Source organism: Magnolia sinica, chromosome 6, assembly GCF_029962835.1.
Source record: "Magnolia sinica isolate HGM2019 chromosome 6, MsV1, whole genome shotgun sequence".
Classification (NCBI taxonomy): domain Eukaryota; kingdom Viridiplantae; phylum Streptophyta; class Magnoliopsida; order Magnoliales; family Magnoliaceae; genus Magnolia; species Magnolia sinica.
Window position 1 is genome coordinate 102,317,439 of NC_080578.1, and position 109,481 is coordinate 102,426,919.

General features: G+C 40.2%; 6 protein-coding genes and 2 non-coding genes across 12 annotated transcripts; 7 read left to right on the plus strand and 1 right to left on the minus strand.

Annotated features, from left to right (window-relative positions):
* Positions 1-1,320: 1,320 nt before the first annotated feature.
* On the plus strand, positions 1,321-1,425 carry LOC131250357 (small nucleolar RNA R71). The gene has a single exon (XR_009173279.1). It is a non-coding gene; the product is annotated as a small nucleolar RNA R71 (small nucleolar RNA).
* Positions 1,426-14,476: 13,051 nt separating this feature from the next.
* Positions 14,477-15,558, minus strand: LOC131250173 (pectinesterase inhibitor 12-like). Its single transcript, XM_058250784.1, has one exon. The coding sequence runs from the start codon at positions 15,116-15,118 to the stop codon at positions 14,576-14,578; it is 543 nt and encodes a 180-aa protein (XP_058106767.1). The 5' UTR covers positions 15,119-15,558; the 3' UTR covers positions 14,477-14,575.
* Positions 15,559-30,558: 15,000 nt separating this feature from the next.
* Positions 30,559-30,665, plus strand: LOC131250410 (small nucleolar RNA R71). The gene has a single exon (XR_009173336.1). It is a non-coding gene; the product is annotated as a small nucleolar RNA R71 (small nucleolar RNA).
* Positions 30,666-48,242: 17,577 nt separating this feature from the next.
* On the plus strand, positions 48,243-52,458 carry LOC131249322 (disease resistance protein At4g27190-like). The gene is made up of 2 exons (XM_058250003.1): positions 48,243-51,328; positions 52,291-52,458. The coding sequence occupies exon 1, from the start codon at positions 48,417-48,419 to the stop codon at positions 51,294-51,296; it is 2,880 nt and encodes a 959-aa protein (XP_058105986.1). The 5' UTR covers positions 48,243-48,416; the 3' UTR covers positions 51,297-51,328; positions 52,291-52,458.
* Positions 52,459-53,875: 1,417 nt separating this feature from the next.
* On the plus strand, positions 53,876-68,964 carry LOC131249323 (U-box domain-containing protein 34-like). Its single transcript, XM_058250004.1, has 9 exons — positions 53,876-54,122; positions 57,717-57,838; positions 57,939-58,054; positions 62,539-62,702; positions 62,799-63,160; positions 63,282-63,383; positions 63,999-64,427; positions 66,456-67,205; positions 67,737-68,964. The coding sequence occupies exons 1-9, from the start codon at positions 53,945-53,947 to the stop codon at positions 67,929-67,931; spliced, it is 2,418 nt and encodes an 805-aa protein (XP_058105987.1). The 5' UTR covers positions 53,876-53,944; the 3' UTR covers positions 67,932-68,964.
* Positions 68,965-76,459: 7,495 nt separating this feature from the next.
* Positions 76,460-77,239, plus strand: LOC131249324 (leucine-rich repeat extensin-like protein 1). Its single transcript, XM_058250005.1, has one exon. It carries the CDS (start codon positions 76,561-76,563, stop codon positions 77,062-77,064), a length of 504 nt encoding a protein of 167 aa, XP_058105988.1. The 5' UTR covers positions 76,460-76,560; the 3' UTR covers positions 77,065-77,239.
* A 4,771-nt stretch (positions 77,240-82,010) lies between these two features.
* Positions 82,011-97,000, plus strand: LOC131249326 (ultraviolet-B receptor UVR8). 5 transcript variants are annotated; one of them, XM_058250007.1, is made up of 9 exons: positions 82,014-82,326; positions 87,390-87,542; positions 92,071-92,229; positions 93,192-93,362; positions 93,762-93,893; positions 93,997-94,113; positions 95,480-95,581; positions 96,137-96,351; positions 96,945-97,000. In XM_058250007.1, exons 1-8 carry the CDS (start codon positions 82,098-82,100, stop codon positions 96,325-96,327), a joined length of 1,254 nt encoding a protein of 417 aa, XP_058105990.1. In that variant the 5' UTR covers positions 82,014-82,097; the 3' UTR covers positions 96,328-96,351; positions 96,945-97,000. The 5 variants fall into 5 exon arrangements, with proteins under 5 accessions (XP_058105991.1, XP_058105993.1, XP_058105992.1 ...); XM_058250008.1 differs by lacking the exon at positions 96,945-97,000 and having other exon boundaries at positions 82,011-82,326; positions 95,483-95,581; positions 96,137-96,658; XM_058250009.1 differs by lacking the exon at positions 96,945-97,000 and having other exon boundaries at positions 82,013-82,326; positions 93,228-93,362; positions 96,137-96,658.
* A 7,266-nt stretch (positions 97,001-104,266) lies between these two features.
* LOC131249327 (probable carboxylesterase 8) lies at positions 104,267-105,571 on the plus strand. The gene has a single exon (XM_058250012.1). It carries the CDS (start codon positions 104,346-104,348, stop codon positions 105,309-105,311), a length of 966 nt encoding a protein of 321 aa, XP_058105995.1. The 5' UTR covers positions 104,267-104,345; the 3' UTR covers positions 105,312-105,571.
* The last annotated feature ends 3,910 nt before the right edge of the window (positions 105,572-109,481 follow it).

Here is a 109,481-nt window from a genome sequence, read left to right on the forward strand (position 1 = left end):
GGTACACAAACAAAGCGATCAACAAGTTGTAATGTGGTTAAGGTGGATTTTAATTCACCCAAACCTAACTATTTGTATACCGAGTAGGGAATCAAATTTATGCTCGCCCATAAGTCAAGAAGTGTGTGCTCAATTCGGTAATTCCCGATTACATAGGGCATGGTTGGGCTAATGGGATCCTTGAATTTCTACAGCACATCTTGCTTTAGGATGACACTCACTTTCTCAGTCAAGAAGATTTCCTTTTAAATATTTTACCGTCTTTTGGTTGTACATAAGTCTTTCAGGAATTTGGCATATAAATGTATTTGTTTTACGACATCAAGTAGAGGAATATTGACCTTTACTTGTTTCAACACCTATAGAATGTCCTGAGAGTTAGAGAGAGGTTTAGATGTAACCAACCATTGGAGAAATTGAGCAACTGGCTTGTCTTGAAGTTCTGGTTCCAATTCTTGTGGGGCATCACTGGATCCATCATTGTTGTCCTCTTTTGGTTCTTGAGGCTTTTCGGGCCTAACCGGAAGAGTTTTATCAATGATCTTCCCACTCCTAAGAGTGGTGATGGATTTAGCATGCCCCATCTGATTTGAAGAGCTGGGATCATTATTCTCGTACTGCAGTTTAGGATTGGGGAGAGGTTGTGCAGGAAGCACCCCCTTTTCTATAACCGTCATACAAGAATCTATCTTTTGCATAAAATCTATGATTCCCCGCATTGCCTGAGCCAGCTCTTGTATGGGATTTTGAACCGGTTCCTCTTGAGGTTTCACTTGATTTGGATTTTGATTGAAGAAACCTGGAGGAGTCGCCATTTGTCCATTCCTCCAACTAAAGTTTGGAGGATTTTTCCAGCCAGGATTGTATGTGTTGGAGTTAGGTCCAGTAAAAGGTCTTTGATAGTTGTTTACTGCATTGGCTTGTTCATTCAACACTCCTCGAAAGACGGGTATTGTAGGACAGTGTTCAGTTGTGTGAATGTTGCAATCACAGATGCCGCAAACAATTTCATTGACCTTATCCTTCTTTCCTTCCATGGCCTCAACTTTCCTTATGAGCGTAGTCACTTTACACTTGAGATCATCCTCTTCTTTCAAGAGATATAATCCACCTTTCTCCTTTAATTGAGTCAGCCTAGACGTGGTGTTCGCCATTGGGTAATAGTCCCATGATTGTGTTTTTTCAGCGAGACTATCGAGGTAATCCCATACCTCGTCAATATCTTTGTTGATGAACTCTCCATTACACATTGTCTCGACCATTTGGCGCATGGAAGATATCAATCCATCATAGAAAAAATTTGTAATGCGCCACGTTTCAAATCCGTGTTGTGGGCATGAACTGACCAAATCTTTGAACCTTTCCCAACATTGGAAGAATGTTTCATCTTCCTTTTGGGCAAAGTTCATGATCGCTTTCGAGGGTAATCGTTTTATGATGTGGGAAGAATTTTTTTATGAATTCCCTCTGCATATCGTTCCATGTGCCAATGGATCTAGGACGCAGTGAATGTAACCACGTCTTAGCTTTCTCTTTTAAGGAAAAAGGAAAGAGTTTCAGCCTAATTGTATCCTCAGATACATTAGGAAAACATAATGTAGCTATAATCTCATCGAACTCTTTCAAATGTAAATATGGACTTTCTGATTCAAGTCCATGGAATTTGGGAAGGAGTTGGATAACTCCTGGCTTGATGTCCATTTGTCCCGTGTTTTCAGGAAAAATCATGCATGAGGGCATACTCACTCCCGCCGGTTGTAGATAATCTCGTAAAGTACGAGGCGGGGGTGATTGAGGCACCTCGTTCTCATCTTGGGTATCCTCCACCCTGGGTGGAAGTAGAGGAGGTTGGTCTTCAGCCATAACCTCAGTTAACTCAGGGAATTTCGAGCGGTGTCTAATCCTGCGATGGATAGTCAACCCCTCAACCAATCCTCCTTCAGTCAAGAGACATCGAGTATTGTTACGGGCCCACTTGGGCATGAAAACACTCGCAGCCCTCAATTAAAAACCTAATCCTAAGAAAGGAAAAGAAAATCTAGAAAGAAAGAGAGAGTTGGAAAGAAATTACCAAATTGGAGTCCTGAGTTAAAACCTGCAAAATACAATAAGTTAGACTTTTAAAAAGAGAAGAACAATCCCTTAAAAGAAAGATAGAAGTGAACTAGCTTCTAAAAGAAAGAATTCCTAAAAGAAAATGAAAATTTCTAAGATAAATTAGGAGAGTCTTAAACTAGAAAGTAAATTACTAAAAGAGAATTGAAAAATAGAAAGTAGGGAAGGAGCTTACCGAATTAGAGATTTCTATCTTAAAGGCCTACAAAATAGGAAGGTTAGTTTCTAAACAAAAATTCTAAAAATAAATTAGGAGACAAATTAGATTTAAAAGAGTTAAAATTAGAAAGTTACTAAAACAAGAATAGAAAGTTAAATAAGAAATAACCTAGTTTCTATTTCTTACAGATAAGAGGATACTAGAATTAGAAAATTTCTAAGATTTAAACCTTAATTCTAAAAGGTAGAAAAAGTAAAGAATTTAGGAAAGAATTACCAATTTAGAAGTTTATGTCAGGATCCTACAAAACAGGAAACAAGTTAGTTCTAAAAATCAAATAGAAATAAAAATCTAAAACTAAAGTTAATAAAATCTTAATCTCAAACTAATTCTAAAACTAATTAATTTCAAAGAATCGTAACCGTCAATCCCCGGCAACGGCGCCAAAAACTTGTTCACACCCCAAGTATATGGTTGTGATGTAGTAATAAACTCGGTAAGACCGAGGTCGAATCCACAGGGACTGATACTTGTACGTTATCTGAAACCAAGTAGAACTAGAACTAGACTAAGATGTGATCTAAACCAAATAGAATTTTAAGGAATAATTGTGGATTAATTATCTAAAACTTTAAGGAATTCAGAGGAAGGAAATTAAGGATTCAGAGGATCCACTTGTAGAGATCAGGGAGATCTTATGCCTGCATCAGAAATCATGAAATTTAACTAGACTTCCTTTGATATAGTTTTCAAGAGGTGAATGGTATATGAATTAGAATGGATTCTATCATCTAACCATGCCCAGGAGACAAAGCCAACAACAGGATTAAACTAATTACCAACCAATCAACAATGTATGAGGATCAGGAAGGGTACTGTCATCCTACCATGCCCATGGAGCAATGATGAACAACAGGGCTTCCTGACTTCATAAACATAAAAAGGGGAAAGAAATATTCAGAGCCATTGCAAACCCATTGTAATTTCAGTCACAACAGACCATTAAAGACTAAGAAAAATATTCCTTATAATCATCACTAAATCAAATTCAGTTTATGAAATTTAAAGGCACAAAGTAAAATCTCCCATCACGCCACAAGCTTCACCCCTTAGCCCTAGCTAAGGGGTTTAGCCACACATGAATGGGCTAAAATAAATAACTAAACAAAAGAAAAAGGGAAAGAAAAGAACAAGAAGGAAGAAGAGAGAAAAACCACTTCTCGTTTACACCAGAGAGATCCCTTCAAACGTCCCCAAAACGAGCGCTGATCTCCTCTCTTTTCTTCTGTTCGGTAGCTGTCCCACGGTCCAGCAGAAAACGCACCCACCTGCTGCTCCCTGTCTTCTTCTTTCACTTTTCTTCCTTTCTTCCTTTTCTTCCTCACGTTCAAAACCCAAGACCGAGCACACCTTCCTCCTCTCTTTCACACGCTCCTTATAGAGCTGTCCTCCGAGAGTCCTACCGGAAATAGGGTGCGGAGATACTCCTTACGCAGCCAGGATGCAACAGCGTGCGCAGCAACGCAAAAGGCGTTGGTTTGGCCTCAATTTGGGAGGCTTGCCGTCCAGTAAACTCAAAACTGACTTCTTGGCTAGGGTCATTCCTGGCTTGGTCATCATCTAGACGGTTTGGATCACCAATCCGATCACAGGCAGTGGCCCACAATCGGCCGAAATTTTTGGATTTCCCAGACGCGAAAATAGGGTGCGTAGTACTTACGCTGTACTGATGGTGGGGCCCACTTCACTGTCTTTTTAGAAAATCCAAGCCGTCCACTGCGTTCTACTTGAAAAACCAGGTGGGAAGCACTATTTTTTGACCAAATTCTATGTGGCCCACGTTATCTTTCAAGTCACCGTCCGTTTTCTGTTTAGACGATCAAAACCCAATCTACGATTACATTGTAAAATTTCTCCATCTAGGCCCGAGTGGCATGAACCATATTATTCTCCTGGACGGTCCGGATTTGTCATCTGGAGAGCGAGTGGGGCCCACTACCGAAAAACGGACGGACGCTGTCCGTCCGCTGTTGCTGCGGGCGAAGAAGGAGGGTCAGCCCTGTTTTGACTGGGCTGACCGTCCGGTGCGGCTCGGCTGGTGTGTGTGCTGTGCACATGCACTGTATGATGTGGGTCCTAGGTGATGTATTCGAGAAATCCACTCCATCCATCCACTTCCTCCTTTAAATTAAGACGTTGAGCCCAGGACTGAAGCGTATCCAAAGATCAGGTGGGCCCCATATCACTATTTGATAGGCTGATCTGTCCATTGGGGCACTTTCACAGTGATCCAGGAGCTGCAATTTTACGTGTATGGTTCATTTATGGTACTCGGGCGATGTATGAATTTTCGAGCTGAACGGATGGTGGGAACCCTGTGATCTTGCATTCTGGACACTTTTCAGGCCACTTGAGCTTCAATTTCTCGATTTTCTTGGATCTCTGGCGTTGATCTTGGTCCCCTGGAGTCCATCCCATGCTTTGGTGTCATCAGAGCGTTAAATCCATGCTTTAAGCATCCTTTTTCAGTCCATGCTCGTAAATACACTCTATATCACAAACACAATTAAATCAGGCCATTAAACGGTATCATGCTTGTAAAACTATGCAGCAACTGGGTCTGATATGCAATATTTGACCCTCAACAATGGTATTTGAAGTGAACCTTTTTTCTTTTTTTTTGGAGAAGGAAAATTATATTCAATGGGGAACCACAGAGGCTTCATAGTAGGTACAATTTTAGGTAGGGCCCCATGAAAAAAGAGCTAGGGCCCTCCTATCATATGAGGAAAAAATAAAAGACTTCCCATAGGTTGCCTAGGCCTACTCTATCCAGAAATAGTAGACCCCGCACAATTGGCGGGAGATCCGCGAACGAGTTGAAAAGGAGGTCCATCTGGCTTTCACTTCCCATACGGGCAAGGCTATTTGCAACAGAGTTGGCCTCTCTAGGGGTGTGGGAGATCTAGACCTCCATGTTACACATGACGGCCTCGATTCTCGCCTTCCAGTACCACATGGGCCAAGGAGTGTTGTTACTAAAGAGAGTCTTCGATCACCATCAAGGTAGAGTCGCTAGCCACCTCCACTTTACCATAACCGAGCCAATCACACAGGGCCAACCCATTTAGAATTGCCCTTATTTCAGCTATGGAATTGGAACCGAAACCGTGGCCATTAGAGAAGGCAAATAGGGCTTCCCCTTTACAGTTTCTCCCGATTCCACCCCTCCAGATTGGCCCAGGTTCCCTCTTGATAACCCGTCCACGTTAAGCTTGATCCACCCCTATTTGGGTCTTGCCCATATGACGATTTCAACATGGGGCAGCTTGGGAGAAGGCATTTTGATACCCAAAAAGTTGAGCAGTTGGACCCATGCTCTTTTAAGCCTATTAAGAAAAGGCAAAAGGGGACTAATGAGAGTAATCCAGGCGTGAATCCCTTTGATAATCCTTGAAGCGCACATATCGAAGCATATCAACACAATGCCTTGGGTACTAAACAGTGGGGCTACATGTCACATTTGTAAGGATCGAAACATGTTTGCCTCCTATCAAGCTGTAAGGGATGAACAAGTATTTATAAATACCTTGAATCCAAAAGGTTCTCTTGAATCTACAAGAGAAAATTTTCGAATTCTCGAGAGAAAAAAATTTCTAAGAAATTTTATTGATAAATTGATAGATAGATTCCTCCTTTAAAATGAGTTTAACATCCTTAAAAAATCCTACACAAACCCTAAAACATAATTAAAAGATTCCTAATCAAATAAGGAAATAAATTCTGAAAATCGTGCAAAATTTCACCATCTGTCGACATGTCGGGTCAACAGGTCGAAACAACCAAAAAGTGTATAAAGATTTAAACCAAAAATTCTGTGATTTTTAACCTGTCGACTCGATCTGTCAACCTATCAAACAGTATTTCAGCCTATCTAAACTGGCAGAAATCAGCCAATAAGTAATCTAAAAAAGTATTTCGAACTGTCTAAATTGGTAGAAATCAACCAACAAGTAATATGAAATTTCTGACAAAATTTTGACCTGTCGACCGCAAAGGTCAACCTGTCGAAACTATGCTGAATTTTGTCAATTTCTCCTTAGGCTTCTTCTGGTCCATGTGTGTTAGGAACGTACTTGATCCATGTCCTGCATCAGACCCCTCCACTTGAAAAAAAAAAACCTCATCTTCGAGTTCTTCAAAGAACTTGGTTCACGGTACTTATATTGATATGCTACATTGAATCGTTTAGGGAGGTTTTACGATTTCTGAGGATGAGCCCAGCTGTCTCTGGCCGCATGAATCGTCTGACGTTTTTCCTGTTGCGTCTGCCTGGAAAATTCTACGTGTTATGCACAATGCTGCAAGTTGGGGTAAGTGGATATGGCACCCGTCTCTCCCTCCAAAGGTTTCATTGTTCATGTGGAGGCTTTTACAGGAGGCCACGCCAGTTGACAATAGAGTCCAAGCTAAGAGAGTGGCAATGGTTTCGAAATGCCGCTACTGTGATTTTGATGACTCTCCCAACCCCCAAACTGAGACCGCCAATCACCTTTTCCTGGCTGGTAAGCACGCATCCACCATCTGGAATCACTTTTAGATCAAGCTCGGGATTTCCGTTTCATCCCATATTTCGGTTGAAGGAAGGCTTCGCCAATGGAGGAGCACAACAGCTCCAGGCAGCGCCCCTGTTTCAGTTAGAATTTTGTTGCCGCTATTTATCCTTTGGGAAATTTGGCATTCCAGAAACGATACAGTTTTTGCCAACAAGCCAATGATTGTTCAGAACTCCATAGCTAGAATTGACTGGTGGGCCCGCCAGGTTATTCATGACACTCACATCCCTTTCTCCCCTTTTCTTCAGAGCAGACGTAGCTCCCTTGACCTCATTCACTACTCCTCTGTTTTGGTCAAATGAAAACGCCCCTCGTCGGGCTGGGTGAAACTAAATGTTGATGGGTTTGCGCGTGGTAACCCCAGTCCATCTGGTGGCAGCAGCATATGTAAAAATGAGGTTGGTGCCTTCATTTTCGCATTCTCCGCTGGATATGGGGAAGGTTCGAATAATCTCGCTAAGTTGAGGGCCATGCATGATGGCATGGAGGCATGCATTGATAAAGGTTTGATCAAGGTGGAGGTTGAATCAGATTCAAAGATAGTGATGGATTTAATTCTTGGAAAATGCCCCTATCCATGGAGGTGGAAGCCATGGGTAAATAGGATCAATCTATTGAAGAATTAGGGAAATTTCGTATTCAGTCACATTTTGCGTGAAGGAAACGGGCCGGCCGACCGAATGGCGCGACTTTGGCAGCGGGACCCAAATGACGGCTCTCCATTTCCACGTGGCCTCTATTCCTACGGAAGTTAGAGGTTTGATCTTTTTGGATAAGGTCGGACTAGGGTCCATCAGGACAATTGCACATAGGTCTTGACTAGATTTCACTTTTGGGCTCTTGTACATTGCTGGTCCGAGATGACCGCTTATGATAGGCCGAGATTTTTAGCTCGGGTGTGGCCCGAATGAGTTTCCACAATGTAATTGGTTGTATATCCATCCTTTTGGTTATCAATGAAATAGTCCTTTTTGAAATATATATATATATATATATATATATATATATATATATATATATATATATATATATATATATATATATATATATATATATATATATATATATATATATATATATATATGCATGCTCACCTACGCACCTATGCACATGCGTACCTCTAGAAGATTAAGAACAAAAGCAATACCACTGATTTTCTTAAGGATCAAAACAGGGACTAATTGTCTTCTTACTTACCAACTTGTTATACGCCACAGTTAGAAACTTTTCCTTATGCAGGTGAACTATCACATCATCATTCACTTAAAACACCTTCAGGCAATGTTTATTAACATATTCCTTGTACTTAATGAAACTGGCACAACACATGTACTTATGCTCTCCTTGACCCTTATGGATCAGTTCCACCTCTTATGGCTTCAAGATCCTGCATTTTTTATGATAATATGGACGATTAGGCAAACTTGCTCCTAGGATAAGATTAATGTGGTTTTGTAGATCTTGTGGGAGGCAATTCCCTTTTAACTGATGCATCTACATCTCCCGACTCCTCAGATTGTTTGACGAAATCCTGTTTGGTTATGAGAGACTGTCTCTCCACTTTAGAAGTCTTGGGTTGGTTCTCCATTGCCATAGGGACCACATATACTCCACTGATGAATCTGTCAGCCTGTTACGACTCCAGCTCGACTAAGTCACCTCTTTCCTTCAAATAATGGGAGTTCTCTGCATAACCCCTCAATGATTAGCTATCTTTGCATCTTGCCAATAAACAATAGGATTTATCTAATAACCCCCCACTGATCGGCTATCCTATAACAAATTTGGTTTTGTTGGAATAATACATTATCGTAATCTTGAGGGAGAAATCGCATGCACAATTGCTTCATCCGCGACCACGTGTGGATTGACGCCTTCGTCTGTCTAATCGTCTCGAGATGAAGTTATTCTCACCAAATCAAAGCTCTGCCCTTCAACTTGTAATCCACAAGTTTAATTTTCTTCTCTTATGTGATGTCCATGTAGTCAAAGAAATGTTTGACTTCAAGTTGCCAATCGAGGAAGTCCTCAATGTGGAGTTGGCCGTTAAAATTAAGAAGATCGACTTTCATCCTGAATTCTCAATCTATCTGATCTATCTGAACAATACCTCATCCGGGATGTTGGGGAATCATGTCGCTAGATCCCACCTTCTTGGGTGTGATTTTTCGATTCACCGCAAACATCATCATATGATCCCACGATTATGAATTTCAACGCCTACCAGGGGCAAATCACTGTCACGAACATGGAGCTGCCCTAGGGCCTCCATCATGCAATCGATGACAGCCTGCAGCCCTTACATGACTTGACGAGTTTCTGGTTGCACTGCTTCTAAAGTCGTCATTATTAAAGGAAAATTCCCTGGAGCACCATCCATTGGAATGTTGCCCGACCCCTCGTTAGAAGCCATAGATTCAAGGAGAAATCCTCACTTGATACCACTTAGCACAGGGAAGGACATGATGAAGTCAATCACCATATTCCTCGATCGATAAATACCTTGAATCCACAAGAGAAAATTCTCGAATCCATGAGAGATAAAAAATTAAAAATTAAAATTATTGATAGATTAATAAATAGATTTCTCATAAAAATGAGTTTAACATCATTAAATAACCCTAAACAAACCCTAACGTAATCAAAAGAATCTTAATCAAATAAGGAAACAATTTCCAAAACTCATGCAAAATTTCATCGTCTGTCAACCTAATTGAGTAGACAAGATGAAACAGCCATAAAGTGTCCAAGATTTAAAATGAAAATTTTTTGATTTTCAACTTGTCAACCCAATCTATCAAATAGTATTACGACCTATTTAAACTGGGAGAAATTAGCTAACAAGCAATCTAGAATTTCTAGCGGAATTGACGATGTTATTTTGTTTCTTAATGGCAGGGTTTCTAACATTCGTTCCCTCCTCAATCTTATCTGGCAATACGAAAGGGCCTCTGGCCAGAAGGTTAATATCTCCAAAATATCTTTCATTGCCCCAAAAAAGATGCCCACGTGCTGATCTCATAAGCTGTGCAATTTGACGGGTTTCAGATAAGCGTCTCTCCCTTCAACCTACCTCAGCGTCCCCCCTTTCTAAAGGTCGAATCCCTGGCGCGCTCCTTCATCAGCTCGTTCAAAAAATCATTAGTAAGTCCAAATCAAACATGTTCTTTCCAGCATTCCCATCCACATGATATCTGCCATTAGCATCCCGAAATCTGTCATGAGAACATTTGAAAAAGCTATAGCTAACTTCTTTTGGGGTAGTTCGAATAGAGGCAACAAGGGACATTGGGTCAAACGGTCCACCTTATGCACCCCCTGCCCCGAAGGGGGCCTCGGCATTACAAGTCTTGATGATATCAAGCGAGTTTTCAAAATTAAAATGGGCTGGCAGCTGCTACAGGGTAACTCTTTATGGGCTACGTTGTTTTCAGCAAAGTACCTTCAGAAGCTTATGGTTTCAAATGGCGTGAATGGATCAGTTATTTCTCATAGCTGGAGGGAGATATTCAGAGAGCTGCAATTTATGCTTCAACACTCCAGATGGCTCGTTAGAGAGGGGAATGTAAATTTCTAGACCCAGAATTGGACGGGCAGAGGTCTGCTCACTGGTGCGGCTGTGAGACGCATCCCACACCACCTGTTTTCGACCCTCGTCAGGGACTTTTTCTCCCACCTTGGCTCAAGGAATCTGACTGAAATCTGCCACTTCATTTCCCCAGTAGCAATGCACATTGTTTCAACCACCCTTGTTGCTCTCTCGAACAAGGCAGACCAGCTGATTTGGGACCTCTCCACATCAGGAAAGTTCTCTATCAAATCCGCTTGGAATGGGATTAGATCGCATCAACCAGATCTCAGGTGGACCATGGGTCTGGTGCAAGGCCCTCCCTCCAAAAATGGCCATCTTCGCTTGGAAAACAATCCACGAAGTAGTACCGGTCGACTTGGCTATCCAGCGAGTTGGCATTGCATTGGCATCTAGATGTGAATGTTGTAGGACGAGCCCCTCCCATCGAACGGCCCTTCCATCTGCCTCCTTTGCTACTCATCATGGGCCCGGGCACCCCCTTCCCAGTCGGCAATCCTATCAGCATAACAGAGTCGAGCAGCTCATTTCTACTCAACCCACAATTAGGGGGCGGTGGAAGACCTGGACCACCTTTTCAATTTCAGTGTCTTTACAGATAATGTTTGGGCCCATTTCAGCAGACTCTTTGGCATGGTCACCCCTCCCCATCGATCCACCTTTCAGAGAATTCAGATGTGGACCTCCAGCACCAGCAAGAAGTCAAGAGTTTCTTTCCTCTCCGGTCTCACCCCAAGCATCATCATATAGGAGATTTTGATTAGCCGGAACAAAGCCCGATTTGAGGGCCACACCATGTCTATCAATCAGATTATCTCCAACGTTTCTAGCTAGCTAAGAGAAATTAGATCTTCCATCCCTATTTGACGCAGGGGAGGACGTGAGGTCGAGCACCGTCTTCCTCAAAAGGATAACTATTCCGAATCCATGGAACTTCTCTGGACTCCTCACAGAGACTTCTCGAATCCACGAGGAAAGAAAGCAGAAAATAGAAATAAATTCTAATAAATTCGAAATTGATTGATGAATTATTAAAAATGAGTTCACAACCCTTTAAATAAGGGTACCAAGCAATGGGAAAGAAATCAGAATCAAACTATAACTCAAACTCCTAGAATTCGTGACTTACTATAAATAGTAAACTTACTATTTATAGACGGTCGTGATGTCTACTAGTGCGCAAGGTTTTCGGCCAAAAATAGTAAGTGTCCTATTTGGCTTCACCAAACCATTCTCCTAATTATTCTAAGCTCTTTTCACGTTGGGCGCAACTCCTAAAGCCCGACAGATGAAGAGTTATAATCAAACTAAAACTTACTATTTATAGTAAAAATGAAATTAAAATAGGGAAACGACCGTCGATCAAGGGGTTTTTCACAATTCCGGGCTGCGCAACCCGGCATAGCAGGGTTGGTTGGCTAAAGTAGCTCGTTCTACTCCAAAATTATATATTTTACGTCAGATAACTCATTCCGGATTGCAAGATACGCCCGATCTAAGGTCCGATGGTCCGGATCACTTCTGTCGTCGACCGGGCCTTTTCTGATCCATCTTGGCCATGAAACTATTTGCGACCCGCTCTACATCACTATTCCAGATAGAAATTCCATGGCGGACTCTATCATTCTCCAGACCCTCAGGATCTTTAATGTTAAGTTGCCTCTCGTTAGCAAACCCATCATTGTCAGATGGTTATGCCCAAACTGAATGTGGATGGTTCCTCGAGGGGGAACCCAGGGGAGTGGTGGTGGGGGAGTTTGCAGGGACCACTATGGGAAGCTCGTCTTTGCGTTCCACCATCATTACAGGCATTCTACTAACACAACCGTAGAGGTACAGGCCATGCTAGATGGCAAAACGATCTGCTCAAATCTAGGCCTCTCCAACATCATTGTTAAAACTGATTCCAAGATTATTGCCAATGCGGTAGTGGAGCTTCAAGCCCACAACTCTTGGAAGATATGGTACCAGTTGGGAGCTATCCAGCAATTCCAGCGGACTCTGAATCTTTTGTTCAATCACATCTTCCAGGAGGGGAACTCTGTGGCGAACGTCCTGGCGAGGCTGGCCAGTGATGGATGCCCAAACGAAATCTATGGGTCCCTTCCAGATCTTCCTCGTCTCGTTCAGGGTGCCCTTGCAATGGATAGGGCTGGCATTGGGGCCATTAGGAGTGCTTGATCGGGCTTGCGGAGGCCTATATAGTGGCAGTGGTGTCCCCAGTTTGGGCCAAGGTGTCTCTTCTTTTTTCTGGTGTTCTTTTTGTGTATAGCTTGAGGTTATATGATAGGTGGGATCTGCCCCCTTTTTGTTGGGTCCTGCCTGAATGGCTGTATTGTCTTATGATTAATGAAATTTTAGTGGCAAGCGTCCACTTTCCTTTAAAAAAAATAAAAAAAATTTTAAAAAGAATTTTTAGCGAAATTTCAACATGTCAATCACAAAGGTCAACCTGTTAAAATTATGCTCAATTTTGTCGATTTCTCCTCAGGCTTCTTCCCGTCCATGTGTGTTTGGAATGTGCTTAATCCACATCCTACATTAGTAATCAGAAGAAAATGTGATCTTAAAGCTTACTTCTGGAAAAACTCTTACACTAAATAATGTTCTACATGTGCGATTGGTGCGATGCTTTAAGGTGTGGTGTGAGTGCATGCGTGCGTGCGCGAGTATACTTGCAATTCTAAAAGTTTTTATTTTTGTTACCTTTTGAAATTTTGTTTTACAATGGTTGATCAGAATAGTCATTTGTTTTGAATTTTTGAATAGAGCCAAAACAAAAGGTTTTTCTTTTTCAAAAAACCCAACAGTCATGACTGGTGGCAGGGGTGTGAACACACCCATTCGAAGCAACCTTTGAAGTCTATATAAGAGACTTCTCTGGTTCTAAATTTAAAATCAATTTAATCTTTCAACTCTCTTTCTCACATCAAATTTCTACAATGGTATCTGTTGGTTTATCTGGTTCAGTTTTTCAGTTAGGCATACTAAGACGTTTTAGGTTTTCATATATCGGGTGTGCCGATGTGACGAGACAACATTCGAGGGTATCATGGAGGTTGATTGTCCAGTATTCATGTTGCACTACGGGCATCATCCAAAGGAAGGCAAATCAATTTCAAGCGGAATGGCTTTCATCGCACCTCGAATCAAATAAGTTTTCTAAATTCTTTCTTATTCAAATTTTTAATTTTATTTTAATTTCTTTTTACAATTATTTTTAAATTCTAAATATCCATAATTAGGGATTTACAAATCCAAAATTCCTACACAGTTGCCCCACTTGTCACAGATAAAGACCCATACATACTTTTCAAAAATGCCTTTATAATAAGTATAACAGGGATAAATGTAAATTTTCACTTGAGATTCATTGACATTTATATAACAAATAATAACAACAACAACATAACAGAAAAAATTGTATTATGAAATATTTATGTTTTTTTTTTTTCTTTTTGAAATGGACTGTTGCCACAATTTCATTAATCACATAAATATACACCCTTTCGGGTGGGACCCAAACAAAAAGAGGCAGGCCCAACCTATCATGTAGCAAACAAGGAAAAGATGAAAAAGCAAACAGATGCTGCACATCAGGGACTAGGGCGGAAAACGTTAGGCTTCCCTAATCGCGCCTAGACCCACCCTATCGAGGAAGATCAGCCCTCTGACCTGAGGCGGAAGCTCACCGAAGTGATCGAATGTCGAAACGGATTGGGAGCCACTCCCTAAGCGGGCCAAATAATCAGCAGGGGAATTGCCTTCCCTGTATGTATGCACAAAGAGAAACTGCCCTCGGAGTCTTAGACTATTGATCTTATTAAGCCAGTAGCACCATTTCCAAGCTGGCTGAGAATCCTCATTCAGGACGTTAATGAGTAACTGCGAATCTGATTCGACAACCACCCTGAAATATTTATGTTTAGTATTTCCTCCATCCCATGATGATTAACACCAACAACAACAACAATAATCATAGGTAGAAAAGGAAAATAAAAAATCAGCATGGTTGCACTTATCATGCACAAGTTGGACCGACTAATTAAGAAATATCATGAAAATCCTTGATATTTGATGCAACGAAACGCCAACTTAAAGAAGCGAAACGAGATCTAAAGCAGCAGAGCAGAGCTGGCCGAAAGCTTCATTCTTCTTAGTGAAAGGTATTTTCAGGTCAAACTCCTTGAACTCTTGATTGCATGTGTCAGCGGCGTTTATTGCCTGACCCGCATATACTTTGGCATTTTTGTAGTCTTTGGAGTCCATTGCTTGTACTGCTTGCTGGAGCCCATCGATTGCACCACCATACAACTCGGTACAACTCTCCAAGGCCCGGATCGTCGCATCATCAACGCCCTTCTTCTTCCTACGTGAAATAGATAATTTATATAGTTTGTTAGCATCTGCAAGCGCAATCTCGAGTGCTATCTTCGCGAGGCCGCACTCGTTGGCGGTGAAGCTGCGGGAATCGGTCCTGAGAGATTTCACGCATTGGTTGTATTTCGTGGTGCGCTTGCAGGTCTTACGGAGCTGTTTCATGCCGTATCCGCCCTGGGATTTGGAGGCGTAGGACTGAGAGACGAGGAGGACGATGAAGAGTAGGAGAAGCTTGAAAGGAAGAGTCGACATTTTCATTATGTTTTTTATTTTTTTCGTTTTCACGTATACAATCACACGCTACCAATGCATGATGGACGAGGGTTTTGCGTCTTTATACAGTAGTGCCTGGGGGTGGTGGCACGTGCTGAGAGGGGAAGAGAATCCGTGTTTGAACCGGTCGCGTAATTTCATTCTCTGGTGCAGCGCGATTCAGGCGGCCTTTGTAAACGGATCTAGAGCAGTTTACAAATATCGCCGAGATTTTGAAAATCTCATTACCGAAGGAGTTAACAGTTGATACTGCGAGTAATGAGTTAGCTACTGGACGGTGCTCTGTGGGTCCAACATGACGTGTGTTTTATCCACACCGTTCATCTATGTTTTTCAGATCATTTTAATCGACACGAGACCAAAATTGTGACATTCTCAAGTGGACCACACCACAACAAAACTGTGGTGATTGAACGCCCACCGTTGAAAACTTCCTAACGCCAACTGTAATATTTATTTGCCATCCAACCTGATCATTAGGTCCTGCAGAGTTTGATGAAGGGAAAGAACAAATATCGGCTTCATCCAAAACTTTTGTGAGTCCCGTGAAGTTTTTTTACGGTGGGCGTTCAATCACCGTTGTTTGCGTGGTTCCAAATCATGATGCAGTCGGCTAGAACATTAAAACAACCATACTAACCGGGATGAATCTTATGACATATCACATATAATTTTAGACAGGAGAAGCTACTTTTACTTTAGCCAGTCAACCTGCTATGCCGAGTTTCTCATGCCACCTTTGTGAGATTCCATCAAATTGATGGTCGAAAGTTTATTTTATGTTCATTTTTAGTTTAAATAGTATGTTTTAGTGCAACCATTACTTTTGATAGTATTAGGAGTCGTGCCAAACCTGAAAAGGACTTTAAAAAATCAAAAAAAAAAAAACCTGGTTAGGCCAAACCGGACACTTACTATTTTGGGCCGAAAATCATGGTTTAGTACGAATCATGACCGTACATAAATAGTAAGTTTATTGTTTATTTTTAGTAGGGAGTTTGAGTCTAAACCTTCATCTTATGTTCGGGTTCACTGTTTAAAGGATAGTAATTTTTTTTATCAATTAATTTATTTCAAATTGTTAGAAATTATTTTTATTTTCATCCCCATGGGATTTGAGGAATCTTTATGGGGAGTCTTTTTCGTTTTTATTTTTATTTCTATTTCAAATCTTCTCTAGCTAAACCGTCATCCGGCCCGGTCGCTTCTCTCCTGCCGTAGATGAACTCAATGCAACCCCTTTTCCCTTGACTGTCTATCCTGGAGATCCAGTATCACCATTTCCACACAGTCTGAGACCTCCCCTTCGTGGCATTCACAACAAAAATCGAGTCTGATTCTACCAGCACCTTTGGGAGCCTAAGATTTTCACACACAATCAGGCCGTCATACACCGCTCTTAGCTCCACGTAATTGTTTGTCCCCGGCCCATAGCCAATGAAAAACGCGAATAGAATTAGGTTCCCTTTTGTATCTTTAAAGTGGCCTCCTCCTCCAGATGCCCCCGGATTCCCTCTAGCTGACCCATCCACATTTAATTTGGCCCAATGCACTCCTAGTTGTATCCATTTAACTGTTTCGAATCCCTTCGCAGGAGGCATACTCGTGGTCATGCCCAATTCCTTAAAAATTAACGAATTACCAGCGATGTGGTCATTGGAGTTGAGGACCCCTTACACAACCTCCCTAACCACTGCTTGATTTGGTTAATAACAAATGACACTAAAGGAAGTTTTCCATCAAATATCATTGAATTTCTAGCCTTCCAAATCTCCCAAACAATCAGGCTTGGAGAGAGACGATATAGCTTCGATAAGACTCCACCAGGGGGATGCGTAAGCCACCAGTAAGATAATCTTTCTTGGACCGACAGATGGCTGGGGAGCATAAGGCCAAATAGGGTGCTAAAATACTTCCAGATAACCTCTACCATTTGACCGTGGATAAAACGATGGACCAGCGACTCCAAATTCGGTCCGATCCAACGCTCCTCTTCATAACAGACACATTTAGACGCTATACTAACTCTTCTCCTAGATCGTTTCATCCACCGGGATTGCCCCCTACATCAGCCTCCAAACGAAAATGGTGATTTTCGAAGGCATTTTCGAGTGCCAAACCCACTTAGCCCAGCCCCTCCGATGCCCGCTCACTTTGCACACCTCCCAACCAGACTTAACTGAGAACCTCTCTGACGAAGCATGCGACTAGATACAAACATCAAGCTCGTCTGAGGTGTAGAAACCTCCCTGCCTGATATGAGCCAACACCTCCTTCGAAAGAAGATTCACTGCCGCCGACGATGGTAAAATATCCTGATTCCCTAGGAAATGCTGCACTTATAGCTCCTGGATGTCCGCTGGAATCGACTGAGAGGCTAGCAATAATTGGGATATATGTTATCGAATCTCAAGGGCGAGATTCTTCTTTAAGGGGGGTAGACTATAACAACCCCAATTTTGATAATTAGTGGAATACATTTGTACGCCCAAAATATATACGTTTCAAAGAGAAAGTAGTGAATGAGTAGAAATACTGTAAAATGGATATTCTCGTTTCTATTAATAATATGAGTGTGGAATCTCGAGGACGAGATTTTCTTTAAGGGGGGTAGATTGTAACACCCTGTACCTTTCTATAATCGGGTGTTACCATGGAAATTTAATTTAGTTTACAAGCGCATGAGAACACACTTAGATTACACTACACATCATCATATAATGATTCATAATCTGTCCACCTCAACCATTTGATTTTGACTTCGAATACTCTCAATACATTCATTAGGTATAAAGTCAAACCACTTTGAATGGGCCATTAGTTGCTCGTAATAGGAGTTCGTCATAAACGATTTTCTGACCCGTAATCTAAACTAGCAATTGAGGCTTACGAATTCATATCTATACACTTTAAATTCATTTGATCGCAAGGATGAACCAAACCTAAATGGTTGTCTGAAGCTAATATACATAACTTTTCAATCCAACCATATGCAAGGCAACTCGCTTAGTTGACCACAAGATCAATCCATGAGGAGAAATCTTTACATGTAATTAGGCATAATGGACCCTATACCTGACTTAAGCCTTTAGATTTGAATCAATGGATCTGGAAATGATCTAACCACGAGGTCAACTTATATACTCAATCATACAATAATCCAACTGTTGAGGCATGTGCTATCGCACCTAAGTACTTCGAGATCAGCCTATAAACTCAACCGTGTAACAATCTAACCATTAAGAGTAGTTTGTATCCATTGATCAAACCGTCCATCAGTCGATATTAAAATAGACCATCACATCCTTAAAGAAATTTATTTCTAAGATCTCAATCACTTTGATAGACAGGTATAGCCACAATTTCACTAAAAAATTATAATAAAATTCATAATCAGGAAATATGGCCCATTTATATAATAAGAATCCTAAAACTTATGATACCTACCATGAAGTGTAGGTCCCACATGTTAAATACACAGATAAATAATAACAATAAAGTAAAATAATTTATAACCAAGTAACAAAATACTACACTAATATATTACATTGAGGAATTCATAGTAAAAACATATATATCATTCCCTTAAGGCTTTTTGACCATCGATTTTCAGATTTGAACCGATCCAACTGTCGGATCAATGATAATTGGCAGTTAATGGCCACATTTCAGTCAATATGGCCCATTTAAGCTTTGGATCTGCCTCATATTCGATCTCCCACCTTAAATTCGTATTAAGAAAGGGTCTGATGGACCGGATTCATCAAATCCGTCACAGGGGCCTCACACTAGTGGAGCATGTGCACCGAGGATACGTACACTCACAAGCACAGAAATGTCCAGCTCAGTCAAACTGGGTTTGACCCGTGCTCTCCCAAAAAAGAGAAACACTTCTCTCTTTCGTCCCGCGCATCTGCGATTTAAACGAGTAACTGCCGTTTGGCTTCAAGCGTGGCACACCATCACGGCTATCGTACTGATCCGAACCGTCCATCACGTTCACAGAACATACTTGACCAAAAGCCCATGAGCCCCACTTGTATTTGACCACGTGTTTATGCACAAGCACGAGCTCAAGAAGAGCTGTGCGTGCGAATACTTCCGAAAATGGAAACCGTTTTCTTCCATCTAGCTGGCGTTCGCACGCACCCTCCCCTTGTGTCCTAGCCCTACACCTCAGCGGATCTCAGCCATACAGCCAAGCCAGCTCTAGGGCGTCCTTTGCAATGAGAAAACCGCCGCCGCAACGAATAACTCGAAACCCACCGAGTTTTCGTAGTTTTCCATCCAAAAGGTGGGCCCCAAAATGATCAGTGGATCCATCTAACCCGTACAGAATCCACTTATCGTTCGATGGGCCCGTGGATCGAAAACCACCATGGACGACCGTGTCATCTTCTCCAACAGCTAAGAAAACCCATCTCTCGTAAGTGGACCCCATCTTTCAATCTAAATCGCTCATCTAGTGGCTTATAACCATGGACGGTCATCCAGATGTCTGGATTGCAGCCAAGCACCTCGGATTCTAATTCATCTCCTTGAGAACTTACCTGCCCCGACAACAAAAATGTAACTAATCTCAGGATTAGTTGCCGTCGAAGCCTTTAGAGGTTGATTAGTATAACCTTATAAAAGGCTGCCTTTTAGGGTATTCTTTCCAAAGAGGGAAAGCTAGAGAGAGAATGAGAGAAAGGAGAACGAGGGCCCAGGCCGAGTCCAGAATTACTTCCGACCTTCCTAGCAGAGAAAGAGAGAAAGAGAGCTAGAGACGAAGAAGAGGAGAGAGAGAAGTAGCGAGAGAGAGAGAGAGAGAGAGAGAGAGAGAGAGAGAGAGAGAGAGGCTGGGTTGTTACTGTCGAGTCGGGCGGACTCGACTCGCTGAGCTAGCGGCTTGGACTGTCCAGATCCACTGCTGGACGTCCCAGCAAGGAGAAAAGAGAAGGGAAGCAGAGGAAGAAGAAATGAGAAAGGAGAGGAAGGAAGGCTGTCGAGTCAGGTTGACTCGTTGTGTCCAGTTGAGTCGAACCGAGTCAGCCTGATCGAGTCATCCCTGGTTGAGCTTGGGGCAGATTCTGAGTTGTGTAGTTCTTGGCCTTGTTACAAGAAGAGAAAAGAGAGAAGAACAAGAAGGAAAGAAAAGAAGAAGAGAAGTTGGCGAGTTACTGACTCGATTCGGTTCAATATCGAGTCAGGTCTCTAAGTCACTGACTGGTCAAGTCCACACTTTGCTGGAAATTCCTTGTAAAAGATGATAAGATGAAAAGAGAAAGGAGAAAATGAGAAGAAAGGAAGAAAAGAGAAACTAGGAAGAAGATGTGATGGTGAGTCGAGTTGACTCAACCGAGTCGACGTAGCTGAGTTGTTTTTCATCCTTTCCTCGAATCAGGTTCATCATCAACTACTTGTATTATTATTATCATTTTGACTTAGTGGTTAATAGCGTTTTATTTCTATTGTCTAAAGATTATAATTGAGGTTATATTAGAATATTAGATTAATTAGTGTTATTACCTTCATTGATTTTAACCTCTACTACAATTTTCATCTGCCTTTTCTCAACTTAGCTTAGATTTTAGAATTCTTGTAGCAGCTAACCTCAAATTAGGGTGGAAATCAAAGCCTGAGGTTAAGATCTTAACCGTAGATGGTGTGCGGAACTTAGATCTAACCCGTTCGATTTGGATTCGTGGATCGGAGCATTCTTGTTACAATTACTTAATTTACAGGTGAGTATCACCCTTCAAGATTTTATACATTATGATAGTTAGCTTAGTTCATTCAGTTTGTTGATTCCTTAATATAGTGCAATGTGGAAATAATTATGAATGTTAATTTCATTTGAGTAATCTTTTATAAATCTAACATGTTTAGATTTAAATTCAAGTAATTTAACATGCTATGGATCTCTAGCATCTTCATTCTGATTTAAGATCTGTACTTTATATGTGTGAGTGCTAATAAGATTGTGTGTGGCTTATTCTATCATTTGTGCTTACTTGATGGTGTTTTTAGAAAATCTTCAAACTAGTGGCCACCTATATTATGGATTAAATAAATTTACGTTATGGACTTATTATCTTGTGGACTGTTTGTGCCTTTGTGGCATTTTGGGTCAATCCCTTTCATTGTATCATGAAATGGATCATTTAAGCCTATGTGGCTTGCGGGGAATAACCCCTTCTTATCGCACCATTAAATGAAATGTTGGGCTTTTGCGGCTTTTAAGGAGCAATTGCCTCATGTGGCTTTAATTGATTGGCTCTATATAACTTTGCGATGGTAAGTCACACTTGTAGAACTATAATTGACCACTAGTTGAGTAGGTTACCTTTAAACATCCTATTTACTAGCCTCATGAGCCAGAGATGGTGGAATGAGACACTATGCTTGATCTGTTGGCCTATGATGGGTGACAAACCCCCTATAGTGACCTTTGAGCTTTCCTAAGTAGATTGTTTGAAATTGGAATAATAATGGTTGAGTTAATCATACATTTTCATAGCATGCGGTCTTTTCCGGGTGATTAGTTCTCCTTGGGCATACCTTGAATACTTTTCCAAGTGGCTAGATCTCCTTGGGCGATCTATATATTATGGTCATTTCCGGGTGACTAGTTCTCCTTGGGTGTACCTTTGTGTACTTTTCCAAGTGACTAGTCCTCCTTGGGCAATCTATATATTATTATGGTCTTTTCCTGTTGGTTAGTTCTCCTTAGGCGTTTGTGTACTTTTTCGAGTGACTAGTCCTTCTTGGGCGATTTATATATCATAGTCTTTTCCGGGTGATTAGTTCTCCTTGGGCATACCTTTGAGTACTTTTTCAGGTCACTAATTCTCATTAGGCGACTTTTTACCATCTGGATGTGCATCACCAGGTCTGTGAGCATGTGCATGCATCTATGCATTTAAACAAGATCAACTTTGTGAAATTTATTTAACAAATGTATATCTGATGAACCTTATCTGATTTACATAATAATCATTGTGTAATATTTGTTATACATTGCCCTTGTTAACTATGCTTAATTATCTTGATGATACGATAAATCTTAAGCGGTATACCTCACTACGATAGCCATTGATGCTATCGAACCGTATTCAATGTGCAGGAGACACATATGATACACATACTGGTGTTCATGTGGATTAAGAGGAGCTAGAGGACCTTACGACTCTCTTTAATTTCCTGACTCCGTTTCATTTTACTTTGTACTGTATGTTTTGTAATAAGTTTAGACATTAGTTTCTATAAGTTTTTGGGTAACCACTTGGAATCTTGGTTATATTGTTCACACCCCAAGTGCAAGGTTGTGATGTAGTAATAAACTCGGTAAGACCGAGGTCGAATCCACAGGGACTGAAACCTGTACGTTATCTGAAAATAACCAGATCTAGAACTAGGCTAGGATGAAATCTAAATCAATTGTGATTTGAGGAATAATGATGAAATATTAATCTAAACTTAAAGAATTCAGAGAAAGTGAACTAGGGATTCAGAGGATCCACTTCTAGAGATCAGGGAGATCTTATGCCTGCTTCATGGATATTATACTGAACTTACTTGATATAGTTTTCAAGAGATGAAAGGTATAAGAATTAGGTATGATTCCATCACAAATCCATGCCTAAGAGACAAGGTAAACAACAGAACTTAGACCAATCCATAACCAATCAAAAGATGTATGAGTGCTAGGAAGGATCCCATCATCCACCCATGTTTATGAGACGATGACGAACAACAGGGTTTCTGAACATCAAAATAAAAGGAAAGAAATTATTCAAGCCATCACAGATCTACTGTAATTTAAATCACAACAAATCATTAATGACTAAAAGAATTTCTTAAATCAAACAAAGTCAATCAGTTCAGTTCAATCAAACCTGTAGAAGCTCCCATCACGCCACAAGCTTCACCTCTTAGCCCTAGCTAAGGGATTTAGCCTAACATAATCATAGAAAAAAGAAGAAAAATAAAGAAAAAATACATAAAAATTTCAAACACTTCTCTCTCCGCATTTCTCTCTCTATCTGACGTCCCCTATTCAAGTATACCCTCTTCTCCACATTTGGAACTCTTTTTATAGTTTTTGGAGTGGTGAAAATCGGATTTGGGAAGCTATTGCACGCGCAGCGAAAGCCTTTTCGCAGCCAAGTTTGGGGTTTCATAACTCTCGCGTTCCTTGCATTATTTTTGTAAAATCAGCGTCTCTTGAAAGTCTTTTGGCTGGTCTACACGATGGACGGTTCAGATCTGCCATATGATCAAAGATGGTGGGCCACAACTGCCTGGAAAGTCCGATTTCGCGGACGTGCGTAGCCTTTCGCACGTCCGGCGCTGACGTGATTGGTGGGCCCCACAGAGGTGTTTTCAAGGAAATCCACCCCGTCCATTAGATTGCCCTCGAAATTTCAGTAAGAAACGGATGGTTTTTCATATCCATTGACTAAGAATCAGAGAAGAAATCATCCAAACATCAATTTGAACGTTGCAGGGCAGTCCACTTATGGCCTCTGTATCGCGCACGTGTGATTGCATGGGTCCAAAAGCTCAGCATGGGTTCGATGAATTCGTGGCCCTCTACACGATGGACGGATTGGATTATCCGTACAGGCCATGGGTGGGGCCCACTTGCGTCCGCAAAAATGGACAGTTTCCGTCCGTTATACAACGTTAATGCGGCAATTGCCGTTTTAAAGAAGACGATACGGGTCAGTCACGCTGACCCGTTATACACGGTATGGTGCGGCTCGGCACATGTGTACCTCATGTACACACTTTGGTTATACAGGGCCCACTGTAATGTATATACAAGATCCGATCCATCCATTTGTTTCCTCATCTTATTTAAACCGCCGAGACCAAAGTTGAGACAGTTCCAAATATCAGGTGGGCCCAGAATCAACGGTTCATGGGCTGATCTGTCAGTTGGGGCACTTCCATAGTGATCCAAGGGCTAAATTTTGATATGTACGGTTAATTTATGGCCCTCAGGCAATGTATGAAGTTTTGAGCCAATCAGATGGCGAGAACTATATGATCTTGCATTTTTCACCAATTTCAGGCCTCTTTAACGTGAATAACTTGATTTCCTCGGATCCCTGGTGTGTAATTCCATCGATCTTGATCCCCTGGAGTCCGTCCCTTGCCTTGGGTGTCATCAGAGCGTCAAATCCATGGTTTAAGCACCCTTTTTCAGTTCATGCTTGTCAATACACTCTGCATCACAAATACAATTAAATCAGGCTATTAAACGGTATCATGCTTGTAAATCCATGCAGTAAATGGGTCTGATATGCAATATTTGACCCTCAACACAACCCACAACCAGCATTTTGCTAGTCCCGAGCAAAATATGCGAAAAGTAAGTTGAGAATTACAAAACAATTTCTATAAACTCGCGTGATTTTTGTAGAATAATCCAGATATAAGAATTCCCAGATTCATGAATGTTGGATATTACTTCCTCCTAGACTCAAGCGCACGGTAAACTTCATAGTCAAGTTCAAAGTATTATTCCATTAATTAGAAAAATTCTAATCGTTGAGATCTATGAGCGTACAGTGTAATCTCAGCTTATCATCATTAAAATTCACTTCTCTATTTTAGGATATCACTGGTAACCAATAAGAAGATTCATGATAACCAAAACTTGCCTCACAGATCATCTTTTCATTCCTTCAGCTTTTGATTTTTTTCATTAAAAGTAACGCCAAGAAGGGGAATCAAATCCTCACCTACAGGGAGCAAACCTATGATGAAGACTGTACACCTAAAATTTTCACATATCATTCTTGGGAAGTTGAACCTTCACCTATAGGGACCAAACCTATGGTGAAGATTATTCACCCAATCTTTTCAATTTTCTCAGGCCGGTTCCTTTCATGCTTAGTGAGTACTAAGTAAATCTTTTAATATCAAAATGAAACCTTAATGTGAAAGCGAGATGTGACATGTGAGATCATAACTCAATCAATGTTTACAACTTCTAATCAGAGATTAAAACTTCAAACTTAACTGTGAAATCTAATATAATAAATAACTAAATCTAAGAGTCATAAATTACCAACATCACTCATCTTGTAATTCCAAGTGCCCTAGATGGCCGTCAAAATCACTTCGAATTCATACGAAATTCCAGAAAAATTTAAAATTTTCACAATTTTTGCTCAAGACCAAGAAAACACAGATTAGGAAACCTAATCTCCCACCCCCAACCTAAAATCTACATTGTCCTCAATGTAAAAGAAATAAGCATGCAATGCACATGGGACAAAAAAAATATAAGATGAGTGATGGAAAGATAATACCTGGACGAAAGAATCAAAAGGCTTTCCAAAGATATCTACGTAAGATTGGGTCAGCACAAGAGAGAAACCAACAGAAGTAAAATAAAAATAACAAAAATGAAATTCTACCTACACCACTTTCGCAAGTACTCTCGATTGCATTTAGCGTATGCAACAAGCCTTTAAACCCCTAGGTTACCCCTAGTGGACGAGTTGTAGTCTCGTGAGGGTTTGCAGCAATGTTACCCACAAACATTGAACTAACTAACTAGGAAAATGAAACAGAAAGAAAAGTTAGATTGGCTCCCATGAGCGCTAAGTTTACCGTCTATCCTAAAACAACATAAAGGAAACTACCCTAGTCCTATGAAAACAGGGAAAAACTACTGAGTCAAGCTGTAAGGTTCCTCCTGGTAAACAGGAGCAGTCAGAGGCATGGACATGTCCTCTGAATCAAATTTCTCGACAAATGGCTTTAAGCGATGTCCATTTACTTTAAACTCCTTGCCATTGTCGGGGTCTCTTATCTCGACGGCCCCATGAAGAAAAGCAGTAACAACAATGAAAGGGCCGGTCCAACGAGATCGAAGCTTACCCGGAAAGAGATGTAATCGAGAGTTATACAAGAGGACTTTCTGGCCTGGCGTGAATGATTTTCGTAAAATATGTTGGTCATGAAATGCCTTCATCTTGTCCTTGTAAATTCTCGAGTTCTCATAAGCGTCGTTCCGGATTTCTTCGAGTTCATTTAACTGAAGTTTGCGTAGCGAGCCAGCGTTGTCCAAATTGAAATTCAAACTTTTGATCGCCCAGTAGGCTCTATGTTCCAACTCCACAGGCAAGTGGCAAGCTTTCCCATAGACAAGTCTAAAGGGAGACATTCCAATAGGGGTTTTAAAAGCAGTACGGTACGCCCATAAGGCATCGGTCAATCGAATTGACCAATCCTTACGGTCAGGGTTAACCGTTTTTTCCAAAATGTGTTTGATCTCCCTATTGGAAATCTCAACTTGCCCGCTTGTCTGTGGGTGGTATGGGGTGCTCACCTTATGAGAGATACCGTATTTCTTCATTAAACTCTCAAATGGTCTATTACAAAAGTGTGAGCCCCCATCACTAATGATAGCTCGAGGCGTTCCAAATCGGGAAAGGATGTTTTCTTTCAGGAATTTAATGACCGTGCGATGGTCATTAGTTCGACATGGAATCGCTTCAACCCATTTAGTGACATAGTCTACGGCAAGCAAAATATATAAATTCCCAAAAGATTGGGGGAATGGCCCCATGAAATCGATGCCCCAGCAATCAAATGCCTCGATGATAAGAATGGGGTTCAAAGGCATCATATTTCGACGGGACAACGCTCCCAATTTTTGACAACGCTCACAAGCTTTGCAAAACTCGTGAGTGTCCCTGAACATAGTGGGCCAGTAAAAGCCACACTGTAAAATCTTGGCCGTGGTCTTTTTAGCAGAAAAGTGACCACCACAGGCCTGTGAGTGACAAAAGGAGATGATACTTTGATGCTCATCGTCTGGCACACATCTCCTCAGGATTTGGTCTGGGCAATATTTAAACAAATACGGATCATCCCAGAAAAAGTTACGTACCTTGGTGAAAAATTTCTTCTTATCTTGCGCAGTCCAATGTGTCGGTATGGAACCTGTGGCAAGATAATTAGCAATATCAGCGAACCAAGGTGAATGGGAGACTCTGAACAATTGTTCATCAGGGAACATGTCATTGATATGTGTTGTTTCAAGGGAATCAAAGGGATTAAGGCGAGAAAGATGGTCAGCCACTACGTTTTCTACTCCCTTTTTATCTTTTATCTCTAGGTCAAATTCCTGGAGTAGGAGGATCCATCGTATCAGGCGGGGCTTAGCATCATTCTTAGACAGAAGATACTTAAGCGCTACGTGATCAGTGTAAATAATGATCTTGGATCCAATCAAGTATGACCTAAATTTGTCCAAGGCGAACACTACGGCTAAGAGTTCCTTTTCCGTAGTCGAGTAGTTCACTTGGGCAGGATTTAGAGTCTTACTTGCGTAATGAATAACGTAGGGTTTCTTATCTTTTCTCTGGCCTAGAACTGCCCCAAGAGCATAATCAGACGCGTCGCACATAAGTTCAAAAGGAATGCTCCAGTCAGGTGGCTGTATGATGGGTGTACTAGTCAATATGCCCTTAAGCTTAGTGAAAGCTTCCTGACATGGTTCAGTCCACTCGTATGGTGCATCCTTTTGAAGTAGATTACATAGAGGACGAGAGATGAGACTAAAGTCCTTTATGAATCTTCTGTAAAATCCGGCATGTCCTAGGAAGGATCGCACGTCCCTTATGTTCTTGGGTGGAGGTAGGTTAGAGATAAGATCGATCTTTGCCTTATCCACCTCGATTCCTTTGGATGAAATAATGTGTCCAAGGACAATTCCCTTCTGAACCATGAAATGACACTTCTCCCAATTAAGTACCAAGTTCTTTTCTTCACATCTCTTCAGCACGTATTTAAGACTTTCCAAGCACTCGCTGAAAGATGGACCAAAGACAGAGAAATTGTCCATGAAGACCTCTAAATATTGCCCCACCATGTCAGAAAATATGCTCATCATACATCGCTGGAAGGTGGCAGGAGCATTACATAGTCCAAACGGCATCCTTCGGTAAGCAAAGGTGCCGTAGGGACATGTAAACGTAGTCTTTTCTTAATCTTCAGGGGCGATCTCTATCTGGTTGTAGCCCGAATACCCGTCAAGGAAACTGTAATAGGAATGACCAGCTAACCTTTCCAAGATCTGATCAATGAAGGGCAAAGGAAAGTGGTCTTTCCTCGTGACGGTATTTAATTTTCTATAGTCAATGCACATCCTCCAACCAGTAGTGACTCTAGTCGGCACGAGTTCATTATTGGTATTGGCTACGATGGTGATCCCGGACTTCTTAGGAACCACCTGAGTTGGACTCACCCATTGACTATCAGATATAGGGTATATGATACCCACATCCAATAGTTTAAGAACCTCGGCCTTAACCACTTCCTTCATGTTTGGATTTAGTCTACGTTGTGGTTGCCGAGCGGTCTTCGCATTATCCTCAAGATATATGCGGTGAGTACAAATCGAGGGGTCGATTCCCTTGAGGTCCGCGATTGTCCATCCAAGGGCTCCCTTATGCTCCAGGAGAGTGGATATGAGCATACTCTCTTGTTCTTTCTCAAGGTGGGCAGAAATTACCATCGGGTATGTCTCATCTTGACCTAAGTATGCATATTTTAAATCAGAGGGCAAAGGTTTTAGGTCAAGCTTCGGTGGCTTGAGGTTAGACGGTAGAGGCACTTCATCAGTTTGGGGTAACTCTTCAAATTGTGGCCTCCACCGGTTAACTTCAAGTATCGGTACCGCATCAAGCATGGCACATGTCTCCCTAATTATGTCATCATCAAACTCATGGGAGTGGGCCAAGCACGTCTCTAGAGGATCAGAGGATAAGGTAAGGGGTGTCCTGTTATCCACGAAAGTATCGATCATGTTAATATCGTAGATATCGTCATCTTCCTCTATCCGTCTGGCCGTGTTGAAAAAGATATTCATTTCTAATGTCATATTCCCGAAAGACATACTCATGACACCATTCCTGCAATTGATAATTGCGTTTGAAGTGGCAAGGAATGGGCGACCAAGAATGACGGGAATCTGAGTGCTTGTGTTACCGATGGGTTCGGTATCCAGGATGATGAAATCAACTGGGTAGTAAAATCGATCAACCTGGACCAACACATCCTCAATTATCCCTCTTGGTATACGAACAGAGCGATCAGCAAGTTGTAGTGTGGTTAAGGTGGGTTTTAATTCACCTAAGCCCAACTGTTTATATACCGAGTAAGGGATAAGATTAACGCTCGCTCCTAAGTCAAGAAGTGCGTGATCAATTCGATGGTCCCCAATTACACATGATATGGTTGGGCTATCGGGGTCTTTGAATTTTTACGGCACATCTTGTTTTAGGATGGCACTCACTTTCTCAGTTAGGAAGATTTTCTTTTGAATATTTTGCCGTCTTTTGGTCGTACATAAGTCTTTCAGGAATTTGGCATATGAAGGTATTTGTTTCACGGCATTAAGTAGTGGAATATTGACCTTCACTTGTTTCAACACCTCTAGAATATCCTGAGAGTTAGAGAACGATTTTGGTGCAACCAACCGTTGGGGAAATGGAACAACCGACTTTCCTTGAGGTTCCGGTTCTAACTCTGGTGGGGTATGACTAGATCCATCTTCTTTATCCACTTCCGGGTCCTTAGGCTTTTCAGCCCTAACCGGAATGGTTTTGTCAATGATCTTTCCACTCCTAAGAGTGGTGATGGATTTAGCTTGCTCCATCTGATTTGAAGAGCTTGGGTCGCTAACTTCATATTGCGGTTTAGGATTGGGAAGAGGTTGAGCTGGGAAGCTCCCCTTGTTCCCAATCGTATTTTCAGCCTTAAGTCCTTGTATTGCTTTTGTTAGGTCTTGGAAGGCCTCTAGCATACCCTGATTGAAAAGCTCTTGCTTTTGAAAATGTTTCAGAACCGAATCCTCTTGAGGTTTCTCTTGAGTTGGATTTTGATTTAGGTAACCTTGAGGTGTAGCGGTTTGTCCATTCCTCCAACTGAAGTTGGGATGATTTCTCCAGCCAGGATTGTATGTGTTAGAGGTGGGCCCACTGAAAGGTCTTTGGTAATTGCTTACAACATTGGATTGCTCATTTAATACCTCTTGAAAGGCAGAGATAGTTGGACAGTTTTCAGTAGTATGAATGTTGCAACCACAGATGCTACAAACAATTTCCTTAGCCTTATCCTTCTTAAATTCTATGGCCTCGAGTTTCCTAGTGAGATTAGCTACCTTAGCATTAATATTATCATCTTCTCTCAGGAGATACATTCCACCCCTTTCCTTGGAGTGAGTCGGCCTAGACGCAGTACTAGGTCTAGGAGAGATATCCCATGTTTGTGTGTTCTCAGCAAGTTTATCAAAGTAATCCCACACTTCATCAACTCCTTTATTCATAAACTCTCCATTACACATCGTCTCGACTAATTGGTGCATGAGAGATGTCAGTCCATCATAGAAAAAGTTCGTGATGCGCCACGTTTCAAAACCATGTTGTGGGCATGAACTGACAAGATCCTTAAACCGCTCCCAACATTGGAAGAATGTTTCATCTTCCCTTTGGGCGAAGTTCATGATCGACTTTCTTAGGGTGTTCGTCTTATGGTATGGGAAAAACTTCTTAATGAACTCCCTTGTCATGTCATTCCATCTGCCAATTGATCGAGGACGTAGTGAATGTAACCACGTCTTGGCTTTCTCTTTCAAAGAAAAGGGAAAGAGTTTCAACCTGACCGTGTCATCAGATACGTTAAGAAAGTATAAGGTAGCTATGATCTCGTCAAATTCTTTTAAATGCAAGTAAGGATTCTCTGACTCAAGCCCACGAAATTTAGGGAGGAGTTGGATCACCCCTGGCTTGATATCCATGTGTCCTTCATTCTCAGGAAAAACCATGCATGAGGGCGTGCTCACCCCCGCCGGTTGTAAGTAATCTCGTAAGGTACGAGGCGGGGGTGCTTGATGCACCTCATTCTCATCTTGGAGATCTTCTACCCTAGGTTGGGGTAGAAGAGGTTGATTTCCAGCCATATCCTCCATTAACTCAAGGGATTTCGAGCGGTGTCTAGTCCTACGATGGACAGTTAACCCCTCAACTAATCCTCCTTCAGTCAAGAGACGTCGAGTGTTGTCACGAGCCCACTTGGGCATGAATCACTCGCAGCCCTCAATCAAATTCTAAACCTAATCCTAAGAAGGGAAATAAAAATCTAAACAGAAAAAGAGGGTTGGAAGGAAGTTACCAATTTGGAGTCCCTAAATTGAAGCCTGCAAAATAGAACAAAACAAGTTAGTTTCTAAGAATGGCAAGCCTATAAAATTCCTAAGAAGAGAAATATAGAAATAAAAAGAAACAAGGAAGAATTCCTAAATTAGAAAGTAGCAATTTAGAAAGAGCGTACCAAATTTAGAAATTTCTAATAAGCCTACAAAACAGAAAAGTTAGTTTCTAAACAGAAAGTCTTAAAATAGAAAATTTCTAAAAATAAAATAGGAAACAAAATTAGATTCTAAAAAAGTTAGAATTAGAAACTCATTAAAAAGGAATCCTAATCTAGAAATAGTAAGGAAGAGAGAAATTACCAATTTAGAAACCTATCTCAGAATCCTACAAAATAAGAAAGTTTGGTTAGTTTCTAAAAAAAGGAAAACTATCTAAAAATAGAAAGTTATTTAAATAGAAGATTTTTAAAAATTAAAGGAAAACATGGAATTAGAAAATTCTAAAATAAATCCTAAAAATCAGAAAAGTCCTAATCCTAAAACCAGTTATCTTCAGGAAATGTAGCCGTCAATCCCCGGCAACGGCGCCAAAAACTTGTTCACACCCCAAGTGCAAGGTTGTGATGTAGTAATAAACTCGGTAAGACCGAGGTCGAATCCACAGGGACTGAAACCTGTACGTTATCTGAAAATAACCAGATCTAGAACTAGGCTAGGATGAAATCTAAACCAATTGTGATTTGAGGAATAATGATGAAATATTAATCTAAACTTAAAGAATTCAGAGAAAGTGAACTAGGGATTCAGAGGATCCACTTGTAGAGATCAGGGAGATCTTATGCCTGCTTCATGGATATTATACTGAACTTATTTGATATAGTTTTCAAGAGATGAAAGGTATAAGAATTAGGTATGATTCCATCACAAATCCATGCCTAAGAGACAAGGTAAACAACAGAACTTAGACCAATCCATAACCAATCAAAAGATGTATGAGTGCTAGGAAGGATCCCATCATCCACCCATGTTTATGAGACGATGGCGAACAACAGGGTTTCTGAACATCAAAATAAAAGGAAAGAAATTATTCAAGCCATCACAGATCTACTGTAATTTAAATCACAATAAATCATTAATGACTAAAAGAATTTCTTAAATCAAACAAAGTCAATCAGTTCAGTTCAATCAAACCTGTAGAAGCTCCCATCACGCCACAAGCTTCACCTCTTAGCCCTAGCTAAGGGATTTAGCCTAACATAATCATAGAAAAAAGAAGAAAAATAAAGAAAAAATACATAAAAAATTCTAAACACTTCTCTCTCCGCCTCCCTCTCTCTATCTGACGTCCCCTATTCAAGCATACCCTCTTCTCCACGTTTGGAACTCTTTTTATAGCTTTTGGAGTGGTGGAAATCGGATTTGGGAAGCTATCGTACGCGCAGCGAAAGCCTTTTCGCAGCCAAGTTTGGGGCTTCATAACTCTCGCGTTCCTTGCAGTATTTCTGTAAAATCAGCGTCTCTTGGAAGTCTTTTGGCTGGTCTACACGATGGACGGTTCAGATCTGCCATATGATCAAAGATGGTGGGCCACAACTGCCTGGAAAGTCCGATTTCGCGGACGTGCGTAGCCTTTCGCACGTCCGGCGCTGACGTGATTGGTGGGCCCCACAGAGGTGTTTTCAAGGAAATCCACCCCGTCCATTAGATTGCCCTCGAAATTTCAGTAAGAAACGGATGGTTTTTCATATCCATTGACTAAGAATTAGAGAAGAAATCATCCAAACATCAATTTGAACGTTGCAGGGCAGTCCACTTATGGCCTCTGTATCGCGCACGTGTGATTGCATGGGTCCAAAAGCTCAGCATGGGTTCGATGAATTCGTGGCCCTCTACACGATGGACGGATTGGATTATCCGTACAGGCCATGGGTGGGGCCCACTTGCGTCCGCAAAAACGGACAGTTTCCGTCCGTTATACAACGTTAATGCGGCAATTGCCGTTTTAAAGAAGAAGATACGGGTCAGCCGCGCTGACCCGTTATACACGGTATGGTGCGGCTCGGCACATGTGTACCTCATGTACACACTTTGGTTATACAGGGCCCACTGTAATGTATATACAAGATCCGATCCATCCATTTGTTTCCTCATCTTATTTAAACCGCCGAGACCAAAGTTGAGACAGTTCCAAATATCAGGTGGGCCTAGAATCAATGGTTCATGGGCTGATCTGTCAGTTGGGGCACTTCCATAGTGATCCAAGGGCTAAATTTTGATATGTACGGTTAATTTATGGCCCTCAGGCCATGTATGAAGTTTTGAGCCAATCAGATGGCGAGAACTATATGATCTTGCATTTTTCACCAATTTCAGGCCTCTTTAACGTGAATAACTTGATTTCCTCGGATCCCTGGTGTGTAATTCCATCGATCTTGGTCCCCTGGAGTCCGTCCCTTGCCTTGGGTGTCATCAGAGCGTCAAATCCATAGTTTAAGCACCCTTTTTCAGTTCATGCTTGTCAATACACTCTGCATCACAAATACAATTAAATCAGGCTATTAAACGGTATCATGCTTGTAAATCCATGCAGTAAATGGGTCTGATATGCAATATTTGACCCTCAACATATATATATTTGGAGTCCCTCTAATACTTGATTCAATTATATTTCGTTAGTCTACTAATTCTGATAAATATATGTGTGTGTGTGTGTGTGTGTGTGTGTGAAATTTGAGTTACAGCTAAAGGTTAACACTCGGGTTTTTGGGAAACAAGTAGTATAATCAGGTTCTGGGAACCGGGGTGTTACAGTAATTGTTTGTCCCCGGCCCATAGCCAATGAAAAACGCGAATAGAATTAGGTTCCCTTTTGTATCTTTACAGTGGCCTCCTCCTCCAAATGCCCCCGGATTCCCTCTAGCCCATCCACATTTAATTTGGCCCAATGCTCTCCTAGTTTTATCCATTTAACTATTTCGAATCCCTTCGCAAGAGGCATACTCGTGGGCATGCCCAATTCCTTGAAAATCAACGAATTACCAGCGATGTGGTCGTTGGAGTTGAGGAGCCCTCACACAACCTCCCTAACCACTGCTTGATTCGATTATTAACAAACGACACTGAAGGAAGTTTCCCGTCAAATATTGTCAAATTTCTAGCCTTCCAAATCTCCCAAACAATCAGGCTTGGAGAGAGACAATATAGTTCCAATAAGACTCCACCAAGGGGATACATAAGCCACCAGTAATATAATCTTTCCTAGACCGACGGATGACTAGGGAGCATAAGGCCAAATAGGGTAATAAAATACTTCCAGATAGCCTCTGCCATTTGACTGTGGATAAAAAGATAGGCCAGCGACTCCAAATTCGGTCCGATCCCACGCTCCTCTTCACAGCAGACACATTTAGATATTATACTAACTCCTTTATCCTGGATCCTTTCATCCACCAGGATTGCCCCTTTCATCAACTTCCAAACAAAAATGGCGATCCTTTCGAAGGCATTTTCGAGTGCCACACCCACTTAGCCTAACCCCTCCGATGCCTGCTCACTCTACACACCTCCCAACCGGACTTAACTGAGAACCTCCCTGATGAAGCATGCGGCTAGATACAAACATCAAGCTCGTCTGAGGTGCAGAAACCTCCTTGCCTAATATGAGCCAACACCTCCTACGGAAGAAAATTCAAAGTCGTCGACGAGTGAATAACCCCCTGATTCCCTAGGAATTGCTGCACTTGTAGCGCCTAAACATCCGTTGGGATCGACTGAGTGGCTAGCTACTCTAACCAACCAAGGCCAGACCAGTTGACTGACCATAAATTACAGAATCCTTGGCCCACTTGTCACTGCACATTGTTGTCCAGAATTGGAAAGAGCTTTTGAAGGCCTTTCTAGAAAGGGGAGCCCATACCTGGCAGAGCAGAATCTAGGATCGAGGCCCTGCTGATAGCATACTTGGATCTCATGAAGTCTGCCCAGATGCTTCCTTCATTACTGCACTTCAGCGCCCAAGCCAACTTTTGCCTCAAAGCCATCATAACATCACTCAACTTTCTGACGCCCAACCCCCTTTCATCAATGGGCCTAACTATCTTACTCCGCTTCAGCCAGTGGAGCTTTCTTTTGCCGTCTTTCCAACCCCAAAAGAAATTAGAGAAGATTTTTTCCATGTCCTTTAACACAAGTTTCAAAATTTGGGTGGCCTCCATTACATGGATTGGGATACCGCCAAGCACATGCCGGATCAAGGTAATCCTCCTAGCCTGGGATAGATACTTGCCATTCCAGCCTTGAATTTTAACAGCATCTTCATTAGCATGGGTTGAAAAGTGCCTCTTCTCACACTCCCTTTAACCAAAAGGATCCCCAATTAATAGACCTCCCCTTCCACTGCCTTGGGGATGCCTAGAGCCCTCTCGATGCTTCTTATCCTAGCCAGGGGCAACTTTGAGAAGCAGTGGAAACCACTCTTCCTGAGATTAATTTTTTGACCAGACATCACTTGGTAGGCCTTTAGAAAACTCACTACCGCTCTAAGCGAGGCGAGACCCCCATTTAGAAATAAAAGCATGTCATCAGCATATAGGAGGTGAGAGATTTGCTGACTGCCCCGTTTAATCTCGAACTTCTTAGTAAACTTAACTTCTTCCTTGTCATATGATGTTTATCATTTTAAGCAATGGGACATGAGTTTTTTAATATTGCACATATGCAACAGCCATCCTTCATGCAAGTTTTAGAAAACCTAATCTGAAAGCTCGTTTGAGCACATTCCACGAGGAGTTCCGTGAAGCTGATTAGACAGATAACTTTTTTATTAGTATTGTACTATTATGAATGGATTAAAATGAATTATTGTATTTGATTGAATGAATGAATGATTTGTTAGGGGACCACAAAAGCACACAGAGATGAATCAAGCAAAGTACTCCAATCGGAACAACAAGTCTAATCACAAACAATTTAAATTTAATATGGAAAAACACTTGAGGGAAAAAATCACAATACAAAGCGATAGTAATGCACTATAAAAGCAGAAATTACAAGAGATAAAGAGAATACCCAATTCCAACAAGCTTCGAATTTCCCCTTATAAGCCCTTAAAACACTAGGAATGAATTACAAAGCCTTAGAATATACCTTATTTTCGATTACACCATATATATATATATATATATATATATATATATATATATATATATATATATATATATATATATATATATATATATATATATATATATATATATATATATCTATATCTTCGATGTCAATCACAATCGAAATAGGAAACAAATCCCGCAGATATGAAACTCTGCGTAACTCTGCACAATCGTTCAATGACATCTTTGATGGAACTTCGATGGCATCGACAAAATGTCGATGGCATTGAACCTCGTTGATGTTATCGAATAAAATACCAAAACGTTCTAGTGACTAAATATGTATTTTTCAGATTTTTTCGATGGCATCGAGCAGGACTTCGATAGCATCGATAGCATGTCAATTGGCATCGAGCAGGACACCTCAAAGTGTAGAGCAACCAACATGGATTTCTGAATTTTTCTAATGGTATCAAACATGAATTCGATGACATTGAAGTCTGCTCAATGGCATCGAACTGTCATCAATAGTCCCGTTAATTTACATATGTAAGACATCAATCAAAATAATTATGCATATGTTTATGAATGGATTAAAATGAATTATTTAGCCTCATTTGTTGATAATTATGGTTAAATATTGAATTTAGCCTCAGTTGATGCCAACAGAGGTAAAATCTATCTTCGGCCTTAGTTCCCGAAACTGAGACTACAACTCCCATGACTAAAGGCTTTAACCTCAATTATTTGGAACCAATGTTAAAAATAGATTTAGCTTTGATTAGAGGCAACCGAAGCTAAAATTTGGATTTAGTCTCGGTTAGAAACAATAGAAGTTAAAATTTTGATTAAACCTCATTTCAAGGCAACTGAAGTTAAAAAAGTTCTTTTAACTTCACTTAAAGAACCGAGGCTATAAAAGTATTTTTAGCCTCGGTTGTTAAAACTGAGGCTAAAGCCTTTAGCCACGGGATTCCAACCTCATTTTGGATGACTGAGGCAAAATTGAGGCTTTAGTCTCAGTTTTTAACCTTTTTAGCCACGGTTTTGAACTGAGGCTAAAGCCCTTTTTTGTAATGATAGACATACAATCCCCACTTTTTAGTGTGGCATGCCCCACTTAAAATTTGGATCTACTTCAATTTTTAACTCATGTTCATGAAATTGATTAACAGAGAGGATGTAAAATGACCATCTCAGTGAGCTCACATAGCTTCCACCAGTGGGAAGGGAAAAAAATTCTATGGCTATGCTTAGGCCTAGAAATGATTCACCAGGAAAAAAATAATTGTACCCAACATATATTCACATGTATATGCAAACTTCCATAGGAAATGATTCACCAGAAAAAACAAGACCAATCTTGACAACAGATTGCCCACAGTTTTTTTTTTTTTTAATTAAACATTTTATTCACATAGAGAAAGGATGTTTACGTTCAGGCTGCCACTCTGGGAAAAAAATCCCAAGGGAAGCCTATCATATAGCCCTAGCTGAAGAAAGAAAGAAAGAAATTAAAGCCTGGAAAAACAGCAGAAAGTGGGGCTACGGACTACATGTCTCGGGCATTGGGATGGAACAAAACAGGTTAGCTTTCCTTAACTGTCCCCAGCCCGTCCTATCTAAGACAATTTCCCCTTGAGAAGAGACTGGAAGATCAATGACGGTTGTGAAGACCTTGCTGATTGGTTAGTACTGCCCAAGCGAGCCAGACTGTCCACCACTTTGTTGACCTCTCTCGGGATGTGGATTAACAACACTCCCTCGCTGCTCCAAATAAAATCAAACCGCTTCTTCCAATAATAGTTGTTCCAGGGGGTTCACCCTCTCGTGGAGAATAAGGCCACCACCAAAGATGAGTCGCTTTCCACTTCTACCCTATTGAGGCCTCGGTCCCTGGATAGGTTTAAACCATCCACCTCCACTCTAGCTTCAGCTAAGAAGTTGAATCTGGTTTCATACCCTTGGGAGAATGCGAAGATGAACTCACCTCTGTCGTCTCCGCAAACACCCTCGCTGCCCCCATGAGCCTGGGTTTGCCCAGGATGACCCATCCACGTTTAGCTTTGCCCTTCCCACTTTCGGCCTATTCCATTTAACAAGAGAGAAGGTCGGTCTAATTCAATGACCTGGAGAGAGGCCTAGATCTCTAACAGCCTCCTGGCTGATCCGATCTAAGCTTGTTGGGAACGAGAATACGCTTACGATTAGAGAGAGCCATCTACGTATTCTGAGAAGGGATTGGTCCGTCTTGATCTGGGATTCATCGAAATGATTCTTGTTCCTAGCCCTCCAGATTTCCCAGAAGATGAGGGCTGAGGTTAGCTCATGGAGGACCCCAATACCTGATGACTCATTTTTCGTGGACCACCACTGGGCCTCCCTTCCTACTGTTGTCTGGCCTTCTAAGAAAGAAACTAAGAGGAGGGAAGAGAAGTGGGTCCAGAGATTTCTAGCGAGCTAGCCACCCACAAATAGGTGGTCCAAAGATTCCTCCTGTCGGCCGTTATCTGGATCACAACAGACACAACAAGAGGCCAGGGTCACACCTTTCTTCTTGATGCTTAAATCAATCGGGACAGCTTTGTGTAACATCTTCCATAAGAACACAACAATCTTGGGGGGAATTGAGGCATGTCATGTCCACTTTGCCGAAGAATGTATGGGACTTGATGATCGACAGATCAACCTCCATGCTGATTTGAATGAGAACCTCTCAGACTGCTCCCTAGTCCAGATGACATGATCTTCTCCTGGTTGAATGGTGATCCCCTCCGAGAGGACATGATTAAGGACAAAGGAGGGGAGAGATGGAGGGATTATAGCATTTGGAAAAATGTCGTCGCGCCTAAGGATGTCCTTAACCTTTAGGTTGAGCAAGTCAAGGGGAATTTGCCCCGATATCTAGCCGTGAAAGGGGCACAAACCCATCCAGTTGGAGGTCCAGAAGTTGTTGCTTCCCTCCCCCAAAAGTAGCCGGGAGTTATTCTCTACCAGATGGATCACTTTCTTCACTTATTTCTAGCAAGGGGAATCAAAAGAACGATGGGATGGAGTACCTGAGGTAAGGTTGACGATCCCGTACTTGGAACACATAAAGTTGCCCCCACCGACTATTTTTGAACCCGTATAGAATTTTTCAAGCCCTTTTTAGTCTCATTGCCTCCATGATTTCCATCATGGCCTTGATACCTAGACCTCCCTTTGGCTTGAGAGTTGTTATGATCAAGTTCCAGCTAACCCAATGGAGATTCCTTTTCCCCTTGTCTACCCCCATAGGAAATCAGCAAGATCCTTTTCCAATGAAGATAGCATGCCTTTTGGCACCTCTACGGCAGCGAGTGTATGAATCGAGACGCTTCATAGTACATGTTGAATGAAGGTCACTCTACCCACGAGGTTAAGGAATCTCCCTTTCCATCCTGAAATTCATTCTAGGATCTTGTCTATCATTGGCTAGAATGATGTAGACCTGATTTTCCCCTTCAGCAGAGGGGGCCCCAAGATAAATGAAGGGAGTTGCTGCTCTCACAATACCTAACAATCTCTCCACTGTCCTTATGCGGCCTTCTGACATCTTAAAGGGCAGCAGGATACTACTTTTTCCTTTGTTGATTTTCAGGCCTGAAATTATTAGGAATTTATTCAGTAATTTCAATATAGTTGAGAAGGATTTTCTGCCGCCGTTGGTAAAGACAGTGGTGTCATCGGCATACAAGAGATGGGAGATAGAGAGGTTCCCACGGGTGGTCCTGAATGGCATGCATTGGTTGCTTTTTGCAAGAGTTTGAAGGCCCCTGTTGATGGCCTCCATCACCAGAATGAATAGGCTCGGGGAGATGGGGCCTCCTTGGCGAAGACCCCTTTCGGATTTAAAGAAAGCACTTGCTTCACCATTGAAGAGCACCGAGAACCAAACACTTTACCAGCATTTCTCTGCCAGGGAGATGCATTGCTAACTAAAGCCGAACCTAAGCAGCACCGCCTTGAGAAAATTCTAGCCTACTTTGTCGTAGGCTTTTTCTAGATCGATCTTCATAATAATATTGTCGCCTCTCACCTTCTTGTCAATGTCTCAAATAAGCTCTTGGGCTAGGACGATGTAATCTATGATTAACCTCCCTTGGACGAATGCCATTTGCTCCTTAGAGATCAGTTTAGGCCGGAGCAAGTTGAGCCTAGTTGCAATCATCTTAGAGAATATTTTGTATACATAGTTGTAAAGGCTTATGGGGCGAAATTCTGAGAATATTTTAGAAGATGAATTTTTCGGGATTAGACATAAAAGGGAGGCAGAAAAGGCCCTAGGGATGTTACCTCCTTGGAATAGATATTTCGCCGCTCGAAGAATGTCAGGGGCCACTGTATCCCAGCAAGAAGCGAAGAAGGCTCCTAAGAAGCCATTTGGCCCTGGCGCACCATCGGCAGGCGAGGTTGAAAGTACCTGTTTGATTTCCTCCATCGAAGGGTCTGATAAGATAAAAGAGTTGCCCTCTAAGGACACAGACAAGGGAATCAGCGGCAGGAAATCCCCAATGGGATCTGTGGCTTCTGCTGAATAAAGATCTGCGAAGATTGCCCACAGTTATACAGACCATACAGTGACTTCAGAGCATTGGCATCCATCCATTGTGATGGTGTACCCTATCTAACGAGCGGACCACCATGACTTCTACTTTGGGTGATCTTTAAGTTCTGGCCCACTTTTTCACTAATAAGATCATCAAGATATTCTACGAATGTTCACATGCACTGTTGTATGTTAATATTTCTCTAGTTAATTGTCTGATGGCCTTTTTCGTACGGTAACATTATCAAGAAGGCCACTTAAAAGGAGAAATTTCCTACTGTACGACCAGTATATGGCCCACAACCTTTTTAAGCACATTTCTTTTTAGCTGCCCAAAATACTCCCTAGTCATACGGACAGCTTTTCACATTACGAAAATGCCCCTGCTTTTCAAAAAAGCGATATCTGAAAGCGAGGGTTCCCTATGGCGGATTATGACCGTAGCTATAACCGTAGCCATTAACAAAAATAAGTGGGTAGTGGGACAACGAGTCGAGGTTGACCGGGTCAGGCTGTTTTATGAATGGAAGGCATGAATATAGTCACATAAATCACAGTGGGCCCCACAGTTAGGTCCCACCCACCTTAATGTCATGGATCCCACCACACTGCTCAAACAGAAGTGTCCACTGATTCTATTTTTTGTAAAAAAAAAAACATTTAGAATATAAGAGCAGATAAGCATTTTGATTAGTTATCGGTAATTCATCTTGTTATGATTATCATGACCATGGGTTCAGCAACAAGTTCTCCAGCATATGATTGAATTGTGTTTGGATTTACAGGTGAATTCAATTGAGAACAATCATTTTAACCAAGAGGGAATGACAGGAAGTGGCCCTCAAATTCAATTTTACAAATCCAACTTGAAAATAACACAAGGGCTCATTTAACGTACATAGTAGAATTTAAACACTGGAATTTAGTAGGTTTTGCAACATGGAAAATTAAGTGAAATTTGTTAATCGAATATATGTGTTATATCCAATTCATTTCATGCATTTCATGGTCAATTCAATTCATTTTAGGATCAATTCCCTTAACTTCACGATCAATTCCGTGTATTTCACGGTCAATTCCGACGATTCCCCTTCACTTCACGGTCAATTCAATTCATTTCGTGGTCAATTCCCTTCACTTCACAGTCAATTCCATGCATTTCACGGTCAATTCCATTCACTTCACGGTCAATTCCATGCATTTCACTCCCTTACACTTAAATACACATTCGAACTCATCCCTGCCATCCCTATTCCCTCAAATACACGTCCGAACTTATCTCTTCCATCTCTATTCCTTCTTTTCACCCATTTTCTTCATTAAATCTCTATCCTACTATCACATTACATCTTCCATTTCCATTCTACTCAAGGCTACCTGAAATGCATCGAATTGACCGTGAAGTGCATCGAATTGATCGTGAAGTGAAGGGAATTGACCGTGAAGTGAAGGGAAATGACCGTGAAATGTATGGAATTGACCATGAAGTGAAGTGGATTCATCGAAATTAACCGTGAAATGTATGAAAATGACAATGAAGTGGAGGGAATTGACCTTGAAATGCATCGAATTGACTGTGAAGTGAAGGGAAATGACCGTGAAATGCATGGAATTGACCGTGAAGTGAAGCGAATTCGCCTAAATTGACCGTGAAATGCATGGAAATGATCGTGAAGTGAAGGGAATGGACCGTGAAATGCATCAAATTGACTATGAAGTGAAGGGAAATGACCATGAAATGCATGGAATTGACTGTGAAGTGAAGCGGATTCACCAAAATTGATAGTGAAATGCATGAAAATGACCATGAAGTGAAGGGAATTGACCATGAAATGCATCGAATTGACCGTGAAGTGAAGGGAAATGACCGTGAAATGCATGGAATTGACCGTGAAGTGAAGCAGATTCACCTAAATTGACTGTGAAATGCATGAAATTGACCATGAAATGAATGGAATTGACCGTGAAATGCATCGAATTGACCGTGAAGGGAAATGACCGTGAAATGCATGAAATTGACTGTGAAATGAAACGGATTCGCCGAAATTGACCGTGAAATGCATGGAAATGACCGTGAAATGAAGGAAATTGACCGTGAAGTGCATCGAATTAACTATGAAGTGAAGGGAAATGCATGGAATTGACTGTGAAGTAAAGCGAAATGATTGTGAAAATTACAATAAAAATGCCATATTCTAAACCCTACCCATATCTTAAAAATATCTTGATAACACCTTTTGTTGTATTTTTCAAGATATTTTTGTAATATTTTCAAAATCTGAGTGATATTTGTCGCACTACTACGGTGGACAGATCATAGTGTATGTGAGAACCCAGTTACCTTAGAGATCATCGAATGTTTTGACCGATTCAAACTAATTCATGAGCCACATCAAGTATAAACCAATGGTAAAAGGTTCCAATGATTAGTTAATCCTACCCATTGGATTTGCACTACTGTTCCCCTAGACCGTACAAAAACTGTGATGAGTTGGATTGTTCTCAACTGGTGGTATAATCTTTTGGTTGTGGCTCATTGGAAAGATCATTTAAGAACTAGACAGTCAAAGCAGACCAATCAAGGGTTTATGGCTTGTTTGATTTACTATAACTATTATAAATTATATGTAAATGGGTAATCATTTTTCTTCACGCGTGTTTGGAATGGAGGTTAGAATGGTGGTGGAATTTCACCTCGAAAACCAAAATTCAAACTAGTCCAAGCCAAAACCTTGTGGGCCTACCTTGGTGTATGAGTTATATATCCATGTTGTTCATTCATTTGTTTAAATGATTTAAGATCATGGACCCAAACATGAAGTAGATCCAAAGCTCAAGTGGGCCATGTAATAGAAAACAGTGGAAATTGAATGCCTACCATTGAAAACTTCTAAAAGACTACATAAGTATTGGATCTACCTCATTTTTTTACTCATGCCCTAAAATGATCTTGCAAAATGAATGGATGGCATGGATAAAACATGTACATCAAGGTGGGCCCCATATAGTCTGAGTTAAGACCTACGCAACTTGTAAAATGGATGGACAGATTGGATAAAAACATATCGACCCCAAATTGCTGTCCAGTTACCCGGTCGACCGAGTTGGTACCCAGTCGACCCATTTCTTTGTGGGGTAGGTAGTCAGGGTCGATCGTGTTACTGGACAGCAATTCGGGGTCGACCGGGTTGGGGTCCACCATGATTTATGTTTTTTAATCCAGTCTTGTCCATCCATTTAACGCCCACTATTAAAAACTTATTAAGAGTTGCAGAAGTTTTGTATTGAGTTGATATTTGTGCTTTCACTTCATGCAGGTGTTCACTTCATTGTAGATGGGGGATGGCCTAGAATCTTTCAAATAGGAAGACCCTAGCTATCCAAGTCCTTGTCCATTTTTCTGTTGTCAATTGCCCATTTGTAGGCCACTGATCAAAGAGTTAGGAACTTCCGATCTAGAATATTTGGGAATAGTCCATCCATGGTGGGCAAGCAGAACAATCTACAGCTCCAACACGTGGGCCTAATAATATGGATAGCATCAGAGCACCATACATGTCCTGCTGCTTGAGGGCCCTATAGTTCCTTGGACAATAATAACAAGTTAATGTGTGCAAGCAATGGACTGAAGAAGGAGAAGAAGGCCCTATAGTGCCTTGGACAATAACATTAATGAGTGGAAGCAATCATTCTAAGAAACTATACATGCAAGCCAACCTCTGGTAATTCCAGGAACATTGGAAGTTGCACATAAAACTTTCCAGTGTAGCACTTATTTCATAGCCCTAGAGCTTGTTAACTTGACTCAAAACTTGGCTGAGTCAACTTGACTTGGTTGTATACACATTGTTGATCCATTTTGCCAAGTCATTTTAGAGCATGAACCCAAAATTAAAGCAAATCCAAATCGCAGGTGAACCACTAGTGATTGAATGCCCGCCATTAAAAACTGACCGTGAAGTGAAGGGAATTGACCGTGAAATGCATGGAAATGATCATGAAGTGAAGCGAATAAACCGTGAAGTGAAGGGAATTGACCGTGAAATGCATGGAATTGACTGTGAAGTGAAGGGAAATGACTGTGAAATGCATCGAAATGACCATGAAGTGAAGTGAATTGACCGTGAAATGCATCGAATTGACCGTGAAGTGAAGGGCATTGGCTGTGAAATGCATCGAATTGACCGTGAAGTGAAGCGAATTGACCATGAAATGCATGGAAATGACTGTGAAGTGAAGCGAATTGACCGTGACCAAATGCATCGAATTGACCATGAAGTGAAGTGAAATCATCGGAGTTGACTATGAAATGCATGGAATTGACCATGTAATGCATGGAAATGATTGTGAAGTGAAGTGAATTGACCGTGAAATGCATTGAATTGACCATGAAGTGAAGTGAATTGACCATGAAATGCATCAAATTGACTTTAAAGTGAAGTGAATTGATCGTGAAATGCGTCGAATTAACTGTGAAGTGAAGTGAATTGACCATGAAATGCATCGAATTGACCGTGAAGTGAAGTGAATTGACCGTGAAATGCATTGAATTGACCGTGAAGTAAAGGGAATTGACCGTGAAATGCATGGAATTGACTGTGAAGTAAAGGGAATTGACCGTGAAATGCATGGAATTGATCGTGAAGTGAAGGAAATTGATCGTGAAATGCATGGAATTGACCGTGAAGTAAAGGGAATTGATCATGAAATATATAGAATTGACCATGAAGTGAAGGGGAATCATCAGAATTGACCGTGAAATGCATTGAATTGACCGTAAAGTGAAGGGAATTGACCGTGAAATGCATTGAATTGACCGTGAAGTTAAGGGAATTGACCGTGAAATGCATTGAATTGACCGTGAAGTAAAGGGAATTAACCGTGAAATGCATAGAATTGACCGTGAAGGGGAATCGCTGGAATTGACCGTGAAATGAATGGAAATGACCGTGAAGTGAAGGGAATTGACCGTGAAGTGAAGGGAATTGACTATGAAATGCATGGAATTGACCGTGAAGTGAAGAGAATTGACCGTGAAGTAAAGGAAATTGACCGTGAAATGCATGGAATTGACCATGAAGTAAAGGAAATTGACCGTGAAATGCATGGAATTGACCGTGAAGTGAAGGGAAATCGCCGGAATTGACCGTGCAGTGAAGCTAATTAACTATGAAATGCATGGAATTGACTGTGAAATGAAGCGAATTGACTGTGAAAGTGAAAGGAATTGACCATGAAATGCATGGAATTGACCGTGAAATGAAATTGACCGCGAATTGATTGAAATTGACCGTGAAGTGAATGAAATGAATGGAATTGGTCATGAACTAATTGAAATTAACCGCAAAGTAAATGAAATGGATTTTCGACCATCGGCCTGATGGAATCTTGAAAAATAAGTAGGTTGGTTAGCTAAAGTAGCATCTCCTACCCCAAAATCCTATATGGTATATTAAGTAACTATTCTGGTTTAGGAGATATGTTTATTAATGAATAAAGAAAAAAACGTTTAAAAAGAGAGAAAAAAAATTATTTGCTTACATATACATATTTAAATAAATATGTATTAGAGAAAAATGTAGGAGAGAAAAAGTTCTCCTTGTAAAAATAAATAAATAAATAAATAAATAAATAAAAATTGCACAGGTGGGACGGCAACGACCGGGCCGGATGAGGCTGTTTTTTTTTTTTTTTTTTTTCCTCTTTTTCCTTTTGTAATCCTCATTGCTTTTTTGTAGGTCCCATTATAATGTACGTGTTATATCCAAACCGTCCATCTATTTGGCAAACTTGTGTTAAGGCTTGAGACGAAAAATAAGACAGATCTAGCTATCAAGTTGACCACGTTGTAAAAGGCAGTGGAGGATTGAACGTCTAGATCAATATGAAATTTGATTTTCCTCTTCATCCAAATCTTTTTTCACCTTTTGAATAGATTGGATGGAAAATATATGTTATGGTGGGCCCTACGAAATTTTTAACAGTGAAAATCAAGTTTCCCGCTGCTATTTGTGGTGTAGTCCAGTTGATCTTTGGATATGATTCTTTTTCTCCCATAATGCTCTGAAATGATCTCGAAATATAGATGAACGGTGTGGATATAATAAATACATCATTGTGGCGCCCATGTCGAGGAGCGTCTCGTCTTCGCACACCAGCCAGTCGACTAACGGAAGGAATGAATGACGGGGGTATTTTGGTCCCTTAAAAAGTCGCCCGTACACAGGGGAGTATTCTTGGATGCTTAAAAAGAAGTGGGCTTTAAATGGCTGGTGGGCCATGAATGGGTCGTTCAGTAGGAAATTTCCCCACTTAAAAGTCTTTTGCTCTTCACTGGTCGTTTTACTTTCCCTACTCTCTCTGTATATATAGGAGGATTGCCACCTGCGCACCTTCTTAGGTGAGCACCCGTGCGCGTGCAACTTTGCACACATGCCATGGTCACAGAATCTGAACAGTCCACATGATGCGGAACTCTTGAAATCTCACTAGCCCAACTTTCACCTCCATACAAAACTCTGGTGGGCCGTGGAAAAAGGACACAGTTTCCTTCCTTGATTTGCATTTCTCTTTTCTATGGCCCACCAAAGTTTTGAATCAGGCTGAAAATTGGGCTCATAGAGTTCCAATGGGTGCCACATCAGGTGGACCGTTAAAATCATTATGTGCCCATGACACATGCAAATATGTGCACGGGTGCTCATGTAAGTAGGTGCGCGTGTGAGCATTTCTCATATATATTTGGTCTCTCTTGTCTTTTGTGTTGACGTATTTCACTCGGAACCATGTGCAATCTGACTAAGAACAGTGGCTCAGGATTATGATATTAAGAGATAATTACTTGAAAACTATTACGCATTATGAGGTGGTAGTAGTCATAATAGCCATTATGGAAAAAATAGCGCCTGTGGTGGCTGAAATAAATTATTTATTTTTTCTTTTGTTAATATGTAATGAGTTTTAGCTTGTATTATAATTATTGTAACAGTGGTGACCATAACTGTAACGGTGATGCTGTTATGTTGAGTATTTGGATGATTTGAATGGGTAAGAATCACTCATAACACTTATTTGATAAAATTTTATACAACACATGAAACAACCAGGCACGGTAAAGCCTACCACGTTACATAAATGAACCCAGTCCATTTGAATACTCAAGATTCTAATTCATCGAGCTCCAACAAACGTTTGTCTCTTTGTTCTAAATTCATCTACAGAATAATGATAGTCACAATTGCTCTAGTCGCGACAAAGGCAAAAGGAACTCCCTCTCTCTCTCTCTCTCTCTCTCTCTCTCAAAATCAACACTTTCCCTTCCTTCTCTCAGCATCTTGAAAGATAAGAAATACTTAGATTTCACAGCTTTATTTCCAACAATACTTTCGCTTCATCCCTCAGCAACCTTGGAACACTTCCTCAGCTATCCATCATCTAGTAGATATGGACTATTTGGGTCCAGTTGTGCAGGTGATTCTCTTCTTATGGGCTCCTGTTTCTCGGCAAATTGGTTATCTCAAACACCTCAATGACAACATCACCAAATTGACGAACGAAACTAAGGAGCTAAAATGCAATCGCGATGACATTCAAGCAAACGTCGAGGCTGCTACAACAGTCGGAAAGACACGGATACGGCAAGTGGATAATTGGCTACTGGAAGTAAGCGATATCGAAACTGAAGTCGATTCAATTAGATTGGAGTTCGAACAAATGAGAACATGCTTGAATGGTTGTTGCACCGACCACTTGTCTCGTTATAAATTGGGAAAAAGGGTCGCTAAAATGAACAAAGATGTCCAAAACCTCAAAGGAAAAGGAGGCTTCGATAGGGTGGCTGTGAGTCCTCTCCGGCCAAAGGTGTTGGAGATGCAAACTTCGCTACCTCGTGGACAGCAAAACACGTCTGAGAAAACCTTGGAGGATATATGGCAATGCTTGCACGATGAGGAGAACAGCATGATGTGTGTCTGTGGCATGGGTGGAATAGGGAAAACCACTCTCATGAAAGCAGTTAACAATAGGCTCATCGGAACCCATGAGTTTGATGTCGTGATTTGGGTGACTGTGTCCAAAGACCTTAATTTGGGATCAATCCAAGAGAAGATTGGAAACATATTGGGTATGGAATTCCGCAGCAATGAAGAAAAGAGGGACAGGTTGTTTGCTCGGTTGAAGAATGTGAGGTATCTGCTCATCTTAGATGATCTATGGGAAGCATTTAACTTGGATCAAGTTGGAATTCCAAAGCCCGACAAGCAAAACAGATGTAAAGTCGTGATAACCACTCGATCCATTGCAGTGTGTAATGCGATGGGGGCTGATATGCAAATTAAAGTGAAGACTCTTACGCGTGAGGAGGCGTGGAATTTGTTCTATGAAAGATGTGGGGATGTGGTTCTATCACCTGATATTCGACCAGTAGCAGAGAAGGTTGTGGAAGAGTGTGGTGGACTACCACTTGCCATTAAGACGGTGGGACGGGCCATGCATCGCAAAGATAAGAAAGAGCTATGGGAGAACGCATTGAGGGCATTGAAAGGATCATCGCCTGAGGTTCCAGGTATGGAGCGCGAAGTGTTTCTTCCTTTGAAACTTAGTTATGATTACTTAGGAGAAGATAGTATCAAACTCTGTTTTCTTTATTGTTCTCTATTTCCAGTAAATTATGATATAGAAATAGATGAGCTAGTAACATGCTGGGTCATGGAAGAAGGATTCATAGAAAATGTGAATAACTTGGAAGAAGCATCAAACAAGGCGCATGGCATCCTTGAAAGAATCAAGGATGCATGCCTCTTAGAAGAAGGGTCTCGAGGTAATGAATATGTTAGGATGCATGATTTGGTACACGACTTGGCGGTATGGATCACTTCACTATCATCGTCATCATCTGCTTCAAACTCAAGAGTCCTTGCGCTATCCGCGGAAGGACTACTGCAGCCACCAGAAGAGAAAATGTGGGGAGGGTTTGGAAGGATTTCGTTGATGCACAACAAAATAAAACATCTCCAAATTACACCCAATTGCCCTAACTTGATCTCCTTGTTCCTCAATGACAACTATCAATTGCATACCATTCATAGTAGTTTCTTCGAGCTCATGCCGAAACTTCAGATCCTCGATCTAAGTAATACTTGCATCGAATCTCTCCCAATGTCATTATCCCTATTGGTGAATCTACACGCGCTTATTTTAAGATATTGCAGAGATCTAGTGGAGGTGCCGCCATTAGGACAGCTAAAGGAACTCCAATTGCTAGATCTATCCTTCTCTGGCATCAAAAAATTCCCTCAAGGCATTGCAAGCTTGGGTAAACTTAAGCGGTTGGATCTGTCGTATTTCAATGCATTCGCCGCAGTTCCCCCCAATGTGATATCAAGGCTATCTAATCTTGAGGATTTAAGAATGTTGGTGTTAGGACATATGAGTGAAGCTATTCTGGGAGAGGTCGTAAGCTTGAGACGCCTGACTTCTTTAAGTATCAGCGTATCCGGTCTTAATGGCTTCATCGCACATGATATGCTCCATTGGTCATGGTCGGACTTGAGAAGATTCAAGATTCAGGTCGGCGGGAATTTCATCTTCAAGGGCTGTGATAAGCAGATGAACATTTGTGGTTGTGACAGTTTCCCCCATGGGATTGAGGAATTGATAAAACATGCCAAGTTCTTACGCTTCGAGAAATGCAAAGTTCTAACACGTCTTTCTCAGTTAGTAGGCGATTCGAAGAGCTTAAGATGGCTTCAAATCAAGGACTTCAATGGACTGAAATGCATTATAGATTGGAGGGAGGTGGGAGATGATGGGTTGCAGTGTTTAGAGGAGTTGGATCTCCACACTTTACCTAAGTTGGAGAAGTTATTCGATGGCAGCGTTCCTCGCCCACATACAAGTCTTCGACAACTAAGAAAAATAAAGGTTGAAGAATGTCCCAAGCTAAGGTGTCTCTTCTCCTCTAATATGGTAGAACATCTGAACCAGTTAGAGGAGCTTTCGGTAATTGGTTGTGATAGAATGGAGGAGATTATAGAAGGCGTGCTGCCAGATAATGCACTCCTAAAATTACACGTCCTACAGCTACGCAGATTACCAAAGTTATCAAGCATTTGCAGCCAGCAACCCTCCCTCGCATCTCTAGAAAAGATCCGTATCAATATGTGTCCTAAGTTAAAGAAGCTCCCTCTCTTGTGGTCTGGAATTCAAGAAATACAAGGAAAAATAGAAGGCGAAAGAGAATGGTGGGAAGGATTACAGTGGGAAGACGACAACACTAAATCCATCTACGCTGGCATTTACAGCGAAAGAAGGCGGCCCATTTGAAACAGACATCCTTCTTCTTCAATCTTGAAAAGGTGAAGTAGATTGCTTTCATTAGTTTTTTTTTTTTCCTTTTTTTTTTAGAGCATTGCTCAATACACTAAGTTATAGTACTTCCAGTTGCTCTTTTGATCTAGAATGTCTGTCATGTCTAGTGCATAACCATCTCATCCATGGCCAGGGAGAAATTATATATGGTTGTAGGAAATAAGGCCAAATCATGGATGGATTGGATCATTTGCATAGTAGCCTATGGAATGCGTTTTGAACTTAATAATGGAAAATTCAGATTAGGCTGTCCAAGTGAATTGTGTATTTAGGAACATTATAACTTATAGTGCTCTGACAGTAATGGAGCATTTCTCTGTTTTATGTTTTCTTTGGTATTTAGTATCGAGAAATTCTGAAGTGCTCTCAGATCATATAGATTCCACTACATGGACTCATATCTAAAAATGAGGTGAACGTATTGATTCCACTACATAGACTATCTAAAAATGAGGTTTATTGTCTACATTTTAATTGAATCTAAGGGCACGTTTGTTTCACCAATTCCATGATAATGTAAAGGAAAAATATAGTTATTATAAATTATGTTACCTATTTCCTAACAACATTCATATTTTACTATTAATTTTTATATTTGAATTATTGATGGTAAAATCATATTGATGGCATTTTATATTAATACCAAATAATTACCAAAATATAATGATGTCATTATTTGGATTTAAAATTTTCAGGTCATATCATGAAAAGGTGCAATGATTATAAATTCATGTACTCTTGAATACACCTGTATTTAACTAATGATTTTCATATTTGATTTACAGTAATAAAATCATAATGATAACACATTTAATTTATAGGAAAATTGGTGGGAAAAAAAATAAAAAAATCTCTCTCATTACTTTATAAAATGATACATGAAAAGACATTTTAATTGAAGTTAGGGATAATTTTTTCAACTTCAAAATGTGGCTATTCTTATACACAGGTCATTTCTCCCTCAGACACCAATGGATGACTTATATTTAACTTGCCCACAATGGCCAACTATCTCAAGCTCTCGCTGTTTTTCCTCCCTCTAATTTTCTCCTACTCTTTTCAGGTATGTGGGATAATCCCTAGTTTACCTAAGCAAATTAGATTAATTTCTCACTCCTTAATACTGCTGCAATATCTCACCTGATACCCATAGTTTGGGGCAATGCTTATTGCCTTATGGACCCAACTTTGTGAGTCTACTGTAATATTTGTATGTGTTTTGTCCATGCTATCCATCCATTTTAACTGCTTATTTTAGGGCATGATTAAGGTAAAATTAACGCAGATCCAAAGCTCAAATGGATTAAACTAATATCTATGTTTTTTCTTCATCCAGGTTGTCCACTATTTCTTATAACGTGGTTCACTTGATCTTTGGATCTACCTCATTTATGGGCTCATGCCTTAAATTAAGCTGGCAAAACTGATGGACAATGTGAATAAAACACATACATCATGGTAGGCCCCACCGGGCAATCTGCCTTGGACTGTTTAATTTTTAAGATCGAATCCTCAAATGAGCTGGAAAAGTAGATAGAGGGCATGATATACAATATATTCATCATGGTGTGCCCCACACAGTAAGAGTAACAGCTACTGACGGGTTACCCGAGTAACACCTAATCCGCTCCAGTTCATTAGATGCATGCATGCATGGAACGGAGCGGATTGCCTGTAAGCCCGGGCACGACGACATCTCTGTGGCTGGAGCTGTGTGGGCCCATAGAGACAAATCCACTCCGTTCATCTGTTTTGAAATACCACACTAGGATAGGATTCTACAAATCAGACCGATCCAGAGGTCATGTGGGCCATACCACACGAAAAATTGGGGATTGAACGTTTGGCGGTGGTGAGATATAGTTTATATAAGTGGTAATGATTCTACGAACGGTTTGGATGGCATATAAACATCATCGTCAGCTCGAGGAAGGTTTAAACGGTAGATGTTTCTGTTCCCACTGTTTTGTTATTGTGGCCAACCTGAGTTTTGGATCTACCTGATTTTTAGAATACCATCCTATCGTGGTCTATCAAAACAGATGGATGGAGTGGATTTGTCACGGACATCTCTGTGGACCCCACACAGGCCCGGGCCCCGGGGTCAGATAAGGTTGCCCGACTGGCGGGCGGGATATTACACGTAGGGCTGGTGTTCACGTGTGAGACGACTGCAATTGACATTTCTCATGGAGGAACAGTGTAGTGATGCATCCATGTTGTACAAGTGGGGTTCATTTTTCGGTAATCCATACCGTTGATATGAGTTACCCTATATTGGATGGACGGTCGCCCAATCCCTTATTAAGATTGGATGATTTCAGCCATCCACCTCTGGCTATTATTCCAACCGTTCGTTTTTATTTTTTAACCATTTGAAGTGTTGGAATAGTGAAATCTTGTATTTTTAATTGAATTCACTTATCTAGTATGTATTACTTGAGATAAACGGTCTGGATCTCCAATCCATATCCCTAATATGTATGAATAGGCGCATCAGGACACTATTCTGTTTCCTATGCATCAGAACCTTAAAGTCTTCTTCGGTCATCCTCTTTTCATTCTTCGTCTGGCTTTCTGTTTCCATCAATTGGGCGGGAGCAATGTCAGGTGGAGGAATGGGCGATAGAGATGATGCCACCGTGGCCGTGGCGGTGGGCCACAGCAACGGCACCAGGAGCCGCAGAGCCGTTCGTTGGGCTGTCGAGAATCTGATGCCCCACGCCCGTCGCTTCCTGCTCGTCCACGTCGCCCCTTTCACCACTTCCATCCCTACGCCTGGTACTCTCTCTCTCTCTCTCTCTCTCTCTCTCTCTCTCTCTCTCTCTCTCTCAAAATTGAGCAGATATCTGAGTCGTTCATCAGGTGGGCCCCGCTTTTCTATGTGGCCTGAGTCCCTGACCGGCCTGATTTTGGGCCTGAGCATCTTTATGGGGTGGACCACCTGATGGATGGTTCGGATTTCACACACGTGTGCCAGCATGTAGATGGGCTGGACCTTTCATGCTTATGGGATTATCAAACATCTGGTCGTTTGGTTGCCCGGGGAAGTGCAAGAAATTCACTAGCTTCTTGCGAGATTTTTCAAAATCTCGGAAGTTTTTAAAATATCGCGTTTTTGTCTGGATTTTAACTCGGAAAAAGTAAAAACGTTTAGGAATTTGTTATATAAAAATACAAAAACGTTTTAAAATTATTTAATAGTAAAAACATTAAGGAATTTGTTATATAAAAATATATAAACATTTAAAATTTATTTAATAATTTAATATAGATATTTTCATTTTCAGCAAGATTTTCCCGATGATGTCCTGCGGAAAACCTTAAATTCTGAAAATTTCCCGAGAAATTGCCGGCAAAGAGATTTGTATGCTGGGAAGTAGCCCTTAAGGAAACTGAATCCATTAGGGGCATGCTGTGCCATAACAGCCGTTACGAGGCCATAAAGGCCATTACATAAAGGTTATGGTGGCAAGTGTTACATGTTACAGGGTCATGACGGCCATAACAGCCTGTAACGGTCCATTATGGGGCTGATACAGTTTTTTCAGTTTTTTTCTTTTCTTTTTTAATTTTTTTTTTTAAAAAGAGAGAGACCGTAATAACCATTATTGGGGCCATAACGACCGTTACAGCCCGTATCGTAAAGGTAATGGTAGTGGCCGTTATGGTCACTGTTACCATTACGGAATAACTTGATAAGGGGTCGTTTGGCTCCTTGTGTTTAGAAGTTGCGGAAGGCCATGTTTGGATATATGTATTACAAGGGCAAGGAAAAGAGAGGTAATGGTTAGGCAATGATTATTTCCATGAACACTATTGAAACTTGGATTCCATTTTTGGGATCTTGTTTAGGTTACAAATGGAAATCTCATATATGTATGACAAAGGTCGCCTAGTTTCTTATGCCAAAGAATGCAAACTATGGAAAAGTGAAATGATTGCTTTCCATTTTCTTTGCCATCCAAACATTTCAGACTGTCACATCAATGGAAAACCTTTCCATTTCCATTGATTCCCATGGAATTGGTTAGATCTAAACCTGCCCTAAAGAATTTGTTTCTAGGAAACAAAGTATTTTAAAAAGAGATTTTGTTTGTTATGTTTGGGTAATGGGATTATAATTAGGAAGAATCTGGGCATTGTGTTTGGTTAGTGGTAAGGACTTGCAACAAGTTCCACCATGTGTATCACTAAATTCAAAGAGATGGTCATTGGGAGGGAATCCATTTCCTTGGAATTTGCAAGCTGGCTAGAGGCCAGGAATAAATAAAGGTTCTTAGGCTGGAACATATGTCCAACCAGAAACCATTTCTTAGCTTTTAGGGTCCCAAGCGCAAGAATTTACCTTATTCCATTTTCAGATGGTTACTTTTCCAGGGAGCCAAATGACTTTAGCAAGGTTGTTTCTTACATTTAGGTGTTGGGAAATGGCTGGACTTGAATTCATGCAGGAATTGGATTCATGTAAAGAGCCATTTTATGATTCTTCTTACAAGCTAGGGAGCAAATTTCTGGGAATTGATTTCCTCCTATGGTCATATTTTTGAAATGTTGTGAAGGCAAGCCCTACCCCAAACTCATCACATCTCTCCTTCCCATTATCCAATCATAATTTCTAAATTCCTTAAAATGGCCTTCCCAGTACCCAAATACAATGGGCAAAATCTCTTTCTCGAAGATATTGTTTTGCAGAAACACTTTCTCTGCACCTTTTAAGATTCCACAGGGCCAAATGACCTATGCTTCTTTTCTATCCTTTTTCTTTTCCTTGATTTATGATAGCTCAAATTTTGGGGAGCCCTGGTATTAGGAATTGCAAAGACTTGCCATGCCATGTATGATATTCAAGCTGTTCATCAGGCAAGCACCCTCTTCTCTATCTCCTAGTGCAAGAGTCTGGCGGTTCATGAACGTTCAAGATCGTAGATCGGGTGCCTTGTCAGTATTGTGTATGGACACGCTCGTGGATGTAAACTGTTGACGGCAATTCAATCTCAGTTGGCTGGAAAACCCAATCTGAGGGCAAGGCATGCGATTTCAATCGTTGAGATTTGTGTACTCCTCTTGTGAATGTCTTGCCCTAAGCATTGGGTTCATTGTATAATCATGGAGAAGGATTTTACAATGGGAAAATAACCCATCCATTTCACCATAATCTGACCAACTGGTCACACATACACCTAGGTGTTGTGAGATCCTATCCTAAACTGGCACATGGCCTGAATGCATTAGGGGGAGAGAGCTTTTAATACCACGTGTCTAACAGCTCACTCAGCACAGAGGGTACACAGGTGTCCTGCCAGTCAACATTCTCATATTGGCTAAGCTCATTCTATGAACATGTTGTTCCTTAACCAGCTAAGCTCATTCTATGGACATGTTGTTCCTTAACCAGCTAAGCTCATTCTATGAAGATGTTGTTCTTTTACTCCCAACATTCTCTTCCATAAAGCATGGCTGGTCTTATAGCTATCCATAAAATTTTCTTTTCACCCTGATTAGTATGCAGTGATCACATAGAACTCCAATGTCACTTGTCCACTTCATTCAGCTTTAATTCTATGAGCAACATCCAGTCTCAATCTCTCCACTCTCATGAACACCCAGCTCTAATTTTCAGAATGTTTTAGTTTCGTTTAAGTTGTTAGGGGGTTTTTATTGTGTTTCTAAGTATGGTTCAAGCCCAAATGGTTACAGAGGTTTTTCCTTCATTAAATGGATTTTACATTAACAGAGAAGAGTGATTTTAGGAAGTTTGTATAGAGGGGTGTGGTTCTCATGACCTTCTCTTATGGATTATTAGTTGATGATGTCACAATTGACTTTTTCCATACTCAGAACAGAGTGGTCAACATGTAAGATCTACACAGTTGTACTGTGAGAACCTCCCACCATTCAACATAGGATAGGCCAGGAGTTGAGAGCATGGAGGTCCTGTATGATCCTAGAGCCTACTCCAGCAAGGAGTTGGGAGTAGAAGGGGGGAGGAGATGATGTACTTGGATGATCGAATATGGATTCCAATTATCTTAAACCAAAGTGGACTTAATAGATATTCTTTGCCTTGGCTTATGAAACATGTATGTTGACTACCAGAGCACACGCTCGACAAATTAAATTTACCACATGACACACATTTTTCTACCTGGTTGCTAGCATCATCATGTAGTGTATGATATTTTATTCTACTTTTTTAATTATCAGTGATGAGCCTTTTTTCATACTTTATTCTATGATGAAGAAGGCAAGACTCCTTACATTGACATAAATTTTATATCTACTAGATTCTTTGTATGTGGCTTAGAAGTACGTAGTGTGTTGCTAAACTCCCCATTTAGTTGTTTATCATGTTTGGAGAGTTTTTTTCTACAGCGGGCAACCATATCCCCATCAAGCAAATACGCGGTGATGTAGTGGACATGTATATGCAAGACATGAAGTTAAAATTTGAAGAAAAATTTCTCCCATTCAAGAGACTATGCAGAACAAGAGAGGTGGTTGAATCTCTCTCTCTCTCTCCAGATAAATTTATAATAATCATTTTTTATGAATTTATAGCAAACATTTAACTAGTACATCAAAAAAATTGTTTAGATGGAGACATTGGTGTTAAATGATGACAATCCTGCAGCTGCACTTGTGAGACATTTATCTGAATCAGGCATCACAAGTATAGTCTTGGGCTCTTCTTCTTTGAACTGGATTTTGAGGTATAATTTCCGAGTATCATTTTTGTTAACTTCTTACTCATGTTCTTTGCATAATATTTTCCGCAAATGGTTCATTATTTATTGCATTTTTGGTTTGGATGTTACCTGCAAGGAACTGAGATGGGAACTATAATATGTTTATGATCCATAATTGTTTTTAGTTTTGGCAAAGACTTATAGTATAAAGTTAATTACTAATAAATAAATAAATAAATAATTTTTTAAAAAAAAAATCCCACTCATTATTTGTAGAACCTAGTAATTCGTCAGCTTTGTAGTATGTAATTTGAATTTTGAACCAAAGGACTAATGCAGTCTGGATACCTGGCAGAGTTATGCCTACAATATCATATCCCCACTCCCACTCCACCTATATCTTGTGAAATATGTGAGTGGGTACCATAGAATGGAAGACCCTCAAAATGACATGGCTTAACTTTCCTTCTTTTTTTTTGCATGTGAATAAAGAAATTTTTATTCAAATAAAGGGAAGTTACAACTGGGGAAGAGAATTCTGAATACAAGCCTTTGCAACTGAATACCTTGTCTGGAAATGTTGCTGGAAACAACATCGACAACACTAGAAACCGAGGACAATGAGATATTTAGGCTTGAAGAAACATTCCCAGTCTTGCTTGAAAGAAATGCCAAACTCCAAGGTTCTTCCCGCTTGCTTGATGCCCATTAGTGGACCATCAAAGAAAAGAAAGAAAAATTCTAAGTCCCTCACAAAGAGCCTCAGATTTTGTAAATATATGATCACCTTCCCACGCAGGATTGGAGAATGCAAATTTCACATTTCCATTTGAGATCCTAAGAATGCCTCCCATCCAGAAAATGTTATAAATTCAGAATCCACACTCTTACCAGGGGATAAATGGGAAAAGATGATACACAAGCATAGCAACAATGTCCACTTAGAAAGAATCTCGATGTTGACAATCCGTAGAACTTAGTGCAAGATAAAGCCCAATCAACTATAGCTCAGAACCATGATTGGACCTTTCTATATTATACTTGATCTGGAGCATCAATTTTGATGACGATTGACTAGTTAAAAAAGAAAAGAAAAAAGGATTCTAAAGGACTTGAGAAACTATGGATTCCCAAAAATATGAATTTGACGAGGCCAAGCAAATAACAAACTAGAAAATCATGAAGTTAACAAAGAAAATCAAACAATAAATCCACTAAATCATTAACTACTATGTTCATGAAGATACCAATTAATGAACCTCCTAAATCATGAATTTACTAATTTCATGCAACCAAACACCTCGTAAGGGGCTGTTTGGATTGGTGGAAACGAAAAAGTAGATGAGGAAAGGAGAATGCCACATCTAATGGAAAACTATTGAATAAGAAAGTTATGGAAAAGAATCCTTACATAACCTGGTTGTTTTGGCGTACATGATGTCAATGGAAATGTGAAATTGTTATTGGTCAAAAGGTAAGTTGTCTCTCAAAAAGGTGGAAATCTCATTTCTTAGGTTTTAGAAAGGAAAAGGAAATGACCCCTTTCTAAGGAAAGTTGTGGAAAGGAAAATCTATTTCCTTTGTCCTCATGTCTTTTGCGAACGAGCGAAACCGTCAGACCTAATGAAATTGATTTCCTTTTCCACTGGAATCCTATTTTCCACTGATCAAAACAGACCCTTAGTTTATTTCATAATACTTTTTCTTATTAATATTCCACATGGTAGTACCACCACATACTCAGATATTAACTTTACCACATGTCAACCTGCCTCTGGTGCCTCAAGTGTACATTCCATGCATATATGATAACCATCCATAGGTGTGTATCCCCCAAGTGATGAACATCCCAGGTGTATTTTACGGTAGTTAGTGATGCACTAGTATTTCACCATTGGTGGTGATTCATTTCAAGTGTATTATGGCATAAGCATGTTCATCTAATATAGTGTATTTCGCAATGGGTTGGCCCTTCATCCTTTGAAATTTTTAGACGTTAAAAACTACCCTTCAACTTTATTGGTGAACAATTATTATTTTTTTCATGTAGTACTCGAAAGGTCTAGCCCTAGCATCTAAGACTTGGCTACCTTTTATTCAATCAAGTGTTTGAAATGAATCACCAATAAGTTCTTGCAAATGAATGTTGAAAGCAATCATGATTTCCTTTATTTTAAGCTTAGTTCCAGAATCCTTCTAATATGGTGCCACTCCCACTTCGAATCATGCTTCAGAATTGCATTCCCACTCTCGCTTCCTAGCTGTTTATACTTGCTAACATTTTTAAACAGCTGCGTCCCTGCTCCACACCCACACTTGTTGCCACTTCATGCTTCGTGCAAATATAGTTTTAAGACTTGAAAATAGTGGCCCAACGCAGTCATGACCATGATCATGTGAAGAGTCAATTACAACTGCTAAGTTGAATATAAGTCACTAGATTCGGCTTTGTTGTTCCTGCTCTTTTTATGAGAATCTTTTGAAATAAATTTGGGAAATAAGGAAATAGGTAAAAGGGAAAATTTACAGATAAAAAGAAATGTTATTCACTATTATCAAACTGCCTAATGGCACACTATTGTATAGCTTTTTCTGTTGAGCATGGGTGCTCTTACTAGCTTAATTGTGTCTCCCTGTGTGCCATTTCATTCTCTCATGTCCCATTCCTGTCTTCCATTAACGTGGCCTGCTATTCAAAAGGCCAACACTGAAAATTTTGGGTAAGACCTGAGGGTAGATGCGTTTGTTAGCAGGGTGGGGTCTTGTCTTTCACCAAAATCTTCCCTACTGTATCACCAATATTTTTTATTGTGTAAATTCCAAGTGTTACTTGTATCGCCAGTGTACTAGCGATATTTCGATAATATTGCCAATGAATCGATATTGCCAAAATCTGTTTATTAAAAAATTTTCCATTTCAATTTTTTTTTTTTTTTATGGGCACATGATTGTATGTAGTGTTCAATTTGTCGACGATATTATTGGGATGTTATCATTATCACAACATGGGCGGTATTGAGTCCACAATCTTTCGTTTTCTTTCCAGTTATCGTGATTTTTCAGTGTAAAGTTGTGTGTTGTCGATATTTTGAAATATCGATCGATGTTCGGATGGATAGATGGGATGGGTGGGATGGTTGGACTGATTTCTTACGACAACACATGCATTTAGCCCCCCATTAAATGGAAACTTATTATGTATGCATTTTTTTTTTCAATTTTTTAATTCCTAAATATGCAAAAATATGTATTTTAGCATCTTCTATAGTTTCACTGAAAAATTCCACTGGTTTTCCCATGTTTCCCTGCATTTTGGGTTATCGACCGATATTATTGGCGATATTGATATTGTTTCTGTATCCCCAGCCAGTGAAACTTGTAGCAATACCGATACTTCAAACACTGCTTGTAGGGGACACCTTTGGTGTAGGCAGCTTGCCACCTGATCCTTGGGAGGTTAGCCTTAGTTCCACGAACCTTCTCCCCTTGTACTGCTTGCTTTTGGGATATATATATATATATATATATATATATATATATATATATATATATATATATATATATATATATATATATATATATGTGAGAGAGAGAGAATTTTAGGTTTTTATGATTTGATTTGGATTGGATATTAAATGAAGAGAAGAAAATTAGTATCTAAGGTTTGAGAGATCAAGATAAGGATGGACTCTTTTAGACGATCGGGGTTAAGCTTATGGTTGATTTGGATTAGGGATTGAATGACAAGGAAGAGAAGGAAAATGGTAATCTAACAATGATGTCGTGGCGCCTTCTGTAGATGATCCATCCAATGATGGCTAGGAAAGTGATAGTCTAACCATGACGTTGTGGTGCCTACTATAGATAATCATCCTGTTATCGCTGGGAAAGTAATGAGTGTCTACTATAGATGATCCATCTCCTGTTATGACTGGGAAAGTGATAATTTAACAAAGATTTCCCAGTGTCTGTTGTAGGTGATCCACACTGCGGAAACAATAGTCGACCAATGATGTCTTGGTGCCTGCTGTAGGTGATCCATTAAATGATGACTGGCAAAGCAATACTCAAACAGTGATTTTACTCTTTTTTTATACTCTATACAAGCTGGGCATGTAGGATACTCTGTGCTCTACCTTGATGCAGTAGCTGTTGTAGTATTTCATTGTGTACGCCTGAGGTATACTAAACCAGGTGTATTTTACTTTTTCTTATTGTGATGGTAGTCAACTTTATCGTAACATCTGCCAATGGCACTATAAATATACAAGGAGAGAGCCAAAGAGTAGTTGTATGAAGTCTCTCTCACATCTTATTTTTACTTTTCTTTCATCATTTCTCTCTTTATACAAGGATCTGATGTCTACAACAAGTGAAATTCCTGAACTCTTGATTCGATGAAATTAGCTGATGCATGAGCTTGCTATCTGTATCCTTGCTATATTTTGTGGATGGGAACATCACACATTTTCATCATTCTTTTAGGTTAATCATTTTCTATTTTGTAGGAAGCTGAAGGGCCCTGACATACCATCTACTGTCCTGAAATTGGCCCCTAACAATTGCAACATCTATGTAGTTTCACGATACAAGTTAAAAATGAAATTGGCTGATCTCCCAGTTTCACGACACAAGATAACCAAGAAATTGGTCAATCTCCATATTGTTAGCGGTATGCTGATAACCTTGCCTTTTCCAGAGTCTAACTTGACCGTTCTTTGTGATTTTGCATCCACGGTAATCAATTATTGTTGTTTGATCCTTGCAGGGTTGAGTGCTACTTCCAGCATGCGCAGCTCAAATCAGCCTCATAATACATTTACACAGAGAGAAGTTGATAAACAGATATGTAGCAGTACCATGGAGTCGAAAGGTAATGATTCCGTAGATGCATCAAAACCAGATGTTGGCATCAGATTTTCTCGATCATTTAATACCATGGATTCTCGTACTTCTGCCGATGGAATATCTCGAGTACCCTCTCTATTATCTTCTAGTGGAGAAGAGTACCAAAAGGGCAACCATCATAACTTCGAAAATATGACCTTAGAAGAAATTGAAGCAATTGAGGAACATGATGCTGTGGCTACTTTCCAGGACACTGCTTTGGTCCTACAATGCACAGAGCAGGTTAGATTATTGCAATTTCTATTTATCCATAGCCCGATGATTCTTTTCATAAAACAAATTAAAATAATAAAAACTGGTTTCATATACAGCCGTTATGTCTGTGGGATGGCATATTTTGCAGGCTGATGCTGAGACTGAAATGGAAAGATTGAGGCTAGAACTACGAAATACTCTTTCTATGTACAATAAAGCTTGTGAAGACCTTGTCTATGCCAGGAATAAGGTAACTGCTAGTTTGATGTAGATAATCTCAATCACTATGCAAATGATAAATGCTAGGGTGACATGAGTGAGCATTGATTGGACAGACAAATTGAGACAGAATGTGCCGTTTCAGCCCATTTGTGAGAGATTTGGGCTATTTATCAGATGGAGCCCACTGTCAATGTCCCCTGACCCAAAAACCAGGCTGTCTCCACTAATCAGGCTTTCCGAACCTTAGCGTTGATTATAGAGTGTGTTATTTTTCTCTTACAATCCTTTTTTTTTTCTCAAACACTCTTGGCCCACTTGATGATTGCACCAGCCTGATTCTGGGCCAGGGCATGATCATGAACAGCCCCACCTGGTGAATTTCCTGTTTCTTTCACACATGCTGGGTGGTAAGTTTCCCACAAATCGCCTCTTCTGTCTATCCTCACGGAAATTTCATTACTATCTCTTATGCAAACATATGGAAGGAAAAAAGAAAAAGAAAAAAAAAAAAAAAAAGATGCATACCCAGATACTAGAAATGTACCATGTGCGTGCATCCGTGTGCATATCTAAGAATGTATGTATGTATTTACGTCTGCATATTTATATATCTTGTTGGTTTACTTTAGATGCTGCTTTGCAGGTCCAGTTACTTTTTACTGAATGCTCTGATGATGCGAGGAAAGTGAAAGTTGCCCTTGAAAAGGAAGAAATATCCAATAAAATCATAGCAGAAGAGAAAGCCAAGCATTTGGAAGTCAGTAAGGAAATTGAGGTAGCAAGACAATTGCTTGCGAAAGAGGCTCACGAAAGACAGAGAGCGGAAATGTCTGCCCTTAAGGAGTCATCTGAAAGAAAGAGAATAGTGGATACTTTATTATCAGCTGATAGAAGGTACAGAAGGTACACCAAGGCTGAGATAGAGGCTGCAACTGATTGCTTCTCTGAGGCCAGAAAGATAGGCGAGGGAGGGTATGGGAAAGTGTACAGATGCAACATTGATCACACCCCAGTAGCGGTTAAGGTTCTTCTGCAAGATGCGTATGACAAGAAAGAGGAATTTCTGAAAGAGGTATACTCAAAAGTTAGATTTTTGACATATTGACCCCAGCCTTTTGGCAAATTTCCAAATAATCCTGTACCTTTTCTGCCACTAGCAAGGCTGGCAACGGGCCAAGCCTGGGCCTAGCAAAATCAAAATTTTGAATAGTCCCGGCCCTCATGCCAAGCCCCACTTGATCAAAATCCAGGCCCAGCCTTGACCTATTGCTAGGCTTAGGTTAGCCAAATAAACACCTGTCATCACTAAACTTTGATGGAAATCAGTAACCATGTTAACCTTTATAGGAAGTGAAAAATGACATTTTTGGTCTTTGCACAATATGAAAAACCATGTGCAAGAAGCGCAAAAAGGTCTTTACACATGAGGGTAAAAATTTCTTGTACATGGGTTTTATGTTGTGCAAGGGCAAAAACATCATTTTACACTTCATAAAGCTCAAAGTTAACATGGTTGCTGATTTCTGTCTGTCACACTTCTGTTACAAAGGGGTTTATTTGGCTTATGGCAGAAATGGCGGGGGTTTATTCAGGAATACTAAAAAGGGAGTGGGTTATTTGGTAATTCGCCAAAAGATGGTGGGCAATATGTCAAAAACTCTTAAAATTTTCCATTCTGTCTCTCATCTTAATGTGATGTCAGTTAGCTGCAGTTTCAAATGTCAAACATTGTTTAAGAACTTATTGTCTTAATCTTTGGCCGAGCTGAGTTGACTTGGTTTTAGACCAAGTGAGTTGTTGTTTAAATCTGAAAACTCAACCGAGTCAATGAATGGCTCTCTAAAAATTGGTCCAGTCACTGAAATACCAAACTCCCAGCTCTCATTTCCATGACAAGGATAAATCAATTTTGATTTGGGTGAGTTACGTTCAGAGCCTTGATGTTAACTGAACAAACAGTATGTCAGTATCTGATTTTTCTCTACAGTCTATACCCTTAGTCTCCATTTCTCGAGGAGGAGAATAAGATATATAGGTATGCCTTGTCTTGTTTTGGGGGTGATCCCACCCTGATAACTCAGCATGAACTTTTCATCTTGCAGGTTTCCTTCCACAAAACATTCCTTTCCCTTCTGTTTGGTTTTGCAGAACGAAACCCTGCATGACAACTCGTGCTGAGCTGTTGATGTGTGACCCACCTCAGAACTGAATGAAAAGATACCCAGAGTTCCAGACACCTTTCCTTCTCCTTTACCAAATGAATCTTCAACCAGTGTTAAATATCATTATCGTTACATGTTTCGGAGACTTGGGATATGGAAGCATGCATCAATATTGTCGAAAATATCGCAGATACTGGGCAACGTATCGCTTTCTCAGGGAAACATTGGGGAAATTAAAGGACACATGGTTGTACCTAGGACTCAAAAATGTTGCAAAAAACAAGTAGATATAATCAGTTCATTGTACAAGGACCGAAACTATGCCCTGTTGGGTTCCTTTCCTGGCAACAGCGTTTTTACCTTCTAAAAAAAACACTTTGCACTGTTTGGAAAAGTTAGCCTGGGTGTTGGCTGTTCGCCACCTGAGTGTTTGGATTTATTGCTTGTTCGGCGTTGCCATTCTACCCAATAAATAGTCATCCTTTAAATTCATATATGTGTGTGTGTGTGTGTGCGCGCCCTCATCCTTAAGAAATAATGCAATACTTCAACAGATATAATACGCTAATTTAATAAGTCCCTAGGAGGAGATTCCCCCACAAGTTTCAAAACAAGGGTATTTCTTGGTTTTGTCTATTTTTTATTTTCTGGAATTTCATGAGCATTAACTGTACTGTCAGTGATATTATTGATAATATCAATATTATCACATGCATTGACAATACAGTGCATTTATTTCATAGGGCTTTCACAAATATCTTGTAACATCGAAAATATCGAGCAATATTATTGATAATATCAACCACAGTGTATTTTTTAAATTACACCCTGTATCTGTATCACTGACCTGTGATACAGATAATATCGGCTGATGTTATTGATAATATCCGCAATACAAGGAATGCTGTCCTCAACATTGGAGTGTGAACACCTTGCAGGTCGAAATTCTCAGCCAACTACAGCATCCCCACGTGGTCTTACTTCTTGGAGCATGTCCTGAAAATGGATCCCTCATCTATGAATATATGGGAAATGGAAGCCTCGAGGACCGGATTTTCCGCCATGATGACACACCACCTCTTCCGTGGTTTATCCGGTTCAGAATCATTTTTGAAGTGGCTTGCGGGCTTGCCTTCTTACATGGTTCCGTGCCAGAACCAATTGTCCATCGGGATCTAAAACCAGGGAATATCTTATTAGACTATAATTACGTGAGCAAGATTGGAGACGTTGGAATGGCTAAGCTTATATCAGATGTTGTTCCCGACAACGTTACAGAATACAGAGAAACCGTCATCGCAGGAACCTTCTACTACATGGACCCTGAATATCAGCGAACTGGTACGGTCCGGCCAAAATCAGATTTGTATGCTTTCGGAGTCATTGTCCTCCAGTTGTTGACTGGGAAGCATCCGCGGGGTCTGATAACGAGCATCGAAAATGCTATTAAAGTTGGTTACTTTGCAGATGTACTCGACAAATCAATAACGGATTGGCCACTTGCCGATTCAGAGAAGTTAGCTAGAATTGCACTGAAATGCTGCAGGCTGAGATGCAGGGATAGGCCAGAGCTTGAATCTGAAATTATGCCACAACTCGAAGAACTCATGAATATGACGGATGCTCATTTTAGACTATGGCGATGCAATATCAATGCCCCAAGCCACTATTTTTGTCCCATTCTTCAGGTAAAAAATCTCAATTACATGAGGGAATCTATTGGGGTGTGTTTGGTTGCACCTAATATCAAGAAAATTTCATGATATTTAGTGCAACCAAACACACCCTTGTGTTTCTTTCTGAGGCATTATACCATGCTCATTCTGAGAATGTCTACGGTGTGCCCGTGTTTCTGTCTGTACAAGTGCAGTCATCTTCTAGTGGGCTCCACTGTGCATGCCTCTGGATTGGCAGATCCTAGCCACCGAATATGATTTGTTTCTGTTTTTCCTCTCTACCATCTACTTTCTTGCCACCAATTGAATGGTTAAGATTTTCCCATATGAGAGATTTTTGGATCAATGGGCCTTCTAGTGGTAGGCCCATCACCAAACCGTGGGTCTCACTTGTACAAAATGGAATACCCAACCATATTGTGGATACATTCTTCACTCGGGCATTGTGTAATAGCTTGCATTTTCCAATGTGGTATGATCTTTTGTATCATATGCATGTCTCTCTCATGTTTGGGTGTGCATTTTTCAACCTTGTGCATGCAGGAAGTGATGGTGGATCCCTACATTGCAGGCGATGGATTCACGTATGAATACAGAGCGATTAAAGCATGGCTCGAGCGGCATAACATCTCTCCCATAACCAAGCTTAGGCTCCTGCATAACCGCCTTACCCCCAACCATTCACTGCGTTCTGCCATCCTGGAGTGGAAGTCACAGGCAACATTCTCAAGTTCTTGAAAGGAAAAGATGGTTGAGTGAGCATGATTGGAGCCTCATCCAATCCTCAGATTTTGTGGGGCATGTACAAATGGCAGGTGCGGCAATTGTCAGACCTCTTGGGCCAGGCCTATTCAAAATTCGTCATGTGCTCGGTCCTGACTAGGACCGTAGCTCACCCAACTAAGAAAGGGTAGACTACTGTATCAGTTGTTTATTTTTGCTTAAATTATCAGTGACTCCATTCTTGTGCATGTGACAAATGTTTTCAAGATTGAGATTGAAACTGATCATCAGGTAGATCCTACTCAGGTAAGCCATATCCAACATACCATGCCAATCAAAACAATCTGAACCATTCTATATTTTGGGCTTTTAGAGAATGAAGTGGATGGTTTTAGGGGTAAAAAACCCCACAAAAAATCAACCAGATTTTCACTGCCTGTCAATATAAAGGTCCTCCTAGTTAATTGGGTAAGATTGTTTGGATGGCATGTTGTTTTCGTTATTGCCCATCCAAGGTAGGGCCTAACTGATGATCGGTTCAGATCATGTTTGCCACATGGACAAAACTAAAGTCACGGATAACATAAGCAGTGAAAAGTTACAAACATTCAAGGATTTGTAGCCTAAAAAGAAGGGTTGTAGGTGAAATCATATACTAGTCACATTCTATATAAATATATAGAATGTAAAGAAGCCGAAGATGTACAAGATTTGGTGGGGAAACCAAAATTCGCTCTAAGAGTTCTGAAGTTAGGTTGCGCTGCATGTTGCCTAGAATTGGAACCTTTCATGGCGGAATGCACTGAATCTAAGTTAGTGTTTTGCTGAAACAGCCAAACACAGTTTATATTGAGAAATGTGTATTTGATGAGAGTGATAGATGTTTATAGACTGGCATTGGACTGCAGAAGTCATGCATAGAGACATTTATCGATGCCGGATGAAATATGTATTATTTAGAATTGGATGATGTGTAGCTTTGGAGTAAATAATGTTGACAATGTATTCTTCAAACATTAGATGATTTTTGGTAAATATAGAGTTTTGCGAGTGCCAGCGTACATGATGGTTTTAAAAGTTGGTGGCATGGCTAAAAGGCTTGGTGTCTTAGACCCACTTGTTTAGTCTCAATTTGAGCCAGGACTCACTTGAGTTAGGTGTGAACCACCTAGGTGAATCATGGTGTCAAGCTGGATCTAGTCTGACTGGGTCCAAGTCTTAAAACCTGGGTTGCCAGTGCTGCCAACAAGTGCTCCTCGTTAGGGCTTGTTTGATGGGTGGAAAATTCATATATCCTAGGGATGTTAGAGTTGGCCTATTATTTCTTGAGAAATGACTAGATTTTGTTCGGCTGACAAATCTGGTTTTCCAGGAAACCTGAGAAAAGTCTTAAGGAGGTGTTTGGTTACTTCTTTTTTTTCTTTTTTTTTTTTAAAAAAAGATTATGGAGTTTTATTAAGAAAGAAAAATGAAGGAAAGCAAAATAAAAATAAAAAACAAGGAAGATGCTGTGCAAGCGGCAGATTACATCCCGAGAAAGATCAAACTACAACCCTTCAATTTAGGGGCACCAAAAGCCCATTCAATAACCAAAGATCTAGTTTTTATATTTCTCGATTTAGGAACTATCTGGATTTTACAACAACAAAATTTATTTGGTTCATACTCTTTTTTTTCTTTCTTTCTTTCTTTCTTTTTTTTTAAAATCTTTTTCTTGTGGTTTTTACGTTTTCCAAGAGAATGTAAAAACCTAGTGTGAGCCAAACTCAATTTTTATAAAAACTAGGGAATAGCTAAGATTAGAAAAATAAAATAAAAATCAGCAACCAAACACCCTCTTAATATATATATATATATATATATATATATATATATATATATATATATATATATATATATATATATATATATAGGAAAATGCTCACCTGCGAAGTTCGTACGTACTACATACGAACTTTTTTGAGAACCCATCATACGTGATGTGGATCCAAAATCTGAACCGTTTATGTGAAGCAGCACCTCGTGAAACCCCCCGGGACTAAGTTTTACTTTGATCTAAAAGTTTGATGGGCCATGAAAAATGCAAACAGTTTCCTCCCTTGATTTGCATTTCTCTTTGCTATGGCCCACCAGAATTTTAGATCAGGGTGAAAATTTATCGCAGGGGGTTTCATGGGATTCCGCATCACATGGACCGTTCAAATTAGACACCCATGACACGTGTGCAAAGGTGCGCACGTGCGTAGGTGCGCAGGGGAGCATGACTCTCTCTCTCTCTCTCTCTCTCTCTCTCTCTCTCTCTCTATATATATATATATATATATATATATATATATATAAGTTTTAAGTTTTAACTTTACAAAAAAAATAAAAAAAATCTAGAGTCTCTACCCGACCACACGCACACCCTTTTCATTTCCCTTTCTCTTTCTTCTCTTTTTCTACCCCCTGCCAACTGCATGCCCGCTCGAACCACTACAACCAATTTTCATTTCAGCTCCACAATAGTATGATTTCAATCTTTTGAGATTTACTTCTTAGGCAAGAAACCCAAGAAATCCGAAATGGGTTCTTCTCAAATTTGTTAGAGCTTCAAGGAAATCCAATGATCTGATTGGCTAGAGCTCTTTACTTGAATTTCTGATCTCTGTTCTGCTCTGTTTCTTTTTCAGTACTGGGATATTTGCTGGTGGAAGAAGATCAAGAACAAATCAGTTCTTACAGGTTTCCTCATCCTATTCGAAGCTTTGATTGGTTTTTTCATCGGGTTTTGTTTTGATTCTCCTAAGATTTTTGAATTTTTCATCAATTGAGGAGGATCAAGAACAGAATCCATTACTCTCTCACCCAACAAGCTCGACTCGACTCGATAGCTTTGGCAAACAAGTCAAGCTTCAATATTGAGCTCGAGCTCAAACTCGAATACAACATGGACAAGCCGAGCCGAGCTTGGCCCACCTCGACTCGACTCCGCTCGATGCCCACCTCTACCTAAAAAAACTGAGTCAGTTCAACTACCCCTGTGACTGGCCTCAAACTCTTGCCGAGTTTTAACTCAAGTCACCGAGTTTTAGAACCATGGCCTGGTCTCATGTTTTGGCTCGTGGGCTCAGCTGAAGCATGTGATTTTAAGTAGGCCAGGCTTTTGAACGTTTTCTTGGGCAGGTACGGTCATAATTAAAGGTGGGGCCCACTATTGCCTAACGGCCATTTGAACGGATGCAATGATTTCAGGTAGGCCCTTGTTCTACGTGAGATGGATGATTATGTTGAAAGAATGGAAGATTGTTTTTTTTCCCGAGGAGATGCCATGAAGACAAGAAAAACGTTTCTCCTTTGTTTGAACACACAAAAGGAGGGAAAGGTGGAGACTGCTTTTCGGTGGAGACAGCTTCTGGTGGGCCCCACCACCCATGGCCTGGATTAGTGGATGATAACCCCTCCCTTAAGGAAACGTATGCCTTTTGTCTGTGGGAAATGATTCAGTGGTATGGTTCACATCCATCCATCAAATGCCTCTGGTCCACCATACATTTGGCATGGGGATGGTCGACTTTGCAACCGTTCATCAGGTGGGCCATGATATTGATTGCTGAAAATTCAACAGAAACACCAAATTGAAGATCGTACCCACCCGATCGATCCCTGGCCTTCAAATGGACGGTAAACACATCATGGTTAAAAGACAAACTTCATGTGAGGAAAAATAACTGCTATGCTCTTTGGTCCATCACTAATGGGCCCCACAGATTTACAGTGGAAATCCACCATCCAACGGCCAGTCTGCCAATATGTAAGTTAGATGAGGTGCACAGTTTTTGGTACACACAACTCTACCAAATCACCTTCCTTCGTTTCTTGTGGACCACATATTGGTATGCAATTCGAATTACAGAAATTGCATGGTACACGTGTCCACCATCATGATCCAAACCGGATAGTCGTAGAACACAGCCAAGCTCTTTGGGGCCCACCATGTTGTAAAATTCAGTCCATGCATCAGGTGGGCTCCACAATTCTAGAAGATGGAGCAAAACATAAGACAGATGCACAACTCAGTTTGACTAATGAGGAGGAATAATGGTGATGGGATACTAACCGTTTATTTATTTGTAGGGCCATCATTCTTCTGTAACGACTCACTCAAATGAAAGGAGAAAAATCAGATGAAACACACCGCATAAAGTTAGAGATTTAGGGCCAATTTTACAATAGTTTCATTGGTGGGGCCCATTGGAGATTTACAGTGAGCTTCTCTATAGTAAATTCCACCCCTTTCATCTGTTTTTCTAGCTGACGTCAGGACAGGACCCAAAAATGAAGATGATCTAAAACTTAATTGGGTTGTACTACTCGAAACGGTGGAGATTGAATGCCAACATTGAAACATTGTGAGGAAAATAGAAGTTTTGAATTTAGTATTTTTGTGTTTCAGCTCATTCGTGTGGAAATGACCTTATGTCACGGTCTCATTGGTTAATGTAGGAGTGATGAATCTTAAATAAACAGTAAGAAACATATTTCATGGAGAAGTTACAGTTGGGTAACTGTCAAAGCACACCGAGATGAATCGAGCATGGTACAGGTAATCACGTAACTAAGTCTAAACAATAACAATCTAAAGTTTATGTGAAAAACCTTTATGGGAGAAAAATCACAGTATAAAACGATGAGTAATGAGTAATGCACCATGAAAATAAAAATTGCAAGAGATGGAGTATTACTGAATCGAACAAGCCTCAAGTCTATTTCACAAGCTATAGTTATGTTCTTGAAATCTTTATGAACGAATTAGAAAGTCATCTATATATTCTACTCCTAATTACACTCGATATATACACCATCACAGATGAAATAGAAAACAAATCTCGCACTTACGCAACTTTGTATACACGCTGGATGGGACCTTCGATGGCATCAACATCCCATCAAGGATCTCTTGATGGCATTGAAGCTTCTTCAATGACATTGAGTAGCAACATCAAAGTGTTCCAACAATTAACATGGATTTTTTGAATTTTTCCAATGGGATTGAACATCTATCAATGGCATCAATAAATCCAACATCAGCCATTGAATATGAATGTACTTTTCAATAACTATCCATATGATGGGCGCTAAATTGTTGTTTGTGTATACCAAAAATAACTCTTAGACTGAAGAAATTTAACCTTTTAATTATTCATAAATTATGAAGCTAGACCATATTCAAATAATAATAAAAAAATCGAATAATGAAAAATAAAAAATATTGTATGCACCCAATTCAGAAATGAAGCTTGTTATATCAACAGGTTGAATCATTGAAAGCTACCCATAAATTTTTTTTTCCTTTTTCTTTTAAAGTCCTATCAAATTCAATCGAAATATGTTGGTATTTATTCCATCAAAACTCCATCATGGCGTAGGCTCTACACATTTTGCAATTGCCTAGGGCTATGCACTAGGAATTTGAAAAATGACAAGAATGTTTTTATCGTCATAGAAAGCTGGTAAAATCTCTGCTATTGATGGAGTTGAGAGGATAAATTTTAAATTTTATTTTTAAACATGCCTATTCTTCTAAATTACTTAAATGCTCTTATTATCATTCTAAATTTCTTTATCTTATAAAAATTTAAAATTCAAAATTATTTAAGAACTAATCATGCATAAAAATTTACCCTAAATATTTTCACTAATTGAGCCAACGCGACGTTCATTTTCACCTGATATTCCATTGTAAACATGAATTAGGCTATGATGGGTTGAGTTGGTCAACCCAATTAACCTAGATACAATCCAGCTGGGCATGATGAATTTTAAGTGGGTTAGGTTGCGCAATAAAAAATATTTAAACTGTCTACTTATTTTATACATTGCAGTCTCCTAGTAGTGATACAATCTTAATCTTGAGGCATAAGATGGAATTAAAGTGACTAACCAGATGGAAAGATCATATATGACACACGTGTACATAATGGCATGTAAGACTGCCTGTGGATTGGCAGAGGTTCAACACACGTGTGGGCATAGAAAGCCTGTGTTGGACAAACGTGTGGGCAATGTAGACACATGCAAAGGCATCAAATACCATTGACAAAAGGTAAGGGAAGCACAAATAGCTGTTTGATTCTTACAAAAAAGTTGGATTGTGTTTGGAAACCTGATCCTCTTAGCATTGGATTCTTCCCTTATGATTGCGATAGGGTAAGCCAAACGCGGCAAAACACACAAGCAAACATCAGTGGATCCAGTGGTACGTATCCGTGCATTCAGCACACGTGTGTGACATCTGAATCGTTAATATCTTGATTCCAATCATAGATAGGGCATAACCCAAGAAATACTGTTTTGAAGAATCCTCACACTTCTTTAGGTGGTGGATGAATGGACGGTAATGATAGAAAAGCAATAGTTCATATTCGATCAAGAAAAAAAATCCAAATTTCATATAGATCTGATCTTCCGATCTTCGAGATTTTTAGCACATAGTGTATCCACGATTAGGAAACTTATATCAACGGTTTAGATCACTTAATAATAGGCCCCACTTGTCTGTACAACCCTTTCGCCCAAGCCTTGTATAATACCCCGTTCAACCTCACGTATGAAGATTTTACTGTGGGGGAAGGATTTACTGATACTCTGGCGGAGTATGATTTTTTTTACACGTGCAACTGGATTTCTACTCATGGAACGCATGTACCTTAAAATAAACCGTTCAAATAGTGGGACCCACTGTAAATTGATAATAGGAACAAAAATAAATTGATTAAGTGATCTTGACCGTCTATTAATGGACAATTGATTATTGATTATCTACTGCCGATTACTTCCCATTTTAATAACTGATTAGATGGCCATTAATCATACGGTAAGGATTACGATGGCTACATTTGTTGTGGGGCCCAGTATTTGTACAGTATATTTTCGATCTACATACATGCCGCGTGTACAATTTTACTGTGCATGCGTATGGAATACAAATGCATTACTGTTTTTATGGACCTTAAAAAAAGTCCATGCTAGTGTACCACGTATTTCCACACTAGCGAAGGAAACGTTTCCCTCCCTCAACCGGAGACTCCTATGATAGTTTACCACTATTTTAGTCTCCAACGGTGCGAGCAATTCCCACCATCCAAATCAGTGGCCCAAATTTGGATAGAGCATAAATATGATGATAACCATATGATCTTCTCCTTAGAATCTGGAACCCTCAGTATTTACTATCTATCACATTTGATGGTCAAATGTGGATGGCCATGATCGCATAATCAGAATAATGTTAGATATAGCACCAATGCATAAATGTCTAAATATTTGGACGGCTTGGATAATTGTAAGTTTTAGATATAGTCCCAATCCATAACATGTCTGAATACTTGGACGGCTTGGATAATGGTATGTTGGTGCCACATGTAAAGAAGACGAGTTACCACCATTTACAAGGTGGTGGTGAACTATCATAGGAGTAACGAGTTCAACTAAAGATTTAAAAAATACAGCCCGAGCCGGTGGAAAAGGCATCACATCCTTTACAGCAAAACCTCACACACTATATCAACGTAGGAGATTGCTACTCTCAAGCGCGTGTATAGCCAGCAACACTACACAGACATACGTGCTAATAAGGCATGTGTAGTCAAATCCAAGCCGTCCATGAAGTGAATCCACCTTATGGTTTAGATTTAGTTTAAAAAAAAAAAAAAAAAAAGGTCTTTCAGTCTTGAGGTTACTGTCTTAGATTTTCATCCATCCATTTTTTCACTAGATGACACTCCATCTGATGAATGTAGAAGTCTGATATTTGGTCCAGAAAGTCTACAATACATGGGACACATGATGAATGTGTTGGATGTTCACCATATCTCTATCTTCGAACGTACCTTGGCCCAGTAAGGCTGCTAGTTCACACGCGTATATGAATTTAACATATCTAGTGTATATATTCTTTCCTTTATGCTTGTAAAGCCAATAGGCCGGTTTCTCTGCAATGTATGTAGAATAAACTTATTTTACAACTAAGTGTTTTGGACTTAACATAATATAGAGTTCAAATCCACACCGTCCATAATGTGAGATCCATTGTATTCTCAATATATCCCAAAAATCAGACAAATCCAAAATCCAATTTGTTAGAACCATGAAAAATCATGCCTAAGACTGATAATATCACTTGTTATGGCCCACCTGAAATTTTGAATTGCTCAGATTCTTATTATTTCATCCATAATGATGGATTTCATCTTATTAATGGATTGGATGGTGTAAAAAAAATGGTGGGCGTCACGCACATTCTCAAAGATTTTAATGGCGTGCTTCCCCATCCCAAATTCTCCCTCCGGTGTGACTCACCTGTATTTTGAATTGGAATGATTTTTTTCATACAAGGTGAAATTGAAAGGTCCCATATTATGTACGGAATGGATGTGGGACCTACATCTCCATAGGCCCCACAAGCTTCGATGCAGAAGAAGCTTATTCTATACACGAGGTAAAGGAACCGGCCACGTAAGACCAACGCAACATGAGAAATGGGGGTCGGCAAACAGCCTATAATAACCCCAACCCAAGCAAGAAGAGAGTTTTTGAAGAGTCCATATAATACTTATTCACCACCCATTATAGTATTTCCTCGGCTTATGATATTGCACCACAAATGGGGCACCATGGCCATGGTCTATCATATTCAAGAGGAGGAGGACCGTTGATCTGGTGCCTGAGGTGGGCCATCATGGCATTGGCCACCACATGTTCCATCGCCGACGATTCCGGTGGCAGTGTACCTTCTACTGGCCTACTATGTATCAGTGAATGCGCTACATGTCCTGTTATTTGTTCATCGCCGCCACCGCCACATCCGCCGTCATCGCCGCCACCGAAACCTGTTTACTACTCTCCGCCGTCGGTCTACTTTTCGAATAAATCACCGCCACCGCCGCAGCCATCACCTGACTACTCGTTGGGATCGCCTCCACCACCATACAACTACCTGAACGTCCCATCTGCGCCATCGCCGCCGTCTGGACAGTCGAGGGGTGGCTACTCCTATCCTTATTACTACTTCTACTCATCTAGCTCACCACCAAGACTGCTCACCTTCTTCACAAGCTTTTGGGTAGTTTTACTCTTCTCTCCTGTTGTGTTTCTTATGTGGTGGTGAATTTACAAGTTTGGTTGGAGAAAAAAGGGTGTGTAGGTGATGTTGTTGCACCACATGCAATTAACACTCCCAACTTGTATGATGTTTGTAAGAAAATGGGGTATTTTTCCTTTCTTTTTGTTAATAACTTGGTTTATTGTACTACAAGATTGCATGGGAACTTCAATACCTTTCATTTCTATATTTCCAAGATTTTTATTTTTATTATTTTTATTTATTTATTTTTGAGAATCTAGGAAAGCCCTAAAGAAGTGGATTGATATATGATTTGTGGACCATGATTGGGACTTTGATCCATTAGTGGCATGATTGGTCCATATGGTAATCAATCCGAACCATCCAACATGAGGCCCATCTCTCTCTCTCTCTCTCTCTCTCTCTCTCTCTCTCTCTCTCTCTCATTTATTTACACTTTAATGGGCTTTTTATGGCCTTGTCTAGACCATTGGCCCGGCCCATTTGTGTTTGTGTCACTTCTCCACAAGCCTGAGGTTCAAGCCCATGCCTTGAAATCAAGCCTATTTATTTATACAGACAAGCTCCTGGGTGTCTGATGCTTGTTTGATTTGATAGATGCTTGAAATTGATTTCATCTCATTTTACATTATCATAGTTATGTATTAGAGAACTTGTTTATGGATTATCAAGATTATTTTTAATCCTTATTGTTATCGCTCAAATATAGTCAATTATGTTTTACCTCTTGCGAGCTGCTAGGTACCTGCAAAGTAACGGAGAACAATGAGACACTAAAGGCGCTAGTTGTGGCTGAGAACCCTCGGTGTATGGACTTACAATAGGCATAGTAGAATCGGAATTTTTGTGTCTCCTTGTTCTCCATTAATTTTTATGTATTCAACAGCTGGCAGGAGGTAGAAGAGGATCGACTAGATTTGAGTGATAACACTTATTAAAGTACAAATAATCTCTAATACATAATTATAATTAATTTCGGTGAGTAATTATAATTAATTTCAGTGAGATTAACTCATTTTTAGGTGACTACCAAGGGAAAGATAAATGGGCCGATTTTTGGTAATATTGTTATACATATTAAAGATAAAAGTGTTAACACATTTAGCTTCCCTCTCTCCCTCACCTGGCCCATAGTGGGCCATCAAATCAACGGTCAAGATCATTAAATTAACCCCTAGTGTACAAAATCCTATTAGAAAAGGCCATCAAATTGATCCTAGGTGTACGGAATCCAACAAGAAAAGCCAGCATCGAATATTTTGAGGTGGGCCCTCGTTTGGCTAAAGCCAGCAAGAGTCGCTACCACTGGCTCCATCTGGTATTCCATGTCAGGTTCGGATGCACTCGGTCGAAAAAGTACCATATGCAAGCATCATGCATTGAATTCACAATAAAGAAATAAAGACTTCCCTGCTTGAAATGACAATTTTGCCTCTTTTAGAATGGTCATTGGTCATGGTGACCTGACTTTGTGGGGCCCAACATGATGTGTGTGTTTTATCCACACTGTTCATCCATTTTCCAACTTATTTTAGAATATGAACCCAAAAATAAAGTATATTCAAAGCTCAAGTAGACCACACCATAAGAGAGAGTGGGATAATGATACCTATCGGTTGGAACCTTACTAGGACCTAGGACCTACCATTATGTTTATTTGCCATTTGACCCGTTCACAAGGTTACACATTCGTTGATAGGGTCACACAGACATTGTTAAGGTAAAGCAGGGAAGGATGTGTAGAGGTTGAGCACTGTCTTCCTCTAATATAACTACTCCAAATCCATGGAGTTTCCCTTTCTTCTTGAAGAGAAATCTCGAATCCAAGAGAAAAGAAAAATATATTCTAGAAAATTTGTAATTTGATTGATGATCTAAATAAATAAATCTACGACCCTTTAAATAGGGATACCAAGTCTTGGGAAGAATTTCGGAATTAAACTACATCTGAAACTCGTAGAATTCATGACTTACTAAACTTACTATTTATAGATGGTTGTGATCTCTACTAGTGTGCATGGTTTAGCCAAAAATACTAAATGTCCCATTTGGCCAAGTCACGATGTTTCCCTAATTATTCTAAGCACTTTTCATGTTGGGTGCAACTCCTAAAGTCCAACAAATAAAGAGTTATACTGAAACTAAAACTTACTATAAATAGTAAAAATAAAATTAAACAAGAATTTGACTGTCGATTTGATGGTATTCCACAAATTCGGCGTGCGCAACCCGGCATAGCAGGGTTGGGTAGCTAAAGTAGCTCGTCCTATACCCCAAAATCTTATATGGTACGTATGATAGCTCATTCCGGTTTGCGAGATACGTCCGTTTTAAGTGCTAATGGTCCGGATTACTTATGCTGTCGACCGAGCCTTTTTTGATCCATCTTGATTATGGTACTGTTCGCAACCCGCTCTACATCATAAGGGAAACCACAAAAATCAGCATGGTCTTAAATTTCCTAAGCCCCCAAGAAAATTTCACTAGGAAGCGTTTAATTCCGACTCTTTTCAATTCTTATTTTCACCGTGGTCCACTTAAGCTTTAGATCTACCTCATTTTTTAGCCTATGTCTTAAAATGAGCTAGAAATAAAATGATGGACCGTGTGGAGAAAACACATACACAACTATAACCACCCCCAGTTGGGTGAGAGGGTCATTAGGCAATCTGCATCCCTCATAGGCATGGTCAATTCAAATCCTCGTTTGATGACTCACTTAAAATTCATCGAACCAAAGCCCAGTGCAACCCATTTAAATCTAATTGGGTCAGGCTCAACCCATCCAACCTGACCGGCATGGTAGAAATAGTTGACGCATACAAACATATGTCAATACATACATATTATTATGAGTGTGCATCTAATTATCGTCTAACTTCAGACTTTGGGTGGGGTTGGGTCAGGTCATCTGGTCCAGCCCATTAATAACTACCTAGATGGGTTAGGTTTAATATGAGCACGACCCGGTCCACATTTTTCTAACTTGAACCTGAACCACTACCGATTTAGCTTGGCCCAAACCAGACTTGGAAGCGGCTGGGTCAATTGATTCACCCACGGGTGGAAAGGCCGACTCGACCGTTGCTACCCTACATATGCTTGGGTTTTAAGCTCAAGCAAAGAAGAGCAATGGGTCAGTGAATCTAGAATGTTGGTTTGTTAAGTCCTACAGTAGATGGACTATGCCCCCAAACACCTCCCAAAAATGGCAGATCTGGGCCACCAGTTTTAACCATCTATTTGTAAGCCACGAATAAAGGATTATTATTTTGTGGTGGTAGATCAATCCTTAGTTGGTCCAACATAACAATGGGTTCATCTGATCTCTGGCCTTCAAAAATCATAGTGGTCAAAGATGGGCTCGGTTTTGGTCTTGGGCCAGGATCCCACCCACCTCTTGTCCTGTCATGGGCTTGGGCTTGGGCTTGGTTAAACTCTATTGGGTTTGAGAATAATCCCAAGTCCAATAAGCCTTTAATAGGCCCACAAGTCCACATTTCACATTAATAGTAAGTGAGTTCTATTTACCTTCACAATATCTATTTTTAGAAGTGGAGAGGGATTTTTTTTTTCTTTGGTACCTAATCTTCATATGCAGGGGATAATTGGTTTATCTAAGCCATTGATCTAATGGACCGTATCAGAGTGTCAACAAGCTAGGTTATGGCTGGGAGCTCTATACAAGTTCAGCTCATATTGTTCAAAATAAGCCCAAGCAAGGCTTGAGCCTCTGGCTAGTTAGTCAAGCTTGAGCCTGGCCCAAAATGTTTATACGAGTGTAAGTTTGGTGTGAATCCCAAGGGTTGGTCTAGTTGGAAAGTGGAGATATACGAAGGGTGTGAGCTGGAGTAGTAACATGGAGCTATTGGGTGAGAACTCGCAGCATTTCCATTGGCCTGTTTGGTTTTTCAAATCCCTGATAAATACTAGGTAAATAAGTAATTATTACTTTTTCTTTCCGTTTCCAGAAAGCTTGTATTTTTGCTTTGAAAACCAGTTCAAAAGAACTTATTTAAATGTGTGGGGCCCACCGTGATGTATATGATATATTTGCTCCGTCCATCTGCTTTAGTAGAACATTTCGAGCCATGAGTATAAAAATAAAGGCAGATATAAAACTCAAGTGGCCCACGCTAAAGGAAATAGTGACTCCAAGAAGTTTCTAACCATAGGTGTTCGATTCCCTTTTTCCTGTGGTGTGGTCCAGTTCAGCTTGAATAACGGATGGGCAAGTTTCCAACCATAGGTGTTCGATTCCCTTTTTCCTGTGGTGTGGTCCAGTTCAGCTTGAATAATGGATGGGCGGTGTGGATAAGCTACATAAATTATGATGGGCCCCATGTATATTTTGGGGTGCCCTCATTTTTAGTATTCAAAAAGTAGGGGTCAAATCTTAGCATTGGGAACAAGGTGGTAATTACTTGAGGAAATAATTATTATTCATTTACCGTGCATTTACATGATATTTTGAAAATCAAACAACTCCAGGAAACAAATTTCCCAGGTAACATGGGAATGAGAAATTTCAAACTTTACTTAAAGCTTTCAAATCTTAGTGAAAGCTAGAATTACATCTAAAATCCTTCTAAAGAGTCACATGTGTAACATGTGTGTCACTGGGCACTAATCTATTAGGCACATGGTCTACTGATGATATTGCCTAACAACCAGGGATCAACTGCATTACTAAAATTACTTTAATAGGATGATCTATGCATTACTAAAATTACTTTAATAGGATGATCTATCCAAACACTGTACATATAAATCAACGGTTAAAAATCATTAGTTAGCGACTTAGATGTGATCTTGTGCCTGTGGCCCATCCCAGACTTCAGTAGGAAGATCTATAACTCATTCGCTGATATCCAAAAGGGCCCTAATTTGGTAAAATCCAAAGGAGTTTTGCGGTAAAAGTACCCATTATAATAATTAATATAAATTAATAAAAATTTTAAAAATCTTGGGAATCCTCAAAAATTGAAAAACTCGCGAGAAATTGCCGAGAACGATATTTGTCGCTACGGTTACTGAAGAATAGAAAGCGGAAGCTGATGGAAGAAGAGGCGGTTTCGGTTGGTTGGGAGCTGATGGAAGACGAAGAAGAAGAAGAAGAAGAAGAGAGGGTGTGGAGTTGGGGAGCCGGTACGGACGGGCAGCTGGGTACGGGCAGCGCCAACGATCACCACCTCCCTCAACAACTGCCCCTCTCCCCTTCCTCCGCTGCCCGTCCCATCTCTCACATCGCTTGCGGTGGGGCCCACGCCATCGCCTTACTACAAGGTAAAAACCAAAACCCCTACTTTTTTTTTTTTTTTTTTTTTGCATTTAAATGTAGGATGTCGATGTTCGGTTCGAATTTCTTCTCACCTTATTATATGTTAGGAATTTCTGTGTTGGCCCACCTATGATTAATATACACGGTTGGATACCAGGGATAGGGTCGTTTGGATGTCTGAAAGTGACTTTCAGCTGTAAGTCAGCTACTGGGAATCGAGTTCTCACCCTCATACCCATGAAGATTTCAGGCAGTTTTGTCAGTAACTTATAGGTTGTAACTGACTTACAGTTGAATTTCCTCCATCAAGCACCACCTGTAAGTGATTTATCTGTCAGTCACTTCCCATTTACAGAATTTACAGGCATCGAAGTGACCCCTTTTACTAGATAATCGCAGAGATATGATTAAGGGCCTGTAAAATCGACAGTTGGATTTCAAATCTCCTTAATATCCTACTGGGATGTGTGGTCCATTCTATTTAGTTAGAGTGGTGTACTTTCGATAGGGCTTGTAAGTGACTTAGAGGTGAAAGTCACTTACAGGTTATACTGTTTGAATGTAAGCTGTAAGTCACTTACAGGTAAATTGCTTTTTGTGTTTGGGTAGCCTGTAAGTTACTTACAGGTAAGAAGTTGTATATTTACAGCCAAACAGAACTTGGAGTAGGGAATCATTTCATGATGTTATAATCACATAAAAAATCCTGACACCAAATATATCATTCTCTTAAGCTCGCCAAGAGGAATATTTAAGCCAATTCTTATGCCATTCCATGGTGGGCCATTTTTGATATTTTAGTTGTACAAGGTGTAGTGCATTAAAATAATTAAATAAAAAATTTAAAAATAAAGAACAATGGTCCACCTCAATAGACTGGACCGTGGGGAGCTTTAATGCTGGACATTCAATCACCATTGTTTCTTGTGGTGTGGCCCACCTAAGATTTGGATATACCTCATGTTTGGGCATGGCCCCTAAAATGAGCTAGCAAAACTGATGGATGGCATAGATATACCAAAAAAAACTGCAAATTATGGTGGGCCCCACTGTCACAACCTAACTGAATCGGTCAATTCCAATAAAAGAAAAAGAAAACCGCAACCCTAATTGCATGTAAAGAAGGAGAGAGGGGAAGAGAGATGGGCGCACAACAACACTAATTGCAGAGAGGGAGAGAGGGAGGCACACATCGCCATTGCAGAGAGAGAGAGAGAGAGAGAGAGAGAGAGAGAGCTTAGTGGAGCTTCTTCAATGGCCAGAGCTTTTCGGTAATGGAGGATCGTTTTCCCTCTCTTCCCCCTGTTTAAAAAATTAGACCATTGGCCTATAAGTCACTTATAGGGAAGTGACTTCTCAACCCAAGCCCTGGAAGTGACTTATCAACCCCAGCCCCTTGAAGTTTCCTGGCAGTTTTGCCTATAAGTGACTTACAGGTGAATTTCTTCCCCTAAACAGCACATGTAAATGACTTCCTTGTAAGTCACTTCCCACTAACCCAACTTACAAGCATCCAAACAGGCCCTAAGTATGAGCAAATAGGTCATTTTAGGCCCATATATCTTAATGCAGGGGCATTTTCACACCAGCCTCGAGTGGGGTAGCCTGTGGGATGCAGGGGCACACTCGGGGTGGGTGGCCCATATGAGGTGGGTGGCTAGTGTGAGGTGGGCTTCACCCGTGTAAAGTGGGTGTCTCGTGTGAAGAAGAACCCATGTGAGGTGGGGCCCACAAAGGGGGTTCGGCCAAGGTCCTAACCCATGGGATGTGAGGCTTGGGTTGTGAGATAAAGGGATTGATTCGCCATGCTCTATCAATTTGAGCTTTTAGAGCAAGCGGTTAATTGTCCTGCATCAAAGTAATATCAGAGCGGGAGGTCTCGCGTTCGAGACTTCTCACCGGGGGTGATTAATGCAGGTTTTCTAGGTGAGAAAGAGAGACAGAGAGTCCTAGAATCTAAAGGTCCTCAATTAAGTCTCTTGACTTGAAAAGAAAGCTTGTAATCCCATTCTCATATAGTGGATTTGATAGATGGCTCTGTTCTTTTTTTCCTCTTTGATTGAGAGGGTTTTCCATGTAAATCAGTGTCCTAATGCTCGTAGATTGTTATTTCCTTTTGTAAGTACCTTGTTGTACTTGTTTGGATTGGCTTGCATACTTTTGTTCGTTGAATTTCTTAAGTGATTCACATGGAGGGGAGGGTTCCGCATCTCTCCATCGTCTGATATCAGAGCCATGGTTGTTGGTTTGTGGTATTATTTGTGTAGATAAAGGTGAAAATTGCTACATAAAGGATAATAAGTATCAATGAAAGAAATTAGTTCATATGGAGAGACAAGGTGAAAAATATTCTCTATTCTAGACGTTTGCATGTGCTCGTTGAAGAAAAGAAGCCAAAAACCATGAGAGAAGATGAAGGGAAGAAACTTAATAAAAAGGCTATCGGAATGATTTGCAATGGTTAGATGGTGTGTTCTTCCATCATTTGCGGAATCCACGACGCAATCCTTATGGAAGAAGCTACTTGACTTGTTTGAAAGGAAGGCAAATTAACAAGTCTTGACAATCAAATATTGAGGCAAAACTTCACATAGAGTGAAATTTGTTTGACCGAAAAGATTATTTTTTGCTATTGTAGTGTCATTGAATACATAATGAGGCAATATTGAAACTTCCAAAGATAAACAAGGTGGAAAATTAAAAAAAGAAAGAAAGAGAGAATAAAGAATTGTCACTCATTTGGCGAATGATGATGTTCTACTGGTTGTAGAAGGAAGTGATAATTATCTCAACCTGGCAAACATTGACATGGATTGGTTCATCGGTTCAAGAGCTTCTTATCATGCTAGACCCATGGTATTGAAAACAGGTACATAATGGTTGTAACAACCATTATGTGGCAGTAACGATAGGACCTATCATTTGCGATATGGGACTATAACACCTGTTCTGAAATAGGGCCCGTAATGGGTCGATACGAGGCTGCAACAGGCGATAACAATCCTGTAATAGTCCAATGCAGAGCTGGTATATATATATATATATATATATATATATATATATATTTCCTTTAAAAATCATTTTGGCTGTTATAGGGCTGTAACAACCATGACGGCCATATAGTAACGACCATAAGGCTAGCTGTTATGGTCACTGTTACCATTATTGAATACCTTGGCCACACAATGCAACGACTTGTTCACCTCCTACAAGTCAGAAAATTTTGGTGTTGTTCATAGTGAGCCAGATTATAAGCTTTTCTCAAGTCAACACTTGCTTGAAGATCACCTTCTCGTGTGTACAAGAACCTTCCATTTACTTGAGAAGAAAAATAAGATCTCTTACTCTGTTAAAGATTACACTTTGCTTTTTAGAATTTAGGGATCTATTTATTTTTCTCTTTCTCACTCATAAAAGGAATAACTAAAGTATTGTATAGACCATTACGCTCCCGTAGCACATAACAGTGTCCATCGTTACCCTTTTTGTACACCACGAGTACAAACCTCAGCATACATCATACTATGCACAATTGATGCATGAGGAGTTTTCTTCATTTCCTTCTTCTCACTTGAAGGGCTTTGATTAAGACTGAACTTGAAATGGGTTGCAGGTGTTGCAACTGGCTTTGTATTCTTTGTGTGAAAATGATCTTACTTCTTGATATACTTCTCTTGCAACAAGTTGTATCACTTAACGGGCCCTACCATTACCGTTATGGCTGTACGTAACTGTTTTTGAATACCTGGAGAAATATAGCCGAGTAGACTCACCTAACAAAATTTGCCCACTGTCGTTGTAAGTCTTTCTTGTGTCCAGCTTTAGAATGTTGCCTTGGAAACCTGATGGCGATGTTGGATTTTTATTGTCTTCAGTGGCAACTGGCACATCCATGATTTGCACCACCAACAGGGCCAAACTAGGGAGGTGAAGTTGGCTTCTTTTTTACCTTTTGACTCTTAATTCCAGAACCTCAATCCCGATCTTATGATCTCCCCATAACTTCATAAATATAATTTGCCCAACTGATTAGCTTTAGCAGGCAGTGCAATCTTTAAGTCATTGAGAACATTAGAGACCTATGTTTATAAAGAGATCATTTTCCAACTGCTGATGGTTCTCTGGACCTTTGGGAGGAAGAGATAGCAATTCCATCTAGGCAAGGAGCTGCTCTGGACCTTTGGGAGGAAGAGATGGCAATTCCATCCAGCCAAGGAGCTTCTATCTCCCTCAATAGAACTCAAGAGGACTAATAACTCTGATAATATAAATTGTTAATTGTCATTTTGCTTGCTAGAGATGCTGCATTATGTTTTGTAGTCAGCATTTGGTACCGGAAACTTAAATACTCTCATCCATCTATCTTATTATTTTTATTTTTTTTTGAAAGGTTACTCTCATCAGTCTATCAGGTAAAAACAAAAAAAAAAAAACAAAAAACAGCAGTCTATACACAGGTTCCATGTTTCCTACAACTTGGATCTCTTCTTCAGTTGACATGAGTTTCAAATTTTCCTGGGGCAGCATGATGTTTGATATATGAATTAAATACGTTTCTTGTGCATCTTTTTCTTTCTACTAGACTACGGTGTGTTTGGCACTTGGCAACTCATCCACCATATTCAAGGAATACATGCATGTCTATCTACAGTTTGCACCCGCAAATTGTGGACCCAACTGTAGATGCTGCATAACCCAAATCATGTTGATCTGACTGACCATTACTGTCCAACTGATATCCGTTCGTTGTATAGTAAAAAAGAAGATGGTCAGTGGTCCAAATCCAACGGGCTAAAATTCAAGTGGTTAAGATCATTTGATTGGTGTGATTTCCATGCTTCCTCTAACCACAGTTGCATTGACAACTAGGAAATTCTGTAGTGATGTCCATGTGTGCTGCCATTTCTTAATTATCCTATTCTTTTTCTCGTCAGTAGTTCTTATGTGGGATTCAACCATGACAGTTCTCTATTTTCACCATTGGATAACTCGATTAGACATTTTTTAAATTTAGGTATTCATAAAAAATCTTTCCATTTAAGGGTACTGATATTTTGTAGATATGCAGGCGGTAGGGTACTGACATGGGGGAGAGGCAACTGTGGTCAGCTTGGTCATGGAGATCTGCTGAACAGCTTAAAACCAAAGCTTGTAGAGTTCTTCAAAAACATTGTTATATGCCATGTTTCTGCTGGATGGAATCACTCTGGATTTGTTTCAGGTCTGTTCAGGCCCCAAAAATAAAGGTTTCTTATTGATAAATCAAGCACAACCCTTTCTTAATACCATCTTGTAGTGACATTATATTCAAGTTTGCATCAATGTTCAATGGTGTGTGGAGAATAGCAGTTGCTACATTAGATTTTTGAATGCCATACTGGTTTTTACAATTTTTATATTTGATATTGGTTATGGGAGATTTGCTAAGCCCAACGTGTGTACAATTAAAGCTCATGTACACATCACACATGCCAGCATGGCATGATAGGTCTGGGATCCAATCCATCCATCAGAATGGCACCACTATATTGGTGCCCTAGGTTGAGAATCAGGTTGATCCAGTTTACAAAACAAATATATGGCTCTGAAAAACTTGGCTGAAGTTTTCTAGCCTATCCTCCTATTTCCAATATTGGGCGCCCATATATTGACTGGACCAGATTTTATGGTTGAGAAAATGTGTATGAGGTTGGACCAAACTGATGGATGGATTGGATCTCACAAGTATGTGCCATGCTGGCATATTTTTACACAAGCTTTATTGCACACATGTTTTTTTTTTTTCGCACACCCCCTCACACCCACACACACCACAATGGGTACTCAAACCCATGACATTAGTGTTGAAACTCTTTAGAGTCTACCACTAAGCCATGAGTAGGGACCTGAAACACGTGTTGTTGGCAAAGCTCTTGGTTATGGTACATTACCACTGGGGCCTATGGTTCTCCAGTGAATTTTAGAGGAATGATATTGACTCAATGATCTGTATAGTATCCTTGATTTTCATATGCTAGTCGTGTGGTTCAGTAATTCAGACCATTGATATGATAGGCCCTACCTAGGACAGACTTTGGTTCAAAAATCTCCTTGGTAGAGATCCTAATCATCCAATCTTAGAGTTTTCCAGTTGAATATGGATCGTTGCTGTATTTCTCTTCTTAACCATCTATTGATGGCCAAAAATCCCAGGGTTATGATTGTAAAAGAGATTTTTGGGGGAATGATCCATCCACAGTGGATCCCACCATATCAATGGTCTTAAGTACTGAACCATGGGTCCCACCTGTACAAACTGAAAACCCAACGACACCACGCATATTGTTTGAAGGTCATATAATTCCCTCTATAGGAAAACTGTTCTATATTCTTCTCCCAAAGGGATGTCTAGGAACTTCGATTCATTTTCGTGGATTCATGCATGCTCCTGGAGTAGTCTTCAGGGTTGCTCCCTTTTAGGGAGCACATCCTCATTAGCAATGTTGTCAAAATCCTACGATTTACAATTTACGATTTACGATTTGAATCGAATCTTAGGCAAAAATATTTGAATCCCTTTTTAGATGAATATTACAATTCTATGTTTTGTATCCTACAGTTTACGATTCAAATACCGATTTACGATTCAATTGTACTTGTTCTGCTGTTTTAAGCTATACTTGGCTTTCATTTTATGTTTTCAAGTTGGTGGGGGCTTTAAGAATTATTTAGAAGAGGTCAATTATTTTTTTATGTTCTTTATAAGAGATTAAGTGATGGATAACTCTTCAATTTTATTTTATTTTTATTTTATTTTATTTTTGCATTTTTAAAAATGATTTCTTACTTCTTAATTGGTTGAAACACCAAATTGATGTATGGCTTATCTGGAATGTTTCTATAGATGGTTGTGATAATGTTGGCCTATATATATTATGGTAGTGATGGGTAGTGATGGTTAAAAATCAAAATATCTTTTTTCATCAGTCTACATAACTGAATGCTGCTTTTCCAATGTGATTCTACACTCAAGAAAAGTAAAAGAAGCATAAATTATTAAAGGATTCTCGTATGTTTTTTAAGGTAAATTTTTGAATGACAAAAAGTAAAGGAAAGACAAGAATCATCTAACACTATCATGATATAGAGATATAATGGTGCGTATGGATGGGAGATGGATGACTGATGAGTTTTTTTTTTCTCTTGATTTGTTTATATTTTGCAGATTTTCTTCAAAATTTCAAAATTTTTAGAAAATTATAAAGAAAAACTTATGATTTGGTATATGATTTGCGATTCGATATGATTCCACCCTTTTACGATTTTCTTTACAATAACGATTTTGACAATATTGCTCATTAGGAATCACTACTCTTTCAAAAAGCCAAGGACATTGATGGGACAACAGTACACATTTTAGTTAGTGTTTTTCCACCAGCAAATTTGGGATTTCTCCATGGCCTTCCTTTAAAACACACACACACACACACACACACACACACACACACACTTCTGTATATGTGGAAACATTGGAAAGAGTAGTCTCCATGCTTGCTGTTGGTTAAGGAGTGCATCCTTGTGAGGAATCAGCATGTGTTCCATAGATCAGGGACATGGACTGGACAATACTGCACATTCTTGTTCAGTGCAGTTCCACTAGTGGATTTGGAGTTCATCCATGGATATATATTTTTTTCCTGGTGAAGATGATGAGTATCTTCATCTTCATTTACTAGTGGAAACATTGTCTGGTGGCACCTTCAAACTCTTACTTTCTTAGCAATGGTTTGAAGAGTCCGGGATGAATATCACAACAAAGGGTTTTCAGTATTTTTCCGATAAACTCAAGAAACCATTACGGATTCTGTAGAGAGTGCCTCAATTTTTTGATAGAATACTATAAATATATTGGAGGAACAAAGAAAGAGGAGAGCCTATATCCATTAACACAACGGAATATGGATAGCAATTGGCAATTGCAAGAAATGGCTTTTATTTATTTATTTTTGAAAGGTTACAAGAAATGGCTTTGCCACACCATTGTGTTTACATCCATTGGAACAACACAAAAGGCAGTAGGCCATGCCTCGGACATGGCTCTAATCTCACTAACAATAAAATGCCTCTTCCATGGAGCTGGGCACGAAGTGGCTGCCTAAGATATAGCACTTCGGGTCACCACAGTGAGCTGACATGAGAAAGATTCCCACACTCAATTCCCATGTGAATAGCTTCCAGCTTGGCATGATTAAAATCTCCTACACCAATCGGACTAGAGAAGGCCCATTTGACTATCCCAAGCTCATCAAGAACCACAGCTCCTATCTCTGATTGTCCAGGGTTAACGAGCAAGTTACCATCCACAGTCCGCTTCTGCATATTACAACTGTATGATGCCTCACTGACTTGACCTTGAGATTGAAGCTTCAGCCATTTGCAATCTCCACCAATTGCTGGAGAGGTCTGCATGAGTGTGTGGGTCACCGACTCACCGTACTCCCTAAGAGCACCATATAGGCTGGTAATTTAGAGTGTTGAGAAGTATTCCTCTCACACAACTCCTCTTCACTTCTCTCTTCTTTCCCTCTACCATGCTGCCGATTTGAAAAGAACTTGGAAACCTAGAAATTTTGTTCAGTAATCAATATCATTTTCCTCATGGAATGTTCCCTGGTGTTCTACATGTGATGAAAGTTGCATGTGGAAGTCTTTATGCCTAGGTCTGAAATTTTTAACATTGGCATATTGACAATTGTTGAACTTTTTGGTTTATATAGTTTATAGAGAGAATGATCAAACACCCCCTGCCTATAATTATCAGGACCCAAGAAGTCCTGTCTTAATTTATGTACCAAAAAAGCACTCGGTTTTCAAGATGGGTATTAAAATCCCCTGCCATCCACTTCTGTTGGCGGAGTCACATATTTGCCCCTGCAGCAGAGTAAATGTCATGTGAGTGGTTGATTGAATCCTACCTTCTCCGATTGTTAATGTGACATCTTTATGTGGGATTTAGGCTGTTTGTCTGATATCATCCACTGTTTATGTGCTGTGGAATGAGAATCTAGCCAATCGGTTTATCAACTGGACCAAAGCTCTATGAGAAAATTGGATCGTTAAAAAAGAACGTCTAAAGATCCCAATTTGCCTCCTACATATGGTCTACCTGATTTCTAGACTACCCTAATTTTGCGACATGTCAAAGACATTGTGTGGTCCACATGAGAGATGGCCTGAATGTCGTGAGAAAAAAAAAAAACCCGAGCTCCCTTTTTATGACTGACGTGTTATCTTATACTCTGGCAGATGCATGGCAATTGATACACAGGCACTGAGGAATTGCATGCATTGCACACATTACCTCAAGAACATCCAAATTGCTGAACCATAACATTAAGCAACAAGGGCAAATGTTGAGTATATTTTTTCTAAATTAGTGAATTTTAATTGATGGGGCTTTTTATTAGCAAATTTCAAAAGGGGGTTTTATTGGTACATTAATGAGGTCAAGGATTCTTTGGTCCCCAAATTTACACGCAAGGGGTGTTTAGTCATTCTTCCTAGTTTATTCTTATCTTTTACCATGCTCGCGGCTGCACTTCTTGAATGAGTCTCTTTATACTTTTCTATAGAAAAGGTCTCTTTATATATTTATTGATGTGCTCAAGCGTAATTCTTTATAGACCAATGTGTTTGCTTCACATTGGTAGTTCCAATTTTATATAATCTTTGATTGCTTGTATTTTTTTTTTTTCTTTTTTATGTTTCAGATACAGGATGCCTTTTTACTTGTGGAGATGGATCCTTTGGGCAACTTGGGCATGGTGATTGTCAATCACATTCATCTCCTATTGAAGTCTTATTCTTTAATTCTAAGCATGTGGTACAAATAGAGTGCGGGATGCGTCATTCACTTACCTTATCAAAAGGTAAAAATATAGTACACGTGGTGCTTGTTTTTGAAGTTACTAATACCAATACTTCTATATGTATCATCCATGGACCAACTAAATGGTTTCTAAAAGTGTCTAGTTATGAATAACTAGCTATGGGATAATGACCAAAAAGCCAAAAATGTCACTAAGGGCATGTTTGGATATCACCAATTCCATTGAAATCAATGGAAATAGAAAAGACTTCCATTGATGTGACAGTTTGAGATGTTTGGAAAGAAAAGAAAATGGAGGATTCCACAAAGAAATCATCACTCATTGCATTTTTCTATGGTTTAGATTCTTTGGCGCAAGAAGCTAGGTGACCATTGTCATGCAAATTTGGGAGTTACACTTGCTATCCAAATAAGACCCCTAAAAATGGAATCTATGTTTCAATAGTGTTCACGAAAATAATCATTGCATAATCATTAGCTTTCCTTTTCTTTCTTTCAGAATACATGTATCCAAACGTGGCCTGAGGCAAATAATACAATTTGGTGCTACAAGTTTTAAGAAGGAAGTGTGATATGAGATTGTAGTCTATTTTATTAGAGATTGAAATAAAAGAAACCTAAAAGTGGAACTGAACCTGACGAAGGTTGAAGCTTTTAGACCTAAAAGTGAAAACCAGTCTCATCATGTTTCACCATATCCAAATATGATTTGATTCGAGTTGGCTGTTGGACCCCAATTTCAGTTCTAGTTTGAGTTCTTCAAGCCACGGTTAGACTCGGTGACTCAAACAGACTTGTCTGGTCTCAAGTTGAGTCATGAGTCACTTGAGTTGGGGGGTGACTTGTCTGAGTGACCTGTTGTGTTGAAACAGATTGGGTCTGACCAGTTCTGACTCAGATGAGTCGCATGGGACTCATCAGTGTTAAAACCATGCATGTTATCCATTACAATACAATTGGATTAGTTCAATAAAAATGTTCAGGACCAGCAACATGATGCAGGTACTTCAGGCGATTCACTTCATGGATTTGGTTCAGGAAGACGTGGGCAACTCGGGATTTCTACAGACAGAAAGAGTAGATCCTTTGCCGTTCCCCAAGCTATTTATGGACTTGAAGATGTTGAGATAGCTTCTATCTGTGCAAATGGCGATCACAGTGTGGCTTTGTCTGGTAAATAAATTCCTTTTGGTCCTGTGCCATGTTTTATGATATATGATATGCTTAAGGAAGTTTCCTAGTGCAATGCATGTGTATTGCTCCGTTCCCACACACAGTGAGTGAAATCCAAGCATCCATGCGGCCAGCCCCAACTTGTTGATGTCCTGGCCAATCAGGTAGGCTAGCGTTGATATGGACAGTTAAAAAGAAGTTGGCCAAAGATCCACATTCAATGCACACATGTTCCACCTAATCAGTGGACCTGCGTGATTCTTGGGCCACCTAATAGACATTTTAGGCCTAGCACACGTTTGGAGGCGTGTATGGGTGCTGGGCTCTACACGTGAGAGTAGCAGACCTCTACAACTTCATCCTCGATTCTTGCTGATATTGTTGGTACTTTTCCATCAGCTAATGGGAATTTGTACATTTGGGGCAGAGGATTTGGTGGTGCCTCAGATGCTTACTGCCCTCAGCTCTTGCCTTCACCTTTAAAATTTTCTCAAGTTGCTGTAGGATGGAATCATGCTTTATTATTAACAGGTGGGTATTCTTCGATATACCTTATGGACTTTTCTTGAATTTGTATGCATTAATTAGAGCAGTATATATAACTTTGTAAATAGTCTTCTGAGTTACTTTACAGATAGTGGAGAAGTCTTTATGCTTGGTGGGAACCACCATGGGATGCTTAGTAATTCTCAGCAAATGAGCCATGAGCAGCAGTCGCCCCTTCACTGTACTCCATCTACTAGCTCACATGGTAAGACACCCTTCTTGTTCTTCTTTCCTGGTTGTTAGGACTGTCAACTGTCGGGTTCTGGTTGGGTCCTACACTACCCATACCCAAGCTAACGGGGCTTGGGTCTTGCAGGGTCTCGGTCTAGTTCTTAGAAGACCTGGACCGGCTCTGATCAGGTCTGGGTACCCATTGGGTCTTTGGATCTAGGTTTCAAGTTGGGTTTTGGACAAATAAGGGCTTTTAAATGGTTGGGTCCACTCAATGGGTTGATTAGATTGCCCAAACATGTGCTGCTTTGACATGCATGGTTTGTCCACGGTTCTCTTCTTACATGTATGGGGCTTAGGAAACTTCATGTCTTTTGCTAAACAATCAATATTCTATTAAATATATATATTTGCTAAACAACCAATATTCTATTAAATATATATAGTTCTACTATTAAAACTAATGGGACCCAACCTTTACCTGAGTATACCTGACTTTTAACTGATTCACACGGACCTGACACTTACTCGACTGGTCCCAATTTTTCAACCAGTTCAAAAAGTTGAGAGACTCAAACCCAACCCGATTTCTTAATGGGTCTGGTAAATGGGACCAGTACCCATTAAAATTGGGGTGGGTACATCAGGTATCTGCCAGTCCTGGTACCCATTGACTGCCCTACTGGTTGAAAACTGTGGAAGAATTCTCGCTTTTAAAAAAATAAAATTGTGCTGACATGTTGAGTCTGTCGGCACTTATCCAACACATTTCTTTATGATATTATTCAGGGCTTTCATTTTGTGCAAGTGACTATCCTATGATCCAAGGCATTTGATATGATGATGGGCCTCACCATGGCAGTCGCCCAAGTTGGGGGATGCTAGCTGTTGAAGATTTGGCCATTTTCTTTGTTGAGTTTAAAACGTTGCTATGTTTTCTTCTCAACTGTCTATTTCTTTGGCCACGTACTGAGAAGTCTGGATTATTGTTGTTGTTGTTGTTGTTATTGTTACAAAATTAATAATCTTGTACAAACTGCAAGCTTGAACATGCAAAATGAACATATATCAATGGATGTAGATTGCCTACAAGCAAGGGCTGCAGGAATCTTCATGTCACCCTTACGTGGCTTAATAAAAGAGCACCATGTGCACCTGTCAGATGTGAGCCCTGCAGTTAAGAGCAAAGATTTCCTTGGCTGAAATGACATTTTGCCCTTTTCACTGTGGGACCCACATTTGACAAGCACACATGGTGGTGCTGTTTCATTGGGCGACGTCAGCCCCTAGTTGCGGGCAATCTGCATCCTGTATCAACATGAAATATTTTTAAAGAACTGTCCTTGTTACATGTTATAGGTGTATTGGTGGAATGATTTCTGATGATTTGATTTTCCCAGAAGTTTGCAATACCCCTCTGATTCCAATGAGAGTACCTGGGCTTAATGGGAAAAAGGTGTTAGTAGTTGCAGCTGGAGCTGAGCATTCTGCTATAGTAACAGGTGAGCTAATGTCTCCGATTTCAGTTGGACTTTCTATTTTGGAGAAACGGAATGGAAATATGCTGGGAGGTTGTAGTAAATTCTGTGCTGTTCCTTCTTCGCTGTACGCATGGAAAATTTATGTGGTGGGTTGAGATAATTGATCTTCTGGGAGCCTGGCCCACCAGTTGGATGGTCAATAGGCCCAAATGTTGAAGTGATTGGATGACTCTGACATCCAGCTCCTGGTGTTTTTCCTGTTGAATGTGGACCCTTGTGGCAAAGATTTATGGTGGTCAGATTGTTGATGTAGTGGTCCGCCACTTTGGATGGCCAATAGGCAAAAAATCACAGTGACCGAAACAACTCCAACCATCCGATTCTTGTGAGTTTTACATGTTGATTATGGACCATTTTTCTCGTTTGAGAGAATTGTCCCTTTTTTATGCAGCTGATTCAGAAGCTACCTTGTGCATTCCACTTGAATTTTGGGATGATTGTTGTCAATGGTAATAGCATTAGTAGCATGTGGGTCAGATCTGATGTCAATTTTTATTTTCCCTATGATGGGTGCAGAGAATGGAACGGTAATGACATGGGGCTGGGGAGAACATGGACAGCTGGGTTTGGGAAACACATTCGATCAAACAAGTCCACAGATCGTAAGACTAACTGAGAGCGGACCATCGGATGATCATGGCCCTTTAAGGGTTTATTGTGGAAGTGGGTTTACTATTGCGGGCGGCCCAGTCAGTTCACAAAGTTGATTTACCATTCGACATGTCAAAAAGGTCAGCAGCATTGCTCTTTACAACATGGTAGTCTACTTTAATCCGTGCCATCTATTCTCTAATCTTTTTATGCAATGGCTATTAATGATGGGGAGTTATTGGGTTCTCAAGTTTTCCATTTGTAAGTGGGTCCCATTTTTTAGTGATCCAGAATGTTGGTGTGTCGGGCCCCATGGAATCCTCTACAACACTTTTTTTATGCAGCATGTAAAACACTCAAGCTTGTGGGGCCCATCATGTTATATATGTAAAATCTACTGTCCATTTGGTTCTATCCTCAATTGTAGTGGAGCAAAAAAAAAAAGAAGCTAGATTCACCACTCAGGTGGGTCGCACCATAGGGAATGATGGAGATGGTATGCCATCCAGAGATTTGTAGTGGGTTCATCATGGTGTGTATCTTTCATCAAACCCATTAACAGGCGTAGATCTCCGGGGTGAAGTGAAAATATAAGAAATCAGCGGATCTAAATACTAGGTGGGCCACACCGTTTGAACTCAGGTTTTTATCAGCACTTTTACATTGTTTCCCACTTGTGGCCAGTCAGAGCTGTTTTTTTCCTTATCAGCTGATCTTTGTTAATGTACAATAGTTATCACCTGGACGGAGTGGATTTACATATTAAATATGGTGGGCCCCACAGAGCTTGGGTGTTATACGCAGATTCATAGAATGGGTGTTGTAGACTGTTTTGGTCCTCATTGACTGTTGCCCCAGAAATGGATAGATCCCTTATCCTCTCCTCTAAATTTATGGCCAGCAAGTATAGTGGACAGTTATCAGGATAGAATATAAATACAACGAGGGTCTGCATTCAAGTGAAGAAAGATACAAGATTGGTCGGATTGGGTTATGGAGGATTGAGAGCCAGAGAAATGATTTTGATCATTGCTAGGATCCGATAAATCCAGATTGAGAGGAAATTAACTCTACAAAGGGGTTTATAAATGGAGAAGAGCATCTCAGCGGGATTGGTGCCTTTACATTTTTAGTATTGAAAGTTAAGGGCCTGTTTGGCTAGCCACATTGTAAAAGTAACTTACGTGATGAAAGTTACTTATCCTCGTATAAGCTTTTATTTATTTATTTATTTTTGTTTTTACTATTTCGTTTTCTACTGCTCTTTCCCTCTCTCATCTCCTCATTGGATGGATGGTACATATCAAAGGAGGCCCTACATGATGGACAGTCCACATCAAAGGTGGGGCAGCACATGATGGATGACCCATATTAACCTAGGCCCACATAATAGATGGTTCGCATCAAAGGTCGGACCCTAATGATGAATGAACCACATCCAAGGCAGGCCCCGTATGATGGACGGCCCACATGGAAGGTGGGGTCCACGTGATGGGCGGTGGACATTGGAGGTGGGCCTCACATGATGGATGACACACATCAAGGTGGGTCCCATAAATGGACGGTCCACATCAAATGTTGGCCACTAATGATGAATGGCCACATCTAAGGTATGCCTCATATGATGGACGCCCACACTAAAGGTGGGGCCTGCCAGATGGACGGTCCACATCAGGGGTAGGCTTCATATGATGGGCAGTGGATATTGAAGGTGGACCTTGCATGATGGACACTAACATTGATGGTGGGCCCGATATGATGGATAATCCATTTTAAGGCAAGCCCTAAACAAGGACAATTGACACCGAAGGTTGGCCCCTAATTATGAATAACCCACATCCAACGTGGGCCCCACATCATGGATGGCTCATTTTGAAGTTGTGCCCCACAGGATGGTTGGTCCACATCAAAGGTGGACCTTGTATGATGGAGGCTCACATCTAATGTCCGACATGATAGACGATCCACATCCAAGGTCGGCCAGCATGAAGGATAGCCCACATCAAAGGTGGGCCTTGCAACGTGGATGGTCCACATTAAAGGTTGGTCCCCACAAGATGGACAACTCATAGTGAAGACAAGTTTAAGGTGGGCCCAACATAATGAGTGATCTACATCAAAGATTGGCCTCTACTATGGACATATATTAATGGTGGACCAAACAAAATTGAGAGAGAAGTAATCTTGTGATATTGGAAATCAAACATATCTTTTGACTTCTTGCTGGCAATTATATTGTTTATCAAATATATTTATTTGTTGAATAGTTAGAAACTAATATCAGCTACTTTAGGTATAAGTAACTTATGCGAAGTAACTTAATGATCCAAATGTGCCCTAAAAGACTCAGATGTAAACAGTTTATTAACTGGCCACACTGAGGAACCAAAATCGGATTCAATAATGATGAAAAATCTATCATTTTAAAATGGTGGCGAATAAATGGGAATCTGAAAATTTAAAATGATGAAAGATCTATCATTTTAAAATGGTGGCGAATAAATGAGAATTGATAATTTTAAAATGATGAAAGATCTATCATTTTAAAATGGTGACGAATAAATGAGAATTGATAATTTTAAAATGATGAAAGATCTATCATTTTTAAATGGTGGTGAATAAGTAGGAATAAGCAAGATTAATCTACAAGGGGTTGGCAGACGTGTTTGATATCCAAGCCATCCATCAGATCGGTCTCACCTTGTAGATTAATCTTGCTTGATTATTTTTTTTTTCCTTTTTCCTTTTTTCTTGTATTTATCCATTTATTTAATAAATTATACTACGTCTATCATTGCAAATTATGGGAAATGGAATATGAAATGTCAGACCACCTAATGGACAGCTAGGACCTCACACACGTGTCGTGTATGCACATGAATTATTAACCTAACCATACCATTTAATGAAAAAATAAATAATTAATTAAAAAGTATTGTATTTTGTATAAAAATTTAAGAATATCAACTCCATATTTATAATTATTAATTAATATTTAAACCCTTATGATAATATAAATTACAGCTATTATAATCAAGTTTAGGGTTTCTACGTGATAACATGTAACAATGAAGCAATGGATGGTCTATATTCAAGAACCTCCAGGTCTGGTCCACCGAACCCAAACCTAACCCATTTGATATTGGGCTTACAAAAACACGAGCCAAACCCAACCCACATGGGAAATAGGTCAACCCAACCCCTGACTTTTCAGGTTGGGTCCAGGCGGCGTTGGTGGGCCGGGTCAAGTTACGGCGTATTTTGGTCATATGAATTAGAATATTGTCCAGATGCGCCACTCTATACATGCGGGACCTATGTTCGAGGGATCCCAACCATTGATCTGACGCAACCCGTAATTAAAGGGCGGTGATTAAAAGTCTCTCAGACCAGAGGGTTGATATTTTACGACCCGAACCCAAGTTGGAGCCCTACGTCAACGGTCCACATATTCAAAAGATAAAAGCTCTTAATCAGATTCTAGGTTTGGTACAGTGGGCGATTCATTGCAGCTTCACCAGTTGGACGGTTCAGATTCAAGGACTCTACAGCCACGTCCAGGGCAGATGAACGAATTGAAAAAGAGAATACTAGTTTAAGCTAAACGAGAGAATCACTGAGAAAGAACTCGGTAATTTGGAGGATTTAATGATGAAGAGGTGGATATTTAAACTAAACTAACCAGCTTGTTGTAACTATGCATTGGACAAAAGTGGAAACTAAACTAAGATTATGCTAAAAATTCTGAGTTTGCAGCATGGTGCTGCACAAAAGTAAAGGAATTTCAAATTAAATGAATTGAGATTGTTATTCGTAAGGGATGAAAGATAGGATGGGCAGCTAGAGCTGTACACGAGTCAAGCTAACTCGGTCAACTCGTCCACTTGATCCAGAAAAGCTCAACTTGTCTTGGCTCAAAACTGGATTCAAGCTTGACTCAACTTGGCTTGAACCTAACTTGAATTGACTTGAATTGAATCGACATGCTAACTTGGTCATTTTGATTTTGATACTGCTTGCCGAGTGTTTGATAAAATGACTTAACAAAATGTTGCTTCTTGGATTGCCCTCATATCAATGTATTCTCGATATGGGTATTTGAGAGAAGAATAAAGAGACAAATCTCCACATACAAAAAAACTTTACATTATAGGACTGCCCTCATCATATCTTAATATTGATGTTGCTCGTTAAGTATTTAATGAAATGTCTGCAAAGCGCTTTTATTGATTTGCATTCAAAGTATGGAAAATTGAAAATACAATTTATCTGTGAGAAAATGTCGCACTGGTTATAACTCGGCTCAAGCTAGCCCTAGCTATTAACCAAACTAAACTGAGCCAGCCAATCGAGCTTGAGGACCAAGCCAAGTCGAGTTGTGCCAAGCTCGACTCAATTCAACACGTGTGCAACTCTATAAGTAGCATTGAGTTAAAAAGGTCTAATGATTGTATTGGTATAAGGCCCGAGCTCTTCTTTCTTTCCTATAGTAAGGATTTATAAGTTTTGTAAATGATCCTCCGATTAGGTAACAACCTTCACATGATGTGTTTTATTTGAATATTGGAGTCATTCGGACATTAGGCTACCATAAGCAATGATGTCTATGTCTTTATATGGCTTCAGGTTTTGGTCATGTGTACTGTACATCTATAATTTCCTAACCTTCTTGATATAATATAGAATACGTGCCCTCGGTGAATAAGTATTTATGAGCTTTATATATGTTGATGTCAAAATCTGGACTACCCTCCACTCAATGCGGTGGACCTTCGAAGAATCCTGATTCTGCACAAGGGGTGAGCAAAGGAGACCCTGGCTAAGCCGGGGGACCATTTGATGCCTAAGTCAGGTCAAGGAAATCTGGGTGTAAGTTGAATGTAGAGAGAGGGTGTGAGATGTTGCATACCTGTAACAATGGAGTCTCTTTATAGCTATACCTGTGTATTGGATGATCTTGGTCCGTTAATCTCGGCACGACTCACTCAATCAATGGGATATGGTGATCGTGAAGATTTTGTCCGTAATCTAGGGATTGTGTGGCGTATCATGTCTTAGAGGAGCGTATCTGCAGGCGAGATATCCGTTCGTATCCACTCAAGGCAATTTCATAGTTTGGCGCCCGGAATGTTCACATCCAACCTTGGCTTCAGCTTTGGATCTCAAACTAAAGAGGTCCTTACTCTGAGCCCCGGACCTCGACTAGTGTATACATTGACCCTTTTTGTCGGGTATTAAACAAGACAGTTAGAAGCCGAGGCAAGCTTCAGCTCGGACCAAGGGTGGACCCGGCATCACTTGTTCGCCAGTCATACACCTCCAAGGTCTCTTCTCCAAGGTCCAAGGTAAGTAGCGGACTTAATTCATTGAGTTAGATTCCCCCATAACAATATATATATATATATATATATATATATATATATATATATATATATATATATATATATATATATATATATATATATATATATATATATCAATTTTTTTACATGTGTAAGTTTCAGTCTACGTAGATTAGTGCCATTGTTTGAATGTATTAATTTGAGTTACTTTTACGCTAAGCGGACCTTTCTTGGCGCCTGGGTATCAACCATCACACTCTCCCAGAGTATCAAAGTTTTGGATGTCCAAACCCAGGTTGCAAACTCATACCAATGCAAAGCTGTTGTTTGTATTAAGCCCGGAATAGGCTCGGTTTCGCGTCCAGCCACAAACATCAAATCCAATTTATTGCATGGATTTTCCAGCATAATCCAGACAATTCGGCAAATCCCACGATTTTGGTGGGAAAGCGTGTGAAAGGAAGTTGGGCTGGGAACTTAGGTGGGGACCATAATGATGTTTTTGATAAATCCACTCTGTCCAATCGTTTTGTGACCTTATTTTAGTATATTTGATTAAAAATAAGTTAGATACAAAACTAAAGTAGGCCACACCAGAGGGAAAACTAGAGTAAGACATTCATACCTTTGAAACCTTCTTGGGCTCTACCTTGATGCTTATATGCCATCCAAACCGTTTATAAGGTCATCCCCATTGGGATTAAATGAAAACATACAAAATTTAAATTTATCCTGATACATCACATTTGTATCCCTGTGAATGTTTCAACGGTGGTTGTTGAATCCCCACTGTTTCCCCTCGTGTGCCCCATTTTAGCTTTAGGTGCAGTTCATTTTTGGCCGAATGTAATAAAATGAGCTCTCAAAATGGATGAACGGAGTGGATTTCAAATATACATAAATCATAATGTCCCCACCTAAGTATCCAGCGGAGGAACTTCCAGCCAAAGGCTTTCCCGCCAATATCCGCCTCAATTCCGGGGATTTGCATGACCACGGTTTTGGGTAGATCAGTTGGATATCTAATTGTGGGACTCATTGTGATATATATATATATATATATATATATATATATATATATATATATATATATATACACACACCTTACATCCGTACCGTCCATCTATTTTGACAGATTATTTTAGAGCATGCACAAAAAAATGAAGCAAATCTAAATCTTAGGTGGACCAGACCACAGGAAACAGCCGTGATCGAATTTCTACCATTAGAAACTTTACAAGGGCCACCAGATCTTTTATTTGCCATCTAAACGGTTGGTAAGGTCACAAAGACCTGGATGAAGAGACCACACAAATATCAGTTTAATCCAAAACCTTTATAACCCGCGAAGTTTTTAGTGGTTGATTACCACTCTTCCCTGTATTATGGTCCACCTGAGATTTGAATCTGCTTCATTTTTGAGATCTTTCCCTAAAATAAGTTTTCGAAATGGATAGACGGCGTGAATATAAGTCACATACATCACAATGGACCCCACGTTATGGATCCCAACCATCTCGGTGGATCTAATTAGCACGGTACACCACACACCACCCTTCATGGTGGTGCGTTTACGTCACCAAGTTCTGTAGCACCCATCATTATATATGTATTATATCCAAACCGTCCGATCATTTGGCCAGATCATTTTAAGGCTTGATCTAAAAAATGAGATAGATCTAAAGCTCAAATGCACCACACCACATGAAACAACAGTGATTGAATCTCTGCCATTAAAAACTTCCAAAGGCCTACTATAAGCAGATCCCTAGTGTTTATTTACCATCCAACCCATTGATAATGACAACCAGAGCTGGATGATAGGAAAATATGCAAATATCATCTTGATCCAAAACTTTTATATCCTAAAAAACAAATCTTTTAATAGTCGTTCACCATATTTTTCTAGTGGTGTGGTCTACTATAGATTTAGATCTTATAATTTTAAACATCGCTTCATAAAATTATCTGAAAAAAAATGAACGGACAGCATGGATATACAACACAATCAATGTAGACCCTACATGTAAGAGTAAGGTGTTACCTGTGTATCACCCAATCCACTTTTACAAACACACACGTTTTACTTATTCACGTAAGAACTAGCCATGTATGATAAATCCAAGAAAGACGGAAACGGATTGGCAGCTGCTCTGTGGACCCCACCATGATGTATGTGTTTCATCCATGCCGTTCATCCATTTTTACAGATCATTTTAGACTTCTTACAAAAAATGAGAGGAATAAAATCTCAAGTGGACCACACCACAGGAAAACAATATTGATTGGATATCCACCATTAAAATCCTCCTAAGTCCCACTGTACCGTTTATTTGACATCCACTCTGTTGATTAAGTCATACAAACCCAGATGAAAGGAAAAAACAAAGATCAACTTGATCCAAAACTTTTATAGCCCTAAAAAGTTTTTAATAGTCAATGTTCATTCAACACTGTTTCCTATAATGTGGTCAAATTGAGACTGGCTTAGTCTCAGACAATAAAATGATCTATAAAAATATATAGACAGCATGGACGAAAAACATACATCATGATACAGAGCACTGACCACCATGAAAGACATGATGTGATGGCTGATTCACTCACAACAATACAATACGGTCCAAACCAAGGAATCCAAACACGTCCATATCATAAGATGAATGTCTTTACAGTTATTTTAATATATTTATTCAAATAATACATAACAAGGAAGAGGTGTTTGATATCATCCCACCCCATCTATTGGACGAGTCCTTCCTCGATCGATCCATCGAGATAGAGAGAAAGAGATGGGAGAGAACGATCCATACACCATCCTCCAGATCGTTTTAAATCCAGACGGTTCACTCACCCGACCCACCCTCTTCCCTTTATCTAATCCACGAGCTGAAGCCGAAAAACCCCACCACGTTTTCTCCAAAGACGTACCTCTCAATCCTTCCAAGAAGACGTGGATTCGGATATTTCGCCCCCATTTTTCGACACAAACAGCCCCTCTTCCCATCATCATCGACTTCCACGGTGGCGGTTTCGTTTTCCTCAGCGCTGCATCTGCTAACATACACGTCTCATGCGAGCGCATCGCTCGTCACGTGCCCGCCATCGTCCTCGCACCCGAGTATCGACTCGCGCCCGAGTACCGTCTCCCCGCCGCGTATGATGATGCGATGGATGCCGTCCGTTGGGTACGAGACCAGGCTATCTCTGATCTCCAACGTGACACGTGGATGACACCCGATGTCGTTGATTTCTCGCGTTGTTTCCTCATGGGCAGTAGCGCTGGCGGCAACATCGCCTACCACGCGGTTCTGCGGGCGTTGGATCTGGACCCTACGTTCAAGATCTCTGGGGTGATCTTGAACGTGCCGTACTTCGGTGGGGAGCAGAGGACGGAATCGGAGCTGAGGTTGGCTCAGGATCGGATCCTGCCCCTCTATGCCAACGACGGGATGTGGCAACTGGCGTTGCCGGGTGGGGCTGACAGGGACCACGAGTTCTGTAACCCGATGACGCCCGGGTCCTACCACGATCGGGTCGGGTCTCTGCCTCCGTGTTTGGTGAGACAGTACGGCGGGGACCCGCTCGTGGACCGCCAGCGCTCGTTCGTTAGGATGCTGGAGGGGCGTGGGGTCCACGTGGTGAGCAGGTTCGTTGAGGGAGAGTACCATGGTGCTGATTTCTTTGATCCGAAGCAGATCCAGGCTCTCTTAACGGACGTCAAGGATTTCATCTCGTCAGTCAACGGTGGGCCATGAGTCTGGTTGAGTTCTGATTGCCCACGCGGACCCCTCTACACGTGCGAACCTGGCTCGTGTGTGAGACATCTGAGTCGTTCGTAACATGTGCCCTGGTGGTGGAGATGATAATTGGTCTGAAAATCAGGACGGTCCGCTCAACAAGCGGGCCGGTGTGAGAACAAATGTAATGGATTTTAAATTAGAATTATCATATAATTCATGGGAATTGAAATTCTCAGTTATGTCTTGTAGTTTGTAACTGAAGTACATTGGTATTCAAAAATTGTGTTTGAATTTCTATAGATTGAATGTATTAGAATCCTTTGCGTCATGTAAGTGGGTCATCGTCGCCTTTCATAACCGTCTAGAAACTGACGTAAATATACATTTTTCAGTAATCTTGCTTATGCAATATTTATATTGAATCCAAATCTTCTGCTTGTCAAAAGCAGAAAAATCAAATTTTGTGATTGGTCTATATCATTATTGGCATTGTCAGCACTTCTGCAGTCAATACCACTTGTGATGATGTGGTCCAATTAAATGGTAGGAAGTAATAATTTTCTGCTTATGACAAGCACATGCTCTACATTCATGTTAACATATGATTGAATGCATATTTCATGCTTGTTCCATGGAACGTAATTGTGTATGAATTTTTGTCTTCATTTCTCTTTCCATTCCTGCTCTTGTTTTGTTTTTTTTTTTTAATTATTATTATTTCATATTTTATATCTTAGGAAATGTGTGTGATCTTTTAAAGGTATAAGTGCTGTGGAATTGAAAATTACCTGTGGCTTGGAATTGAGGAACCTAGGATGATAATCCATCCAGATGGGGCTTTATGGGGCCCACCATGATGTATGGTTTTTCTACTCCATTTATCCATCTTTTTGGATCATTTTAGGATATGAATCGAAAAATGAGGCAAATCCAAGCCTCAAGTGGAACAGACATGTGGAGATTGAATTCCCACCATTAAAAACTTCTCGTGATCGGTAAAGGTTTTGGATCAATTGGAATTTGTGTTTTCCCTTTATCCATGTCTACATGACCTTAAGAACAAGTTGGATAGCAAATAAATGTCACAATGACCCTTAGGAAGTTTTCGACAGTGATTTTCATTATATCTGCTGCTTCCTGTGGTGTGGTATACTTGACCATTCGACCAGCCTAATTTTTAGAATCATGCTAGAAAATGATATGAAAAAATGGATGAACGGAATGGAAAAAAACTATAAATATTGCATGGTGGCCACATAGAGGCCTTGTCTACCGCATTAAACATTTAATGTGCACAGTTGCCAACAATACTATTGCATGGCTTTCTTTACGCATTTATAAATTCCCACTTGCTTAGCATACTTTTGCTCTTAACCATTATTTGAATATATCATGGGTTAAAAAGTCAAGGACAGTCTACCCACCGCCTACTATTAATTAAACCTAAAAGCTTTTCAAAAAGACAGAACCACTGATTTTTTATGGAGCCCACCTTTATGTTTATATAAGATCCATTCCAACCATTAGATATGTAATCTCACATTAGGCTAAAAGTAAAAAAAATCAATTGATTTGTGATTTAGATGAGCCACACCAACAAAAATAGTTGTAAGAGGAATGTCCCTCCTAATTCTTATAGGGACCACCATGACGATTATATAAAATTCACTGTAACAATTAGATGCCACACCAACATTTGGGCATAGGGCCCAAAACTTAGGCCCATCCGTGATTTAGGTGGGCCACAGCAAGAGCAATTAATAGTTCTGAGAGTGAACATTGTCCTTTATACTGTATCTAATTATGCAGCCCACTTGAACTAGGAATGGTGCTGATTTTGGACCATGACCTACCATGGTGTGGCACACCTTATGGTCAAGGTAGATTAATTTCACATCAACTCCAAGGTGGGGCCCACCCAAGTTATGACCCGCTTTTTAAACAATCAGGTGAAAGTCTCCTCGACACGTCCACCTCTAATGTGTGATCGATGACTCTCCACGATACGCCTGGTCATTATTTTTTAAGGAACCCCAATGGTGTATATGTGAGATCCACTCTAACCCACCCATTATTTTTTAAGGAACCCACCGTGATGTGTATGCAAGATCCACTCTAACCCATGCATTATTTTTTAAGGAACCCACCATGATGTGTATGTGAGATCCACTTTGACAATAAGATATGTATAATCCTAAGTTATGCCAATGGCCAGAAAATCAAAATGACCCTCAATTAGGTGGGCCATATCAAGGGAAATAGCTTTGAGAGAGATGTCAACTCTTGATATTTACAGGCCCACTTGATGATTATATAAAACCCACTCCAACCACTAGATATCACACCAATACTTATTCCTATGGCCCAAGCATCATGCTCATCCATTATTCAATGGGCCATACGAAAGGAAAACAATTTGAAGGGTAAATGTTGTCTTTTGCACTGTTTCTAATTATATGGTCCACCTGAAATAAGAACGGTGCTGGTTTTTGGGCCACGATCCCAACGTGGGGTGTCACACTTGGTAGGTAGGGTGGATTTCACATAAACAACATGGTGGGGACTACCCAAGCCGGAAATCTCTTTTCTAATGTCAAATACTTTTTCCCGTCCATAAATCTATTGGAATTTAAAATTTAAAATTGATTTTTTAAACCCTATTGGCCTAGGCAAAAGAGCTTTTGGATGCCTTAGTCTAAGTTCGGTTTGATTTAGAAACATGCTTAAAAGTTAAGCCCGAGCCTGACCCTCAAGCTTAATACTCCACCGATCGAAGCCTGGCTCGAGTCGAGCTATGCCCAAAACCTATGAGCCACCTGGCTCATTGACTCCCTTACTTCCAAAGCATAGTTAATGTTAATAAATGGGAAAGAGAGAAAGGGTTGTTGGCTCGGTGGGTCCCACCATAGTGTCTATGTGAAATCCACCCCGATCACTAAGTTCGTCTCCCAATGTTAGGCTTAGAATCTAAAAATTAGCCCCGTTTGCGTTTCAAATGAACCACACGATTAGAAACAATATACAAGGCAATGCTAACTCTCCAAACTATTTCCCTTAGTGTGGCTTACCTGAGTAACAGATGGAGCTTATGTTTGGGCCTAGACCTAATTTTTGATGTGATATCTAATGGTTGGAGTGAATTTTATATAATCATCAAAGTGGGCCCTGGAAGTATATATTAAGGGTGGATGCCTCTCTTCCAATTATTTCCTTTGGTGTGGCCCACTTATATCATATGCCAGCCCGGTGTTTTGGCGATGGACCTAATGTACAAAATTACACGTCTAATAGTAAGTGTAAATATCACTAGCACTTTAAGGTGGGCCTCCCAAAAAATAAAGGATATGCATCCCATGAAAAGCGATTTTATCAACATAACCCAAGCTTTGCAAGGGAGGGTCATTTCACTAGTTTTTTTTTTTAATGGAAACTGTAGCTTGGTTGGGCTCCAATTTTGAGTTGGTGTTAAATTGACCACATCCATTAGGTGTGTCAAACCATGACCACTTGAATCATAGCTAGGGGTGCACACGATTCGGATCTGGTTTCAAAAGGGATGAGAACTAAAGGTGGCCCCCTTCACATGAATGGTCCATATCAACAGCTCGCAGTGACTAATTCATCTATCTCCTTAATTATTTGGTTCTAGTTTTGAAACCGGAACCAAACCGTGTGCACCCCTAATCATAGCTATGCCTGATTTTTGTTTTGCTCTTGCCTAACATGGGACTGCACGTGTAGATTTTTCATGAAAATTACAGTGGGCTGCGTAAAAAATCAAGGGTGTGCATTCCTTTAGTTTTAAAATTTTCTTATGGATTGGGAGGTCCTTGTTCTGTATAAAAATTTTGGGCCAGGCTTAAGCTGGACCTTTTTAATATGTCATAGGCCCAAGCTAAGTTTGGGCTTAGATTGATAGATGTAGGCTAGGTCGGGCTTAAAAAGAGTATAGCCCGGCCCTAACCAAGCCCATTGACAACCTATCCTCGAGATAAGGTGTCAATGGGCTGAGTCTGGTCAAGCTAGCCTGAGGATCAAACCCAAACCAACTTGCCTCTCAATGACCCAAATTTTAACCCAAGCTATTGAGCTCCAACCTAAAGTCCTCTATACTCAACCCAACTCAATGAACCCATATGGATATTCCCAACTTTAACTAACCTGGCTCAAGTTTGTTCAACTTGA

Bases quoted from the DNA above. Each gene is read 5' to 3' on its own strand.
- LOC131250173 (XM_058250784.1), bottom strand. From the start codon at position 15,118: ATGAAAATGTCGACTCTTCCTTTCAAGCTTCTCCTACTCTTCATCGTC.
- LOC131249322 (XM_058250003.1), top strand. From the start codon at position 48,417: ATGGACTATTTGGGTCCAGTTGTGCAGGTGATTCTCTTCTTATGGGCT.
- LOC131249323 (XM_058250004.1), top strand. From the start codon at position 53,945: ATGTCAGGTGGAGGAATGGGCGATAGAGATGATGCCACCGTGGCCGTG. The intron at 57,839-57,938 runs GTGGTTGAATCT...AAAATTGTTTAG, and splicing joins GACTATGCAGAACAAGAGAG to ATGGAGACATTGGTGTTAAA. The intron at 58,055-62,538 runs GTATAATTTCCG...TCTATTTTGTAG, and splicing joins TCTTTGAACTGGATTTTGAG to GAAGCTGAAGGGCCCTGACA.
- LOC131249324 (XM_058250005.1), top strand. From the start codon at position 76,561: ATGGGGCACCATGGCCATGGTCTATCATATTCAAGAGGAGGAGGACCG.
- LOC131249326 (XM_058250007.1), top strand. From the start codon at position 82,098: ATGGAAGAAGAGGCGGTTTCGGTTGGTTGGGAGCTGATGGAAGACGAA. The intron at 82,327-87,389 runs GTAAAAACCAAA...GTAGATATGCAG, and splicing joins CGCCATCGCCTTACTACAAG to GCGGTAGGGTACTGACATGG. The intron at 94,114-95,479 runs GTAAGACACCCT...TGATTTTCCCAG, and splicing joins TCCATCTACTAGCTCACATG to AAGTTTGCAATACCCCTCTG.
- LOC131249327 (XM_058250012.1), top strand. From the start codon at position 104,346: ATGGGAGAGAACGATCCATACACCATCCTCCAGATCGTTTTAAATCCA.